At 39.1% G+C, this 144,179-nt stretch overlaps 2 protein-coding genes across 9 annotated transcripts; one reads left to right on the forward strand and one right to left on the reverse strand.

The window, feature by feature from the left end:
- Window positions 1-25,099: 25,099 nt before the first annotated feature.
- MAGED1 (MAGE family member D1) lies at window positions 25,100-83,797 on the reverse strand. 8 transcript variants are annotated; one of them, XM_070501940.1, is made up of 15 exons: window positions 83,667-83,690; window positions 77,202-77,266; window positions 66,030-66,111; window positions 31,123-31,196; window positions 29,666-30,388; window positions 28,363-29,031; window positions 28,177-28,240; window positions 27,872-27,951; window positions 27,609-27,700; window positions 27,302-27,381; window positions 27,158-27,200; window positions 26,840-26,902; window positions 26,149-26,263; window positions 25,515-25,904; window positions 25,100-25,310 (listed from the first exon to the last, which is right to left on the reverse strand). In XM_070501940.1, the coding sequence occupies exons 4-14, from the start codon at window positions 31,165-31,167 to the stop codon at window positions 25,527-25,529; spliced, it is 2,352 nt and encodes a 783-aa protein (XP_070358041.1). In that variant the 5' UTR covers window positions 31,168-31,196; window positions 66,030-66,111; window positions 77,202-77,266; window positions 83,667-83,690; the 3' UTR covers window positions 25,100-25,310; window positions 25,515-25,526. The 8 variants fall into 8 exon arrangements, with proteins under 8 accessions (XP_070358041.1, XP_044619407.2, XP_070358040.1 ...); XM_044763472.2 differs by lacking the exon at window positions 77,202-77,266 and having other exon boundaries at window positions 25,519-25,904; window positions 83,667-83,797; XM_070501939.1 differs by lacking the exon at window positions 77,202-77,266 and having other exon boundaries at window positions 83,667-83,734.
- Window positions 83,798-128,387: 44,590 nt separating this feature from the next.
- On the forward strand, window positions 128,388-130,916 carry GSPT2 (G1 to S phase transition 2). Its single transcript, XM_044764097.2, has 2 exons — window positions 128,388-128,505; window positions 128,605-130,916. Exon 2 carries the CDS (start codon window positions 128,616-128,618, stop codon window positions 130,497-130,499), a length of 1,884 nt encoding a protein of 627 aa, XP_044620032.1. The 5' UTR covers window positions 128,388-128,505; window positions 128,605-128,615; the 3' UTR covers window positions 130,500-130,916.
- The last annotated feature ends 13,263 nt before the right edge of the window (window positions 130,917-144,179 follow it).

A 144,179-nucleotide genomic window follows, 5' to 3' on the forward strand; every position in this document is an offset into this window, starting at 1 on the left:
ACTGGCACAAAAACAGACACACAGATCAATGGAAGAGACTCGAGAGTCCAGAAAAAAATGCACACATCTATGGATAGCTTATTTTTTTAACAAAGGAGCCAAGAACCTACAATGGAGAAAGGAAAACCTCTTCAATAAATGGTGTCGGGAAAACTGGACAGCCATATGCAAAAGAATTAAAGTAGACCATTATTTTACACCAGACACGAAAATTAACTCAGGGCCAGCCTGGTGGCTGAGTGGTTAGGTTTGCACGCTCTGCTTTGGCAGCCCAGGTTTCACTGGTTCAGATCTTGGGCATGGATATGGCACCGCTCATCAAGTCATGCCGAGGTGGCATCTCACATGGCACAAGCAGAGGCACTGGCAACTAGAATATACAACTATATACTGGGGGCCTTTGGGGAGAAGAAGAAAAAAAAGAAGACTGGCAGCAGATGTTAGCTCAGGTGCCAATCTTTAAAAAAAATATTAACTCAAAATGGATTAAAGACTTGAATGCAAGACCTGAAACCATAAAAATTCTAGAAGAAAACATAGACGATACGCTCTTTGACATCAGTCTTAGCAGCATATTTTCAAGTACCATGTCTGAGCAGGCAAAGGAAACAATAGAAAAATAAATAAGTGGGACTACATCAAACTAAAAAGCTTCTGCACAGCAAAGGAAACCATCAGATAAATGAAAAGACAGCCTAAAAATTGGGAGAAGATATTTTCAAACCATATATCTGATAAGGGGTTAATATCCAAAATATATAAAGAAATCATACCTCTCAACAACAACAAAACTAACAACCCAATTAAAAAATGGGCAAAAGATCTGAACATTTTTCCAAAGAAGATATACAGATGGCCAACAGGCACATGAAAAGATGTTCAAGATCACTAATATTAGGGAAAGGCAAACCAAAAGTACAATGAGATATCACCTTACACCTGTCAGAATGGCTATAATCAACAAGACAAGAAATAACAAGCACTGGAGAGGATGTGGAGAAAAGGGAACACTCCTAGATTGCTGGTGGGAGTGCAAACTGGTTCAATCATTGTGGAAAACAGAATGGAGATTCCTTAAAAAATTAAGAATAGAACTACCATGTGATCCAGCTATTCTACTGCTGGGTATTTATCCAAAGAACATGAAAACATGAATGTGTAAAGATATATGCACCCTTATGTTCATTGCGGCATTATTCACAATAGCCAAGACTTGGAAGCAACCTGGGTGCCCATCAAGGGATGAATGGATAAACAAGATGTGGTATATATATACAGTGCAATACTACTCAGCCATAGAAAAAGATGAAATCTTGCCATTTGTGGCAACATGGGGGAACTTGAGGGTATTATGCTAAGCGAAATAAGTCAGAGGGAGGAAGTCAAATACCAAATGATCTCACTCATAAATAGAAGACAACAACAACATCAAACAAACACATAGAGACAGAGACTGCATTGGTAGTTACCAGAGGGGAAGGGGGGAGGAGGGAGGAGGGCCAAAATAGTAATTTGCACATGTGTATCATGATGGATGTTAATTAGTCTTTGTGTGGGGAACATCATGTAATCTACACCGAAATAAAAATATAATGATATACACCTAAAATTTATATAACGTTATAAGCCAATGTTACTTCAATAAAAATATATATAAATAATTCTGTCATACGTATTTCTATTCACTTGTGAAATAAAAGGATAGACCAGTACATGGATAGCTAGAATGAAAAATAACTAGACAGACAGGAATTTGACAACAATAGGCTTACACCTTACGTGCTATTCAGAATCAAAAGTAATACATTAACGTTTTAGAATATAATAAAATAAATGGAAGTGAAGCAAGAAAGAGGAGAAATTTGTCTAATTATTTCTTCAACTTGGGAGATATTACTTCCTGAAAGAGTCTTCTAAGTTTGAGAAACAAAAGATTTTCAGAAACATTATGGGTTTGAAGCCATTGGATATGAATTTGTATGCTAATGCTCAACGTTTCTCAACTCATTGTGCATACAAACACGGGACTCAGACTGTAGAACATTGTAGATACTTTCATAGTATTCTGCGACCTCTGGCTTGCCCCTCTGATTATTGCTATTATATATTTAGACCAATATTGAATAGCTCCCATCTACTTTATTTGGGGCTACAACTGAGGTGTAAAATTTTTAATTTATTTTATTTTTAAAATTGTCATACATTAAAATTTATTTTTCCCTTAGCCCTACAAGTTTTAACACACGCACTCATTTATGTAATCACTGCCCCAGTCAGGATAGAGAACAGTTCCATCATCCTCTTGTGTTATCAACCTTGGCACTATTGACATACTGGGCTGGATAATTCTTTGTTATTGGAGACTGTTCTGTTCGTTGTAGGATGCTTAGAAGCATCCCTGGCCTTCGCCCGAGAGGTGCCAGTAGCAGACCCCCCCAGTCGTGACAAACAAAATTGTCTGGAGTCATTGCCAAATGTTCCCTTGAGAGGAGACAAAATCTCCCCTAGTTACCAACTCCTGCTTTATAGTCACACCCTTTCCCCAGTCCTTGTCCTGACAATGATCATTTTGAGTTCTCTATCACTGTACTTTTATCTTTTTGAGAGTATCACATTGATAGAACAGTACACTATGTAACTGAGACTGGCTTCTTTGACTAAGCATGCTTTTGAGACTCATCCAAGTTATCACATCTATCAATAGTTTACTTCTTTTTATTACTGAGTAGGTTCCATTTATTGGTTGTACCCCAAATTTTTAACCCATTTATTGGTTGAAGAACATTTGACTTGTTTCCAGATTTTGAATAGAGGAGGTAGAAACATTCATAAGCAGGTTTCTGTTTAATCGTAAATTAATTTGTCAAGGGTAAATACCCATAAGAGTGACTGCTGGGTTATGTAGCAAATTTATGTTTAACTTTATAAGAAATTTCCAAACTGGTTTACAAATTGTTTTTACTATTTTGCATTTTTATCAGCAATGTGTGAGATTTCCAGTTGCTCCATACTCTCTTCAGCATTTGTTTTTTTCATTAACTTTTTTGAAAGTTTTGAAGTAATTTTTAAATAGTTTGAAATAATTATAGATTCGTAAGAAGTTGCAAAAAATAGTACAGACAGGTATTGTGTACCAGTCACCCAATTTACCCCAATGGTTACATTTTACACACCTATAGTACAATATCAAAACCAGGATACAAAAAAAAACTGTGTACACAATATGTGTACAGGAATATGTCATTTTATCACATGTATAGATTCCTGTAACCACCATGGCAGTCAAGATACAAAACTATTCTATCACCACAAAGATCTCCATTATGCAATTATGATAGATCCGTTTTTTCTGCATCTTTGACATTCTAACAGTGAATAGTGGCATCTCATCATGATTTTGATTTGCATTTATCTAATGACTAACGATGTTGCACATCTTTTCATGTTGTCATCTGTGTATTATCCTTGTTGAAGTGTCTGTTCAAGCCTCTTGCCCATTTTTAAAATGTTTTTGTTTCCTTAGTATTGAATTTTGAGGGTTTTAAAAATACATTCTGGATACAAGCCCTTTGTTAAATATGTGATTTGTATATTTGCTCCCAGTTTGTAGTCCGTCTTTTAATTCTCTTAACACTATCTTTTGTAAAGCAAATTTTAAAAATTATATTGAAGTCTAATTTATCAAATTTTCTTTTATAAATGATGCTTTTCCTGTTATATCTAAGAACTCTTTGCCTAATTCAAGTAACAATCCTATGTTTTTTCTATTTTACATTTACATTTAGATTTATGATCTATTTTGAGCTAGACATTATATAAGGTGAGTAGTTTAGTTCAGGGTTAATTTCATTTTGCACATGATGTCTAATTGTTCCAACACCATTTATTGAAAATACTGTCCTCTCTTTATCTGTTTTGCACTGTTGTTAAAATCAAACGTCCATATTTGTGTGGATCTATTTCTCAATTTCTGAAATCTCTATTCTGTTTCATTGATCTATGTGTTATATATTTGCCAAAATCATGCTGTCTTGATTAATAGACTAACTGGTTCTCAGTGGGAGATGATATTGCTCCCAGGGGATATTTAGCAGTATCTGGAGGCACTTTAGTTGTCACAGTTGGAGGGGGGTTGCCGCTGACATCTATTTTGCAGCCTCCAGGGATACGATAAATACCCTACAATGCACAGGATAGCCTCCCACAACAAAGAATTATCTGGCCTAAAGTCAATGATGCTGAGATTGAGAAACCCTGCTCTCTTTATATAGTTATTCTTAAAATCAGGTTGTCTTATTTATCTAACTTCATTCTTTGTTCAAAATTATTTTAGATATTCTAGTCCCTTTCCATATTAATTTAGAATCAGCTTGTCTATTATCTACACAATATCCTGCTAAGATTTTGATAGGAATCACATTAAACCTATAGACTGGTTTGACAATGATATCTTTATTATGTTGTCTTCCAATTCATGAATATGGTTTGTCTTTCCATTAATTCAGGTATTCTTTGTTTTCTTTCATCAGTATTTTGGCATTCTCTGCACACAGATCCTGTACATGTTTTGCTAGATTTATACTTATGTGTATCAGTCAGGGTTCCACCAGGGAAACAGGACCAGCAAGAGATTTATTGCAAGAAATTGGCTTATGTGATTGTGGGGGCTGGCTAAGTGAGTGCAAAATCCACAGGGCAGGTGGTCAGAAATGACAGACTGGACCTCTCAGTATAAGCTGAAACTGCAGTCCACAAGCAATTTTCTTTTCTTCAGGGAAGCCTCAGTCCTGCTCTTTAAGTCTTTCAACTGATTGCATCAAGTCCACCCAGATTACCTAGGATAACCTCCCTTACTTCAAGTAAACTGATTATAGACTTTAACATCATCTACAAAACAACTTCACAGAGAAACTTAGATCAGTATTCGACTGAATAAGTGGGGACTATAACCTAGCGATTTGACACATGAAACTGACCATCACACTAAGTACTTCTTTTTATTTTTTGAGCTAATATCTATGGTGATTTTTTAAAGTTTCCAATTATATATTGCTAGCATATAGAACTAGGATTGATTTTTGTGTGTTTACCTTGTAACCTACAACCTCGATCACCTCATGAATTAGTTATAGGAGCTTAATTATTTTGTCTTTTTTAAAAAGAATTAATTGACATTTTCTACACAGAACAGGAACAGTTTTGTTTTTTCCTTTACAATCTGTATGCCTTTCATTTGTTTTATCGTCTTATTGCACTAGCTGAGGACTTTATAGTATGATGTTGAAAAAGAGTGGTGAGAATGGCCATCCTTGCCTCATACCAGACCTTAGGGGAAAGCTTTAAGTCTTTAATCATTAAGCATGATGTTAGTTGAAGATTTTTTGCAGACGTCCTTTTCCGAGTTGAAGAACTTCCATTCTATTCTTTGTTTGCTGAGAGTTTTAAATATGAATGGATGTTGAATTTTGTCATGTTATTTTCTGCATATATTAATATGACAATGTTTGTTTTTCTTTTTTTAGACATATTATGGTGGAATACATTGACTGAATTTCTAATATGGATCCAAATTTTACTCCTGTAATAAACTCCAGTTGGGCATGGTATATTATCCTTTAGATGTATTACTGTATTTGATTTGTTAATATTTAGTTGAAGTTATTTGCTTCTATGTTCGTGAGGAACATTGGTGAGCTGCTTTCTATCTTTTTTAACGGTTATTTTCTGGTTTTCGTATCAGGGTAATGATGACCTAATAAAATGAGTTGTGAAGTGTTCTTTCCTATTCTCTTTTCTGCTATATGTTGTTTAAGGTTGGTGTTATTTCTTCTTTAAATGTTTAGTCGAATCGTCCTGTGAAACAATTTGGATGTGGATATTTATTTCTCATAAGATTTCTAACTATGAATCCAGTTCCTTAATTGTTATAGAACTATTCAAGATTTTTATTTCACCTTGAATGAGTTTTGATAATTGGTGTTTTTTTAAGGAATTACCCTATTTCATCTAAGTTTTTGAATTTATGTTTGTAGAGTTGTTTGTAGTGTTTCCTTGTTATCATGTTACTGTCTGTAGGCTCTGTAGTGATATCCTCTCTTTTATTCCAGCTATTGGTATTTTTTCTTGTCTCTTTTCTCTTACCAGACTTGCTAGAGTTTGGTATTATCATTTTTATTAATCTTCTAAAAGAATGAAGTTTTGACCTCATTTGGTTTTCTCTATTCTTTCTCTTTTTAATTTTATTGATTTCTGCTCTTATTACTATTTATTTCTTTGTGCTTATTTTTGGTTTATTTGTGCCATATATTCTCTGTTCATCTTTTATTGTTTTCTACTTTCTTTTGGATTACTCAAATATATTTCTAATTACATTTTATCACCTTTGTTGGACTTTTTGTTATACTCTTTAGTTTGTTATTTTAGCAGTTGAGTATGGGCTGGAATCATGGCAAATACTACCTTGGCCAAGTGATCGCCATCAATGATAAGTCATGTTGATAGCATGTACCCTTAATTCAATATGATGGAAAAGCCACTTTACCTTTGAGATCTTCCTCCCCAAAACACATAAACCTAGTGTTCCATCACTTATGACCTTATTGAGGGTAGCACCCTCAGTTAGGAATGTCTGCTGCACTTGCCCAGGCACACATCACTCGTAGTCAGCTCCACAAACATTTCTCCCACTGGGGCCCCTATTAATAGTTCGGCCAGCTCTTGTGGTTCTTCTTATGATTGCAGGATGCACTGCAGCAAGGACCCATCAGGGAACTTTGAGGAACAAGAATTATAACTCACAGGTCCTGGAGGGTAAATGGCACACCCAAGGACCACAGGGAGGTCATGGGTGAGGAGAGAGAGAGCACATGGAATTGGGGCTCTGTCTTTATTAGCACCCAAGGGTGGGATGTCTAGAGGTTCACGGGTTCACTCTTTACTGGCTAATTTAAAGTATAAGAGTAGGAATTAGGGCACGGGAAGGAGAAGCACAGTCACTCAAGTGGTCAGTTTTCTAGGTTACCCAGTGCTGTCCGAAAGAGGGGCCTTCATGAGTGGGGGTGACCTAATTCCTTGTCTGGTTGTTTTGCTGGTAGCTGTGTCATACAGCTTGAAATATGTTTATTCAAGACTGATGTCTTTTGAAATGGATGATTTGGCAATCAAAAGCTTAATGTGAAGCACTTACACTACAATCAAAAAGCTTAATGTCAGGCATTTATACTACTCCTAGTCTAACCATGAGAAAAGCATCAGACAAGCCAAAATTGAAGGACATTCTACAAAATATCTGGCCAGTACTCCTCAAAACTGTCAAGATCATCAAAATCAAGTGTCAGAAACTGTCACAAACCAGAGTAGGCTAAAGAATTATAATGTATCCTGGATGGGATTCAGGAATTAAAAAAAGATATTATGGAAAAGTAGTGCAATCTGAATAAAGTATACAGGTGCGTTAAAAAATAATGCACCAATGTTGATTCCTTAGTTGTGAGAAATGTACTAAAGTAATGTAAGACTAGTTAAACATAGAAAAATATAGGTAAGAGTTATATGGAAATTCTCTGTACTATCATTGTAACTTTTCTGTAAATCTAAAATTATTCTAAAGTAAAAAGCGTATTTAAAAATTAAAGTGATCATGCATCTGATAAGCAATTAATATTCAGAATATATTCAAAACTCCTAAAACTCAGTAACAAAAAAACAAACAACCCCATTCAAAAATGGGCAAAGGACTTGAACAGACATTTCTCCAAATAAGATATACAAATGACCAATAAGCACATGAAAAGATGCTCAACATCACTAATCATTAGGGAAATGCAAATTAGCAAATATTTTCTCTGTGAGTTATATTTTCCTCCTCTTGGTAGTATCCCTTAATGCACAAAAGTTTTTAGTTTTGATGAAATCCAATTTATTTATTTTTTCTTTTGTTGTTTGTGCTTGTACTGTAATATCCAAGAAGTCATATCCAATGGCAAAATTATGCAGCCCCTTTGGAAAACAGCTGGGTGTTTCCTCAAAAAGTTAAACATAGAATTATCATATGATCCAGCAATTACACTTCTAGGTATATACCCCCCAAAATTGAAAGCAGAGACTTAAAGAGATATTTCTATATCAATGTTCATAACAGCATTATTCCCGATAGCCAATGTGAAAACACCACAAATTTTCACCAACAGATGAATGAATAAACAAATGAGGTATAAACATACAATGGAATATTGTTCAGCCATGAAAAGACATAAAGTACAGATAAATACTACAACATGGATGAACCTTGAAAACATTATGTTAAGTTAAAGAAGCCAGACAAAGAATTGTGTTATTGTATTATTGCACCATTCCACTTTTATGAGTACCTATAATAGGCAAATTCATAGAAACGGAAAGCAAAATAGGTTATGAAGTGCCAGGGGAGGGGAGAACCTGGAGTTCAATGGGTACAGAGCTTCTGTTTGGAATGATGAAAAGTTCTGGAAATGTACAGGCATATCTCAAAGATATTGCAGATTTTGTTCCAGACCACCGCAATAAAAAGAAGATTGCAATAAAGTGAGTCACATGAATTTTCTGGTTTCTCAGTACACATAAAATTTATGTTTACACTATACTGTAGTCTATTAAGTGTGCAATAGCATTATGTCTAGAAAAATGTGTATACCTTAATTAAAGGTATATTTTACCACAATGAAAAATAATAATTAAACATTTTAAGAAGGAATGAAACATTACCAGGATGTCAAGACATGAGGCTCCCGACTTCCCCTCTTCCCATGGACATACCAAATATACAAATACACATTGATCAACTCCCTCTGAGAGAAATCCAGAAACTAGTTGAGTGACTCCTACACATTGGACAACTGAGAAAGTACCTGCATTGAAATGGGTAGGAAAGGCTAAGACACAATCTAGCCATATACCTCATCCCCATCATAATGCTTTACAATTGGGAGGGAACCCTTAATTCCCATTTTCTCCTTGAGGAGTGAAGAGTTTGGACGACACACCTAGTGCCCAACTTTTAAGGCCACAGCCCGAGGTACAGGCCCTCAAATCACCTAGCTCTGAAGGTCAACAGGGTTCAGCATTTATGAGTTCCAGAGGATCATAACGAACAAAAAAGTAGTTGTTAAATGGGCATGTGAACACATTCTGCAGCTACCCCATCTGCAGACTCAGCACAGATGGAGCAAGAAAAAATGTCAATCTCCCCCTTTTTCCCTGGAATGGGTGTGTGACTGCATACTTTCCTAGCTGCAGCCTGAGAGTCCAGCTTCTAATTAGCCCACATATGAGAGCTGACTGAGGTCCTCTCAGGAGCCTGAAAGAGCTGGTGGACACATCCACCACCTTCTCCCTCCAGCTCACTCCAACAATAAAACTAAGTCACTACCTTCTTCCTTGAAGGAGATTGTCCACACATCTAGCACCCCAACTTTTAGCTCTGTCACCCAAGAGTTGGGCCCTCAGATCACCTAGCTTTGATAGCCAATGGGGCTTGGAATTCACGAGTCCTATAGGTCTGTATTAAACAAAGAAGCAGTTTTTGAATAGGTGCATGAGCACTTCCTGCAACTATGTCCCTGAGTTCAGGACAGAGGGAACAGGCAAAAATACCTAATTCGCAGTTTCTCCCTGGAAGAAGTTTGACTACATACTTAACCATGTTACCTAAGAGTCTTATTTCTAATCAGCCTGCATGTGGGAACTGACTGGATCCTTCTGGGAACCAGAAGGAGCTGGTGGGCATGTCACTCACCTTCTCCTACTGGCTTGCTCCAACAGTAAAACAAAATCTCCAGCTTCTTCCTGGAAGGAACCTGTCCATACATCTAGCACTCTAACTGCTATGGGTGCTACCTGAGGAATGGGCTCCCAAATCACCTATCTCTGGGAGCTGATGGGGCTTGGCATTCATGAGTCCCCTGGGAACACAGACACAAAAGAGGTGTTTCTACATGAGTGCATAAGCACTCCAGTGACTGTTCCCTCTGGTTCATCAGCACTGAGTGAGTAGGCACAAACAGCCACTCTTATTTTCTCCCTGATAGGGGCCAGACTGCATATCTAAGGTCCTGACTTTTCCACTTGCAGTCTGAAGGTTGAGCTTCCAATTAGTCTGCATCAGGAAGCTGAAGGAGCAGTCAGTTAGTAGTCCTTTGGGAGCCTGAACAGGAGCGTGGGCATTCCCAAGTATTGAGAAACCTATAGGTCTTGGCACATCCTAATCTACTGGGAGCCACTAAGGACAAAGATAGCAACTTGGACAAACACAAAGGTTTGTAAGGCAACCAGGAGCTCGAGCTGGGCTGATTGACGAGGTTCATCTCCTACATGAGGGCAGTCTGTCAAGACTGAGAGAGGCGGTTGTTTTATCTAATGTGCAGAAGCTGACACAGAGAGTCAGGGAAAATAAAGAAGCAGGAAAATACGTTCCAAACAAAAGAACAAGATAAATCTCCAGAAACCAACTTTAATGAAATGGATCTAAATGATTTACCCAACAGAGAATTCAAAATAATGATCACAAACATGCTTACTGAGGTCAGGAGAACAATGAATGAACAAAATGAGAATTTAAACAAAGACATAGAAAATATTAAAAAATGACAAACAGAAATCAGAGCTGAAATACAATAACTGAACTGAAAAATTCAATCAAAGGAGTGAACATCTGATTAGATCAAGCAGAAGAAAGAACCAGTGAACTTGAAGATGGGGCAGTGGAAATCTTCCAATCAGAAGAACAAAAAGAAAAAAGAATAAAAAAGAGTGAAGATAGCTTAAGGGACTTATGGGACACTATCAAGTGGCACAATATATGAATTATAGGTTTCTCAGAAGGAGAAGACAGAGGGAAAGGGGCAGAAAGCTTATTTAAACCTGAGGAAAGAAGCAGATCCAGGAAACCCAAAAAATTATAAAAAATATAAATCCAAAGAGACCTACATTGAGACACATTCTAATTAAATTGTCCAAACTTAAAGAGAAAGAATCTCAGAAGCTGCAAGAGAAAAGTGACTTGTTGCATAAAAAAGAACCCCCTTAAGGCTATCAGAGGATTTTTCAGCAGAAAATTTGCAGGCCAAAAGGGAGTTGGGTGATACATACAAAGTGATGAAAGACAAAAAATGCCAACCATGAATACTTTACCCAGCAAAGTTGTCCTTCAGAATTGAAGGAGAAATAAAGATTTTAGCAAACAAAAGCTAAAAGAGTTTATCATTACTAGGCCAGCCTTACAAGAAAGGTTAAAGGGAATTCTTCAAGCTAAAATGAAAGGAAACTAATTAGCATCATAAAAATATATGAAAGTATAAACTCACTGTTAAAGGTAAATATATAGATAAATTCAGAATGCTCTAATATTGTAATGGTGGTATGAAAATCGCTTATAACTGTAGTATAAACGCTATAAGGCAAAAATATTAAAAATAACGATAGCTACAATAATTTGTTAATAGATACTCTATATAAAAAAATATAAATGGTGACATCAAACAGAAAATGTGGGGAGGGAGAGTAAGATGTAGAGCTTTACTAGGCATTCTAAGTTAAGTTGTTAACAGCTTAAAATAGACTGTTATAACTATGAGAAGATTTATGTAAGCCTCATGGTAACTACAAAGCAAAAACCTATAGTAAATACACAAAAAATAAAGAGAAAGGAATCAAAGCATACCACTATTTAAAATCATCAAATCACAGAGGAAGAGGAGAAAAAAGGAACAAAGAAACTATAATACAGCCAGTAAAAAATAACAAAATGGCAATAATAAGTCCATATCTATCAATAATTACTTTGAATGTAAATGGACTAAATTCTCCAATCAAAAATACATAGAGTGACTGAATGGATAAAAAGACAAGACCCAGGAGGAGGAGTTCAAGACAGTGGTGTAGGAAGACCTTGAACTCATCTCCTCCCAAGGACACAACAAATTTATAGCTACATACGGAATAATTTTCCTCTGAAAATGACCTGAGAACTGGATGAACAGCGCCTCTACAACAAGAGATTAAAAAAGACACATTGAGAAGGGTATGAGAGGCAGAGACTTGGTCTCACCTGGGACCCCACCTCAGGCACAGTGTCCCATGATCAGGAAGGGATTACAAAAATATGGGCCTTTCCCTTGAGGAGTGAAGGGACTTTGTCACACATCAGGCACCCTGACTCTTGGGTCCAGCACTGGCAAGACAAGCCCCCAAAATGTCTGGTTTTGAAAATCAACAGGGATTAAGTCCAGGGGAAACATAGACCTGTAGGGAATGAAGAACCCGCTATTAAAGGGCTCACATGCAGACCCTCTTGCCCTGAGATCCAGCACAAAAGCAACAGTTTGAAAAGTGCCTAGACAAAAGTGAGGGAGACCCATTTACTAACCCTAAGCATCTGCTGGAGAAGCAGAAACCTGCAGTGAATTTATCCAGGCATGGAAATACTGGTGGGTGCCATTTTTGCAATTTCCTTCTATCCTACCAGTGACAGAGCTGGTGGCCACAGTTTTTTGGTGCACTTCCTCAAGCTTGCTAGCATTACTGGGTGTGCTCTGCAACCAGCTCACCCCATAGAGCAGCCAATAACCTGCTCTTAAAGGACTCATGTACGGACCCACTTACCCTGAGATCCAGTGCAAAAGCAACTGTTTGAAAAGTGCCTAGACCATAAGTGAGGGAGACCCACTTACTAATCCTAAAGAGGCTGCTGGAGAGGCAGGAACCTGCAGTGACTATATCTGGCAGACACCATTTTTGCAATCTCATTCTAACTTACTGGTAATGAAGCTGACAGGCACCATTTTTGGTCCCCTCCCTCTAGCTTGCTAGTTCTGGTGGACATGCTCTGTGCCTTGCCCACCCTGCACAGAGGCAAGAATCTGCTCTTAAAGGGTGCACTTACCAAATCATTTGTCCAGTGATCAAGTGCAAAAGCAACAGTTTGAAAAGTGCCTAGACAGTAAGTGAGGGAGACCAGACAGAGCAGCAAAATTTAAAAAGAATTAAAAAATAGAAGATAACTTAAGGAACCCCTGGAACAACATGAAGCAGAGTAACATTTGCATTATAGGAATCTCAGGAGGAGAAGAGAGAAAGAAAGGGCCAGAAAAAGTGTTTGAAGAAATAGTGGCAAAAAGCTTCACTAATCTGGGAAAGGAAATAGACACCCAAGTTCAGGAAGTACAGCGAGTTCCAAAGAAGATGAACCCAAAATCCATAGGACATAGCCAAAGCATTTCTTAAAGGGAAGATCACAGCAGGGCCTACCTCAGGAAACAAGAAAAATCTCAAATAAGCAACCTAATTTTACATATAAAGAAACCAGAAAAAGAAGAATAAACAAAACCTCAAGTTATTAGAAGGAAGGAAATAGTAAAGATCAAAGTGAAAATAAAAGAACTAGAGAGTAAAAATAATAGAAAAGATGAATGAAACTAAGAGGTGGTTCTTTGAAAAGATAAATAAAGCAGATAAACCTTTACCCAGACTCATGGAAAAAAGAGACAGAGAGAGAGCCCAAATAAATAAAATCAGAAATGAAAGAGGAGAAGTTACGATCGATACCAAAGAAATACAAAAGGTCATAAAAGACTACTATGAACAATTATATGCCAATAAATTGGATAATCTAGAAGAAATGGATAAATTTATGGAAACATACAACCTACCAAATTTGAATCATGAAGGAACAGAAAAGCTGAAGGGACCAATAATAACCAAGGAGATTGAATCACTAATCAAAAACTTCTGAACAGAGAAAAGCCCAGGAGCAGATGGCTTCACAGGTGATTTTTACCAAACATTCAAAGAAGAATTAATACCAATTCTCAAGCTTTTCCAAAAAATTGAAAAGAAGGAAACATTTCCAAACTCACTTTACAAGGCCCGCATTACTCTCCTTTACTGAAGCCAGATAAAGACACTACAAGTAAAGAAAATCATAGGCTAATATCCCTGATGAATATATTTATAAAAATTCTCAACAAAATACTAGCAAACCAAATTCAACAGCACATTCAAACGATCATACACTATGATCAAGTGGAATTTATCCCTGGGATGCAAGGATGGGTCAACATATGCAAATAAACAAATGTGATATACTACATTAATAGAATTAAAGATAAAAATCATATGATCATCTCAACAGATGCAGAAATAGCATTTGATAAAATTCAACATCCTTTTGTAATAAAAACTTTCAACAACTTGTGTATAGAAGGAATGTACCTCAACAAAATAAAGTCCATATATGACAAACCCACCGTTAACATTATACTCAATGTTGAAAATATGAAAGTTTTCCTGCTAAGATCTGTAACAACATAAGGATGCCTACTCTTACCACTCCTATTCAACATGGTACTGGAAGTCCTAGCCAGAGCAATTAGGAAAGAAAAAGAAATAAAAGTCACCCAAATCAGAAAGGAAGAAGTAAAATTGTCTCTGTTTGCAGATGACATGATGGAAAAACCTAAAGACTCCACAGAAAAACCTGTTAGAACAGGTAAATGAATATAGTATAGTTGCAGGATACAAAATCAACATACAAAAATCAGTTGTGTTTCTATACACTAACAAAAAATATCTGAACAATAAATAAAGAAAACAATCTCATTTACAATCCTATTGAAAATGATAAAATACTTAGGAATAAATTTAACCAAGGAGGTGAAAGATCTGTACACTGAATACCATGAAACACTGATAAAAAACATTGAAGAAGACACAAACAAATGAAAAGATATTCCATGTTTATGGATGGGAAGAATTTGTATTGTTAAATTGCCCATACTACCTAAGGACATCTATAAATTCAGTGAAATCCACATCAATATTTCAATGGCATTTTTCAGAGAGGTAGAAAAAACAATCCTAAAATTTGTATGAAACCACAAAAGACCCCAAGTAGTCAAAGCAATCCTGAGAAAGAAGAACAAAGCTGGAGGCATCACAGTTCATGATTTTGAAGTTTATTACAAAGCTATAGTAAACAAAACCATATGGTACTGGCATAGAAACAGACACATAAACCAAGAGAACAAAATCAAGAGCCCAGAAATATACCCATGCATATGTGGTCAACAAATATTTGATAAGGGAGCCAAGAATATTCAATGGGGAAAAGATAGTCTCTTTAGTAAATGGTGTTGGGAAAACTATATTCACATGCAAAAGAATGAAATTGGACCTCTATTGTACATCACTCACAAAAATTTACTCAAAATGGATTAAAGACTTAAATGTAGGACCCAAAACTATAAAACTGCTTGAAGAAAACATAAGGAAAAAGCTCCTTGACATTGGTCTTGGCAATAATTTTTTGGATATGACACCAAAAGCACAAGCAAAAAAAGCAAAAATAAACAAATGGGATTGCATGAAACTGAAAAGCTTCCACACAGTAAAAGAAACAATCAGTAAAATGAAAAGGCAAACTACAGAATGAGAGAAAATATTTGCAAACCATCTACCTGATAAGAGGTTATATCCAAAGTTGTATAAAGAACCTATACAACTTAATAGCAAAAAGACAATCTGATTAAAAAATGGGCAGAGGACTTGAATAGACATTTTCCCAAAGAAGACATACAAATGGCCAACAGCTACATGAAAAGATGCTCAACTTCACTAATCATCAGGGAAATGCAAATCAAACCACAGTGAGATCTTACCTCACACCTATTAGAATAGCTGTTATCAAAAAGACAAGAGACAACAAGTGTTGGTGAGATTGCGAAGAAAAGGGAAACTTTGTGCACTGTTGAGGGGAATGTAAATTAGCACAGCCACTATGGAAAGCAGTATGGACATCCCTCAAAATATTAAAAATAAAAGTAATATATGATCCAGCAATTCCACTTCTAGGTATATATCTGAAGTGAATGAAATCACTGTCTCAAAGAGATCTGCACCCTTGTGTTCATTACAGCATCATCCACAATAGCAAAGACATGGAAATAATCTAAGTGTCCATCAACAGATGAATGGATAAAGAAAATGTGATGTATATATGTATATGTATATATATATATATATATATATAAATATTATTCAGATCTACAAAAGAAGGAAATCCTGCCATTTGGGACAACATGGATAAAACTGGAGGACATTATACTAAGTGAAATAAGACAGACCCAGAAAAACAAATATTGTATGATCTTACTTATATGTGGAATACAATAAAAAAAATTTTAAAAACCCAAACTCATAGTAACAAAGAGTACAATAGTGGTTACCAGAGGCTGGGGCATGGGGAGTTATTGTTTAATGAGTACAGAGTTTCAGTTTTGCAAGATGAAAAGAGTTCTAGAGATGGATTGTGGTGATGGTTGCACAATATGAATGTACTTAATACCACTGAACTATACCCTTAAAAACTGGGTAAGATAGTAAGTTTTATGTTATGTGTATTTTGCCACAATAAAAAATAATGAAAATAAACAAATAATTTAAAATATTTTAAAAAACAAGTTGCATTTTTACTATGATGAGTGATTTCATATTGACATCTGGAAATTTTGTGTATTTCATGAATAGACTTGATATCTTATTTAAATCTCAAGTTTTAGCAGGCATCCTCCGACACTGTTCCAGTGGTTGAAAGGTGGCACTGCATCATTCCTGTTAGGTAGGAGTGGAAGTTCAGGTTCTCCACTTGGTCTCTGTTGATACCCAGAGTGCAAGAGGGACTCCTTATTACTGCTGTGCAGGGTTGGGAGTTCAGGTTCCCCATTAGGCTTCTGCTGATACCACCCTGGCTGGGAGAGGCAGCAGTGCCTTGTTTCTGCACCCTATGTGGCTTCTACTGACACATTGGGATGGTGGCCTTGTTACTGACAAGGGGTGGTGAAAGTCCTGGCTCTCTACAGGCTTTCTCTGATACAACCCCAGAGGGGATGGAGGAGTGCCTCGTTATTGTTGGTGGGTGTAGAATCCAGGTTCCTCACATTGTCTCCATTGATACTGCCAGGTATGGGGGGTGGACTCCTCAGCCTAGAGGTGGTGAAATTTCTGGCTCTCCACTAGGTATTTCTCTGACACCACCATAATCACTAGGTGGAAGAGCTCCTCATTACTGCTGGATGGGAGTGGAGGTCCAGTCTCTTCACAGGGTCTTCATGATATGGAGATGGGGGTTGGAACTAGTTACTACCTAGATAGGATGAAAGTCCTGGCTCCCTGTGCACCTTTCTCTGACACCACCCTGGCGGGGTCAGAGTCTGGAGTACCCCTTTACACCCATGTGAAGGTAGGAATCTAAGATCTCCACTCCACCTTCACTGGGGGTGGGGGTTCAGGTGCACTGTGGTTTTATCCATGGTGTTTGGCAGTTACTGTCTAAAAGTTTTATTCCTGGAATGAATACAAATATTGTTTATTCCATATTTCTGGAAGCAAGAGTCTCCCAAATGACTTTTAAAAAGTATTTGCATTACGTGCCTTAGGACTAACAACAAAAACCAACTTAAATATTGCACTCTAAGTACTAGTTTTATTGTTGTTTTTGTTGTTGATTTTTCTTCAAGAAGTATGGGTTAAAAATTCTGAAACTAATTCTGTGTAGACCAGTATTGAGCAAAAAATAAATTATATATATAGTGGATACTGGGAGGCAGGTGCTCACTGTCAGAGAAGGGAGTTACAATTATTGAAAAGGAGAAAATGGAAATGAATCCTGTGTTGGAATGGAACTAAAGTAACAGTACGAACTCATGGTTTTTAATATGGATTTACAATAGACCAAAATGTAGACTCACACAAACATACACACATATTCATCTCCCAAATCTGTCCTCTGAGAGGGCCTGGGAGCAACGATACCTCAACAGCAGTGAGCACACTTCGCACCAGATCTTGGTTTATAAACACCATTACCCATGGAAAAAAGCCAGGGTTCCATGGTGAAATGTACAATGGCTGCGGCAGGAAACACATGAGTCTGTAATATCTTGCTGTGCCAAAACGTAAGAAATGCTCAAAAACTGATGGGGATGTGTCAAATGGACTCAGGAGTCAACTTGAAGGAGCTCCCACTGACCAAATCTGTAACTATTTGCATATCTAAATAAATAATCTTAGTGAAAAATTATAATGCACTAAATGAATAAAAATCGATGAGTCAACACTGATATACATACATACATACACACATAGCTACTTATATACATTCTTGCATGAGAAGGGAAAGAAATCTCCTTACAGTAGAAAAAATCAACAGTAGAAATCCAACTTTTAAAAAGCAGAGAGTGATGGGGGCTGGCTCCGTGGCTGTGTGGTTAAGTTCGCGCGCTCCGCTGCAGGCGGCCCAGTGTTTCGTTAGTTCGAATCCTGGGCGCGGACATGGCGCTGCTCATCAAACCACGCTGAGGCAGTGTCCCACATGCTACAACTAGAAGGACCCACAACGAAGAATATACAACTATGTACTGGGGGGCTTTGGGGAGAAAAAGGAAAAAATAAAATCTTTAAAGAAAAAAAAAAAAGCAGAGAGTGATGGAAACACAAAGTCATCTCTGGACAATAAGCATGGTAATAACCGAATGGGGCAAGAATCATCAACGGGTACTAAAACTAGTGGGTGAAAATATTGACGTCATGTGCATGGTTGACTAACACCCCAGAAGAAAGTCTAAGCTGCTCAGGCTGGTCTTTGAGACTTTTCTTCAATCTGGCCCCAATCTACACTTGTTCCTCTTATCACCTTTGGGCTGGGCCCCCAACCCAGTCATCTGTGTCTTTCACTTGCCCCTTTATACACCAAACCAAATTATCAAACTCCACTCCTTCTGCATGTGAGTCCTTTTATAGCTTGGTGCTCTGGCAGAGACAGAGAAAGTTGGGGCCAGGCCCTGGTCTTAGAGGCCATCCCAGTCCTTCCCCATTCTCATCCTACTACCACTAGTTCCACCTCCACCGGGACATCTAATTACCCACCCACAGAACCTCCCCCAGGACTCTGCTGGGAACACATTATCTCAAAGATACATGGGCTCTTAGGTGTTGTCCTAGAAGTACACATATCACTTCTATTCATTGGCAGGAAATAGTCATATGACCCCAATGAAACTACAGAGGTGGCTGGGAAATATAGAGGAACGCATAGAAATTCAGTAAGCACTGGTTTTGGTCAAACACTGTATTTTTCTCAAATACTGCACTTTCATAGATGAGTAAACTAAGACACAGAGAGGAGAAAACACTTGCCCCAAATCAGACCACAGGGAAAGGCAGAATTAGAAGCCAGGGCTCTCTGTTGACAAAATCCAAGTTCTTTCTACAACACCCTGATGCCTCTGCCCTCCTAGAGCTCACGGTATCCCACCTCTTTTCCATGCATTCACAAGTTCTGTCACTTAAGATTTTGATTGTAAGCAATAGTGTGCCGGTAAATTGTTGACAACTGGTTCTCAAAACAAAACAAAAAAATCCCTGATTGGTAGTGCTTAACACTTTTCATGTGGTAAATTATCCCACCATGGCCAATCTCAAGTTACCAATTTTACTGAAGTTAAAGGTGGGACAAGTGCACACAGGTGCAAGCTAAGCTGGCCCCAGCACATCATTGATCATAAGCAATAGGAAGTTTTTCTTGCCAATGTGAACAAATGGATTTTATTAGAAAGATGTCAGAGACTTACACAACTGGATAGAGACTGGAGAAAGTAACTTGAGAACTGGATAGGAAGCACAAAGCACAAAGACAAGAATAGTCTGATCAGGATGCTGCCCTGGGGATAAAATCACATAAACCACTTTTTTCCACTCTTGCATCAATCACTTAAGTTTCAAAGTTCAATCAAAGGGCACGTGATTGAGTAAGAGTAGGTTGCATGCCTGCCCCTTGGCAATACAAGGAGAGGGAGAGGAAAAATCTGGTTTTCTCCATTTCAATAGGGGGACATGCCATTCCACAAAGGCTATGTACTAGTTTTCTGTTAATGTACAACAAATGACCACACTTGAGTGGCTAAAACAATATCCATTTATTATCTCATAGTAATTTTAGGTCAGAAGTCTGGGCACGGCTTGACTGATTTCCCTGTTCAGGTAAGCCTGAAATCAAGGTGTCAGCAGGGCTACATTCCTTTCTGGAGCCTCTGTGGAAGAATCTACTTTCAAGTTCACTCAGATTGTTGGCAGAACTTCTGTCTTTGCAGCTATAGGTCTGAGGTCCTCATTTCTTTGCAGGCCATCAGCTGAAGGCCTCACTTAGTTCGTAGATGCCACCCACATTCTTTGCCATATAGCTCCCTCCGTCTTCAAGTCCAGGAATGGAGAATTCCCATGCATCAAATCCCTCTAACTTTTCAAATATCTCTTGCCAGGAAGAGTGCAGTTCCCCCAAAAGTCTCACCCAATTAGGTCAGGCCCACCCAAGATGATCTCCCTATTTTCAGGCAAACTGATTTGAGACCTTACTTACATGTGGCAAATCCCTTCACAGCAGTATCTAGATTAGTGTTTGATTGAATAACTGTGAGAAGGTATACATATATATCAGGAGGTTGGGATCTTGTGGACCATCCTATAGAATTCCATCTACCACAGTTTTGTCTACTACAAAAATGGGGGAACTGTATTATCTTAAAAGGAAATTGAGTGCCATAAGGAAAGATGAATGGATACTGTCAAGACAGATATTCACTACAGTCCATTTGTTCAACATCTACACACACTTCTTGCCATCCCATGCTTTGGAAAAATGACAACATGCAACTATTGTTCGCATAAGCAAAAATGCATTCACTCATCCCCAAAGAGAGACAAACCTAAAGTTTTATCAACCGTAGCATCCAGGTCCAAGTTCAGGGACTTCAGATAGCATCCATTTTTTCTCTAGTTCAATACAAATGCTGTCTCAATATTCTGTAATAAGGTGGATAAATAAAAATTCAACTGCCACCAATTTACCACATATAAAACAGTAGGTAAAAGAGAGAAATAAAAAGGAGTACATTAAAATATGTAAATATATATATATTGTGGCAAAGAATAAAATTTGGGTAATGACCGCAGTCTTCATCTCTAAAATTTGTCACATGGTCAAAGTTAATACAAACTTATTTTCTTCACTCATCAGGTCACGTCAGCATCTCAGCTGAATGGGTTCTTTACCTAGAGGAAAGATTGAAACATTTATCTACGTGGAGTCTGAGAAATTGGTAGCTTTGCCTTTATGGGGTTGCTGTAGTTGTTTAATAATTTTAACCACTTTGAGACATGATAAGGCACCCTAGAAGATCTCCTGTTCTCCAGACACACTCCTTTCTGCCCCCAATTATGTAGCAGCAACACTACTTCCCCTTGAAAATTGAAATCAATCATCTTAGCCAGTACAAAAGCCCCCATTTTTTTCCTATTTGTCCAGGGGCGTGAGGATTCCAAAATCACCAGGTGGCTATCTCAACTTCCAAATCAATGGAATCATTGTTGAGTAACCTTATAGAAACACGCCTTCCTTGAGTACTAAAAATTCCAAACCAATAGAGTCCAAAGTTTCAGGGACCAGAAACAAACATTTTGTGAAAAGGTCTTTAGGAACAATTCTATCTTCCATCATTCAGTTCTTAGACCTAGGAATTCTGGTTAACTAGATAGCATCAGCTATATTTGTGGCTGGTTCAGAACATATACCATATATTGTAGAATGACACATCTAAAACACAAAGTGCTGTCTCTCAAGTGGTGGCATAACTGTCCTCAGTACAGTTATCATTCCATTGTATAAGAATAATTTTTTTTCTGAGTCATGAGATGTGTGATAAAACCACTGAATTTCATGGGTATAAGCCAATCACCACACTTTTTTGCTTTTAAAATGAGTCCTTTGATCAGAAGCAATGCTGCACGAAACTTCACAACTGTGGACGAGGCATTCTATAAGATCACAGATGGTGGTGCTGACAGGAGTACTGCAGGCAGGGAAGGCAAATCCATACCCAGAATACTCATTTTTTCCAGAGAAATCATAAAGCCAGCTAACTCCTCCATGATATGATGCGTCCAAATTAATTAACTTACCCCCAGGGACCTGGCTGGTCCCCTTGAGACTGGCACATATCAGCAACTCATATAGTGTTGGCAAGTTGAGCATTCAGCAGTGGGGCTGCTCACATCAGCCTTTATAAAGAGAAGCCATGTTGCTGAGGCCATATGTAGCCTCTGTTCATGCAACTATGAATACTTTGTACAGGTGCCCACTGAGTGAGCACAGGAGTGGCTGAAAAAGAGGCTTGCTGACTTCCACTGAGTGGGTCATATTGCCCACCTGATTACTGAGAGCCTATTAGTGAACATTCACATCTAGCACTAACAGTCTCATACTCCTGAATAGTCCCCAAAAGTATATATACCACTTCCCTAAATCTGTTTTGTGTCCATTTTCCCAAATGTCTTCATTCAAAATGTCTGCTGATTAGGCTGAACCGGTATCCCTGGACTTGGATCTGGATGCAACAACTTATGAGGCTTTAGGTTTTTTCTCTTTGGAGAGGAGTGAATGCACTTTTGTTTGTTTGAAGAATAATTCAACCATGTTACACAGTGTCCTTACTCTGCAGGGTGCAGTGGCAAGAAGTGTGTAGATGTTGGATAAGTAAACTTTAGTGAATATTTGTTAAAATAAAAATAGTTTTTATTTTTTACTTCTTATTCTGATATAATTTAAGACTTACAAAAAAGTTGCAATAGTAAAAAGAATTCCCGTATAGACTTAACCTAGATTCTCCAATGTTAACATTTTACTGTATTTGTTTTATCCTCCTTCTGTCTGTCTGTCTCTTTCTACATACACACGTATACCATTTTTAAAATATTTTGAGAGTAAGTTACAAAGACATTCTCTTACAGAAAACAAAATCAGACTGCTAACATTGATATAATACTATTATCTAATTTATAGACCTTATTCAGTTTTTGCCAACTGTCCAAATTGCACTAGAATTTCGTGAGTAGGGAGAAGACAGACTCAAATCTCCTCTCGGGTGTGGACAGGGCAGATAACGTACTGAAGCCCAGATTAGGGTGCAATCCACAGGGATGGAGCTAAGGGGGCTTCCACAGGCATTGGGACTCTTCTGCCAGCCCAGGCTCCAATGATCCCACCCTCCTCTTTCTTCAGGCTCCTCAGAACTCCCTCATGACCTTTCATACTGCTGGTGTTGCCATAGCCACACTGTCTAAATGAACTCTTCCTGGAACTGATCACCCTAAGGCAGTGGCCGCAGGACTCTTCCACCACTTCAGCACCTAACATAGCCCAGAGGATCCACAGGGCTCCATCATTATTATATAGATTAGATTGCTATCTCACAGACCACAAGAGTTGGGGGAGGCCCCAGAGATCATCTCCTCTCATCTCCTTCCCATTCCCGACTGAGCAACTGAGGCTCAGAGAACTCAGACTATTAGGGGCAGAGCTAGCAGAACACCCCCTTGGCTCCCCTGAGACTGGGTGTCTTCCCCACACATCACACGGCTGGTCTAAATTCCCCTCCCTACAGGGAAGTCACAATCTGCACACAGTGTGGAGGGGGGTGTGGGTGGTGATGGGTGAGGGAGGAAATGATACCTCAGGGAAGACCTGGACTTACCTTGGGGGCTTACGGATGGATGTGTTGTTCATTTCGACGGCTGCAAAGTGGAGTCCATTTACCTGAACGTGGAGGCTGTAAACACACACCGGGAGAAGCCTGAGGTAGGTGAGGGACTCCGTGACCTAAGCTGGCACATGGTGAAAGCACCCTTCCCCACAGAAAGGCCGCTCCAGTCCCAGAGCTTGTGTGTTTTGCACCAATAGGTAGAATAACCAGCACCCAGAAATGTGGAACTGGAGCCCAGACCCAAGTGAGGCACCATAGAGGTGCAGGGCTAGAGTAACCCCTGCTGAAAAGGCCTCAGACTGATTCACCCCAGACTTGTCTGAGAAGCCGAGAGGGCAAGAGGCAGTGGAAGGGCTGGGGATCCACATTACTGCCTTCTTCCTATTAATCCTGGGCTTTCTCCTCTCAGAATGTGGACATCACCCGAGAACCTGAGGAAGCTCTGGACACTGTCCCTGCTCACTACTGAGGTCTTCCCAGGAGGTTAAATTGCCTTTGCTCTTGCTTTCTTCTACCCCAGGAGCTCCTGCTTCTGCCCTTGCCCACGTGCTTAGGTACCACCAAGTATCTGAGGAAGTTATGGCCTAGGACTAATTTCATCCTCAGTGAGAGAGCTCTGCTTCTAGCAAACACCTCAGCAGTTCAAGCGAGGTCCCTGTTCACAGTCACAGCCAAAAGGCTCTCTCTGCATGGAGCTGTTTTCCTTTCTCAATTCTTGTTCTCTAAGCAACAAAGTTTCCTGTTTCTCCCTGCAGGAGGGGAGAAGAGGCCATGGTGAGGCCTCCTTCACTGATCATAAGACCTTGTCTCCGTGTTGAGGCCCTGGTCCTGTGGGGGTGGTAGATGGTGAGGGTTTTCTAGAGGGAAAGGTTCCTGGGCAGCCAGAGATGAGGGGGGTCCATGGGCCTGTCCCTTTATGGGCAACGTAGCTAGGGGCATGAGATCTTCCTTCTCATACAGGAGACTTTGGCACCTGGTTCATAGTGCGCTGTGCTCCTACTCCTGCTCCCATCCTGGAGTTATTTCACTTTCCACAAGGGTAATACAACTGACACCCTGGAGTCCCAGGGACATCATCTCCAAGAGCAGTTATCTTCTCTCCCCTTCAACCACCCGCTCTCTGGACCTCATCATTACCTGGAGTTCTACTTTCTGTCTCCTAAATGCAACTGTCTGACCACCTACAGCCTCTGTCATTACTTCTTCTCTTTCAATGTCACTTCAGGACACCTAGCAGCATATCTATCACATGAGTCACTTAAGTGATATTTATTAAATAAACCATACAAGTTTTGGACCTCATTAACACTCGTGCTAATCAGTCCCTCCTTTGTTTCCCAATTCCTTAGCTGGATCTACCCACATTTCCACCTGTTGAAAGCTGATCTGCCCCTCAGGCTAAAATCGAGACCCTGTCTCTCCCATATAAAACATGTTGATCTCTCCCTAAATCTAGAAAAAACTGGGAGCACATCGAATTCACTTTGCAGTTTCAACGTTTATTTCTGATACCAAAACTCGACAGCACACAAGGGGGAAAAAAAGCAACAGACAAGGAACAGCAAATAAATTTATCTTGCATGCCACTTTCAGTCAACAGGATGTGGCTCTCTAGATAACTGTGTTTAGAAGGAATCTGAGACTTCAGCCTCACTCAGGGGAAAGACTATTGCAACTGATTAGCAATATCTGTGAACATAAGAAAGAAAAAAATGTAAACATCAATGATATATATCAAATAGTAAGGAACAACAATACCAAATAGCGCTTCTCTATTCTTCCCTCATCTCCCCACCGTGGGTTTCCTAGAACTCCCAACTCGTGCACATAATTACATTCCCATGGGCTCTATACCTCCCAGTGACCCTAACTGCCAAATCCAAAGTGACATACCTACCCAACATCTCACTCAACCCAGAAGAAACCAATGGCACCAAAGTTGGCAGCAAAGTTGGCACTGGCTGTGCCACCAGGTCCAATAATGGGGCCAGTGAAGGTCTGAGGAAATCTGGAGCGGGCATTCTGGTGGTATCTGGCCCAGAAGGTAAATGGGATTCTGGACCAGGGATCTCCAAAATCTCCTTCCTCATCCCAGGTCAGCAGCTCAAACTCAATGTCATCCCAGCTCCAGGGCCCAGATACGGCCTCATCTCCAATCCCCATGCGGGTCCTCGCCTCAGCCCGGGCCTCGGCCTCAGCTGCAGCAGCATCCAGAGCATCCAAGGCCTCATCTGCAGCTTCCATGAACTGTGCAGTCCAGTCGCGAGGGTCTCTCTTCTGAACCTGAGATAAGGAATAGAAAATAAAAGAAACCTCATAATAGTATTGGTTAATATTTATGAAGCACCTGCTGTATATTTAATGCCCCACTTTGTCCTATTGTTTACATAATAACAACAACAAATACCAACAGTACGGTGGCACCTATCATGTGCGATACCTAAGATCTCATTCCTGCTCTGGACTTTTCCCAGCCAGTCATACCTCATCCCTTGACCCGCCAAGTCTAGAGCAGTTCTTTTATTACCTCTGCAATGAATCTCAGCACTTTCATCTTGCTAGTCTCATGGTAGGAACGGAGGCCCCAGAGGAACTCATACTCAGGAGGGTTGCTGTTGGGCACTCGTCTGTAGTCCAGGTATCTCAGAAAGAACAAAAACGTCTTTATTTCTACCCAGAATGCAGAATAATTCTAGATTTTTACACCCCAGATTTCAGGTAGCAACTCCTCCCAGACTGATTCCTAAACATAGATTATTTACTCTCTAATAATCAGGTCTTCAAATTCCTATGTGAGTGCTTCTAGACTAAGCAGTCACCTACAGCTGCAGGGTGGCTTGTGTAGGGTTATAGAAAGGACAACGCTTAATCTCACCCCCCCGTCATAGCTCTAGCTCCAGGTTCTTGTAACCTTGTCACTGAGCCACAGATAGGCCCACTGCAATGATTACACTGCAGTGCCAAAGTCTCAGCCAGGTCCAACCCTGGAAATGTCTACTGTTGGGATAGCAGACAGGCTTCACCTGCAAGATAACTAGACTGCAGAAAAATCCAACCACAAGGAGTATGCTCAATTAATACTCCTGAGTACATATGTATTTCTGAATATATATGCATAGATATAGTCAGTGTAAGAAATGAGCATGGGAAGGGCTTTCTGAGGCTAACCAGCACACAGAACTCATGAGGACCACACAAAGCCCCTAGACATCACTTACTTTTGCTTTACAAACTCATAAGTGAGAAGTTTCCTCAGATCTCCAAGGAGGGGGTGTCTCACCCTGAAAGTAAAGAAAGGAACCCATAATCAGAGGCTATGACATTCCCCAAAGAAAAGAGCTTTCCAGGACAGAGGTCAGAGACAAGAGAACAGGCAGAGTTCAGGACTATTTCCCCATCAACCCAGGTCATATCCTTGGGCTCTGTACCTCCCCAAACTAATCCCCCTAGACCACCAGGTTGATGCAGTCCTGGGACCATCTTCTGTTGCCAAAAGATGATATAAACAGTCAAGAGATGAGAGAGCCCAATCATACCCAGGACGCAGTCCCATCTTGCGTAGTGCCTCCCAGAGGACAGCTGCGAGGGGAGGCAAGGGGAGACAAGGGACGGAAAATGAGCATGGAAATCAGCCTGTAGGTCCGGCTGTAGGTCCCCTAGCTGTAGGTCCGGCCACTCACCTTCACTAGCACGGTTGCCATTCATGAAGATGACGCCCAAAATCACTAAGAGGAGACCCAGCTTGGGTGTGTCTTTGGTCCTAAAGGAGCACAAAAAGAATATATTTTCAGCAGCCATTTGCATGAGACACCCCAGGCAGCTTACCTATCTAGCTTTCTCAGTATTCCTCAGCTATGGGATAATTCTAACCCAGCTCTGCATATGACCTGCTATGTGACCCTGAATCTTGGACTCTGACCTACTTGAAACTCCCAGAAAAAAAGCACCACTCAGAAAAGCATGTTCCACCTCCTTTTCCCATCTTACGTTCCCAGTATGCCAGCCAGGGACTCGGGGGTACTGATGAGAATGTACAGGTGTTCTTCCTTGTCAATTTCCTTCAGTTGAATCCCAAATTTCTACAGGAAAAAGAATACAGACTATGAAATTACAAAATCTCACACGACCTACCCATACTCAGTTGCTCACCTCCCTGTGAGAGTTGCCCCTAAACGCCCAGTAGGAATGCCATGAAACTTTGAAATCAAGACTTTCCCCATCATTCCTGTCCCTCAGGCATGCCTTCTCACCTTCTCCAGGACAAAGCATGCACGTTCAATGATTTCTGGATAAACATCAGTGTATTCACGTATGATATCCCTCAACATTTCTGTAGGAGAAAGGGAGCACCTGAGCTGAGCAGGGGCCACAGAGCCCCAACTCCTTTGCCAGCCCTGCTGAGGGGTGCACAGTCAGGGTCCTCAAGGGTGGAAAAGGAAGAATCAGTCACAGAAGGAGGGGATTGAAGGGGAGGGGACATATAAGCAGAGGGATGTCCACAGAGCATGGGGTGAGGGGAAGGGCAGAAAACCGGGAGAGGGCACTAGACGCCTACCTGAGCGCTTGATGGGCACCTTTGTGTAATCTTTAAGCATCAGGTACTTGACCAACTTATTCGCCTGGGAGGGGAAAATAAAATTATTAAAGTTGCAAGTTATTTACAGAAAACTTGGTTCAATTACAGTTGGAAGGATGACAAAAAGAGCAAGAGGACAAGTGACTGGAGAGTTACAGTTCTTACTCTTTCCTGAAGAAGGGCCACATCCCGGGTCTGTGTGGCACCCAGGTTATGTGAGGCACGCGAGTTGGGAGAGGGGCGCAGGTTTGGTGAGGGTCGCAGGTTCTGCCAGTCAGGTGGAACGGGCCAATCAGTGGGGATCCAGTCAGGTGGGAGCGGCCAGTCAGTGGGAAGTGGCCAATCGGGTGGCAGCGGCCAGTCAGGTGGTAGCGGCCACTCAGGAGGGCCTTGCCAATCTGGAGGACCCTGCCATCCAGGTGAGGTCTGCCATCCAGGTGGGGTCTGCCATCCAGGTGGATTCTGCCAGGCCAGTGGGTTCGGCCAGACAACTGGACCAGGCCAGACAATGGGGTTCGGCCAGATCACTGGGTTCTGCCAGATCACTGGGTTTGGCCAGATGACTGGGTTCTGCCAAGCAACTGGGTTTTGCCAGGCTGGTGGGGTCTGCCTAGCTGGGGGGCTTTGATGTGCTGGTGGGGTCTGCCTGGTTGGCTGGTTTTGCCAGCCTGATGGGTTCTGCCAGGCCAATGGGGTCTGCCAGAGCACATTGGGGGGTGCGCCAGGTGGGTTCTGAGTGGTAACTGGAACCGGTGCAGACCTCCAGGTCCCCGCAGCCAGTGAGGCCCGCCTCTGATCCCCACTGCTGTTGTCGTCCACATTCAAGTTATTAATCTGCATCATCAGAGAGAAGGAAGTTCCAGGGTCACCAGTTGTTTCTGTGTCCTCACCCTATCTACTCCAGGAAGGCCCCCTAAAACCCTCACCTGTAGTGACAGCCTGACCCACTAGCCAATGGTCACCCTGAGTCCTGGGCTTGTCTTTCACTGTCTTCCAGGCAGGAGTTTCATCTCTGAATCAGGCCAGGAGCAACCCAAGGGTGGGGCCTGAAGCTTCTCCTCTTCCTATGTCCACCACTGGCTCTGCTTGTACCACCCTGGACAAATCACTCAAGTCACTTCACTTCTCTGGGACTCAGCTTCCTTCTCTATAAACTGGATTACTTTCAGGATTTAATGAGATAACCTCTGTGAATGTGCCTAGCCTAAGACCTAACGTATGGTGGCTACTATCAAAATGTAAAGTGAATCACATACAGATTGTATACATTATGTGTCCATGTCTCATCTCCCCATTGGTCTGTGGATACTCAGAGGGCAGGAATGATCATATTCACCTTATTATCCCCCACAACCTAGCTGAATACAGGCGGTTTTACATATATAATTTGTTTTGTTTTGTTTAGAACAAATGAACAACCTCAGAGAAGAGAGAGCCCAAAGCAAAGTGGAGCTAGCAGGGATCTCACCTTGCGGGTCCTCTTGCCCCGAATTATAGTCCTTGACTCCAGATTCTGAGCCTGGGAACCATCTGCTGATGTCTGTGCAGCTGCACCATCAGATTCAGAGATACCTGGGTTGGCCTCTATGTCAGCCTGCAAAATGGCCACCTTGGCCTGGTTAACATTCTGGGTCTGGGTATCAGCTGTTGGGGCCTTAATGGTGTCATTCCAAGCCTTGAAAGCTGTCTTAGGCTGAGTGTTGGCCATCTCACTAGCATTGAGAGACTGAGAGAAATTGTAGGTGGCATTTGCTCCCCCCTTAATAGTGGCATTCCGGGCCTTAAAGGCCATCTCGGACTTGTTGGCAGTTAACTCACTGGTGGTTGCTGCCTGGGAAAAATCATAGGCAGCATTTGGGCCCTTAAGGGTGGTATTCTGGGACTTAAAGGCTGCCTTAGGTGGCGTGTTGGGCATCTCCTTGGCATGAAGAGACTGAGAGAAATCATAGGCACCATTTGAGCCTTTTGTGGTGGCATTCTGGGCCTTAAAAGCTGTGTTAGGCCTAGTGGCAGCTGCTAAAACCTGAATATCAACCATCTCACTAGCGGTTGGGGGCTGTGAACTCTGAGGACTAGAATTCTGCCCACTGGCGGCTGCTGTGGCCTGGCTGGTAGGGGGAGCCTCCGAGATCTGGATGGCTTCCATCAGGGTCTGCATAAGCAAGGTGCTGTCTTCTACGGAGGCTTCAGCCTGCAAATACAGGAGGAAAAATTAAATCTCTGCTCCTCTGAAGCGGGAGCGGGAGAGTAGGGGGAGCAACACAGGGGAGGCACAGGCGGGCAATTGTTGCAAAATGAGAAGGGCTGAAGCAGAGATCTAGACGGGCGAAGGGAGGGAGGTGGAGTGGTAACAAAATGTGTGGTAGTGGTGGAGTGGGGCAGGGGCTAAACGAGGGGTGGGGCGGAATGAAGAGTGGGGGTAAAGTGGAATGAAGAGGTGGGGGTGCTGACCCAGGGGTGACGTTAGAGTAGAGCGGTGCGGCGCGCGGTAGGAACTCAGCACGCGAGACGCAGCGAGGGTGCCGCCTCCAGGAGTTGAAGAGAATAAGTGGGCGGGGGGGGGGGGGGTGGGCTCCGCAGGGGGTGGGGAATACAGGAGAGTGTGAGTGGAGGCGGGAGGGTGGGGGAGGGGGCGGCAGAATGCTCTACAAGCATCAGGACTATGGAAAAAAACGGTTCCTTACCCAACCCGCATTCTCTGGGCAGACTGCCCTAACTACTAACAGGGTCTCCCCTTTCTCTGAGCAGGGACTGATGGCTGAAAAGGGACGCCCCTCCCCCCCTTCAATAAACCATGGGAATCTGAAAGACGACGGAGTCTAGGCATGAAGAGGGCAAAATCAGGTCCAGGCGTATGGCGGGCAAAGGGGTCCGGGGGGGACCTGTCGGCTAGGGAAATGCTGGGGTGGGGAGTGGAGATCTCACCTGAAAGCCGAGGAGGCCCGCACCACAGTCCATTTTCTGAGCCATGGCTCCTGTCCCTCTGGCAAGAGCAGAGCCTGGGGGGTGTGGGGGAGGAGCTGAGCGTTATACTTCAGAGGGCAAATATGAAGGACCGAATGGGGGATGGTGGTGTTTAGGGTTTGATTGTGGGGGCAGATGAGGTGCTGAATGTGAAGGGAATGGGCCGGATCGGAGTGGGAAAAGTGAATGAGTGTCCGGATGGCGGTTCTGAATCCCGAGAAGCTGCTGACAGGGAGAACCTTCAAATCGTGGTTCCGAAAGCCGATAAGAGTTCTGAATCCAGGGGGACTGGGTTGGGATTCGCATTTGGGAAATTGAATGGAGGTTTCGAATCAAGAGGAATCGTATAACAGTACAGATCGAGGTCGAGAAATCTGTGGAGATTTTGAACGATGGGAGGGGTTCAGAGAGAGAACAGGGGTTCTGAATAAGGGAGGATCGGGTGAGGGGTGTGAATCGAGGTTTGGGGAGTGGAAGGGGGATCAGAATCCAGGGCAAAGGGATCGGGATGAAAAATGGGGGGCCCGCACCAGGGGGCAAATGCCCTGTCTGGGGGCTAATTCTCACCTTGCCTCAGGCCCCAACCCCAACCCCCTCGTTGCCTCCCTTCTTCACGACTCAGAAGATCAGGATTGCAGTGCTCGGCTCTCAGCAGCCGCACCCTCTCCTTGTCCAGGAGAAAATGCCAGCGCGGCAGCTAGGACGACCCCGCCTCTTCACCTAATATACCACCCACCGCTTCAGATGGTTTTGCGCATGCGCAAGAACTGGCCGACCAAATAAGAGTCCCGTCCGCGTCCCCAACAAAAGCTTCGTCCTGTAGACTGCGGCGCGCATGTGCAGTGGGAGGCAGTCCCGCCCCTTTGCCAACACACCACCCGACCACCAACCAAGTCGACAGTATACAATGGTCCCTCCCCTTGTTCTGTATCCCCTCCCCCAACAGATGCGCTGTACCTCTAAATCCCACCCCTTGCCCCACACACCGGCCCCGTACCTTTTGCGCAGTGCGTCTCTGTTCAATCCCTCCCCTCTCGCGGCCCCTCCTCTCAGGTCGGCATGCATCTCCGCCCCCTTGCCTAGCAGCACTTAGGTCGCTATTAAGGAGGTCTCTGTGTGGGGTCTCTAATTGCAACAAGTGTTAGGCTCCTCCTAAGCTCATCTACTTTTGGACCAAGGAAAAGGTATGGCCAGAGAGGATATACTATTGAAGGTAGAAAGAGTCCGTGCCTGCCACGTGAATACACGATCCCCCTCCACAGCTCCCACTCATCAACATTAGCTTTTTTCCTGCCCTTTGTGCAGCTGCAGCCATGGACTATTTTGTATGTGGAGGTGAGGGGGAGGGGAGGGGAGGGGAGGGGAGGGAAGGGTACGGTACAGCTTGTACATCACAGCAGGATCTGTTCCTCTCACAGCAGCCCCGGGCGGTGGATGTCAGCATCTCCATTTTACAGATCAAGACGCCGAGGCAAAGGCACACTGCGTGAACTAGACACAGCCAAAGAGCCAGTAAACAGAAAATGCAAAATGTGAGCCTGGGTATTCCTGACTCCAAAACCCATGTTGCATTAGTGCTGGCCTAGGGACTGGTGGTCCTCCACCCCCTTCAGTTTGAACAACAGTTCCACCCCACCTCTCCTGCCCTGTCAATATCTGTCCCAAATGAGCAAGGTTTGTGTTCTCTGAGACCTAAGCTCATGCTCTGCATCAGGGAGGACACAGGTAGAGGGCCCCTGGCCCCACTCCCTGCCTACTCTACACCGGTCCATCCACATGTGGGAATTGCTCCTTGAGGTCCACTCCCTGCTCCAGCTGTCAGATCTCTTTGCCATGAGTGGCACAAATACGCTGACCATGAGGCCTTCCTGGTGGCCGCTGGAGCAGCCATGACAATCAGGCACTTGTGTGTCTGAACCATGGCAAGCCCTGATTCAGAGTAAATGTTTGCCCGGGTTTCCTTCCAGGGCTGGGCCTCAATTCCTGGGAGGGAGTGCCGGGCCAGTCTGTCACTAGCTGTGTGAACCCCCTCAAGTCACACCACTTCTCTGAGCCCAGCTTCTCAATATGCAACATGGGAAGCACAAGTAGCACTTACTGGGGTCCTACCCAAGGACACACATGCTGCTGTAATTCCAGAGACTCAAAAGGGTACGAAACGAAATACAGATGTGAAATGACTCAAACTGAACTGATACTTTCCAAAAACCCAAGGCAGATCTTCGTGCATTTCACATTTGCTCTGGCATCAGCTCCTGCCAGGAGTCTGCGTATGAAAGGAAGCTAATGCTAGGACAGACCGCAGCATTTGGTCCCCAAAGGCCAACATCAATTCTGCCTGGCTGGATGACTTTCCTCATCTGTTGCATAGCAACCTCCCCTGTCAGCTGCCTGTTTTTCCTCAGCACTTCCTCTGTAAAGTGTCTGCAGTGGTACGTGATCAGACTCAGAAAAGGAGGTCTGAAACACCATTTTATATGCTATCTGCTTCCATATCTGTACCTCCAGTCTTGACTTGGCCTATGAATTCTAGAACCATAATCCAACTGCATACCTCACTTTGGCAACTCGATATGTCTCGGTATTTTCAAAATTAACAGGTCCCAAACTGATTCTTTTGTGTATATCCCCTTGCTCACCAACACTGTGTTTCTCTTTTAGTCATGCCCTTCTCTTTCCATTAGAATAAAAATGGATTTTTGTTTGTTTTATTCATTGCTACAACCCCAGCACCTAGAATGATGCCTGGCATATTTTATATGCTCAAAAAATATTTGTTTAATGAATTAATGAATCCCATCATCCCACCCTGTTGCTCAAGCAAGAAACCTGAAAGGTATTCTTTTTTCTTTCCTGTGATGAATTCACTTACTTTTCCTCATTATACAAATAATGCATATTCATCATTAAAAATTCAAACATTACCTACATATTTTAATGTGTGTGTGTGTGTGTAAGATTCACCCTGAGCTAACATCTCTTCCTCTTTTTGCTTGAGGAAGACTGTTGCTGAGCTAACATCTGTGCCAATCTTCCTCCATTTTATGTGGAATGCTGCCACAGCACAGCCTGGCAAGCGGTGCTAGGTCTGCGCCTGGGATCCGAACCTGCGAACCCCAAGCCACCAAAACAGAGCATGCAAACTTAACCACTATGCCACTGGGCCTGCCGCATTACCTAAATATTTTAGAAATTAAATAAACATCATTCTAAATCTTACCACCTTGAGATAACTGCTATTAAGATTTTGATACTACCTTTTCATATCACATTTTGTACATATATATTCTTATATAAATGGGATATTATATATGCCATAAATATTTTAAATTGCATTCTTTTGCTTACTGCCTCCCACTCCTTTCTTTCACTTGAACCATCTTCCCGACATGCATTTTTAACAACCATTTTTATACCCTTCCATGTTCAAAAAGTCATGTGTTTTCTATTGTATTACAACATTAACATCATATTATACACACTTGAATGCGTCTGATTTCTTAGCTAATGCTATCTATCTCTGATTCATTCTTTTACACTACTGTATAGTATTCCATGGTAGAGATGTATCATAATGTATTCAACCACTTCCCCACTGATGGTCATTCACTTTTGGGTTTTTTGCATATCCATGGAATACATATTTATATGTTAATGGATCTATTAGATCTCTTTTGTAAAGTACTTGTGCAAGTCTTTTACGTATTTTTCTTGTGTTGTCTGTCTGTCTTATTGAATTTTAGGACTTCTTTATACAGTCCTACAGATGCTTCTTGAAAATTCTTAGGGATAGATGTATTTCAATTTTTTTTCAAGTTTTAGTAAGGTAATACAGTGTGTATATTCTATATTACGCAATAGTTCCAACTGCAAAAGCCCCAAAGGCCAGATTTTCACTTTTTCACATTCCTTTAGCAATTAGGAGAAGATTTACCCGTGTGGCAGGGTCCTGAAGACTACCCTTCAGTTCAATGATTCGCTAGCAGGATTCACAGAACTCAGAAAAGGTGTTATGCTCATGGCTATGGTTTATTACAGTGAAAGGACACTGACTTAAATCAGCAAAGCTAAAAGGCGCACAGGACGGAGTCCAGGAGAGACCAGGCCTGAGCTTTCAGTTGTCCTCTCTCAGTGGAGCTGTACAGCCAGTGCTTAATTTTCCCAGCAAGATGTGTGACAACCAGGGAAGCTTGCCCGAGCCTTGGTTCCCCAGGATTTTACTGGGGGTCAGGTCAGGTAGACATGGAACATCTGCATGGCTGACCTTAGTTACTCGGTCTCCAGCCTGTGCAGAGGTCAAACTAATACTACAAGACCCTAGGCCCCCACTAGATATCACACTATTAACATAAAGTGGTGTAACACAAAGCCCCAGGTGAACAAAGACAGAATATTCTAAGGTCTGGGAGGTTATCTCCCAAGAGCTTGTCAAGAACTGGACCTTTCTTTGGGATGCATAGGTTTTTGGAACGCACAGGGTTGAACATCCCAGACCTGCCAAGTCAACTCTTTTACTGCACAAACAGTCACAACTCCAACTTAACACTTGGTCTGAAAGGAGTGATTCAAATATGCAATAATGGAACTCAATGCCATATCTGTGGTAGTGAGAGGAGCAGCCACAAGAAAATCCAGTTTCTAGGACCAGCATTATTGGTAGCAGGGCCAAGGGCAGCAGCCAGTATCCAGTGTTCAGTGGTGGCAGTAATGGTATCTAACCAGCTAATAATGGCATAATTCTTGAAATACAGCTGGGCCTGCTCCTCTTAGCAAATTATTTTATAAATTCTACTACTTAAAAAAATTTGAAACCTTTTTATTTTGAAATAATTATAGATACACAGGAAATTACAAAGATAGTACAGAGAAGTCCTATGTTACCCCTTTAGCTGCTTCCCTCAATAAGTACATCTATATAACTATAATGTAATATAAAAACCAAGAAATTGACATTGGGATGACAAAGGTGTATAGTTCTATGGCACTTTATCACATGTGGAAGTTTCTATAGTAATCACCAGAGCAACCAAAATACAGAACTACTCCACCATCACAAAGATTTCCCTGTACTACCCTTTTATAGTCACACTCATCTCCTTTCCCTCCACTGTCCCTAACCCTTGGCAGCCATTAATGTGTTCTCCATCTCTATAATTTCAACATTTCAAGAAGGTTATAAAATTGGAACCATACAATATGTAACATTTTGAATGACTTTTTTTTTTTTAACTCAGCATAATGCTTGTGAGATACACCCAAGTCATTGTGTGTAGCAATGGTTTGTTCCTTTTTTATTGCTAAGTATTATTCTGTGGTATAGATGTGCCACAGTTGGTTTAACCATTCACCCACTGAAGGACATCTGGATGGTTTCCAGTTTGGGGTTATTAGGAATAAAGCAACTATAAACATTTGTGTAAATTTCTGCCTGTGAACCTAAGTTCTCATTTCTCTGGGATAAATGCACAAGAGTGCAATTGCTGGGTTGTATAAGAGCATGCTAGTTTTATAAAAAACTGCCAAATTTTCCCAGAGTGGCTGTATCGTTTCTCCCACTTTGAAGCTTTTTTTTTTCATCTTAACAGAGTCACAATGCAAAATTTTGAGGAAGTCCAATTTATTGACTTGTTTCCTTTTACAGATTGTGTTTTTTGTGCCATTTCTAAGAACTCTTCAACAAGCCCTAGGACCTGAGGATTTTATTCTATGTTATATTCTAAAAGTTTTAAAGTTTTAACTTTTATATGGAAGTCTATCATCTATTTCAATTTAAATTTTGAATGAGATGTGAGGTTTAGGTCGAGGTTCATTTGGGAGGACGAGAGGCAGAGCTATGGATATCCATCAGATCATTCCAGCACAAATTGTTTAAAAGACAATCCTTCTATTTAATTATTTTTGCACCTTTATCAAAAATCAGTTGGTCGTACCTGTGTGAGGCTATTTCTAAGTTCTCTATTCTATTACATTGATCTATGTGTCTGTTCATCCACCAATACCACAGTCTTGATTACTGTAGCTATACAATAGTCTTCAAACTGGGTAGAATTTTATTCTTTTTCACAATTATTTTAACTACTATTCTAGTTCTTTTGTTTTTCCATATATTTTGGAATAATCTATATCTAGAAAACATCTTGCTCTGATTTGTGTGTGTGTGTGTGAGGAAGATTGGCCCTGAGCTAACATCTGTTGCTAATCTTCCTCTTTTTTTTTTCCCTCCCCAAAGCCCCAGTACATAGTTGTATATCCTAGTTGTAGGTCATTCTAGTTCTACTATGTGGGATGCCACCACAGCATGGCTTGATGAGCAGTATGTAGGTCCACGCCCAGGTTCTGAATCAGTGAACCCTAGGCCACCGAAGCGGAGTACACAAACTTAACCACTAGGCCACCGGGATGGCCCCTTGCTGTGATTTTGACAGCAAATGCATTCAACCTGTACATCAATTTGGGGAGAATTAATATCTTTTTTATGTTGATTCTTCTAATCCATGAATATAATATGTCTCTCTTTTTATTTTGATCATCTTTGATTTCTTCATCAGAGATTTGTGTATTCTGCTGTTGTTGGGTAGAGTGTTCTATAAATATCAATTAGATGCTGTCAGTTGATGATGTCGAGTTCTTCTATATCCTTGCTGGTTTTCTCTCTAGTTGTTCTATCCATTGTTGAGGAATGGGTGTTGAAGTCTCCAACTATAAATGTAAATTTGTCTATATGTACTGTCATTTCTATCAGTTTTTCTTTCAGATATTTTGCATTCTCTGCTGTTTGCTGTATACACATTTAGGATTGCTGTGTCTTCTTGGTAAATCAATCCTTTGTCTCCCTCTGTCCATGGTAAATGTCTTTGCTCTGAAGTCTATATTGTTGTTAATAACACCCACTCTTGCTTTCTTTTGATTACTATTTGCATGGTATATATTTTAACATTCTTTTACTTTCAACCTACTTTTATTATTATATATGAACTGAGTTTCTTGTACACAGTATATAATTGGGCAAGGTTTGTTTATTCACTCTGTCAATCTCTGCCTTTTAATTGATGTATTTAGACCATTTACATAGAATTTAATTGTTGATATATTAGGGCTTGGGCCTGCCTTTTTATTTTTTGTTTTATGTTTTTCTTTCTTTTTCATTTCTCTGTCTTCTTTTTCTTGCTTTCCTGTGAGTTAAACCTGTTTATAGAATTCTGCTATGATCTGAATGTTTGTGTCCCTCCAAAATGTATATGTTGAAATCCTAACCCACAAAGACAACAGTATTTAGGAGGCAGGCCTTTGAGAGGTGCTTAGGTTATGAGGGTAGAGCCCTTATGAATGGGATTAGTGCCTTAAAAGCTCTAGAGAGATCTCTAGCCCCTTCTACCACATGAAGACACAGTGAATCAGGAAGAGAGCTCTCTGAATCAGGAAGAAGCCTCTTACCAAATGCAACCATGTTGGTGCCTTGATCTTGGACTTCTCAGACTCCAGAACCATGAGAAATAAATTTCTGTTGTTTATAAGCTACCCAGTCTGTGGTATTTTGTTATAGCAGCCCAAATCGACTAAGACAAATTCTATTTTGATTTATCTATAATGTTTTTGAGTGTAGACCTTTGAATAGCCTTTTGTAGTGGGTGCTATAGGTATCACATTATATATATGTAATGTATCACAGTTAACATTTTACCAGTTTAGTGAAGCATAGAAACCTTACCTCTGTTTACATGCTTTTACCATCACTTATAATTTATATATTAAATTTACATATATAATTGTCTTAAATATTTCCTCTACATACATTGAGAACTACAGACAGTGTTATAATTCTTGCTTCAATCATCAAACATAATTTAGAGAACTCAAAAGGAAAAGGAAAGTCTGTTACATTTACCCATATTTTACTCTTTTTGTTGTTCTTACTGATAGTCTAAGATTCTTTGATTTCTCACTTCCTTTCTTTCTCGAGAACTTTCTTTAGCTATACTTTTAGGATAGGTAGGCTGGTGACAAGTTCTCCTAGTTTTCCTTCTTCGGAAAATGTCTTGATTTCCTCTCCATTACTGAAGAATGTTTTCATTGGTTATATAATTCCAAGTTGGCTGTTCTTTTCTTGCAGCATGTGAAAAATGTCATGGCTTCATGGTTTCTAATGACAAATCTGCTGTCACCAATTTGGTGTTCTCCTATAGGTAAAGTGTCATTTCTCTCTCTGGTGGCTTTCAAGGTTTTTAATTCTGTCTTTAGCTTTCAAAATTTTGAAAATGAAGTGTCTTGGTGTGAATTTGACAGTATTCTGTTCGGAGTTTGCTCAGCTTCTTGAAGTCTATGGGATTATGCTTTTCTCCAAATTTGGTAAATTTTCAGCCACTTTTTTAGCCTTTCTTCTTTCTCTTTTCTTCTGTGACTATGATGACACCTATGTTAAATCTTTTGTACTGGTCCAACAAGTGCCTGAGGCTCTCTTATTTTTTGTCTTCTCCAGTCTATGTTTTCTATGTTGGTCAGATTGGATCATTTCTATTGTTCCATCTTCAAGTTTACTGCTTCATTTTTCTGTCATCTTATTCTGCTGTTGAACTCATCCATTGAAGGTTTTTTTTAAGTTCAGTTATTAGATTTTTCAGTTCTTAAATTTCTTTTTGATTTTTCTTTATATCTTATATTTCTTTAGAGATTTTCTATTTCTTTGTTGAGACTTTCTATTTTTCCATTTGTTCTAAGAATGCTCACAACTGCTCACCGAAACATTTTTATGATGGCTGTTTAAAAAATCCTTGTTAGATGATTCTAATATCTGTGTCATCTTGGTGTTGGTGTGCGCTAACTGTCTTTTCTCATTCAAGTGGTGATTATCATAGTTCTTGATATGACAAGTGACTTTCAATTGAATCCTGGATATTTTGAATATTATGTTATGAGGATCTGAAGCTTACTTAAATTTTCTATTTTATCACATGTGGGTAGAAGTCCGCATTCCCACTCAGTCTCCATTGACAACTGGGAGAGAGGAGCTCCTTGTTACGGAGGGCTAAGTGAGAGTTCCAGCTCCGTATTAAGCTTTTACTGATACCACCCTAACTGGGAGTGACCTGGGTGCTTAATTATATGAGGAATGTGTATCACGTTAGTGCTGAGTGGTGATAAAAATCTTGACTCTCCACTAAGCCTTCTTTTGACAGGACCCCAATGGTTAGGAGGAGGAGCATCTCATTATCATACATTAGGGATGGAGATCCAGGCTCCCCATATGGTCTCTGACATTGTGGGGATTGGGTTGTTGCCACATTCCATTCACCCTTCTCTGACACTCTGTCAGGAGACTGGAAACCTCATTACAGCCTGGAAAGGCTGGAACTGCAGGGTCTCTAGCTGATTTTTCCCGGTATGGGTGGGGCCACAGTCTGTCCTCTGGGATTTAGCTAGAATAGAGAAGTTATTGTCTAATAATTTTTTTTGTATTGCTATGCTGTCTTTGGTTTTTGGACATAGAGCAGACTTATGTTGGGGATTTTATTTTGGTCTGTGCCTTTTGGCGTTTTCAGTTTGCCAGCTCCTCTAGCATATGGTCTGGGATATCCGTGGCAAAAACAAAACCTAGAGAACTCACCACCATGTTGTTGCTTGGGCTCCAAGTTCCCTATAGAATATGTCATCTTATCTCCAACTTTCAGGGTCTTCTCATGTCTAGTTTATATATAATGCCCAGGATGAATATGGAAAAGTACATCTATACCATTTACCCTTCCTGCTGGAAGCAGAAGTAAAAATTACAACTATTTGGATTTCTAATGTACAATCAGACTATAAGAAAAAGAAATAATTTAATCACTTGTTTTATAAGACATATAGCACTTATGTTGTCTTATATGATTTCCTGAAACATCAAGAACAATATTGGGTAATAATCTCAATAAGTAACATCTCTTTCATTTTCCTGAAATGACCTTACCATTTTACCATTTAGAATGCTGCTATTTTATAAGTAGGTTTTGAAAATCATATTTAGTTTATTTCTCTTTCTATTTTACCTAGAGTTATTCATAATGTCTCTCTCTCTCCCTTATTCTCAAATCTAATTCATCACATATTCCTGTTGATTCTACCATTTTAAGTACACTTGATTTCATTCTATTCTCTCACTTTTCAACACCTTGTTAGAAGGGAGCATGAAAAGAGGGAGAAATGGGGAGAGAAAAATCAACAAGAGAAGGGTTGAAGTAGAAGAGAAGGAGGAAGTAAAGAAGAAAGAAGAAAATAGGGATAAGAGAAAGGATGAAGAAAATAGCAGTTGCAAGTAAAGGGAATTATTACGATAAGGAGAAATAAGAGAGTGGAGAAAGAATAGATACTAAGTTGATACAGAAAAAGCCAGAGAAAAGTGAATAAGGAAGAAGAATGCAGAAGGGAGAAGAGATGTAGGATAGAAGAGTGTGAGAGAGAAGTGGAAAGAGAGAGAGAGTTTAAGGAGTGATGAAGAAAAAGAGGAAGGAGGGAAGAGTGGAAATAACAGGGAGAAAAGAGAAGTGCTTGAAGTAAGAAGGACAGGAACAGGAAGGAATGATGTGGACTCACACCTTACTAATAGGAGATTTCATTCTGCAGAGAGGAGAATGTTGAATGTTAGAAGTTCCTGCTTTTTTCTCCTCAAATATCCAGCTCCCTTTACATTTGGTATCCATCAAAATGCCAGAGGTCATTTCTCACATGATGTTGCTCTTGCCCCTTTGGTTTTCAACTAGTAAGAGTCGTATGCCCCACGTTTTGCACAGATAAACTTTGGGGGGATACTCAGCACTTATCACATACTTTTTGCTGCTAGTTGTTCCTTAGGTATGGATATTATCTGACAAATTTAGGTATGCAGGAAATGTAAGTTTTCTTTTTTCTGCAATTCAACTTACATTCTAGGTCGAGTTCCCAATCTATTGAGTGGTTGAAACTCAGTCTCTAGCAGTATGGAGTTCCCCTCATCCTTTTGTTTAGAATTGTGTCTAAGTTATGAGACACATAACTTTGTATCAAAACATCAGGATGGGTAATGTCTGTTGAGTATCATATATCCATGCTGACATTCATGTCATATCTGGTTCACTAATGTCTCTCCAAGCAGGTAGCTGTTGAGCTGAGCCTCATTCTATCCCAAAGCCCCGTTGGGGTCTGACTCTCTCTGAGGGTGTCATACATCATTCACATACATGGGAAATATTCTGCTGCTCCTATCATACGCTGGGGCCTGGTCATCTCTGTGAGGCTGTCTTTGCCGATCATATTTTTCTTATCCTCCCATGATACCCCGAGCTGAGGGAAACTATGTGAAGAGGCGTAAGACTCAGAATGCCTGCAGACACCACATAGCCATTTCTATTTTGTTGTCTTGTCTGCTCCTGGCCTTACCCAGGAAGTGAGGTACATGCCACATTGCTAGAGGATCTTATAAACCTATCTGGGGTTTCTTCCCATCCTTGGAATATAGGGCTTAGGTTTCTCTTTTTGTTAGGAACCCACAATATCTACTGACTCCTTGCTTCCCTTCTGCTTTTCTTCTCAACAGAATCAATGTGTGGCTGGAGGCAAAGCCTTCAAAAAGAAGCACTAACAACAACAAAAAGCTGGACAAACTAAAAATGAATGACTTTTCTTGGACCCAACAGAGAAATGAGATTTCAGAGCAAATTATCATCCTGAAATCTTGAGGGACAGGCAAATCCAGAGTCACAGATGAGATCTGCTTTCCTGAATCACAAGCCACTAGAGCCATAAACTTGTAGAAACACCTAAAAAATAATTTTGACAAATTGCTGGAGGCTGAGTGTGGACTAGAGTGAGAGTGAGAAACTCCCAGGAATGGTAGTCTTGTGGGGAGGCACACTTTTGTGGGCTTTACTTCCAGGAATCTCACCAGGTTCTCACAGTGAAGATCCAAGAAAGACATCCTTGTGGCCCTCGCAGGAAGGGAAGCGTCCTTGTGAACATCCTCGTGAAATATACCCAGAGCATTCTCCATAAGAAAGACTCACTTTCCAGGAGGAAAGACTACCAGAGCCTTGGACCAGAACCACGGAGGAAGGACATTGTCACTCCAGCTCCTTCCAGCATTCTTTTTTCATCTAAGGTGGGGGCAGGTAGAGGGTGACTATGCGAGAAGAAATACCTGTAAAAGTCACAGGCCAGAGTCACAGGCTCACTAAAACACTGAGATTTAACTGAAGTATTACAAAACACTCCCTTTCCCCCATATCACACCACTACATCAACAGGAGGCTCGAGGATAGTAACAGTGGTTTATAACTGAATGAACTGCAAGACAAAGACTCTCTAAGGAAGAGTGCTTAAAGAAGTTCAAAGTCAAGAGAGGAAACAAAATCAAGGACATTAGAGGAATATAAAGCCTCTGGCACCTATTGCCGAAGGAAACTTTAAACAAAGCCCAACTCCTAGCAAGATTAACATAAGTTTTCATACTAGAGACCTATCTATCTCAGTTCCTATTACCCAATACAACGCGTCCAGCTTTCAACAAAAAATTACGAGGCACATCAAAAGGTAAGCAGAAAAAGTCTGAAGAGACAAAGTAAGCATCAGACTCACATATGACAGAGCTGTTGAAATTATCAGACAGGGAACTTAACATACTATAATTAATATGTTAAAGGCTCTCATTAAAAAAGCAAACATGCAAGAGCAGATGGGTAATGTAAGCAGAGAGATGGGAATTCTAAGAAAGAATCAAAAGAAAATGCTAGAAATAAAAACAAGTCATAACAGAAATACAGAAGGCCTTTGATGGACTCATTAGTAGACTGGACATGGCAGAAGAAAGAATCTGTGAGCTTGAAGACAGGTCGAAAGATACTGCCCAAACTGAAGTATAAACAGGAAAAGGAATAAAACCACCAGAACACTCAAGAACTGTGGGACAATTTCAAAAGATGCAACATACGCTTAACTGGAACACCAGAAAGAGAAGAAAGAGAGAACGGAATAGAGGCAACATTGCAAATAATAATGGCTCAGATTTTTCCAAAATTAATGAAGACAACAAATCACAGATCCAGGAAGCTCAGAGAATACCAAACAGGTAAATACTAAAAAATTTACAATGAAGGACATCATATTGAAACTGCATAAAACCAAAGACAAACAGAAAATCTAGAAAGGAGCCAAAGGAAAAAAAATATCTCACTTATAGTAGAATAAGGATAAGAATTACAGAAGATTTCTCCTCAGAAACCTTGCAAACAAGAACAGTGGAGCAAAATATTTAAAACGTTAAAAGAAAAAACCCACTAACCTAGATTTCTGTATCTAGAAAAGTAGCCTTTAAAAGTGAAGAAGAAATACAGACTTTCTCAGACAAAGAAACACCGAAGGAATTCATCGCCAGTAATCCGCCCTACAAGAAGTGTTAAAAGATTCTCTTCAGGTAGAAGAAAAATGATATGGGGAATAAACTTATAAAGACAGGAAGAGCATTAGAGAAAGAATAAATGAAGCTTTCTTTCAAAGGGGAAATTGTAGGTATTTTGAGATGCATTAATCAAAGGAAATTTATGTATACGTTTTTCCCTTGTTAACTGACTACATGCAATTCACAAGAAATATCTCAGACATAAACATATGGCAAGAATAAAAATGAAAAGATGGAACAAGTTATGGCACACAATTAATAAACAAAAGAAGATGTATTAATATCAGACCTAGTACTTTAAGGCAAAACATTATTTTAGACAAAAATTTCAGTGCATAAATGTAAATAAGACAACATAGAAATCATAATTTTGTGTAGATGTGCAAGAAGAAATAATAAAATCAAAATCACAGCATGAGATTATACTACTACTTTCTAAGTGAATGACAGAACATTCAAATGAAACAATAGGTCCTTCTTGAAACTCCTACATGGATAATATACATTGAGACTCAGAGATAAAACATTATGGTGCTTCAAAATGAGCACCACAGAATTCTTAAATCCCTCTTCCATGTTTTTTGGACCGAAGCTAACTTGATTTTATCTTTTATTTACATATGTCTAAGAATTTTAAAAGAAATTTTAAAGTATGCCTAATAGGTGCTAATATTGTGATAAGTGCTGGGGAAATAACGATGAGCAAAAACACAACGTATTACCTGCTTTCAAAGACTAATGGATCTCAGTCTACTGTAAACAAAACTGAATCCAGTCAGACTTGCACAATTTTAAGAAATTTTACTGAGTTTTTGATGCCAATTTGCATCATGAGACCATCAAACTGACGTCTCAAGACTACATCAAATGATTTTGGCATAAACTTAAATAGATTACACCTTCCTTCATACTGTACAATCCCCTTCCAGTTAATTCCTCACTCCCATCACCATAGCACCTAACATTCCATCAATAAGTAGAAGGTTATCAGAAGAGACAAGAGGAGGAAGCCTGCAAGTAGCACTGCCAAGCACAGTTTGAGGATGTTTGTTTGCTATCTCATCAGATGCTCTTACGATATGGGTTCTTGGTATCTTGTGACATAGAAGCCCTCTGTCATTTGCACTGGGAAATCCAGAGGTACATCCAAGTGTTCTCAGAAACCTGGGATATGCTTTAGCTCCATATGTGTCCTCGGTGTTCAGCATCAATATAAAACTTATAAACCACCTAATTTGACAACCATGAAGCATTAACAACTATAACATATATGGAGCTGGACTTAGACAAGTGATCACATGCTTCAGCTTATGGCATTTCCTGTTTTCATTTTATGAAACGGTCTATACTGGGAAATGGTCTATACCAACTTCAGCATCACACACATACCCACAGGCACCATGGTAATTAATACACTCCATCTGAGACTATTTTTAGCACATAATGTTACATCACAATTATTTTGACATAACATTTTCCATGACATTAAGAAGCCTTTGCAAATTTCTTTATAACTATGTAATATTCCATGATATAAATTTACCTACTCGACTAATGAACAAAAGTGTTGTTTCCATTTATTTTTGTTCATTAGATTATCATTGTGGTGATTTTTTTCCCCACATTATCTCCAATTAATTCCTTACGGTACATTATTAGAAATGGAATTACTAGGTCAAAGGGGTATGAACATTATTCAATAATACAAAAATGCTTTCCAGAAAGATTTTTATCAGTGTTAGTAATGTAGAAGAGTTCTCATGTACCCTTGATAATATTGAGCATTTGCTTTAAAAATATCTTCCCCAGGGGCTGGCCCCGTGGCCGAGTGGTTGAGTTCACGCGCTCCGCTGCAGGCGGCCCAGTGTTTCGTCAGTTCGAATCCTGGGCGCGGACATGGCACTGCTCATCAGACCACGCTGAGGCAGCGTCCCACATGCCACAACTAGAAGAACCCACAACGAAGAATACACAACTATGTACAGGGGGGCTTTGGGGAGAAAAAGGAAAAAATAAAATCTTTAAAAAAAAATATCTTTCCCAATTTGATAGACAAAATGATATTTAATTGATTTAAGTTGTATTTCTTTTATGATTAATGAAGGGTAACACACTTTCTGTGTTTATTAGTCATCTGTACTTCTTCTGTGAGAGTTCTTTAAATATTAAGGATATTAACCTCATGTCTATCTAACATTGTTGCAAATGTATTTTTTAGTTTGAGCTTGCCTCTTAGCTTTGTTTACGAATTCTTTTAAAGACTGGCACCTGAGCTAACATCTGTTGTCAATCTCCTTTTATTTATTTATTTATTGTTTGCTGCTTCTTCTCCCCAAAGCCCCCTAGTACATAGTTGTATACTCTAGTTGTAGGTCCTTCTGGCTGTGCTATGTGGGATGCTGCCTCAGCATGGCTGGAGGAGCAGTGCCATGTCCGTGCCCAGGATCCGAATCAGTGAAACCCAGGGCCGCCGAAGCAGAGCGCGTGAACTTAACCACTCAGCCATGGGGCCGGACCCTATGAATTCTTGATCTAGGAAAAAATGTAAACCATTACTTTGTTTTCCATTGTCATTTCCTCCATTTTTATTTTTAATACCAGGGATGTCCTTCCCTATCCAAAAGTCAAATAAACTCAGAATTTCAGTTAAAACCACATAGCTGAAAAAAAACGGATGCCAAATAGCCCCATATTCTAAAGAGAACCACCAAGGAGTTCTGAACACAATCCTATAGAGTTTATGCAGGGACAGCAGACTAGTCATGCTAGTTTTTTATTTATTTTACTTATTTTATTCCTTCTCAGCCCAAATGTACTTAGAGACTAGAGAGAATCAGAGAAGAATTTACAGTGTTATGAGTCCTTGGCTTGGGAAAGAGTGTTTTCCCCTCCTTTGAGGAAGAGGGACATGCGACGCCCTTGCCAAAGCCGTGTGAGGAAGGAGCCAAAGAATCACTTATAGAGACTGGGGAAGTCTGCATGGGATAAGAACAGAAGGAAGTATTTGATCACATTTTGGATATTCAACATTTTCTCTCCAAATTGAAATTTCTGATGATTACTCAAGTTTGACTTGCTCCTCAAGGCTTTTCTACATTGACTGCATTCCTTCCTATGGCTTCTCTTCACTATGTATTCAACTACACTGAATAACATTCGAACTCCAGTTGAAGGATCACCCATGATCACTACATTCATAGGGTTTATCTCTGCTGATGAATTTTCTGATGTTAACAAGATTTGAAGCCTGGCTAAAAGTTCTTCAGTGCTCTTTACGTATATTGTAATCATGAGCTTCTTTGTGACTTATGATCTCTGAAATTGGGCTGAAGCTGTGATCACATGACCTACACCATGGGCTGCCTATCCCATGTATGGGTTCATCCTCATGTAGGACAGTGTCTGAGATTAAAGCACAGTTACTCTAATACTTGCTATAGTCTTGGAAGCTCCCTGCCTGGAAGCCACTCCTGAGAGAATCTATCCCAAACCTTAAACATTTATCCTTTGAAGGGAGGTTAATCTGCTTCTTTAACTTGTCTTTTATACTCAGAAGTTTCTTAAATTCGGAGTCATCAAGAATTACCCTTGAGGCCAGCCCTGCGGCTGAGTGGTTAAATTCGCATGCTCTGCTTAGGTGGCCCAGTGTTCAGATCCTGGGCGTGGACCTACACACTTCCCAACCCGCCATGCTGTAGTGGCATCCCACACAGAAGAACTAGAAGGAGTTACAACTAGGATATACAACTATGTACTGGAGCTTTGGGGAGGAAAAAAAGAGGAAGATTGGCAACAGATGTTAGCTCAGGGCCAATCTTCCTCACAAAAAAAAAAAGAAAAAAGGAGTTACCCTTGGAATATGTGGCCACATTCTATGTGATTCAAATTATTCCTCAAATCCATAATTCTGAATACATTTCTTGTTCTTGTTTAAGCTCTTTCTCTTCACTTCATAACAAAAATTTAAAAAATACATCTGTCACTTACACCTGATACTTGGCAGTAGTAAGGGAACCAACCAACTCAAAGGAGAAGAGAGACGGAGAGAAAAGGAAAGGAAAAGAAAGAATTATCTAAAAAGTCTCCACCATACAGCTTCCTAAGAGGCAAGCCAGGGATTGGATTTACTCTACAACCTGACAATAACACTAAAAAGGGGGGACAAAAATATGAAATAATTGTTTTCAAGATAACTGGACATCAGACAATGAAAAACAGTGATCCCTGAGAGATAGGGGAAAAATTAGGTGAGCCTTTACAACTTGGAAGAGTTTCCAGTTCATGGTGCAACGAGGGAGAATGCGGCCAGAACCCAGAGGATTTTCTTAGTTACGGTGACAGAGAAGAGATCAGAAAGACCAAGGTGGCTAGAGTTCAGAGAACAGAATACCAAAAAGGAGACAACTGCACTTAGGGAGAACTCTGGAGATCTCTGAAGGATTGCCATAAAGTATTCAGCAGAGTACTGATCAGTGAATGCATACAAGGAAATTACCCAAGGCTGGGGAAAGAACCACCTGAAAAGACTAGAGGGAACGAGTGTCAGAAGTTCAAACTGGTCTGGGGATCATGCCCATTTCCACCAACCAGAGCAGAAAAACTCATAATTCACGAGACACAGGGTATTCAGATGGGCCTTGCCTTAGTAGTCTGGGGTAAGTAGCTTTATGCAAAACACTGCTGTGATCCACCCTAACAAATTTTGAAAGCAAGACTCAAAGAAAATTTAACTGCTTCCAAATGACTGCATCTCATAATAAAGCTCAAGAAGATATTATTTAATAATACAAAAATATTTAGCACTAAAAGGTAAACATTTATGAAAATTTTCCCAAAAGGTAAAGTTCATAATGCCTGGCATCCAATAAAAAACAACCAGGCATGTGAAGAAGCAAAAACAATGTGACCCATCATGAGGAGAAAAATCAACCAATTCATACCGACCCAGTAATTACAAAGATGTTATATTTAGCAGACAAGTACATTTTAAAAAGTTGTTATAACTGTGTTCCATATGCCCAAAAAGCCAAAAAAAGAATGATCACATTAAGTAGAGAAATGAGATATATTTAATAAGGTGCAAATCATACATCTAGTGATAGAGACCATAATATTTGAAAACTACACTGGATGGAATTAAATGATAAAGGTTAGTGAACTTGAAGACATACAATAGCAAATATTCTAAATAAAATAAATTTTAAAAACAGAGCCTCAGTGCCTTTGCTCATGCTGTTTCCTCTTCTGGGAACACTTTTCCCCCATCCCAATCATCCATCCATCCTTCAATCAGTGAATTCTGAATCCGCCTTCTGGTCTCAGCTCAATCACCACTTCCCCCTTCCTTGACCTTCCTGAGGAGGTCAAACCCTCTTTAAACTTTTTCATAGAACCACGTACTTTCCCTCCACAGCACTTGTTGCAGTGTCAACTTCACAAATATTTGGGTCTGTGATTAATGTCTGTCTTCTTCACAAGACAGTAAGCTCCATGAGGACAGAGAAAACACGTCTATTTTTGCTTACCATGATATCCCCAGCATCTCAAACTGCACCAGTCATACAGTACCCCTGTACCCTGAATCCTGTCTCTATCTGTCACCTCTGGGATTTTGATCTATTAATTACACCCTCTCTTCCATATCTTCAACCTCTCCTCCTCTGCTACCTGTATCCTATCCAATATTCTTTCTTCCTTACTAAATAAACCTTGATTTTTATTATGGGTGACAATGATCCCAGCTGTACGCTTACATTTCCCAGACACCCTTGCAGATAGTGGTGGCCACGTGTCACATTTCTGAGCAAAGGATGTAGGTGGAAACCGTTATGTAGAACCTTTGGGAAAGTTCTGTATAAAGGAGACTAGTTCTATTGATAAGGTATTTTGCCCTTTCCCCTTCCTCATCTTCCTACCTGGAACATAGAAATGATGGCTAGAGTTGCAGCAGGCATACTGCAACCACTCATAGCACCTGGAAGATAGGAGACACATGCTAAGGATTGTGGAACAATATATATATATACATATGAGGGGCCTGAGACATTGATGAAATTGTGGAGGTCCTGGACTTCATACCATTGGATTTGTTTTAATAAGATAAAGATATCCTCTAATCATTTTAAGCACCTCATTTTCAGATCTGTTACTCATATCCAAATGCAATTCCAAATGTCCAACACAAAGCACAAAATCCCTCTCTCTCTCTGTCTCACACACACACTATCTCCTTCTGTAACACACTATCTCATTCACAAATGATTCCCTCTACGACTTAAAGATATGTCTTATAGATAATAATATATGACTTATAGATATAATAACTATGATTTATGACATACGATCTCTACACACTGTCTCGTTTCTCCACACTATCCAACTAACGTGCACACCGTCTCTATTATTCCCATTTCTGCCCATCTACTGCCCTATCGTAAACTATAATACACACAATGTCCATACGGTACCATGACATCCACTGTCAATACAACTAGCTGTAATCAACCCCTATTATCACCCACACCATCTCCATCACTCACAGACACATATACAATTACTCAATCCCTACACTATCACAGTGTCTAACCACACCCACTATTATACGTACAGTCCACATCCCCACCATAAAACCTTCATCATCCTCCAAAACTCCTTTTCCATATGTTCACACCATCTCCATATCATACACACTCACAACCAATATCCACATCACCTCCACTCTCACACACATGCTTTTCCCATTCCTCATCAACACTCAGAAACTCTTTGTATTTTCCCATCATACACTTTATTCAACAACCCCACTCAGATACTCCTGATTTCCATACTCCAATCATGCACTTTTCCATTCTCCGTTATCACACGTGCTCACTGTACCTACCTGCCCCCACAAATAGACACATTTCTCATTTCCTTCAGCATCACACACACACACAAACACACTAACTCTATCACTGCCACCATTTACCTATCTTCTACCATCACATTACACTTTCCTCATTCCACCCACTATCTATATGCTCCTATTATTACTCAAAATGCCCCATCTACATTTTCACACACATGATGATCCCAGTGTCTCGTTATCATTGTGTCCTTTCCCACTATTATCTCTCCCTTCCCACTCTCTCACACAACCATACACATGCACATGCACAATTCTCATCTTCCACAGTAGGAAATACACGTTGTCCACAGCCACCATTATAACATACATTCTGACCTTGTCCTTTCACTATCATTTGCATTGCTCCTGCCTTCATTTTCAGAGTGATTTCATACCATCCTCCACCATTACTCACACTGTCCCTATTGTCACCATTATCACACATACCTTGCTCACATCACCCCCACTATGCCACTGTCACTCAATACTCTCTCGATCTCTGCATCAAACACACAGCCCAGATCATCTACAATTTTACACATGGTACCCATCTTCTGCAACTCCTTCTCATTTTCTCCCTTCCCTCTCCGCTTCCCTGGACTCACACTCTTTCCCAATATGTGGCTAATACACGAACCCAGACATAATGGAGAAATTTCTTACTTGAAGCCTCATTTCAGAGTTTTAGCAAGAGGAAGAACACATCGTGCTCAAGAGGTATAATATTTAGTGTTCCCATTTGTTGTGAATGGATTTCTTTTGGTACATTTGTCTTTAAGAAGCATTTCTTCATGTCTTCTTGCAGCATTTAGATAGGGTTTTTAAATATTCCATTGATATATCTTTAATATGATACTATGCAGTTAAGCTCTTTGTACTATACTTAAGTCTTCCTAAAATATCCTGACAGCTTTTTTGTTACAGCAAAACTGTGATATTTTTGGTCCTGAAGAGAGACAGGTTCAAGCAAACGGCAATACTGAATATATCAATGAGCTGTGTTAGAGGGTACACTAAATCTTTACTTCTCAAGTTTCCATGAGGAAGAACATCAACTAGACTAACACTCCTGCTTTTCTGCCCAAGGAAGAGAAATCAGTTATATGAGTAGTATGTTTGGGAGAAATATCTAAGTGTTTGGCTCAGGCCCTTGCTCTCTGCTTTTCTCTCAGGGGTCTGTATGCCTCTAGAAAACATGCATCCTGACCGGCTCCTTGCCATGCAATAAGGGGCCTACTATCGGCCTGGAGTCTTGCAGCTTTTCAGCATTGCTTGCAATTGTCTGGGTAAGTCTGCCTAATTCTGACGTCTAGTATTAGGAAATCCACACTAAAACCATCTTCTCCAATCAGCTTTATTAATAATGAAAATGATGTTTTGATCTCCATTTATCTGATTCCTAAATTTTATTTCAATTGGTTCTGAATCTAGGCAGGCAAGATAAGTGTTATTTATTAATCCCTTACAGCTCCCACACAATGTGGACCATTGAAATCACATAAATTCTCTTTACTGGCTCTATCCATGTTTTAACTCAGACAAGTTTCTAGGTGGAGTTTGTTTTTTTACTAGCACTTAAGACAAACACTTCACAGCAATTAAGATTAGATCTAAACAAGGAAATTGTTATGTCCACCAGCCTCAGACTCCTGATTCCCCTGGATTAGGAAGTTCACATTCTGAAGGGGTAGAGCTACCACAGTATAGTAGGTGCTACTTAATTAACCAGGATGGTGGGGAGCAGGCACCAAGTGGATCTATCTTCTTTGGCCATACTAATAAGTCCTAGGAGGGCATAACCAAGAGAGCTCTTTCATGGGATGAGGTGGCAAATCTTTACAGGGACTATCAGACAGGAATTTAGATATTCATTCAGATGTACGGAAGGCTTATTAAAGAAGTCAGATAAGTGAACCATTTCTTAGGGGGTAAGAAACTTTTTAATAAAAAACTAGAATTTAGTCCGATATGATCTTCTTGTTAACAAGTTCTCTGGAAATTTAGATCTAACAGTCATTTTACCTCTTTCTTTTTGCTAACTACCTTTGTGCTAGCTTTTGAGTCCTTACATATGAACCTAAACACTGTGCTTCTGTGCTCTCAGTGAAAGAACACCATTTCAGGCTACAATGTGTCCAAGGTGACTAGGTCCAAATATTGGAATTTTCCATTTCACCCAAGGACAATGAGTGTTGTAAAGAAATGCCAATTATTCTCTGGAAATAAAGCAGTGTGAAGACTGGAATTCACATGGAACCTCTTTCACATAGGAACACTTTTCATACATACACACAGTTGGTATTTTAGAGTACTGGCCCAAATACATCTTTTCCAATCTCTGTCAGGGCTCACAAAGTGATCATTCATGAAAACAAACATACAAAGAAAATATGTTTGAGCAGTCAAAGAGAAATGAAACAAAACTTTTAGACAAGATATGTGAAAACCTGACTAAAGAGTAACAGGAACACCCAAGGAAAGTCAAGTACAGCACACATACACCAAAACTTTCTGAAGCTCAAAGTTTAAAAACAAATCCAATCAAATAATAAAATGAAAAATGATGGTTACTGATAAGCCTAAACTAATGGATTATAAAATCAAGTGCAAGATTTATATCAAAGCCCTGAGCAAATGATAATAATAATAACAATTAATAAAGCAACAGGTTCAATGAGGAACAAGTTAAGACATTTAGATAGTTCCAAGACATCTACTATGGGACTATGGGTGGGTGGATGGGGAGTTAAAGGGGAAAACACAGAGGGAAAAGAGGCAATACTTAAATAAATGATAGAAGAAAATTTTCCTGAGCCAAAAAAAGAGCCCTCTGAATTCCAGACAACATTGATTCATTTATCCATTTACCCATCCATTCATTAATTTATGCCTCCATACGTTAATTTAATTGCTACATCTCATAAGGATTTATTACGTGTCTGGCACTGTTTAGGCATTTGTGATATATCAGTGAACAAAACGGATAAAAATCCTGCTTTCACGGAGCTTACATACCAAGACACCCTTAGGCATGCCCTGATCAAATTCCTGAACTCAAAGAATAAAGAACACATCTTACAAGCTTACAAATAGAGAGAAAAAGTTACTTACAATAGAAAAATTAAACTAGACAGACATAGGACTTTCATCAGTAACACCAAACTTCGTGATCTCATTCACTTATTTTCCCAGAAATGGCTTTACTCAATTTTCAGGGAAGCTGAAGTCAGTCTTTGACCTAGAACCTGTTTTCCTGGGAGACTTTATCTAACAGGGGCAATACTACCTTTTTCTCAAGCAACTAGATTTGCGCTTGCTTTCAATTTTTTCAAAACTAAACAATAAATTGTTTAGGGACACACATATAGGTGATAAAACTATAAGAAAACCAACCAGACTGCTAAAACAAAAGTGCAGGGTAGTGTTATCTCTAGGTGGAGGCAGACAGCAGGGCGTGACTGGAGAAGGGCACTTAGGAGGCACTAAGATGCGCTAATATTCTACTTCTTGTCCTGGCTGGTGGGTTTACTGGCATTATTTTATTTGTATTATTATAAATGTAAATACTAATTAGTTCATTCAACAAATAATAAGTGCCTATCATGCATCAGGCATTATTCTAGGCACTGGGGGCACAAAAATAAATAAATCAGATAAAAATCCCTGTCCTTACAGAGCTTGCAAATTATCACAGAGATAATAAGACTTTCCAGAACCTATATAAATACAAGAACATACAAACTGAAAGAGTCCACCAAGTTACAATAGATACACAAATAGCCACACATCTTCATGAAATTCCCGAATATCAGGAATAAAGTGGAAAGTCTAAAAACTTCCAAGAGTTGGGAGTAAAAATAGTCCAGATTGCAGCAGGACAGAAGGGTCTAGAAAGGAGATTTCCAGAAAATAAATTTTCTGGATAATCTGACTTACTTGAATATGTTCCAGAAAAAGACAAATGACAGATCTGGTGAAAAGGATAGGAATATACAAAAATACGCAGGTGAAAAGCAATTATTAACTTAAATGATAAAAATGTGTACAAGAGGGGCTGGCCCCGTGGCCGAGTGGTTAAGTTCGCGCGCTCCGCTGCAGGCGGCCAGTGTTTCGTTGGTTCGAATCCTGGGCGCGGACATGGCACTGCTCATCAAACCACGCTGAGGCAGCGTCCCACATGCCACAACTAGAAGGACCCACAACGAAGAATATACAACTATGTACCGGGGGGCTTTGGGGAGAAAAAGGAAAAAATAAAATCTTTAAAAAAAATGTGTACAAGAAATGTAATCACAATTCACTACTTGTCTCTTTAGTGAAAAATGTTTGTATAATCATAATAAGGTAAACATTATCATTAACCAAAATGTATGCTATAATTATATTAAAAGGATAGAGAAGGGAAGTGGGAGAGAAAAAGTCAGAGTTTAATCTTCATCTCTCATGATGGGAAACGAATAGCTAATATCTAAAATAAGTAACTCAAGAAATAATAGTATAGCCATATATACTAATGGCCACATAGTTTAGAATTATTGAGATAAAAACCGAAAGAAATAGCTAATATATTTTAAAGTTGGTTACTTCAGGTATTTGAGTCTGGTGGGTGAGAAGGGGTAAATCTAAATACTGCTAATTTTTGTTACTATCTGGTTTTCAAGCCAGGTCTTAGTGTAATATAGAATATATCTAAACATTAGATATATTATACTTGCTATAATAAAAATACAAAATAAAATATTTTAATTACAAAGGGAGTTATTTAAATATAAAGAAAAGGAATACGATAAGAACTGGAATTTACTGAAATTAATATGGCTAATAGAATAGATCAAAAGAGGTGGGGAGCACATAAATGCAGAAACTGAAGGACCCTCAATGTTTGCTTTTTATCCTTTTGCAACTTTCGGGGGAGTTTTCCAAATTGCTCTTAAGTTGTAGCAATAATCAAAGGGGAGTTTTAAACTTGAGAAGAACAGGTAGAGTGGGACCGGTAACATGGGTCCCAAATAGTCAGGGACAGGCAACTGGAGACTGAAGACGGGAGGGGAAATTCATTCTAGGAAGGAAACTCAGGCTGCCACAAGAGGGCAGAACTAGAACGCAGTATTTCCTCTAGTTCTCCTATTTTCCCTGTTGCTCATTCTCAGATTTCTTTGCCCTCCTTTAAAATGTCTATATTTCTGAGATTCTGCCCCACCCTCCTTTTTTTTTGCCCCACTCCACACACTCTTCTGGAGCAATCTCATTCATACCTTAATTAAAACTACCAACTCTGTGCTTGATGACTTCCAAATCTATGGGTAATCCTACTTGCTTCATAGCAGCAGAATAAATTCCTGACTGCCTACTAGATAATTCCTCTTGGACATTCCAAAGATGCTTCAGACTTTGCATGTTCAAAACTTAACTCATCATTTTTCCCCCTCAAACCTGCTCCTTATTCTGAGTTCTCCAGCTCATGGAGTGGCTTTTACATCTTATCAACCATTTAAGGCAGAAAGAAAACTGAGGATCATCCTGGATTCCTTTTTCTCCATCAGCCCCCTATATATAGTCAGCAACTGAGTTCTTTTTTTTTTTTTAAAGATTTTATTTTTCCTTTTTCTCCCCAAAGCCCCCCGGTACGTAGTTGTATATTCTTCGTTGTGGGTCCTTCTAGTTGTGGCATGTGGGACACTGCCTCAGCATGGTTTGATGAGCAGTGCCATGTCCGCGCCCAGGATTCGAACCAACGAAACACTGGGCCGCCTGCAGCGGAGCGCGCGAACTTAACCACTCGGCCACGGGGCCAGCCCCGTGACTGAGTTCTTAATTTCTCACATATATGTATTCTTATTTCATTCCCACTGCCTTAACTCAGGCTTCAACATCTCTCCTCTTTTGTAATAGCCTCAAATTGGTCTTCCTGTACCCAGTTCTGTTTTCTCAAGTCTATCTATCTATCATACTCTCGTCCACTGGATATTTCTGAAACGCAAATCTAATCCTGTTAATCCCTTGATTAAAATCCCCAAATATCTCCCCATTGTTCTTAGTACAGCATTCAAGGCTCTCCACGATCTGGCCACTATCTCCTTCTCATTACATCCTCTCTCACTCTCAAGTTCCAACTACACTAAACTTCTTGAACATACCATAAACAAACTGTAAACACTGAGTTATTTCATATAACGTGTCTTTGTTCCTACCACCACTGCATGAAGTGACTCTTCTATTCCTCAGCCCCCACAATTAACACTGACAACATCTATATACCTTTCAAGACTTAACTTAAGCATTAATTTCTTTCTGGAACTCTCCCCCATGCAGTAGAATTAACTATTTCCTCCTTTGTGTCACTAATGTACTCTTATATAGACTTTTATCAAGTACTCATATTTTGCAGTGCATATTTGTTTACATGTCTCTTCTACTAAAATCGGCTCCTCTGGAACCAGGAGCATGTCTTACTCATATTTCTACTCAAAATATCTATCACAGTGCCGTATAGAAAAGACGCTGAACAAATATTTCCGAATGAATAAAAGAGTCATCATGAGGGGGGCTGGCCCCGTGGCCGAGTGGTGAAGTTCGCGCGCTCCGCTGCAAGCGGCCCAGTGTTTCGTTGGTTCGAATCCTGGGCGCGGACATGGCACTGCTCATCAAACCATGCTGAGGCAGCGTCCCACATACCACAACTAAAAGGACCCACAACGAAGAATATACAACTACGTACCGGGGGGCTTTGGGGAGAAAAAGGAAAAAAATAAAATCTTTAAAAATAAAAGAGTCATCATGAGAATGTAAGATATGAGGCCAGCCTGAGACCAATCTCCTATCCATGGTAGACATCAGTAATCAACCACAGTATTGTCCCCTGCACCTCAGAATCATTCTCAAGACAGCATACTATGAAAATCTATTTCAATCAGTAGGAACTGGAACAAGATACAAAATTTATTTCTCACCCTGGAATGTAGGCTGCCACAATGGAGTGCCTCAATAATAATCAGAGTCGATTTAAGAGAATTAACATGGGATTAGGCAGAGCATCTCTGAAACACTCTTTGCAACACTATGACTATAGCAACGGCACATATAACAAAACAATGTTTTAGCAAAAATTGGTGTTGGGCAGTAAATTCGGTCCCTGCGCATCCAGCACTGCCTACTGAAGAGACATCTTGTCATTGGAGGAAAAAAAACCCCATATATTGGCATTCTGATTTATACTTCAGTTTTGTCTCAATTCATTCAGAAAATGTTCATCTCTGACTAAGGATCAGACTGGAAATCTGCTAACAAGCCAAGTGCTGCACCTGAGGAACCAGGTAACAGGCGCATCACACGGAGAAATGACGGGATCAACTTATCTTCTTCATTCCTTCCACATCCAGATGCTCTGGGAAAGTATGGAGAAGTCTAAAAACTCCTTTCTCAAATGGAACAATAATCTACTGGAGTATTGTTTCCAAATCTTATTAACACCATAACACATATGTAAAATGAAAATATATGTACAGTACGTGGAGGTACACTGGACAAGACTGTTCACGGCCAGAAGCCTGGAGACTCCAACCAAACTCAGCTGCCTGTGCAGTGTATTAGTTTCCTCCTATCGCCACAACAAATTACCCCAAATTTAGTGGCTTAAACTAACATAAGTTTGTTCTCTTACAGTTCTGGAAGTCAGAAATCTAAAATGGGTTCATAAGGCTCATTCCTTCTGGAAGCCCTAGGGGAGAATCCATTTCATTGCTTTTTCTAGCTTCTAGAGAGTGCCTACATTTCTTGATTCATCGTCCCTTTCTTCATCATCAAAGCCAGTAGCTTAGCATCTTCTTTCTTCTCTGACCCCTGCTTCTGCCCTCACATCTTCTCTCTGTAACTCTGACCCTCCTGTCTCTCTCTTATAGGGACTCTTGTGATTCTACTGGGCTCACTCTAATAATTCCGGATAATCTCCACATCTCAAAATCCTTAATCACATCTGCGAAGCCCCATTTACCATTTCAGGTAGCATATCAGGCTCATATTCAGGTTCTGGAGATTAAGACGCAGACATTTTTGCAGGTCCATTATTCAGCCTATCACATGCAGATGGTGCATCACATGATTCTACAGGATATCACTCACATTATGCATGTCACAGATATTTGTATTTATTCTGATAACTTTCCAGCAGGTAGTAATAAAGCATTTAGAGGAAGAGGTACCATTTTCCAATTCATAAAAAGGTACCCTATGAATTAGCAGAAGCCCCATGGTCTAAAGTGATTAATATCTCAACACAGCTGTAAAACACTGGGAGCTCTGTATTATACAGGGTTGAGGCCCTGACAGAACTAACAACAATAATAGCAAACATTCATTAAGTGTGTCTTCTGGGCCAGGCACTGTACTAGATACTTCACATCTCTCAAATCTTTACAACTTGGTACCGTATTAATATCCTGATCTAAAAAATGAACAATGTGAGACCAGAGAGATTTATTAACACAACCAAGGTCACACAGCTAGAAGGTGGTTAAGCTGGCAAATAAGCTGGTTCTAGAACCTGAATATTTTCTGCTGTACTATGCTGACTCCTTAAAGTAAGAGGGTATAAAATTTAATTTATTAGTATTTCTTATACCTTGAGTTTCTGGCAGTCACATTGACTGAGTGCCACAGCACTGAATATTTCTGTGGCAATTTCAAGTAGTAGCTCCTCCGAATACTGGGTGATAGACAAGCAAGCTATATCTATACCCATCCAGGGAGAAAATCATATCCTAGTCTCTCCACTTTTTGTGGGCTAGATTCTCTCTGTTTATTTTGGCTTGTCTGGTTATAATTCCTAAGACGACCCGCCTCTGTTCCTGAAGCTCCTAGCACATCTGTCGTTCCTCCATTCCTACTCAATCTTTTTAGAACTGGACAACTCTCCCTTAGCTCTTGATGATGAAAGTGTCCAAGCCGAGCCCAGAGCCTGTGCTCTCTATACTAGACCAAATTGCCTACACCATGAGAAGTGATTAGGGTGAACATTTGAGAACAGAATTTTGTTATTAACGAAATCCTTCAAGATTGGATTATTCAAAGGGAGTTACAAGATAAACTCTGTATAACCTTACTCCATTTTATGGAGCCCAATGTGGAGTTTCTGGGAGTATCTATCCATTTCCAAAACTGACTAAGCTCCCAAAACTCACTTCACTGAAAGGGTAATTCTGATTTCTGGAATGAAATCCTTAATGATGAATAAGGGTTAATACATTTCTGACAATTTACATATTGCCACTATAAACCTAGAACAATTAAATTGTCTGGGATTCAAATCCTGGATCTTCCAGGGATAGCTATATGACCTTGGAAAAATTCTTCCATCTCATTTCTTCACATCTAAAACAATGATGAGAGTTCTTATATATATTATATGATTGTTGCAAGAGTCAAATTATTAAACAAAGTATGTGAAGTTCTTACAGTGCTTGGCACGTGGTAGGTGTACAATTACATGCAATAAGGAGAAAGTATGTTAATTAACTTTTATTATGAATCTTTTTTCACTTCTACCAAGATCTGATTTTCTCACAAAGACCTTCTCTCATCATTACATTCATAAGATTCCCGTACTGTCCAACACTGAATAAGATTACATGCCAAATTGAAGGTCTTTCCACATTCACTGCACCTAAAAGATTTTTCTCCACTACGGACTCACTGATGTCAAATAAAGCTAATTCCTGCTGAAAGCATACTCATACTTTTTATATATACATAGAGGGTCTTGCCTTTATGAATCATTTGATGGTAGATAAGACGTAGCCTCTAATTGAAGGCTTATTCATTAGAGGGAGAGTTTCTCTCCACTATGAATTTGCAGATCATAAACAAGGATCTCATTCCATCTCCACTATGAATTATCTGATGTTCTACGAGGATTGATATCACCAAAATGCCTTTTCCACATTCATTACATCCATAAGCTTTCCTTGCACTGTGAATTCTTTCATGCTTAGCAAAGTCTGAGCTGGATCTGAAAGCCTTCCCACAGGCATTTGCAAGCATAAAGTTTTTCTCCCTTATGAACTCTCTCATGTTTAAAAAAATGTCCGAGCTTGTCCTGAAGTCTTTCCCATAGTCAATACATTCATAAGGTTTCTCTCCACTATGTATTTTCATAAGATTAAAAAGCTTGATTACCCACTGCAATTTCTCTCACATTGGGAAAGTTTTCATACCCTGTGAAATCCCTGGTGTTGAAAGAGAGTTGAGTCCTGCCTGAAGGCCTTCCTACATTTTTACAGCCATACGAATTAACGAAGTCTCAAGTGTGATTTCTCAGATGTCAAATAAGGCAGGTGTTGTGACTAAAACTTTCCTTATATTCATTACCTTCATAGTTTCTCTCTATTATGAGTACTCTGAGGCATCAACCTTGAACGCTAACAAAAGGCTTTTAGACATTAATCATACATGCAGGGCTCCTCCTCATCAGAAAATTTCCAGTGTCTCACAAATTCTAAACCCTTTACAGAGTTATAGTCCTATGAACTATATCTCCATGCTCTCATTCTTGGGGGTTTTCCTCATAAAACAGACAACTAGCTCAACCTTTTCTCAGTCAATGCACTCACAGCCTCTTTGTTTAGTAGGATTATTTTCCTAAGTGGCAGAACTGTGCCTGCAACAGATTTCCCTGGAAAAAGAAATGTATTAGAGACTTCCCTGACAAGCTTTCCTGCAGCCTATGTCGCCACATGCCAAGTCTTCTCCACAGTAGAGACTCTGATCAAATGGCCTTGGCTTCTGGATCCATAACACTCCTTGGATTTTACTTTTTCTGAAATTTCCCTCTTTGAAGTAGATCCTACTCTGAGTGATAATCTTATCACCTAAAAGGATAGACCCACATAAAGAAATAAGCAAAGAACATGAGTAAACTATTTCCAAAAAAAGAAAATGCAAACAGATAATAAATACATAAAATATTCCAATTTATTAGTTGTCAATGAATGTAAACTGAAACAACCATGAGATAATTATTCCTCTCTCATTTTCACCAGCAGTTTATGTGAGTGCCCATTTGTTCTCCTTGCTGGTATGAATGTAGATTGGTATAAATTTTCTGAAAAACAACTTTGCACCACGTAATTATGAGCCAGAAAATCACCTTTTTGAGCCAGAAATTACTCTTCAAGCAATCTATCCAACAAAATAGTCAGATATGCAAATAAAGATTCAGGTACAAAATGATTCATTGAAGAAATATATTAGTGAAAAAAATGGAAACACACAAAATATCCAAAAACATGGAATTGGTTAAATAAATTGTGGTATACTCTTATGATGGAATATTATGCAGTCATCAAAAATGTTGCCAAAAATTGTTATTGACAAGGGAGATTCTCACAAGATAATTTTTAGAGAAGAAAGCAAGTATTATAGGCTGAACTGTGTCCCTTCAAAATTAATATGTTGAGGGGTCGGCCCAGTGGCATAGTGGTTAAGTTTGCATGCTCCACTTCAGGTGACCTAGGGTTAGCCAGTTCAGATCCCAGGCCTGGACCTATATACTGCTTATCAAGCCATGCTGTGGAAGGCATCCCAAATATAAAATAGAGGAAGATAGGCACAGATGTTAGCTCAGGGCTATTCTTCCTCAGCAAAAAGAGGAGGATTGGTGGCGGATGTTACTCACAGCTAATCGTCCTTAAAAAAATACATAAATTAAATAAAATAAAATTAATATGTTGAAGTAATAACCCTCAGTATCTCAGAATATGACCGTATTTGGAGATAGGGTCTTCAAAGAGGTAAGTTACTTGAAATGAGGTCATTGGAGTGGGCCCTAATCTGATACAACTGATTCCTTATAAAAAATTAGGTCACAGAGATACATAGAGGGAAGACCATGGGAAGACAGAGGGAGGAAAAGATAGCCACCCACAAGCCAAGGAGAGAGGCCTGAGAAGAAACCAACCCTCTAAACACCTTGGTCGTAGACTTCTAGTCCCCTGAATTGTGAGAAAATAAATTTCTACTGTTTAAGCTGCTCAGTCTGTGGTACATCATTATGGCAGTCCTAGCAAACTAATACAGCAAGATACAAGACTGCATATACTGGAAAAAAAATATATCAATTAGTTAATAGGATTTATAACTGGGTAATGAAATGGATGACTTTTACTTATTTCCTTATAAAGTTTTGTTGTTCTCCAAAATTTTCATGATGAGCACGTCTCACCTTCATAATATAAAATACATAAAAAAGATAAAGATACCCATAAGCAAACAGTTAAAAAAAAGATACAAAAAATATGTGAGTTTTACTTGATGAAAAGAAGCTGCCAAAATGAGGTAGAAAGAAAATTAATCAGGAAATTAAAGCCTGCTAAGACCCAGTGATTTCATGGCTTTGTCTCATTTTTAGATGGCCTCCCAACTTAGGGAGAGAGGGACTTGGAGAAACAAAGTAACGTGAGGATGAATGGTTTGTTTGGAGGGCAATATAGAGACAATGAAAGAGATTCAACTGACTAGAGAAATGGGAAAATTATCTGAACAAAGGAGGTGTTGAATGTGTAGAACTAAGAGAGAAAAGAAAAGATTTGGAAGAAGGTAGATAGCAAGAGATTCATTTTCAGGGTACTGAAGAAGGGGAAGTAATGGACAAGGGAGAAGTAACTGGGCATGCAAACAAAGGTAACCACAAAGAAAATAGGAAAAGAAGAAATTCTCTCTTTTGCTTGGTCTTATGGGATCCACCAGATGAAGAGTTTGAGAGGGGTATAAGGGTCCAGCATGTCATCCCAAAATATGCCACACTGGCATATTGATTATTTTGAATTAAACGTACCTAAGAAAAAGCCAGTGCAAGAACAACACACCAACCCTCCTTTGTGACCCTGAAAGCAGGAGATAAATTCCCCATGTCAAAGATATTCTCCCTGTACCAGGTGGGTAGAAAGCATCCTTATCATCAAAGACAGGGAATTTAGGGCCAAGAAGGCTGTATAAACAAACCTTGTTAATTCTTCAACATTTACTGCTCCTAGCCCAAACTCTTCTGCCTTGCTAATTCTTCACAAATTTATTGTTTCTTTATCTAAAAGGTATAAAAGCTGCTTGCTCTGGTCACTTCCTTGAGTCTCATATTTTTATGGGGCTCCCGTACATATGAAACTAAATTTGTTTTTCTCCTGTTAATCTGTCTTATGTCAATTTAATTATTAGACCAGCCAAAGAACCTAGAAGGGAAGAAGGAAAATTCTTCTGCCCCTAAGGTCGCCATGATAATGATAACAACTACTATAACTATGTACCACACACACTTTGCTGAAATACGTTATCTGTATTTCACATGGAAATCTTGAGAGAGGTATTATTATTCCAATTGTATAGATGAAGAAACTGATGGTCAGAGAAGGGAACTGACTTGCCCAATATTTTAGAGTTAGTAAGTAGTGGAACTGAGAGTCAACTCAAGTGTGTTTGGCTTGAAAGTTCCTGTGGTTTCCATCATGTCAAGGCGCCTATGTGGGCATTTACTGACTAAAATTCCAAAATTATCCTAACACTATCTAACAAAGCTGTAAGTTCTCAAGTCTCTACCAGTCTCATTCTCCCTCCTTTGCTCACGTAACAGGATTTCTTCCTGGATCCCTTTGTCCTTAGTTCTTTCCAAATTTGGCTAGGAATTCACTTTGGTCTTTTGAGGTGGAAGATCCTACAGTTGAAAACGAAATAAAAATTTGTGGTTAAAGCTGGGGTAATGTATGTCCCTAAATTCAGTTCTGAAAGGTACAGGGGGAGTCGTGGAAGAAGGTCTCTTATTTATTAGGATGTCTTAGAAACAGGCAAGGGCCTTGTGAAAGAGGCATAGAAATGCATGTGTTCCTGAGATCTAGGAAGAGGGTGTTGATCTTGAGGGAAAAAAAAACCTGACAAGAAAAACACAATGAGTCATTTACTCTCCTCCTAGAAGAAAGATGTCCCATAATTCAGAAACAAAAAACACTGGAATCCAAAGAATGCAGTGCACTGAATTGGTTAAGCACATAGGCTTTAGGGTTGCACAGAGCTAGGCTCAAATCTCAAAATATTACTACTGACTTGCTAGGTGACCTTGGGCGAGCGTCTTTATTTTTCAGAGCATTGGATGTTTCCTCTATAAAATAAATAGAAACTAAAACCTAATGAGAAGTTCTGAACCTAAACTTAATCTCAAAGAAAATGTAGGAAAGAGTCATATGAAATTTTCCTAGTTCTGGTAATTGACCACCAGGTTGTTTGGACAAACCCTCATGCTGAAAGCTACTAAAAAAATCTTGATGAAAAAGAAGTAACATCTACTTAAAAACAATAGAAAGACAGGACAATAAAAATATGGAAACATCAGGGTAACACCATGGGAAAAGGGGAACCTAGAGAAGTAAATAAGCAGTGAGGCAATTTCTGCCCTGAGGGCATTTTTCCTTCCCCCAAAATTTTAACTTTTATTTCAGTTGCTTTGAAAGGCAAAGGAGACAGAGATTAAGGCCCAGAACTTCGTGGAGTAGGGAAACTAACAGGAGACTCTTCCTACAGTAAGCTGGGACCCCAAACGGTTACCTTCTCAGGGGGAAGATGAATGGTAAGCAGGTCATTTTGCAGCTCAGGTTGAATTACATGACTTGCCCTGGGATCCTTGAGCCTTGAATTAGAAAAAGAAAGAAATCAGCAGGATCAGCTGGTAACAGAAAAGACTTCAAACACTGGGGTTAGTAAACACAAACTATAAGATTACTTTACTATGAATAAAGAAATAAATATGCCTGAAGATATTTCCAAGCAACAGGAAACTATAACAAACGGTATATCATAATTAAACCTAATGTAACCACAGGCCCTCCAAGACTAATTAATCTGTCTCCGTCTCTTATTAACAGAGTGACTAAGAATTGTCTTTCAGAAAAACTGCAAAGTCACATAGCGAGGGCTACGCAAAAGAAAATCATGACCTGAAATGACCTCAGAACCAAAGATTCTCCTTCCCACGGAACCCAAGGACCAGGACAAGACCAGAACTCGAAAGTCGGACTCTTATCAGAAGTAAAGGGTCCCTAGGGGCTGGCCCCGTGGCCGAGTGGTTAAGTTCGCGCGCTCCGCTGCAGGCGGCCCAGTGTTTCGTTAGTTCGAATCCTGGGCGCGGACATGGCACTGCTCATCAGACCACGCTGAGGCAGCGTCCCACATGCCACAACTAGAAGAACCCACAACGAAGAATACACAACTATGTACCGGGGGGGGGGGCTTTGGGGAGAAAAAGGAAAAAAATAAAATCTTTAAAAAAAAAAAAAAAAAGAAGTAAAGAGTCCCTTATTCAGGAAGATCCGGTGTTCCCTACCTCATCATAAATGTTGAGAACTCTGTCATAAATGTTTAAAACCTTACCATAAATGCTTGAAGCCCACCAATCAAAGCCTGTCCCACCAGCATTTCCTCATGCCAACCTGTTCTCCCTAACTTCTTAAATTTCACCCCAGATCTTGAATCAGAAAGACAGATCTGAGGGCACATGCCCCCTGTCTCCCTGCAGATGGATCTCGCAGAATAAATGCTGATTTTTCCCCACAAAGGCTGATGCCATAATTAATTGACTTGTTTACATGCATTGGGCAGAGAACCCCAATTTTGTGCGGTAAGACTAATCAAACTTTTAGAAAAAATAAAAAAACAAAACAGCACCCCAAATGAAAAACTCAAGGGATAGCTTTAATTGGCAGATTAAGAAAATAATTTGTGAATATTTAAGACAGGTCAGAGGAAATTATTAGAGCATAGTACAAAGAGACAAAAGCATAGAAAGTACAGAAAAGAATGTAAGAAACTCAGATTGCTCTCACTCATCAAGCAGGTGCCAGGGCCTTATAAAAGTGATTGCATCAAATCTTAAGAATTACTTTACAAGGCACAAAATATAGAATTCCACTGATAATAAATAAAATCCTTTGCAGCCCTTTCTTGATTTCTACAAGCAAAATTGGGCTCCAGACCTGCTTTTTCTTTAAAACTAGCTAATGAAATTCCAGAGCCGAACTTTACAAGTGCAAATCTTCACAATCAACAAAACAAAACTTAAAAAGTGAGGAAGACTCTGTACTCTCTTCCCTGCAGCTGTGGAGCGGTGGAAACCATTTTGCTTCACAATTATTTCAAATAATCTAAATTTAAAAGATGTTAAATTGAGAATTTTACAAAGCATGTCAATCTTGTTCTCTTTTACAATGTGGATACATAAATATTCATAACATGTTCATATATTCATGAATATTCATAACTGTTACCAACCAGTTCTATTCTCTGTTAATATAACTCTGTCTTTGGAAGTATTATTTAAAGGCATTTTATAAGACTCCTACAACTTTAGAAATTGATGTTTGTTGTATGAAAATAACCTACAAAAGAAATGTGTAATTCTAATTAGGTATCTTACTTGGTAATTCATTAACCTGGTTTGGTGGATAGAATAATGGCCCTCCCAAGACGTCCATGCCCTGACCCTGTGAATATGTTACTTTACGTGGCAAACAGGATTTTGCATATGTGATTAAGGATCTTGAAATGGAGAGATTATCCTGGTGGGCTCAATGTAATTACAAGAGTCATTATAAAAAGGAAGCAGGAGGATCAGAGTCAGAGAAGAAGATATGACAAAGAAAGAGGTCAGGGTCAGAGAGCTGAAGATGCTATACTGTTGGATCTGAAGATGGAGAAAAGGACCATGAGCCAAGGAATGCAGGAAGCCTCTAGAAACCGGAAAAAGCAAAGAAACAGTTAATCCCCCAGAGCCTCTGGAGGGAGCTCAGCCTGCCAAAACCCTGATTTTTGAACTGCTGACCTCCAGAATTGTAAGATGTAAATTTGGGTTTATTATCTATGTTTGTCCTAACTTACTACAGCAGCCATAGGAAACTAACATGTCTGCTGATAAAGCTGTAACTGACATCTCTATATTTGGAAACAGATTGATACTTCTAAGAACATTCAGAAAAATTAGGAAAGGATCGTTGGCACTTTCCTTTTCACCCACAGGCATGGATAAACAAATACAAACCCACGATTCTGCTGGATTTACTATATAACAAATACTTGAAGAGCATATATTTCTTTTAAATTAACAGCGTCATGATTTCTATTTCACCAGTGAGAAGCACGAGACTGAGAAGTAACTTGCCTAAGATCCGTACACAAGAGCTAGGATTCCAATCCCTGCCAACTGGCTACAAGGTCCAGTATTTTCCCACTACATCTTGCTGCCTCTCAAACTGCTTGGGGTGTGATGAAGAAAGGCTGGAGAATCTAAATGTATTCCTCAAATGACCCACAGCTGCACAGAGACTCCGCGTTTGTGAGACGCTCTACCTTCTTTGCTTTAATTCCACACTCACAGTAAGCAACATGCTGTTCTCCTAGTTTGACTTCCCAAGAATCCCAACACTGGAACTGACATGCCCTGGAAAGAGGATCTGAGAGTTTTGGCCACTAGAAAGACAATTAGTGTAGAATGTGTGTGCTTCTCTCTCTATATCTATCTTAGTCTCAGGAAATTAATTTGTATTTGTTTATCATCAAGTTTTATTTTAGCATTTAACAAATGCTGAAGACCAAATCCTGCACTGTGCTCAATTAACTGAAATGTCACCACCCAGGAAGGTTCTTCTACAAGTTCTGCTGGAATTTCCAAATAAAGGTAATTTCCTGTCTTTGATAACTTCAAAAGTATTTACACATCAAACACAGCTAATTAGAGCTTGAGGCCTCAGAAATGCTTAAGTGAAATTGTTCCAGAAAAGAAATTCTGCTTTATTTTTACAGAATGATATCTGTTTATGGTGGCATAAGAACTGAAAGGGAAAAAAATTACAATTATTCATGAATTACATTAACAGACCAAAAACACTTTGTGATAATTCATTGAGCTGTATAGCTATGATACTTTAAAGTATGTTTTACATAAAGTTTAAATAAAAATTCAATAAAATCTATAAACAAACAATTGGACCTACAGAAAGAAGCCAGCAAAGTGAACAGATCTAAAAACAATACACCGAAGTCAAGCATTCTCATACACCAGTCACAATAAATTACAAAACGTAATTTAAAAGTATTAGTGAGAGCAACAAGAACCGTCAGGTACACAGAAATACGTCTAACAAAATATGCAAGAAACCCTTACGGAGAAAATTACAAAAATTTTCCAAAAACATTAAAAATACCTAGACAAAAGGAGAGAATAACTAACTTCACTGTTGTAAAGACACAATTTCTCTTTCTATAATCTATAAATAAAATGCAGTTCTAATCAAAATTTCAATGTTTCTTACAGACCAGGTTAAACTTATCTTAAAATTCATATGGAAAAGTAAAAGGCAAAGAATATAGTTTTGAGGGAGAAAAATAGGAAAGGGTCTTTCCCTACCAAATATTAAGATGCATACAAAGCTATAGTAAACAGTGTAGTACTAGTATAGAAATAGTCAGACCAATGGAACAGAATAGCAGCAGACACATACACATGTTACAACTTGGTATACTACAGAGACAACATTTGAAATCTGTGGAGAAAGAACAGACTATTCAGTAAATAGTTCTGAAACCACTGATTAATCATTCAGAAAAAAAATTAAGATCTCTACATCATACAATAAACAAAAATAAATTCCAAGTGGATCATAAACCCAATTGTGAAAAGAAAATTATAAAAGGTTTACAAGAGGGGCCGGCCCCATTACCAAGTGGTTAGAGGTCTGCGTGCTCTGCTTCAGCAGCCCAGGATTCTTGGGTTTGAATCCCAAGTTGCGACCTACTCCACTCATCAGCCATGCTGTGGAGGCATCCCACATACAAAGCAGAGGAAGACTGGCAGAGGTGTTAGCCCAGGGCAAATCTTCTTCATACGCAAAATAATAATAATAATAAAACAAACTCTTTAAAAAAAGTTCTACAGGACAATATAGCAGAATACCTTTATGAAATCAAGGTAAGAAAGCACTCAAACAAGATGAAAAAACATGGCATATATAGAAAATGATGATAATTTCATGGCATATAGGGGGAAATGGAAGAGGCTACCTCTCCATGAGGGCTAAGGTGTCAATATTATAGCATAAACTTGACCATTTATGAAACTATTTCTTTCTTTCTTTTTTTTGAAGATTAGCCCTGAGCTAACTGCTGCCAATCCTCCTCTTTTCGCTGAGGAAGACTGGCCCTGAGCTAACATCCATGCCCATCTTCCTCTACTTTATATGTGGGACGCCTACCACAGCATGGCTTTTGCCAAGCGGTGCCATGTCCACACCCGGGATCCGAACTGGCGAACCCCGGGCCGCCGAGAAGCAGAACATGCGCACTTAACTGCTGCGCCACCCGGCTGGCCCCAAAACTATTTCTTTCTACTTGCCCCTTTTCCTTAACTCTACTAGACCACAGAGTGGCCTCTCAACTGACCATTTCTTCAGGTATTCCTCAAACTCAAGGCTAGATGGCATACTCAGACACCTACTATACATGGTCTAAATGACCAGTTGCTCTCTGGTCCTCACACTCAGAGGATTCTCATCCACTGTCAGATTAACTGCTACTTCCATGCAAAATTAAGTTCTTAACATGGTGCCTTCCAGGAAGCCTTCCCTAAGCCCCTAGGATGGATTAGAGATACCCTCCTCCATGTTTCTATTGACAACACCACACCCTGGTCTCTCCTTCATCATAGTGCTCCCTGTTGCAATGTCCGTGTCTATCTCAGCCACCACATTCAGTAGAAAATACACTTAATTCAACTATATGTCCTCATTATGCAGCAAGTAGTTTAGATCACTACATTTTTACTTATTTAATTGATTAATTAATGGTTTACCTAACTTTTCTAAGGCTTCCAATCAATCCATCATCCCTACTGGTGTCCTAGGATTTCTGACATTCTTAGACTGTGTACTTTTTCCTCTCTCACCTTCTATGACTTCCCCTTTTGTTCACTCACATTTCTTGCCTGCCAGAGCCCTGGGAAAATATTTTCCTACTAACCAAGAAGACAAATAGAGAGAATGAAAAGTAGAAAGCCACGCCCATTTCCCCCTTGAATCTATGAGTTCACTGTTCTCCTTCCCACCTGAGATCTTTCCTTTGTGACCTCTAGAATCCCCTCCTTGAAAAATAAGGTTATCCACCCTCTTCAGTGATTTATAGAATACCCCCTTCACCTCCTAGCCATAACAACGTAGTTCTTTCCTAAGCCTCCTGATTTCCCCACACCCCTGGTCCTAAAATTCCCAACTGGCAAACCACGGCACCCAGGTATGCTGCACCTCTGTGTAACATACTATTAAAGCAATATCTGTCAGATGGACATCCTCAGGGGGGTTTCCACATGATATAGAACAGAGTACAACATGCTGTAAAAGGTAACAGGCTTAGTGTATTGTCCAATTGGTAATAAACAAAGATGACATGTTTTCTAGAATAACTTTGCCTTGTGAGTATGTAAGGGACTGCAGTCAGGGCATTAAACACCTTGACACTAAAAATGAAAGGATATCAAGTGAAGAGCCACAATAAATATGCCACTGTTTTCAATGGCATATTTTCAAAATTAAATTCTCAACATGCATAGAGAAAGCAAAAATAATAACAATAGCAAAAACTAAAGAAACAGTGAACTAAAACATGAAATAAACATCTCCTAATTGTAAGTAATATTAGTGAAATAACTAAAAAATATAGGCAGGTCCATGAAGTACATTAAATACTAATTTCAATTAAAGTTTAGAATTACTTATTATTTCATAATTAGTATTAAAATTTCAAAAATCAATAACACAGATGTATAATATTTCACATCTTCCTATAGAACATTTTGTCAATTTTCTGAAAGTTGATAAACTCATACTTTTTTTTTTTTTTTTTGGTGAGGAAGATTGGCCTTGACCTAACATCTTTTGCCAATCTTCCTCTTTTTTGGCTTGAGGAAGATTGCCCCCAAGCTAACATCCATGCCAATCTTCCTCCACTTCATATGTGAGACACCACCACAGCATGGCTTGATGAGTGCTGTGTAGGTCCAAACCCACAAACCCTGCACCACTGAGGCTGAGCACGTGAATTTAACCACTATGCCACTGGGCCGGTCTCCACATATAGTTTTTAATTGCTACAAATGTACTTCTACAAAATTCAGGTAATTAATAGTGTGCCATAAACAAGCAAACATAAGAGCAGACTCTAGGAGGCAATCCAGATGCTAACGCAGCTATCCTCACTTCTAGCTGGCCACAGAAATAAACCAATCAAGGTTCTCAGTCTTTGAGACGCTCAGAAAGAAATAAACAAGCCAGGGCCCTCACTAGCAAAAGACTCCCTAAGGGATAGCTTCTGGGAAAGAAATGAACAAGCCAGTTCTCTCCTTGGAGTTGGCTAAAGACAGTTGTTCAATGACTCTCCAAAGACACAGGGTCATCTAAGCCACTATCCTAGTCTTCATACTCTGCCGTCCACAGATGCTGGGTCTAGTCCTTGATGCTTGAGTCTCAGGAAGAGATAACTGAGTCAGAGCCCATCTACAGAACCCCTGGCTAATTGGTAAGATCAACTGGCCCTTCCAAGAAAGAGGAGCATTTTAGGATGCTAATCCAGCATCCCTCATTTTCAAATGGCCTCAGAGGCTGGACAACCACACTCAATTCTGGGGCCCAATTCTTGGGCCTTGAGATTATGGGAAAGATAAGACGAAACTAAAGCTCTCCTATGAAAGCCCCTTAAAGTGGCAAAGGGAAATTGTTGCAGGAGAAATGTAAAACAGTAACCAAATCCTTCATATCCACAGCAAATCACAGGTCCTGGCTACCCCAGAAAACTCCAAGCCATAGTTTTCTGACCTCAAGACTGTAGGCAAGAAAGAACCAAGGCATGAATCCTCATGCACTTTTAGTGGTAGTTAAAATTGGTGCAATTCTTTTGGAGATCAATTTTCCATTATCTAGTAAAGTTGAAGATATGCATTAACTATTACCAAGTAATCCCTCTCCCAGATATCTGTATTAGAGAAACTCATAAACATGTGCAACACGAGACATGTACTTTAGCAGCACTGTTCACAATAGCCAAAAACTGAAAGCAATCCAAATGTTATAAACAGAATGTATAAATAGGTGTATATGTGCCCATGTGTCAGTATACATAGGCAAAGAAGTAATACCATAAAAGCCAAGTCAGGATAAATGGTTACCTTTGGCAGAGAGATAAGGGTAAAACTACAGGCTTCTGGATAACTTGCAATGTTCTATTTTTGGTCCTGGAAGGTTCTTTTATGGGTGTTCACTTTACAATTACTCATTTTAGTGTACATTTGCATTTTATGCAACTTTGGTATTTTTATTATAACACACAATTTTAAAAATATTTTTAAAAAAAGAACTCCCTTAAAGCACTCCCAAAGAACATGTGTTCTCAACCTTTCTGAAATAAGAGATGATGTAATGTAGAAAGTATCCACTTCTTTCTGTAAAAGCTATAGGGACTGGCTATCCACATTCACTTGTAATAGGATTCTTGGAAAGGGATGTGTGGGCAAGCCAGGGTCCTACCAGCAGTACCATTTCCATTCAAGTTGCTAAGGGGCAGTTGTCAAAATCCCTCCAAGTACAGGAATCAATATAGAATGCTATCTTAGCTCCCCCTACATTAAAGATTTTCACGGCTCTGGTTATTGGCAAAAGAAAAAAAAAAGCCTGTGAAGCAAACACAAAGTTAGAACGAAACTAGGGCCATCCAGGACATCTGCTGCAAAGCCGGATAAGGGCAATCATTCGTGCTGGCAATTGTTGGCCATCCTCTAAATCTTCCTCCCTGCTGTAATCATCCAGAACTACTTTTCTTCTGAATTCATAAGCTCCAATATCCTACCCTGACCACAATTTCTTGTCTGCCATTCGACCTTTTTAACATCTACTGCAAGCTTTGAAATCTCCATACAACTTCCCCTGCATCCACCCACATATTTGCACAGCTTCTCTTTCTCTGGTTTCACAGAATCCTCCTGAGAATACACATTCCCTGATGAGACTATATCCCATGGTCTATAACCTGAACAAATCTCAACAGTTACCTCAACAATCCACTTAGCCCCTCAAACTTTCCACCACCCACAGTCATCACTACCGTATTCACAAGTCTAAAACCAAACCCAATGTCTGCCTTCCTTGCTCCCATTTCTTGGCACCTGAGCACACTTGAAAAAAAGAGAAACTAAAATCACTTTATTTCCAACTCAGATAGGTGTTAATTACCGCCCATCAATTTTCTCTCATTTTCTAAAGAAGGATGCAACCCTCCTCCTTTCCTCTGGACCCTGGCCATTCCCTCTCACACTCCAGAATGCCCTTACTACCTTATTCACAGAGAATATAGGGGCACCAAGAAAGAAACTCCTTCAATCTCTTGCCTCTCCAAAACCTCAAAAACATGCCTTTCTGACCCTCAACTCTGATGTCAGAAGTGATACCTTTTCTCTTGTTCATGGTCAGTCCTTCCACATGTTCTCTACACCACATTTGTTCCACATATTGCTTCTCCAGTTATCCCTTTCTCTCCTATATCTTCAACCTCTGTTTTTATCAGCTCCTCCCCTGTAGAACATATAAACTTTTCAAATCTTTCATCCTGAAAATATACATGTACCACTTGTTATCGATTCTACTTTTCACAGACAAGCCCCTTAACATGATAGTCTACACTCATTTCATCAACACTTTCACCAATGACATTATTGGCCCCCTGCACTTTAAAATTCACCAACACTGATCCATACACACTCACTGCCCTGGTTTCCCCTAAATCCCTAATCTACCCGCACCCTCTCAGTCCACATCTTATATAATCATGTAGAGAAATTTCATACTTTATATTAAACAAAGTTTAAGACAGTAGTTTCAAAAGACAAATGCAATAGATGTTCATTAGTATACAACAGTGCCTGGCACAGAGAAACACATAAAAGGAGATATGCGTCTTCAATCATCATTACACCCTCCCAGAGATAACCGTTACAGCTACATTCTAACCTCTGGAAGAAGCTAAGCAATTGTCGTACTCTTGCTCATACTCAAATCATAAGAGGAAGCGGAATTCTCAGATTATTCAAGGATATACAGCTAGGCATCAGTGCCAACTGGTGGAGCTTTGAAAAGGAAGATCACAATAAGCAAAAGTTTTAGTGTGGCCTGTTAAAGAAAAAATTATTCTAACACTTATTAAAATGGTAAGAAAGACTATATTAAGGACTATTGTGACAGGTGTCAAGACTACTGCAATAGAGGAGAGAGACTGGACTCAACTCTGAATACAGTAAAGACAGCTAGGGATCTACAGCCAAGAGCAGATTTGGGAGGAGAGTTACGGATAGAAAATTACTAAAAGGAGACATCAAGGATAGGGGGATTCTTGCTAAACCGACTTAGGATTTTTATTGAAGGCAAGGGTGATCAGATATCAAAGGTGGGGGGATTCTTGCTAAATTGACTTAGCAGGAGTCTTTCTAAAACTGTGCTGTGCGAGCCAAAGACAATGCCCAAGGACACGGTCTAGTTGAAAAGAGGACTCAGAGGAGAATGACTAAAGTTTGGTCAAGGAAAGAGTCTTTGTTAGCCCTTTCTGGCTCTTCAGCTTTCCTTGGAGAATGTTTCTCCACTGAAATATTCTCTATTTTAGACCTGTGGCAATGAGACGACCCCTGGGCATATATGCACATATAGAATTATAGACATGCAACACTATGTACATGTGTATGTACAGAATCTATTTTATATATATATTATATATATTATACAGTCATGTGTCGCTTAACGATGGGTATACATTCTGAGAAATGTGATGTTAGGCAATTGCATTGTTGTGCGAACATCACAGTGTACTTACACAAACCTAGATGGTATAGCCTACTATACACGTAGGCTATATGGTACTAATCTTATGGGACCACCATTGTATATGCAGTCTGCTGCTGACTGAAACGTCATTATCCGGTGCATGACTATTATTATATATATGTATATGTGTGTGTGTATATACACACACACGCATATCTATATATATAAAATGTTATCTTACACTGTACCCTATATGTGTGTGGTGTATATGAGAGAGTTGTGTGTGTGTGTGCACATATATATAAAATAGATTAGAACATATGTAAATATATATGTATATATATGCGTGCACACACACACATATAACTCTCCAATACATATCTCTCCTGGATAGCTACACTTCTCTCCTTACTGGTCTCCTACTGCCCCACTCCCATCCAGTCACCCAGTACATCACAGAAGGGATTATGTATCTTATTTGCTTAAGACAATTACATTACTTCTCCCTCAGAGCCTGAAAGTGAAATTCCAGTTCTCTGACCTGACCTTTGGGGCTCTCAACATCCTGGCCCCTATCCACATCTCCAGTTTCGTCTCTCCTCCCCTACATAAAACTTCTATTTCAGTTTTAACTAACTACATATATGCTTTTCCTTCAGTGCATCAAGATCCCCCCACCTCTTCCAGTTTCCTCTGACTGAAACACCCTTCATAGCTCCTCTACTTTCATACCTCCTCTGCTCATCCAATATCAAGCATTCTCTCTCCTTTCCAAAGCATTTTCAGATGCCGCCTCTGTGCTCCCACAGCCTGTCACCCCCACTTGCCTATGCCCACCATAGTACTGATCATACTCTTTAGACATTGCCTATTTACTCACTCATATTCCCACCATCATGAATCTTCATCAAGAACAGGAACCAGTCAGGTTTACCTTCACATCTCCTGTACCCAGAATAAGACCAGATACATGGTAGTTAAGAATTCTATAAATTTTTGCTGAATGAATGACTACATAAACAAATGAAAGCCATGCTTAGCCAATTTTCAGTGGAATGCTGCTGGAGTCATTCAAACGTATTCAAAATAATGAGGAAAAGGGCACAACAAAAAGTCAGGTAGTATGACTAAAAAAGTAATAATAATGCCCTGAGCACTCACATCTTGGTTTCTAAGTACCCCTCCCTACTAAAATGATACATGATTGCTCGCAAAATGATTGATTCCAGGGCTGACGCAGGAAGCGTACATGAAGAACCTGAAATATCTCGGGGATCTAATGAGACCATGTGAAGAGGATACAGGAGCCAAACAGGAAGGGTTCCTAATTTCTAAGATGACACAGTTTGAGTATCAAAAAAAAAGGATCAAAAAAGATACATATAGAATACATAAAAACCCATGAATTCCTAAAAATACCTGACTTTCTCTTTGTGAAATGTATTTCAGGATAAAAAAAGTAGCTGATAAGGTAAAGCTCTTCTTTATAAAATAATTCCAGTTAATAAATGCAGAAGGTGATAGAAATAGACCACAATCTGTCAACTAGTATTGAAATAATGAATTTAGACAATTATCTTCAACGGCTGCTAAAAGCAACAGGAAGAAGACAGGCAGGAGACACTACAATGGAAGGAGCAGGTTGCCAACATCTGAAAACACAAATCAGTCCTAGCATCAGCCAGAAAGATATCAGACATGATGAAATGCAAGAGAAAGTGCCTATCGCTGCCTGGAATGATTCTTTCTCTTAAAAAACAACTGAAACTGAATCTAATCAAGCCCCAAGCTGTAAATATCAGTGAATAGGAAACATGGGAATAGGAAAACAAAATAAATGCCACCTCAAAGAAGCAGTCATCCAAATCCATTTGTCAATAAGACAAATGACTTAGTTTCTCTAATAAATCAATAGTCTTTAAAATGGGGGGGCAAAAGAGGGTTTTATAGGAAAAGAGACAAGAGAAAAATACATAGTGGTAATAAACTGCCCTTGTTTGGCTATAGATTTAACAAAGCTACTGTAAAAAGATATCTTTAAGACAATGATGGAAATCTGAATATGGACTGAGTATTAGATGGCACAAGGAATTATTGTTAATCTTAAGATATATATTGTCCAGTTTGGAAAGGGGCAGTTGGAGCCCTATATTGTTAATCTTATTAAGAATAATGGCTTAGTGGTTACTTAATATAATGCACTTACGAGTTAGGGATGCATAATGAGTTATTTACCTGTGTAATGACAATGTCTGGGATTGCCTTAAAATACCTCAGTGAAAAAAGTGGGTGAGGAGAAAAGATCAAGCAAAACTGGCAAAATGGTATTAATTGTGGAAGCTAGGGAATGGATACGTGCATGTTTATTTTACTATTTTCTACTTTAAATACATTTGAAAATTTTCAGTAATAGAAGAAAAGACAGAAGCCAGTGTGAAGGGGCTCCAACTGACCCCTTCCAAACTGGAAAGTTTGAGCAACAGAAGAAATAATGACTGCAATGAATTGAAAAGTACTAAATATATAAATATCCATCAGTTCAACAAAATAGAGAAAGTGACAACAATAAAATCTCAATAAATATACAAATAAATTAATCTCGGTTTGAAGATGGTTTTAAATAGCAGCTATAAAAGGCTTGTGGGGGGAAAAAAGAAATTTGAAAATGAATTAGGTATTAGATGATATTAGGGAATTATTGTGAATTTTTCTTGGTAAGTAATGGTAATTAAATTATTAACAAAATGTTCCTAACATTAGATGAATGTTGAGATATTTAGGGGTGAAATGTCGTGATATGTGCTCCTCAAATTGATCTATTAAGTGGTATCTCAATTAAAATGCCAAGAAGAATTTTTGTGGAAATTGACAAGCTGATTCTAAAACATACATAGAAATTCAAAAGACCAAGAATAACCAAGGCATTATTGAAGGAAAAGAACAAAACTGTAGGACTTAATGACCATATATAAGATATATTATAAAGTTACATTAATTATGGCAGTGATACTCATACAAAGAGAGAAAAATAAACCAAAGTGAACAGAATCCAGAAACAAATCTGTATATATAACCTAATCATTTGATTTATAAAAAAGATGACACCATAGAAGAGAAAGAACAATCTTATCAATAAGTGGTATTGGGTTGACTGGATATCCATTTTGACCAAAAGAACATAGCCCTCTACCTATATCCATAACTCATACTGGCAACATACACAAAAATCAATTACAAATGAACTGTAAATATAAATGAGATTTTAAACAAAAACATAACATAAAAACTATCTTCATGACCTTGAGAAAGGTAAAGATTTTTTAACTAGGACAAACAAGGAGTAGCCACAAAGGGGAAAAGTCACGAATTGAGCAATATTAAAATTGAAATATTCAGTTCATCGAAAGACACTATTAAGAGATCAAACTCTAACTGAGATTTGTAATAAATATACCTAACAAACTATTTACATTCTTATTATACAGAAAACTCTCCTACAAATCAATAAGAACAAGTTAGTCCGAGAGAAAAAGTGGTCAAAAGACTTAACAGGTACCTCATAAAAAGATATCCAGGCCAACAAACATATGGAAAGATGCACATTTATCATCAGAGATAGGCAAATTAAAACCACAATCAGATACCATTCATAACCACTAGAATGCTTACTTTTTTTTTTCTTAAAAAGAAAAGACAATGACAAGTGTTGGCAATATTCTCGAGCAATTGGAACTCTCAAAAATTTTTACTGGGAGTTCTTTAGTACAACCACTCTAGGAAACTGGCTGGCGGTATCTCCTAAAGCTAGTCATATACATAACCTATGATTCAGCAATTCTACTCTCAGGTATATGCTCAACAGAAACATGTGCATATATCACCAAAAGAGATGTACTAGAATGTTCACAGTACTATTTACATGCCAAAAAATGGAAACAAGAAAAATGCCTATCTCTTGTGATATATTCACATAATGGAATACATAGCAATGAGAATGAAGGAATTATCACAACATCTAAACAAAATCTTAAGCCAAAGAAGTCAGACTCCAAAAAATACATACTATTCTACTGTATTTTTACAAAGCCCAAAAACAGGCAAAATGATAGCAGTAATAGAAGCAGGATCGTGATTAATTTGGAGTCGAGCTGTGACTGGTAGGGGATACATTCAAGGGCTCTCAGGCGCTGATCATGTTGTTTCTTAACCTCATTGCTGGTTTAGAGGTGTGTTTACAGAGTGAAAATGCTTTGAGGTGTACACTTATGTGCCCCTTTCTGCATGTATATAAGTTTACTTAAAAACAATGCCTGCAAATCTAAAATGGTTCAGCCAAAATATAGATCAAAAAGTAGATAAAAAATCATACCTCAATAAAAAAAAATGGATGGCTGGATAGACAGACAGTGAGCAAGTGAGTCAACAAGTGAGCTAGTATGGCAAAAGTTAACCACTGTTGAAGCTAGGTTCAGAGTATAAAATCATTCATTGTAACTCTACTTTAAATTTATACTTGTTTAGGGCTGGCCCGGTGGCGCAGCGGTTAACTTCACACGTTCCGCTTCTCGGCAGCCCGGGGTTCGCCAGTTTGGGTCCCGGGTGTGGACATGGCACCGCTCAGAAAGCCATGCTGTGGTAGGCGTCCCACGTATAAAATAGAGGAAGACAGGCACAGACGTTAGCTCAGGGCCAGTCTTCCTCAACAAAAAGAGGAAGATTGGCAGTAGTTAGCTCAAGGCTAATCCTCCTCAAAATAAATAAATAAATAAAATAAATTTATACTTGTTTAAATTTTTTATTAAAAAATGTTCAAGTAAAAAGAGTCATCATGCCTCTCAGCTCTTAATATTTATAACTAGGAAGTAATTCAAGCACCTGATATAATCTGACTTGTGAAAGGAAACTTTAAAAAATGAAATTTCTATACCCAGATTATGTCTTATAAAATAATAAAATAAAATATTCTGTATATTTTCTATTTATCATTAGTAAACAGAGAGAAACAGACAGGCAAACAGAAAGAAAGAGAGAACCACGCCACGGCTGAGTGCCTGACAGACCTTAATTCCATGAACTCCACCACCATTTAGCAAGTTACTATCCACTTCCGAGCCTTGGTTTTATCATCAGTAAGATGACCTTAGAGGGTAGTTTTTAACATTAGGGGGCAAACTATATTTAAAAGCTTATCTGTTACAGACAAGCACTGAATTCATTTCAATTTGCCATACCAAATATTTACAGGCAACATATTATGAACACGCAGTGATAAGAGCAGTGAGAGAGGTAAGCAAATATGCTGTAGGATAACACACAATGCAACACAAACACACTGAGGAAGAGCTGAAGATGGAGATCGAGATATGTCTTCCTATAGGGGCTGGCAGCTGACAATTCACCTAAATGGTAGCAAGAAGCTAGCCAGGAAGAAGAGATATAGGAAATTTATGTGGATGGATTAGACTGAGTAAGCAGAGTGCTGCATTAATACTATGAAGAAAAGTGACTGGGGGCGGGGGGGGCAGTGTGGGAGGGTGTAGAAAGCAGAGTGAACAAAAAATGCAGAGAGTGACATGGATTATCCTGTTTTCCCACTAATATCTGTAGTTTGTGCCCTCACTTCCTTTAGGTTTCTGCTCAAATGTCACCTTACCAGGGAGGCCTTGTTGATCATCCTTTCTAAAATAGTACAACCCCTCCCCATCACCACCTTACTATAAATTTATTATATATACATTTATTGTCTGTCTCTCTAGTTCAAAAGACTTTGCTTTTGTTTTTATCTTCCACTGTTGTATCCTCAGTGCTTAGAACACTGGCACATAAAAGTTATTCAATAAAAAATTCTTTAATAATTGGATGGATGGATGCACAGTGAGCTGAAGCCAGGATGATGATGTTTAAATGCTGTGTAATTATGATTTGAATAGAGAATAAAGAGACATCAGCAATACCCTTCGAAAAAGTTCCTAAGTGTTTTGGTGTTATGAAATCTGCCTCATTGTTTATTCTAAAACAACTGAAAATTAAACCAGGCCTAGAAAAAAGAATCACCTCTTATTTGGGCAAGCATAACACACTAGTTACAGGAGAAGGAGGGAATAAATTGTTTGTTCAAGGAGATCCTTGGTTAAATTTTTCTTTAGAGCCTGAAAAACCCTCACCCTTATTATCAATTTAATGATTATTTTCCCTCATTTGGGTAAAGAATTGAAATAATAAATTGTGATTATAAACTAATATTCTCATAAGATAAATTACACATGACAAATGGAACAGAAAAACATATTTCACATTGCAAAAAACAGGAGAAAAAAGACAAAGTTTACATTACACCAAACAGGTAATACTTGAGAAGCTACTAGGAAAAATCTTTGTCTGAAAAATCTGCCAGCTTGCCGTTCCGTGTTACCAGAGATCAAAAAAAGATTTGCATAATAAATCCAACTCGAATGAAATAAGAAATTTGTGATTGGATGTCCTATCTGTCAAGCATTTCTGCTCTATGAGAAGTTCTAAAGGGGATTAGAAAGGTTCCACCCTCTAAAGCTGACACCAGGTTACAAGCAAAACCCATTATGTTTGCTCCTCTAAAAATGTCAAGATTCAGTTCTATGCCAATTTTTTTTAATGTCATGAGTAGAGGACTGAAACCAGTGCAATATCTGATGTGTAATTTTGTTTAGAGTTAAAAAATAAAATAAAAGTACATAATAATTTGAACGAGTCCCTATGTCTCTTAGGGCCCTAAAATTTCTGCTTTTTTGCGTATTTTTAAAAAGAACAAAAACAGCCTTGGCCTTGAAATTGAAGTCACACCCGATTTTGGAAAGTATCTAATTCACTGGGCTCTGCAGGACGGGGACAGGAGCGATCAGAAGCCTTCAGGGGGAGTAAAATACTGAGGTTTGAAGGGAACAGAAGGAAGAATGTGGGTTCAGAGTGTGGGAAGGGAGTTGCGAAAGTTCTGAGGCTACAAGGGGGCGGGGTGAAGGATGGGAGTAGAGGTAGGAAGGAAATCTGTGGTAGAGGGAATGATTCAGGCTCAGAAAGATCATGAAGAGGATCGGGGATAATGAGGAGAGTTGAACGACCAAAGATAAAAGGACCACAAGAGTCAGAAGGGGGAGGGGATGACGGCCTGCCATCTCCGGAGGAGTAGGAGGGCGGAAAGCACAAGCATCAGTGAGACTACCGGAACCACAAGCATCAGAAACATCCTTCATACTATGTACTCTAGGGATGAATTCTTCTTTCCACTCCACGTTAGAGCAAAGAGGAAAGCTTCCCTGGAGTGTTTCGGCGTTCACTTGCGAGAATTACCAGTCCCTTTCTTTACACTCACCTTGATGAAACAGACGGCAACACGACGACGGCGTGACCGGAAGTGCTATCGTCTTTTGTTTGGCAGAAGGTTAAGCTTCTGCGCCACACAATCCGGCCCGCTCAACTTCCCTCCAGGCAACTTCCTGTGCCTCTCTAGCAAGCTCTTGCAATCCTTTAACTCGCTGGCTCTCTCGCCAGATCAGAACCCGGATAGTGATGTAAACTAGGCTAGGAGAGGGAATCGGTGACTTTTTGCAAATCCTAGCTCTAGTCTTCCCAGGAACTGCAGCGTCTCTGACAAACCCCATGTATTCAATTTGTCACCTCGCCTTGTTGATTCAGCCTTTGAAATACCTCCCTTACCCTTAGTCCCTTAACTTTTGGATGTCAATAGTTACATGTTTACTATACTGGTTTACTGTTTTCTAGCTCACCATTTTGAAAAAAAGTTCATTTTTATTAGTGGCATACTTCGATTTCAGGATTTAAAAATCTTAAATCTAAATCATTTTTGTATTACAATGGTATCCAAAGAGTTACACATCCTACTCAAGTTTCCAAATAAATTAAGGTGAACTCATTTAGAAAGCATTCTTGTGTACTTATATACTCCCTGAGGAAATGACAACTGACAAAAACTTTCAATAATAAGAATAATCTTTACTCTGGTTAAAAGTTCAATATTGAATTACCTATTGCCACTATCTCCAGAAAGTTCTTCTGGGCCCGAAATCTATACCTCAGTTATCCTCTTTTGTGGTTATTTTCAGTCAATCCACAAGTATATACTGAGCACCTATCATGTGCCAAACACTATGCTACACAGAAGGGCATTGCACCAGGAGCCTACAGGGGGTAAAAGTGACATTTAAACATGTAAAAGTCCAGCATAAAATACGTGATTATCAATGTTCGTTCAATGAATAAATGACCAAAATGTGGTCAACGTAATGATGGGAGCCAGCACAAGGTCCTTACATTGCTGGTATTTTTATACTTAATTTCAACATTTTGACTCATATTTTGTCATTCAACCAACAGATGTTGAACAACCCACTCAGTGTAAAGTTCTGTTCCTGATATTTCCTGTATAAAGAAGAATAAGGCATAGTCCTGGATTTCAAGACCCTCCAACCAGTGGGGGAAAAGAACGCATAAACAACTAGCAGCACTATAATGTGACAATAATAATCAGTAAAGAGGAGACAGCGTAGGAACTATGGCTATCCCATTGATGGGTGAATACTAAAAACCTAAAATAGACCTTATCTCCTAGAGGATGCTCAATACAGACTTGTTTAATGTTGAATAAATGATTAAATGGATGAATGAAAGGGAAGGATGGCAGTGGAGTTGAAGTATAATGTGAAAAGAGCAGTGGTGAGAGATGAGGCTGGATGTAAGAAGAGGCCAGAGAAGAAAGGATCTTACGTGTCATGTTATGGAGTCTAGGCTTAATTATGAGGAAAACAGAAAGTCAAAGAAGAATTTTAAGGAAGAAAGTATATAGTAATATTTCAAACCAGAATATAGAAAATGGGTTGTACTGGTGCAATCTGGAGGCAGAGAGGTTGGTTTAGAGGATATTGTGGTAATCAATGAACAAATACAGAAAATTAGGGGCTTATGCTGTTAGGAATTAATTGTATTTGGGAATTGAGCTGAAAAAAATTAGCCAATGGATTATCAGAAATCCAGAGGTGTTGAAACTTGACTATTTTCCTTGACTCTGTTCACATTCAAAACTTTTGTTAGTTCATGCAACAAATATTTACTGAGCAGTTAATATGCACCAGGCTCTGAGGATAGAGCTGTGACTAAATGGAGAAAAATTTCTGCCCTCACAGGAGTTACATTCTTGTGTCAGATAATAAAATTTTTAAGAAAATATATGCTAGAATGTGACAAGTAGGGGCTGGCCCCGTACCCTATGGTTAAGTTCCCAGGCTCCACTTGGGCAACCCAGGGTTTCGCTGGTTCGAATCCTGGGCACGGACATGGCACCGCTCATCAGGCCACACTGAGGCAGCGTCCTACATGCCACAACTAGAAGGACCCACAACTAAAATACGCAACTATGTACTGGGGGGCTTTGGGGAGAAGAAGGAAAAATTTTTAAAAAATAAAAATCTTTAAAAAGTGATAAGTGCTATGAAGAAATAAAGCAGGTAAGTAGGATAGCAATGTATGTGAGAGGGGGTAGGGGTTGCCATTATAGAAGGGCTCACTGAAAAGGTGATGTATGAACAACATTTATAGACTTGATCCACTTCTCTCAGTCACCAGGATCACTATCTTAGTTCAGATTCTCCATATTTCTCCCTAAATCCCAACTCCTTATCATGGTATACAAAAGCATTGGTAGCCTAATTCTGTCTCTCTCTCTCTAGCTTCATCTCTCACCACTCAGCCTCTTCCACCCTAAGTCCAAGTCTCACACAACTGCTTATAGTTTGGAAAGTGCACTAGGATCTCAAATCTTTGTGCTGTCACACTCTAACTCGTATTCACCCTTCATATTTTATCTCTTTCAGGACATCTTGCTGACTCTTCCTTTTACTCCTTAACCAAAACCAGACATCTGCTCCTCTTCTCTGCTTTTGCCACATATCCTATTCTTATCATTTTTTTTCATTCACTCAACATTTGTTGGTCAACTACTGTGTGGTTGTCACCGTTCAAGGCAGTAGAGATACATGCATAAACAAAGGAATGAAAAAATCCTTGCACTTTGGAACTTACATTTTAGTGAGGAAGACATGCAATAAACAAAATAACAATAAATATGAAACTTATAAAGCAGTAGTTCTCAACTCTGGGTGCCCATTAGAATCACTAGGAGAGCTTTTGTCTTTCTTCTTCTTTTAATACCAATGCCTGATCCCCATCCCAGCCAAAATTAATCTAAAGCCCTAGGGGTGCGGCCAGGCATTTATATATATTTTTAAAGCTCCTTAAAGTGTTTCTGATGCACAGAGGAGGTTGAAAACTATTACCCTACAGGCTGTGCCTCAGGAAAAAACAAATGATCCCGGAAGGACAGTCTGAAAAGCTAGAAGGAATGGAGAGTAAACAAAATGGTAAACTTGTATTTCAATCTAAAAACAAATATGGTATGTAAAAAAACATAATAATTATGACTGAGTTGTGGGGTTGAAGAAAATGGTGATTCAAAGATTATGAACAAAACTATTATATATCTCAAGAAGAGATGGACATAAGAATTAAATTGTTTGAGAGAGAAGTTAATATATTTTTAAAGTCCAGACATTAAGTTAAATAATTGTAATAAATATTCAAGTGTTACTACTAAAATAGCAGAAGCACAGTGAGAGTAAAATATAGAAAAGGAAAAATGCATAAATTTAAATCCATAGAGAGATAAAATGGAATAGGATAAAAAATTTCAATCATTAAAAACAGGAAGCACAGACCTACATAAACAAAAAGACATATGGATTGATGGATAGTGTTTACCCCTGGGGTAGGTGATGAGAGGTAGGGGAGGATCTCATAGCCAGAGAAAATTTATTAATGTTTATCTTGCTCTTGGCTTGAGAAATGGTCAGAAGTGTTCATTATACCATTGCTTTTATAATTTACAAATATATTATGTATATTATTTTGTATATATCATATATTACAATAAAGATACAGAGAATAATTTAAAAAAATAATTAATTACCAAAAGATGAGATAAAATGATATACAATAAAAACTTTCCATCTTATATCTGGCCCTTAGCCACCCAGTGAGTTTCTTATTCTTTCAAAGATATTTTATACATATGCAAGCAAACAATTGTATATGTATTTTTTACATTTTTACCAAACGACAGCATATGATATAAACTATTTTGCACCATGATTTTTTTCACTTAACTATATATGTACCCCTTCATTTCACCTTGGTGTGTAAAGAGATTTGTCATTTTTAAAAATTGCATGCAGTAAATTACTTTGTTGGCATGTACAGTACTGTGAATATTAGCACATGCATAGATTCATGTAACCACACTACAGCCAGAATACAGAATGATGCCTAAACCCCTCAAAGTCCCTACGATACCCTGTTTTAGTCACACAGTCCTCCCCGCTTCTCAAGCCTGGCAAAGACTTATCCGTTATGTTTCAATCTCGTTTCTTCTTTTCTAAAATGTCATATAAATGGAAGTATAGAATGTGTAACCTTTTGAGACAGACTTTCTTTACTTAGGATAACACTTTTGAGATTAACTTAGGTTGTTGTATGTATTGATCATTCATAAGTTTTATCTCTGAATGGTATTTTGTTGTATGGATATATCATAAATTGTTTATCCATTCACCAATTGAAAGATATTTGGATGGTTTCCACTTTGGGAGATGATTAATTGAGCAGCTATAACATTCATAAGGAGATTTTTGTGTCAACGTAAGTTTTAATTTCTCAAAACAAATGCCTAGGAGTAAGATTGCTCATAAATGGTTATGATATGTAGATGTTTAACTGAAAAAAAACTGTGAAAACATTTTCTAAAGTGGCTGTATCATTTTGCGTTCCCACCAGCAATGTGTGAAAGTTCTAATTGCTCCACATCCTTGCCAATACTTAGTACTCATCATACTTTTTATATGTTAGCCATTCTAACAGGTATGTAGCAGAATCTCTTTGTGGTTTTAGTATGCACACCGTTTGTTAAAAGGACTACCGTTTCTCCATTGAATCTGCACCTTTGTAAAAAATCAATTCACCGTTTTTGCATTGGTCTATTCCTGAACCCTCTGTTCTTTTTCACTAATCTATGTGTCATCCTTCACCAATACCACACTGTCTTGATAACTGCAGTTTTAAAGTAAATCTTAATCTCAAGTGGTGTGATTCCTTGAAATTCGTTTTTCTTTTTCAAAATTGGTTTGGCGATTCTAATTCCTTTCAGTTTTGCTATAAATTATGGAATTAGCTTTTCTATAACTACAAAAAAATCCTGTTGTGATTTTTATTGAAATTATGTTAGACCTATAGATTAATTTGGGGATAACTGTCATCTTACTATGTAGACTCTACAAATCCTTGAACGCTAGATGTTTTTTCATTTCTTTTGATCTTAAATTTCTTATTTTATAGTTTTCAACATGCAGATCCTGTTTATTTTTGTTGTCGTTGTTAAATTCACACCTAATTGCTTCCCATTTTTGGAAGGGAAGTTGTATTGTTTTCTTCAATTTTGTTTTCTGCAGCTATTGTAAATGTTTTTTTTTTAATTTAATTAGTATTTTATAGATATCTGATTGATTTTGTGTGTTGACTTATATCCTGAGTTTTTGTTAAATTCACTTGATATTTCTAGGGGTTTTTGTTTTGTAGATTCCTTAGGAATTTTTCCTAGACAATTATGTCATCTGCGAATAAGGAAAGCTTTTTTTCCCTCTTTCCAGTTAGTATGAATTTTATTTCTTTTTCATGCCTAATTGCACTGTTCAGGACTTTCACCACAATATTGAACAGGAGTGGTGAGAAGAACCTCTTTGCCTTGTTCCAGAAGTTAGGGGGAAAGCATTCAGTTTTTCAAACCCTGGCCGAGGGGTTAAGTTGGTGCGCTCCACTTCGGCCGCCGAGGGTTTCGCCAGTTTGGATCCTGGGCGCAGACACAGTGTTGCTCTTTAGGTCATGCTGAGGTGGCGTCCCACATGCCACAGCTCGAAGGACCCATAACTAAAACATACAACTATGTACTGGGGGGATTTGGGGAGAAAAAGCAGGAAAAATATCTTATTAGAACTGATAAATGTGCTTAGAAAGTTTGTAAAGTACAAGATCAATGCACAAAAATCAATTGTACTTTTATACATTAGCATTGAACAATCTGAAAATGAAATCAAGGAAACAATTCCGTTTACTACAGAATCAAAACACATAATTAGGAATAAATTTAACAAAAGAAGTTTAAAAGTTATATTCTTGGGTTACAAAACACTTAAAAGTAATTCAGGAAGACCTAAATAAATGGAAAGAAATCCCATGTTCATGACTCAGAAGACTCAGTATTGTTGAGATGACAATACTCTCCAAATTGATCTACAGATTCAAAGCAATCTCCATCAAATCATACGTGGATTTTTTTGCAGAAATTGACAACGTAGCCCTAAAGTTCATATGGAAGTTCACGGGATTCACAATGGCTAAAACAATATTTAAAATAAGAACAAAGATGAAGGACACAGAATTCCTGATTTTAAAACTTTCTAAAAGCTAGAGCAATCAAGACACTGTAGTATTGGTGTAAAAGTAGACATGTAGATAAATGGAATAGAATGGAGAGTCCAGAAATAAACTCTTGCAATTATGGTGTATTGATTTTCATTGAGTGTCAAGACAATTCAATAGTTGAAAGAATAGTCTTTTCGGTGGCCCTGAGCAACTGAATATCCACATGCAAAACAATGAAACTGGAACCATGCCTTATACTATATGCAAAAATTAGCAAAAAATGGATCATAGGTCTAAATATTGGGGCTAAAGCTATACAAATCTTAGAAGAAAATATAAGAGTAAATCTTTGTGACTTTGAGTTAGGCAAAGCCCTCATATATGACACAAATGCATAAACAACAAAATAAAAAATAATAGGTAAAGTTGTACTCATAAAAATTAAAACTTTTCACGCTTCAATGAATATCATCAAGAAAGTGAAAAAAAACTTTTGGTTTCATGTAGTCTCATTCTTTATTTTTTCTTTTGTTTCCCTTGCCTGAGGAGACATGGTATTTGAAAAGTTTCTGCTAAGACCAATGTCAAAGAGCATACTGCCTATGTTTTCTTCTAGAAGTTTTATGGTTTCAGGTCTTACATTCAAGTCTTTAATCCATTTTGAGTTATTTTTTTGCGTATGGTATAAGATAACGGTCTACTTTCTTTTTGCATGTGACTGTCCAGTTTTCCTAACACCATTTATTGAAGAGACTTTCCTTTCTCCATTGTATGTTCTTGGCTCCTTTGTTGAAGATTAGCTGCCCATAGATGTGTGGTTTTATTTCTGGGCTCTCAATTGTGTTCCTTTGATCTGTTTGTCTGTTTTGTGCCAGTACCATGCTGTTTTGCTTTGTAGTATAGCTTTGTAGTATATTTTGAAATCAGAGAGAGTGATACCTCCAGTTTTGTTCTTTTTTTCTCAGAATTGCTTTGGCTGTTTGTGGTCTTTTATTGTTCCATATAAATTTTAGGATCCTTTGTTCTATTTCCATAAAAAATGTCAGAGAGCATGAAAACACTAATTCGAAAAGATATATGTACCCCTATGTTCATTGCAGCATTATTCACAATAGCCAAGACTTGGAAGCAACCAAAGTGCCCATCAACCAATGAATGGATAAAGAAAACATGGTATATATATATACAATGGAATACTACTCAACCATAAAAAAGACAGAATCACGCCATTTGCAACATGAATGGACCTTGAGGGTATTGTGCTAAGTGAAATAAGTCAGACAGAGAAAGACAAATATGGTATGATTTCACTCATATGTGGAAGATAAATGAATAAACACATAGATAAGAAGAACAGATTGGTGGTTACCAGAGGAGAAGGGGGTGGGGGAGGGCAAAAGGGGTAAAAGGGCACATATGTATGGTGATGGATGGAAACTAGACCTTTCATGGTGAACATGATGCAGTCTATACAGAAGCTGAAATATAATAATGTACACTTGAAGTTTATACAATGTTACAAACCAATGTGACCTCAATAAAATAGTTATTTTAAAAAGTGGAAAGAAAACACTCTAAATGGGAAAAAAAAAGTTTGCAAATCATGTATCTGATAACAGACTTGTATATATAATACATAAAGAACTTGTAAAACTCAAAAATACAAAGAGAACCCAACTTAAAAAAATGAGCAATAGATCTAAATAGACATTCCTCTGAAGGAGATATACAAAAGGCCAGTAAGTACATGAAAAGATGCTCAACATCATGAGCCATCAGGAAAATGCATACCAAAACCATGAAGAGAGGAATTATGAATACAACCCAGCCAGTCATTCAGACTGTCCACCAGCTCATCCCCAGGGACCCAAAGACTGAGTTTTAGTGAAAGATTACAGTAACAAAAGAAGGATGCAAAACCAAAGGAAGCATAACAGTTCCCTGGGCATGGGGCCTGAGATAATTTTGGTGATGAGCAAGGTGAGAAAAACTGGGAGCAAAAGAAACCTCCCTGAGTTCTCTCAAAACCATTTAGGTGGAATTTGGCAAGGTCTGTAGTTTCTGAAGACTAGGTGGGAGCAGAATCAAAGAAATATTCCTATTTAATTATTACTTTATTTCTTGGCTGCGGAGGTCTAGGAAACAGGAAAAATTGGTAATTGGCAGACAAAAAAATCATAAACTCAGGAAAGACTACCACTGATTTTTAAATAAAGTTTTTGGCTTGCTATCTAGAGAGGAAAGATGCAAAAGAGGAAGTAAGCCATTACTTTTTCCACAGCATCATGCTGCTTTTCTTGATCAGAGTCAGGGTCATAATTCCAGTAGCATAACTCACTTTCCCTAGCATCTATTGACGTTCTACCATGTGAATGATAAATAACTGGTAACAGTGCAATTGGGGTGGATTTTAGTGTCAATCTGGGAAAATCTGAATACTTAGGCCCAGTGTTGTTGGACAAAAAACATTGGCAATGATGTGGAGAAAAGGGAACCCTGGTGTGTTGTCATTGGGAATGTAAATTGGTGCAGCTACTATGAAAAACAGTATGGAGTTTCCTCAAAAAATTTAAAATAGAACTACCATATGATCCAGCAATTCCACTTCTGGGTATTTATCCAAAGAAAATAAAAACACTAATTTGAAAAGATATATGACCCTCAAGTTCATTGCAGCATTATTTACAATAGACAAGACATGCAAGCAACCTAAGTGTTTATTGATGATAAAGAAGATGGAGTACATATATATAATGGAATACTATTGAACCATAAAAACAAAGAAACTAGTGCCATTTGTGACAACATGGATGGAGCTTGAGGGCATTATGCCAAGTGAAATAAATCAGACAGAGAAAGACAAATACCATATGCTCTCACTTATATGTGGAATTTAAAAGAAAACAAAACAAACAGAAAACCAAGCTCATAGATACAGAGAACAGACTGGTAGTTGCCAGAGGCAGGGAGTAGGAGGTGGGCAAAATGGGCAAAGAGGTCAAAAGGCACAAATTTCTGATTATAAAATCAATAAGTCATGGGGATGTAATGTACAGCATAGTGACTATAGTTAATAATACTGTATTGTGTATTTGAAAGTTGCTAAGAGAGTAATCCTAAAAGTCCTCATTTCAAGAAAAAAATTTTTTTTGTAACTATGTATGGTGATGGATGTTAACTAGACTTATTGTGGTGATCATTTTGCAGTATATACAAATACTGAATCATTATGTTGTACACCTGAAATTAATATAATGTTATATGTCAATTATACCTCAATAAAAAAATAAAGTAAAAAAAATCCACTCTGTTCTGTAATAGCCACCTGTAAAAGAAAATCTGAAATGAGACTATTTCTAGAAAACAAGGATTAACAGCTGAAGTGTGACAGCAATAAAATTACATGGCTTTATCCTCAATCTACAGATTTACTGCAATCTCAATCAGAATGCCAATGACATTCTTCATGGAAACAGAGCAAAGAATCCTAAAATTAATACGGGGCAACCAAAGACCCCAAATGGCTAAGGTAGTCCTGAGAAAAAAGAACAAAGCTGAAGGTATCACAATCCCTGACTTCAAAATGTACCACAAAGCCAGAGTGATCAAAGCGGCATGGTATTGGTACAAAAACAGACACACAGATCAATGGAACAGAATTGAAAGCCGAGAAATAAAACCGCACATCTATGGACAGCTAATCTTCGACAAAGGTGCCAAGAACATACAATGCGGAAAAGATAGTCTCTTCAATAAATGGTGTTGGGAAAACTGGACAGCCACATGCAAAAGAATGAAGGTAGACCATTATCTAACGCTATACACAAAAATAAACTCAAAATGGATCAATGACTTGAAGATAAGTCCTGAAACTATAAAACTCCTGGAAGATAATATAGGTAGCACACTATCTGACATCAAACTAAAAAGGATCTTTTTGAATACCATGTCTTCTCAGACAAGGGAAACAAAAGAAAAATAAACAAGTGGGAGTTCATCAGACTAAAGAGCTTCTGCAAGGAAAAGAAACTAGAATCAAAACAAAGAGACAACCCACAAATTGGGAGAAAATATTTGCAAATCATATATCTGACAAGGGGTTAATCTCCATAATATATAAGGAACTCACACAACTTAACAATAAAAAAACAAAGAACCCGATAAAAAAATGGGCAGTGGATATGAGCAGACATTTTTCCAAAGGGAGATATACAGATGGCCAATAAACACATGAAAAGATGTTCAACATCAGTAATCATCAGGGAAATGCATTAAAACTACATTAAGATACCACCTTACACCTTACACCTTACAGCCGTTAAAATGGCTATAATCTCTAAGACTAAAAATAACAAACGTTGGAGAGGATGTGGAGAAAAGGGAACCCTCATGCACTGCTGGTGGGAATGCAAACTGGTGCAGCCACTATGGAAAACAGTATGGAGATTCCTCAAAAAACTAAAAATTGAACTACCATACGAGCCAGCTATCCCACTATTGGGTATCTACCCAAACAACTTGAAATCAACAATCCAAAGTAGCATATGCACCCCTATGTTCATAGCAGCTCTATTCACAATAGCTAAGACATGGAAACAATCCAAGTGCCCATCGACTGGTGATTGGATAAAGAAGATGTGGTATATATATATACAATGGAATACTACTCAGCCATAAAAAAGACAAATTCATCCCATTTGCAATAACGTGGAATGACCTGGAGGAAATTATGCTAAGTGAAATAAGCCAGACTGAGAAAGACAAACACCAGATGATTTCACTTGTATGTGGAATATGAACAAACACATGGACAAAGAAAACAGTTCAGTGGTTACCAGGGGAAGGGGGGTGGGGGGTGGGCACAGGGTGTGAAGGGAAGCACTTATGTGGTGACAGACAAGAAATAATGTACAACTGAAATCTCACATCAATGTAAACTATTATGAACTCAGTTTAAAAAAAAGAAAAAAAAATTACATGGCTTTATCCTGAGTATAGCATAAGTTTCCTCAAGGTCAAAATGAAAGAAAGACAAGGTAGCTAGCTTCCAATAAAACAGAGTAGTGGAGACAGATGAGGGAGCCTTCTAAGAGTGCTTGAAAATTATACATCTTGATTTGGGCAATGATTGTCCAGATATATAAGTGATTGAATCATACACATATGAGTAGTGCATATTATTGCATGTAAAGTACTTTAATTCAAGACAATAAGAAAAACCCAGATACTTTTGCTTATGGACAATAGGGAGGAAAAAACACCAGATTTATCCTCATAGCTGAGACAACCAAAAAATGTGTCAAACTGTGTGAAACATCAGTTTTCCAGTCACTATAGATCCAGAAATCCAGCAATGGAAACAAATGAGGCAAGCTCAAAGATTTCCCAGTTTGTTGCCTTCAGAGATTTTTCTGGGCTATGGTGCAGGCAAGGAGTATTGAAGAGCAGACTGATGGACTCCCTGTATTAAGAAGATGGAGCTGAGTGTCCAGATGATGCGGGGTCGGTGAGCCGAGGAGTCGAAAGAAAGATTTCTTAGACTCTCAAGATCTGGCAGTAGTGCTCTTTTATTTAGAGAGTAGAATAGCATGGGGATAGGACCCATGGGCAGTCAGAGCTTCTGCTGCCCCCAGTTGAGGGTTAGAGCTAAATTTAAGGCATAGGTATATGATTCATCTCTTTACAAGACAAAGGAAAGAACATGAAAAAAAAGTTAAAATGGTATCAGTGCAGGTGGGGTCTGGTCATTGGGTGATCCCATGACTTTTAGACAAGAATCAAATCGGATTAAGTAAAGGTTAGAAAGGTTAGACACCACCACCCTAAACCAGTTACATGAGATTGCCAGACAGCAACCAACTTAAGTTCTTGCCTTCCCCATTAAGAGCTTCTAGAGATAAGACCATTCCCCCTTCTTCCTGGCACAGAGAGGGAGGCATCTTCACAGATAAAGGTTTCCCTTAGAAATGTAAATATTTCCCATCAAAGGGGCAAAACAAATTCCACTCCTTGGAGCTTGAATCTCATCTGTAGTTTTAAAACTAACCAGCCTAAAAATCCTCATCATAAGCCATTTTAAAATTAAGCAGCCTAAAAATCCTCATCACAGAGAGACCTAAGTGGCTAGAATTTTCAGGAGAGAGTACTAAAGAGGACAAACTTCACAGAGGTAAAATTCCAGATATCTACAGAGATTCCCCTTCAGCATTTAGCTGAGGGCTGATTAGAACATGCATGTGAGGAAAGTACCCAGGGCCTGGTAGAGAATCACTCGAAAGAACTTGAGCTAACAGTGTCTGGGGTGAATGCAGGGTTAGAAATAATGCTTGCTCCTACCAGCCACATTAGAAAACCTCAAAATTCATGGGGCATTGGGTAGAGTACACAGAAGGGTAGCTTTAGTAGTAGGGAATAATTAGGCCTAGATTGAGCACTATTCCAGTCCTGTAACAAAACTTAAAAGCATAACCCAAAAGGATCAAACAGTTTACAGGTACCTTAACCATGTCCTAAAACTATGTCAAGAATATTTATATGAATACAGACATGTTCAGCACTGAACAAGGTAAAATCTACATTGTCTAGCTAGTATTCAATTAAACATTACAAAGAATGCAAAAAGCATAAAAATATAAACTATATTTAGAAGAAAATTCAAACAATTGGAATTGATTCAGGACTGGTAGAGATGTTAGAATTAGCAGGCATAGACATTTAAATAGACATTATAACTGCATTCCATATGTCCAAAAAGTTAAGTAGAGACATGGAGTATATGAAAATAACCCAAATAGACATTCTGGAGATGAAAACTAGAATTTGTGTGATGGGAAATATGATAGATGAAATTAATGGCAGATTAGACATTGGAGAAAAAAAGATTAATGTGCTTGATGGCATAAACTATACAAAATGAAACACAGGGAGAAATACGAATTCTGAAAAATGACCAGAGTATCAGTGAGCTATGGGACAACTTCAAGTGACTAATGGATGAATAATTGGAGTCTCTGAAAGAGGAGAGAGGGGAAGGAGACAGAAAAAAAATAAAGAAATAATGGTTGAAATTTTAAAAATTTGTTGAAAACTGTAAACCCATAGAGCCAAGAAAAAAATAAATTCAGAGCACAAGAAAAATGAAGAAACTACACCTATGCAAATTATGATCAAATTGCTTAAAACCAGTGAAAAAGAGAAAATCATAAAAGTACCCAGAGATAAAAGACATCCAATGTATAGAATAACAAAGAGAATGATTACATCAGATTGTTCCGGGGAAACAATGCAAGCAAGAAGAGAGTGGGAAAATGTCTTTAACATTCTGAAAGAAAAAAATATCTAGGTAAAATTCTATATCTGGCAAGAATATCCTTCAAAAGTGAAGATAAAATAAAGACATCTTTTAGACATACAAAAGCTGAAATAATTTATTATCAGCAGACTTGTACTACAAGAAATGTTAAACTACTTCATGCAGAAGGAAAATGATATCAGATGGAAATATGTATCTATAGAAAGGAATAGAGAAGGCCAGAAATTGTGTGATATTGTTATTTATAGTAAGAAGTATATATTTTGTCTTCATCCACTGTTCCTGGCTCCTGAAATCCTTATAATTTCCTATATAAGTGTCATAGGGGCATCTTTTGTTATAATATTTGGTCTTTTGTCTTCAGTTCTTGAAATAGCTTCAGAGCATAAAGGTGGAATCGATGTCTTTTGTTATTCATAACAAACCCCTTTCAACCACACCTGAGATTATGTTAAGAGGTGACTTTTGGAAAGCCCCTAAGGATGGGAGCTGGTTGCCAGGGGAACCGATCTTGATTAGAGGGCTGGAACTTTCAGTCCCACCCCCTCCCAATTTCTGAGGGTGGGAGAAGGGTTGGAACTTGAGTTCAATCACCAATGGCCAAAGATTTAATCATCATTCCTATATAATGAAGCCTCCATGAAAACCCAAATGGACCAGTTCAGAGAGCTTTCAGGTTGGTGAACACCTGGAGATGGAGGAGAGTGGTGGGCTTAGAGAGCATGAAAACTCTGTGCCCCTTCCCACATACTTTGCCCTATGCATCTCTTCCATGTGACTGTTGCCGAGTTGTATCTTTTTATAATAAGCCAGTAATCTAGTAAGTAAATTTTTTCCTGAGTTCTGTGAGCTGCTCCAGCAAATTAATCAAACCCATGGAGGGAGTCATGGAAACCTCCAATTTATAGTTCATAGGTTAGAAGTACAGGTGACAAATTGGATTTATGATTGGCATCTGAAGTTGGAGGGGGAAGTCTTGTGGGACTTAGTCCTTAACCTGTGGGATCTGACACTCTCTCTAGGTAGAGAGTGTCAGCATTGAGTTAAATCGTAGGACACCTGGCTGGTGCAGAATCTTTTGGTGTGGGAAACCACTTCCCCAAATACACATACATCTGGTGTCAGAAGGGAAGTAGTGTTGTAGTAGAGAATTGATAGTGTAGGAGACACACTGAAGTGTGTTTTTCCTCTAGAAATGGTAACAAAAAGGATAAATATATGAAAATATTTTTTCTTATTATTTAAATTTTTAAAAGAAAATTGACTGTTTAAACAAAAAGTAATAATGTATTGTGAGCTTTGTAACATATGTAAAAGTAAAATGTATACAACAAAGGAATAAAGACCAAGAGGGGAGAATAAGCAGACTATTTTAAGAATCTTGTGTTGTATACAAGGTGGTATAATATTACTTGAAAGTAGACTACAATAAGTTAAAGACAGTATGCCATAAGTCCAAGACTGACCACTAAAATACCAAAACAAAAAGTTATAAGTAATAAGCTGATAAAAGGGATAAAATGGAATCAGAAAAATACTTGACCAATGGAAAAGAAGGCAGAAAAAGAGGGGAAAAAATTACAGAGAACAGATAGGACAAATAGAAAATGAATAGAAAAATATTAGACTCAACCCAAACTGTATCGATAGTGACAAAATGTAACTGGTCTGAACACCCCAATTTAAAGTCATAGATTGGATAAAAATGCAAGACACAACTATGTTCTACCTATAAGAAATACACTTTAGTTTTAAAGTCACCAATAGCATAAAAATAAAAGGTTTGATAAAGAAAAATCATGATAGCTCTAGCAGAAAGAAACCTGGAGAAGCTGGATTTGTAAGAGATAAAATAGATTTTAGGACAAAGAATATTACCACGGAAAAAGAAGAATATTTAGTAATGATAAATTAGTCAATTAAATAAGAGGACATTATAATCATAAATGTTTATGTACCTAAGAACAGAACATCAAAATACATGCAGCAAAATCTAACAGAACTGCTGTGTTAGGAAAAAGCCCAGTCTTCTTCCTGTTTCTCCTCTACTCCCACATTACCATCACACTCACAACATTACTAATACCAGATGAGTGTGGGGTTTTCTCACACCAAGCTATTCTGTGATATCAGCTGGACGTCCTACAATTTGACTCAATACAATTCAATTCTGACACTCTCTACCTGGAGATAACAGCAGATCCTACAGATTAAGGACTCAGTCGCACAAGACTGCTCCCACCCCACTTCAGATGCCAACTGCAAGTCAGAGTTGTCACCTGTGCTTCTGACCAATGGGCTATAAATCTGAGGTTCCCACAACCCCCTCTTAGGTTTTGATTAATTTGCTAGAGCAACTCACAGAACTCAGGGTTACTTACCTTTACCAGTTTACTAAAGGACATGATAAAGGATACAGATGAACAGCCAGATGAAGAGATACATAGGGCAAGGTCTGGGAGGGTCCTGAGCACAGGAGCTTCTGTCCCCATGGAGTTGGGGTGCATCACCCTTCTGATACCTGGATGTGTTCATCAACCTGGGAGATCTCCAAATCCCATACTATGGATTTTATGGAGGCTTTCTCCTGAAGGCATGATCATTTTTTAACTCCACTACCAGCCCCTCTCCCTTCCCTGGAAGATGGCAGGTAGAGTTGAAAATTCCAAGCTTTTAACCATGGGTTTGTCTTTCTAGTGACCAATCCCCATCCAGGAGCCAACCCAGAGTCACCTCATTAGAACAAAAGATGCTGCTAGTCCTCTCATAACGTAGGAATTTACCAAGGTTTCAGGAGACCTGTGTCAGGAACCAGGGTCAAAGACAAAACATTAGAACAAAAGATGCTCCTAGGGCAATTATCGCTTAGGAATTTACAAGGATTTTAGGAGCTCTGTACCAGAAACTGGGGGTGGAGACCAATAAAAGTATTTTCTATTATGTCACAACTTCAAAGAGAAATATTCAAATCCACAATCATAGTCAGGAATTTCAATACTCCTCTCTCAATAACTGATAGAAAATGTAAGCAGAAAATCAGCAAGGATATGAATGAAGCTGGCTTGAATAACACAATCAACTGGATAGACTTGATTGACATTTATAGAACACTCTACCTAATAACAGTAGAATACACATTCTTCTCAAGTTCACATGGAACATTTAGCAATATAGATCATATCCTGTGGAATAAAAACAAGTCTCAATATGTTTTAAAGGAATCAAGCCATGCAAATGTCAACGAAAATAATCCATAACCAATCTATAAATGAAAATTTGGGTGAGTTTATTCTGAGCCAAAATGTGAGGACCATGGCCTGGGGCCTTCCTTCCTGAAGGAAGGAAGAGCGCCAAAGAAGTGGAGTGTACAGAGTGGTTATATACCCTCAAAGAGGATATTTTGCATATGATTGAAATGTCCCTTTTACAATAGTCACTAGACTGCTCTGTCAGCACAGCAATTGATGGACACAGCAGATAGTAGGTCTACTGTCCTGGTGGACACAGCAAGGTGGCAGTTCTGTTGTCTCAACCTGGGTGGTCACAGGTGAGCACAGCAATCAGTTCCTACCTAAGGAAAGATGCTTATCCTTAAGGAAATGTCAGTGTGGAGGGAAGTTGCACCTTTATCTTAAAGCCATCTGTTCATATCTTCAGGACATAGCAAATGCTTAAGCAGCTATACAACGCATGCTCAATGGTCATGTCAGGCCCTTTTGGAAAAAACAAAGTCAGGCCAAATTGGGTTTACACCAATGGCTTCCTCATATACTCCATTATATCCTATTGCTTGCCATTTCTATTTGTTAGAAAGTGTATTCTCAGACAATAAAAGTATTAAATTAGAAATCAATAATGGAAAGACTGGAAAAATCCCAAAATATTTGGAAACCACATAACAAACTTATAAATAACTCATGGATCATAGGATAAATCAAAAGGGAAATTAAAAAGTATTTTATGAAATTTTATGAAAGTATTTTATGAATTTTGTTAAATGAAAATGAAAATACAACATATCAAAATGTGTGGGATGCTGCTAAAGAAGTACTTAGACCAAATATTGAATCACTATGTTGTACACCTGAAACTAATACCCCCAAGGTATGTTAACTTTACATTAACAATTTTATCATGTATTATTCAGATACCAAGAGGTTCTTATATAACGTATCATGGATTACCATGTACACTATATTTGCAGCCATGTTTACAAATTTGTGTCTGAGGTAATTTAGCAATACCTAGGTCCATATAATGACAAGAGTGCAATAGTAAAAGTAAAAGAAGTAGGATGGAATCCATGAAACTTGAAATCTAATCAACTATACTGGGCACAGACTGTAGAAAAACTAATAAACAAAAAGTAAGTGGACTGTCAGTATGGAGTCTAGAAAGTGGTGCATTAAGAAAATTTCAACACAATTCCTTTTGGTAGGAGTGATGAGTATGTTAGGCTCATTGACAGAACCTGTAAGAATCATAACCCATCAGAGCTATCACTCTTATTTGCACACCAAGGAACCTTCTCATTTGAATTTTTTTCCAGTGCAAATGGGAAGAGAATATGCTAATGCAAAGGTACAAATCATTGGTCCACTTGCAAACTAAAATTCTCATTGACAATTGCCTGTCAGTTATGGCTCTGGGTCAAGATAGAGTAGACACACTTCTGCCTATTCTTCCCACTAAGTACAACTGAAAACCCTGCACATGATACATAAAATATACATAAGAAGACTCTGCAAGGTGGAGAGAAGAAATCAGACCAGCTAGGAACTTCAGGACATGAGGTACAACACAGTAATGAGTTCTTGGATTTTCTTTTTACCTCATATAGTCAAGACATGGTGCTACAGATCTAGCAACCCAGAAATGCCAATGGGTACCTTTTCAAGAAAAGCCTTCTCTCTCTAGCCAAAGGACCAGGAAAAGATAACAAGCATCAGCATAACGAGATAGAGAACTTTCGGCAACTATTACCCTACTGTAGCCAAACATCATAAAAGAGAATGAGGCCTTACCCTACCCCTTGATCAACAAAGGCTGAACGGGAGGCTTAGACTTCCAGTCTTACCCGACTATAAAAAGGTGCTACTTCTGCATCTGAGTGGTTTTAGACAAAGCTGAGTGGGGAGCTGGGGCATTCATCCTCACTTGGTGATAAGGAAGTATTCCCCTGTGGTTTCAGTAGAGGCCACATAGGGAACAATAATGAGGTACCCCCTACAACACTCAGACAGGGTAGTATCAGTGTTGGCCCAGTAGGGAGCCTGAACTCCTACCCACCTTCCTTCCTGTATCAAGAGAAGCTGAATGAGGAACCTAGACTTCCAGACCCACCGGGCAGTTATAAGGCAGCACTCCCCTTTCTCCCACTAGCATGATGTCGGAAGAGGTCTGCTTAAATGAAAGATTTAAATAGTATCCAGAGCCTCATGACACAACACAAGAAATGTACAAGATACAACACAAATCACTCATCATATCAAGAACCAGGAAAATCTCAACTTTAATGAGAAAATGCAATCCACATATGCCAACATTGAGATGACACAGATGTTGGATTTATCTGAAAAGTATTTTAAAGCAGCCATCATAAAAATATTTCAATGTGCATTTACAAACACACTCGAAACAAATAATAAGTAGAAAATCTCAGCAAAGAAATAGAAGATATAAAGAAGGTTCAAATAGGAATTTTAGAACTCAAGATACAAAAAACAAAATTAAAAAAATCACTGGATAGACTCAAAAGCAGAAGAGGGAAGACAGAGGACTGAATCAGTGAACCTGAATATAGAACAATAAAAATTACCTAATATGTGCAAAGAGAGAAAATAGGCTGAGAAAAAGAACAGAGCCTCAGGTACTTGGACTATTACAAAAGATCTAACATTCCTGTCATCATGGCCTCACAAGGAGAGAGAAAGAAGGTAGAGCTGTAATTGTATTTGGAGAGATACTAGAAGAAAATTTCCCAAATTGGGGGAAAAAATTCTTGAAAGCAGCAAAAGTGATGCTTATCTATAAGGAGGAAACAATTAGATTGGCAATGGATTTCCCATTAGAAACCATGGAGCTAGAAGGAAGTGGCAAAACACTTTTCAAGTGCTGTAAGAAAAGAACTGTTAACCTAGAAATCTATACGCAGAGAAAATATCTTTCAGGAAAAAAGAGGATACCAGGACATTGTCAGATGAGGGAAAACTAAGAGAATTTGTCCCCAACAGACCTACTCTAAAATAATGGCTAGAAAAACATTCTCTAAATAGAAAGAAAATGATGAAAGAAGGAGTCTTGGAACATCAGGAAGGAAGAAAGAACAATGGAAAAAACAAAATTAGGGGTAAATACAGTAGACTTTCTTTCTCCTCTTTAGTTTTCTAAATTATGTTTGAGAATTGAAAGAAAAATTATAGCATTGTCTTATGTGGTTCACAAAGTATATAGAGAAATATTTAAGATGATTATATCATAAATAGGGGAGGACAGAGGAAATTAAAGGCTGGATAGTTTACTTTACTTGAACTGACAAAATGAAGACACAAGTAGATTGCAATATGTATAATGTATAATGTAATAATACATATAATATGTAATATAATAGTCAGAACAATAACTAAAAACTCTGCACAAAGGAATACACTCAAACACACCATAGATAAATCAAAATGGAATTCTAAAAATGGCACAAACGAACATCCAGCCCATGGACTCATTTTTCCCTACTCCTCCCTTCTAGGTATAACTGTAAACTCTGTAAATAATGCAAGAAGCAACCAAAGAAGAACTCTGAAAGGTGGAAAGAGGAAGGCAGACTAGTTGGGGGCCTCAGGACTATAGGAACAACATAGTGGCAGACTGTCTGATGACCCCTCACAACAGAATAAGGAAACCGAGGCCTGGCGTTTCCCAAATCCCAACCTATCAACAGCAGAAAGCCCAGGTAGGCTCATTTCTCTGAATTGAATCGAAGTACTATCACCAACACCAATGGAGCCTGGTGGCAATGGCCAGGAGGATCAAACGGGAGATCTGCTGACAATAAACAGCCAGGGGAAGTGCTTTTCTTCCCTGCTAGTCTACCTCTCACATCAGAGAACCAGGAAAAGAGTGGCAGGATCCAGGGTTCAGCTCCAGAGCCTGAGACACACTTGACAGAATTTTAAAGCAGCCATGATAAGAATGCATCAACAAGCAATTTAAAATTCTCTTAAAACACATGAAAAAATAGAAACTCTCAGTAAGAAATAATATAAAATAAACTGAAATAGGAAACCTGTGCCTGGATAGTCTCAATAGTAGAGTAGAGAAAGAGGATAGAATCAGTGAAATGAGGACATATCAATAGAATTGATCCAATCTGAGCATAGAAATAGACTAAAAACAAACAAATCAGAGCCAAAAGAACCTGTGACAAAATTTAAAAAGTGATCTAACTGCTGCTGTTTACAAGAAATTCACTTGAAATTCAATGACATGGGTAGATTAAAGTGAGCATAGAAAAGATACACAATGCAAGCAAACAAAAGAAAGTTCTTGGAAGAAAGTCAATAACACTGATAAAACTTTTGCTAGAAGAACAAAAATAAAATGAGAGAAGTCGCAATATGAGTGGAACTATTTCAACCACTCCCCCCTTCTTTTTAACAAAACGTTAAATACCAAACAGCGTTCTGAAACTGCAGTTTTTCATTTCTAATGTGTCTTGGAGATTTTTCCGTGTGATAACAATGAAGGCACTGGTACTGGACCCATACAGTGTAGTCCCAGAATGTATACTTTACCACTAAGCTAAATGACATTCTACTTTTTTTAAATAGCTGCGTGGTATCCTTTTATATGGATGTATTCTATTTTATTTACTTAGCCTGTTTGCTATTGACTGGTTTTCCCAATATTATATTATGACAGACAATGCTGCATTGAATAAGCTTATACGTAACTTCATTGCACACACGTGCAGGTACATCCAATGGATAAATTCATAGAAGTAGGACTTCTGAATCGAAGGGTAAATGCACAGATGAATTTTGACAGATATTGCCTGATTGCCCTCTCTAGATGCTATATCAATTTACACCCACACTAACAATGCAGAAACGTTTCTGTCTCCCTACATCCTCACCAAAACAGTGTGGTTTGAACATTTGTATATTAGAAGATGTGATAGAAAACGGATTGCATCTTATTGTAGTTAAAACATGCATTTCTTTTACTATGAGTGAGGCTGGGGAGTTTTAAAACACATTGAGAGGCATTTTGTATATTCCCTCCTCGGAGCATATTAGTCATACCAACAGCAGAGACTGACTGGCTCTTCTCCAAACCTGTTTCCTTTTCCTCCTGGAGTTTCCCAGCGCTCCAGCAGATAATTGTGGCTGGTGGACCAAGTCCTGGCCAAGGGAAAGTGGGCCCAAGTGATGTACAACACTGACCAGCACGACTTCTTAAAGATCCTCCTATTCTAATTCTTCCCCCACCTGCTGGCACAATGTTGACAGCCAGACTGGACTATGAAAACAAATGCTGAAGTTGGCAGAGCTTCTGTTAGTTGAGTCCCTGAATTATTTCAGAAAGCAGAGCCATGCCTCCCAACCCTGATTCCATCTGGATTTTACATGGGCAAGAAACATTTCTCTAGCGTTAGGCCACGCGGGTTTGGGAGTTCGTTTGTTACAGTGGCTAGTGTTGTCAAACAATAGAGCAGCCTTTGTTTCTGTTTTCAAAAATGGGTCAGTGGGAGACTATTTTCTTATTAGGGACATTAGCCCTTTATCCATGATGTGAGCAGTAAATACTCTTTGAACTTTGCCTTGTGAGTTTTAACTTTACTTTCGATAGATTGAGTTTGTCCAGTCTCTTTTCAGTCTTCATGTGTTCAAATTTATCACCTTTTTCTTTCACAAATTCTGGTTTTGTGACATACCTAGAAAGACTCCGTTCACTCCAAAATTATATCTAAAAACCTCTCCGAGATTCTCTTCTATTCCTAATTTTCTAACAGTTGTTTCATCGTGAATGAATGATTACTTTTAACAAAACACATTTCTGCATCTATTGAGGTGATCATATTTCGTTTTATTTTCCCCCTTAAACTGTTAGGGTGATGAATTACATTGACTTATTTTCTGATGTTAAACCAATCTTGCTTTCCTGTGATAAACACGACTTGGTCATGAAATGGTATCATTTTTACATATTGCTAGGCTTTTTTTGCAAGTATATGTTGCTTAGGATATTTTCATCTATGTTTATGAGACAAGTTGGTTTATAATCTAACCTTCTCAAATTGTCCTGTCTAGTTTAAGTACTAATGTTATACTTCATAAAACGCAAGAGGGTAGTGTACCCTGTATCTCTATGCTCTGAAACATTTGCATAATATTGGAATTATCTCTTATTTAACTATTCACAGGACTCATTTCTGAAGCTATCTGGGCCTCAAGATTCCTTTGTGGAAATTATTGATTCCATTTATTTCATATTTTGAGTTAAAATCGTGGGCTTTTTTTAACGTCTGCTTCTTTCAGTTTTATTAAGTTGTATTTTACTATATGTTCACTTTCTCTTAATTTTCAAGTTTATTGGCATAAAGGTCTCTAGTGATGTCACCCTCTTCTGACTCCTGGTGTTTGTAATTTGTGCCTTTTCTCACCAGAGGTTTATCCATTTTACGGAGTTTTCAAAGGATCAGTGAAATGCTTTGTTAAAGAGCTCTATCGTATGTTTGTTTTCTCTTTCATTATTTCGGTTTTTATCTTCAATGGTTCTTTGTGTTTATTTTGCTGTTATTTTTTAACTTCTCAATACGGATGATTAGCTCATTTTCTGCCACTCTTCTTTTTTTAATTTATTATTACTTTTAAATGAGATATAATTGACATATAACATTATATTAGTTTCAGGTGCACAACATAATTATGTGATATTTGTATATGTTGCAAAATGATCACCACAATAAGTCTGGTTAACATCTGTCACCATGCACAGTTAAAAAAATTTGTTTTTCTTCTGATGAGAACTTTTGAGATCTACTCTCTTAATAACTTTCAAATATGCAATACCATATTATTAACCATGGTCATCATGCTATATATTACATCCCCACGACTTACTGATTTTATAACTGGAAGTTTGTAAGTTTTGACCCCCCTTCACCCATATGCCGACTCCCACCTCTCACCTCTAGCAGCCACCAATCTCTTCTTTGTATCTATGAGCTTATTTTCGGGGGGGGGGTTGTTTTAGATTTCATATATAAGTGAGATCTTGAGGTGTTTGTCTTCTCTGTCTGACTTATTTCACTTAGCATAATGCTCTCAAGCTTCATCCATGTTGTTCCAAATGGCAAGATTTCTTTCTGTTCTATGGCTGAATAATATTCCATTATATATGTATATATATGTATACACACCACATTTCTTTATCCATTCATCTACTGATGGACACTTAGGTTACTTGCATATCTTGGCTATTGAAAATAATGCTGCTGTTTGGGGTCGACCTGCTCCGTGGCCAAGTGGTTAAAGTTCTGCACACTCCCCTTCAGCAGCCGGGGATCATGGGTTTGGATGCTGGGTGCAGACCTACTCCACTCATCAGTCATGCTGTGGAGGCGTCTCACATACAAAATAGAGGAAGATTTGCACAGATGTTAGCTCAGGGCTAATCTTCCTCAAAAAAAAAGAAAGAAAGAAAAAGAAAAAGAATGCTGCAATGAACTAAGGGGTACATCTATCTTTTTGAGTTAATGTTTTCATTTTCTATGGATAAATACCCAGAAGTGGAGTTGCTGGATCATGTAGTAGTTCTAGTTTAATTTTTTGAGGAACCTCCATACTGTTTTTCACAGTGGTTGCACCAATTTACATTCCCACCAACGGTGCAAAGCGTTCCCTTTTATCCACACCCTCCCCAATACTTGTTATTTGTGGTCTTTTTGATAACAGGTATGAGATGATATCTCACTGTGGTTTGATTTCTATTTTCCTGATGATTGGTGATGTTAAGCAACTTTTTTATGTACCTGGTGGCCATCTGTATGTCTTCTTTCTTCTTTTCTAATATATACATTTAAAGATCTAAATTTTCACCTAGGTAGGCTGTCTTCCCAAGCCTGGTCTGTAACATTTCCGTTGCTACCTAGTTGAATGTGCTTTATTGTTTGTACCTAGATAATGCAAAGTCAAGCTGAAATGGGAGCTGATTTACTTATGGTTTGTTCATCCTGACTCAGAGGGTATAAGCCATTGTGGTAAGACCATCACCACCTTTGGATAGCTCTGAGATTTAAAACACAGCTCAGTTTTACAGCTGTTTACTTTCAGATAGGCAATTCTGGGTAAAAGTGGTTTTAAGTCCTAGGTTCGTTCTGCGGGTCTTGTCTTCTCCTAAGAGATGCAGTAATTCCTCTGTGTCCTCTTAGAACTTGGCTGAATTAAAATTATTTCCTTTGTAATTTCCCCGGGCTTTTTAGTTACTCTCAGCAGGCACATTGGTCCTTATAACCAGTTCACATTTATCAGAATTTGAAGTCTGTAATCTCAGTGCAGGTGCAGATATAATACCCATCACTTACACCTATCTCATTCCTTACTTATTTAGTTCTTATATGTTTTTTTTTAAAGATTTTATTTTTTCCTTTTTCTCCCCAAAGCCCCCCGGTACATAGTTGTGTATTCTTCGTTGTGGGTTCTTCTAGTTGTGGCATGTGGGACGCTGCCTCAGCGTGGTCTGATGAGCAGTGCCATGTCCGTGCCCAGGATTCGAACTAATGAAACTGGGCCCCCTGCAGCGGAGCACGCGAACTTAACCACTCGGCCACGGGGCCAGCCCCAGTTCTTATATGTTTTTATTCGTTGTGTGCACTGGATCTGTCATGCACTGAGAGGGACCACTGCAAGCCTCGTACAACTAATGTATGTCTGTCCTAATCATAAGTGCAATATCTTCCTAGGTAACTGTACTCTTTTGTGATAAACTATGTCCTTCTTTGCCTGGTTTATTGCATTCTAATCTTAATTCTTGCCCAATTTTAAGACTCTGACTCATGCTTTATTTTTCCTTTTTAATTATTTACATTTGTCTGGAAAATCAGCCTGCCTAGGCTAGGCTATACTGTGGTAACAAACAAATCCCATATGATTTTCTCTCATGGGTTGGCCATGGTTCTACTCCACACCATGTTCATTCCAGGATGCAGCTTCCATTTAAGATAGGGATCACTCTTAAAGTTTTCACTTGGAGGTAACAGAATGCATTATATAATGCTTATGGAAGATTTGGAATAAAAGATATCTATCATATCAACACATGTGAATGGTGTAATGTGACCTATTTATTAAAAGAATTTCCACTTGGGTTACATGTGCCATAGACCAAAGTAATTCACATGGACAAGCTTGATTTCAACAGAGATGTACAATACTCCCACTGGAGAAGTCACTTCAGGGTGTGGCAGTGAATATTTTGTAGAATAATACAAAATGTAACACTTGATGTAGTTTGTCCTTTTAAATGTTAATCATTCAACATTTATAAATCATTTGCTATAGATCTGTTTTGGGAATTCAGCATACAGTTGCGTTTTGCTTTGAAATCCAATGAGAAAATTGTGTTATCAGTTCCTGCCATTAGAGTGTTGAAGTTTCCAACTACAATTGTGGATTTGTCTATTACTCCTTTCAGCCCTATCTGTTTTTGTTTGGTTCTGACTGTGTATAATATTTAGGATTGCTATGACTTCTTGCTGGATTTATTCTTATACCTTTATGTAACATGCCGCCTGTGCCTAGTAATTTTGTTGCTCTGAAGGATACATTCTCTAATACGTATACAGCCACTCCTGTTTTTTAAATAATTAATGTTGGCATGGTATATTTTTTTCCATCAACCTACTTTCAATCTACGTGTGTAGTTGTGTTTGAAATGCATTTCCTATAGACTGAACATATTTGGGTCACTTTTTGTTCATCGATTCTGCCCATCTCTGTCTTTAATTGGTGTACTTAGAAAGTTTATATTTAAAGTAAATATTCATATGTTAGGGCTCCAGTCTACTATTTAATTTTTGGATTTCTGTTGTTCCCTCTGTTTCTTATTCTTGTGTTTCGTTTTTTGTGTTCTTCCATATTACCTCACTATGTGTTAGAGATCCATTTTGATTCCTTGATAATATTTTTAAGCGTATCACCTTCTATCTATTTTTAGTGGTTGCTCTAAGTATTATAATGTACACGTGTAACCACCACCTATAGGTGTTGATGTTTTATGATTTTGCATGAAGTTAGGATCCTTAATTCCATTTAGGTCCATTTACCCTCCTAACTTTGAAATTTTAATTGTGTCAGTATTTCCTTTACATGCATTGAGCATCAAACCCAGTGTTGCAATTTTTGTTTCAATCATCAAACATGATGTAAGAAGCTCCTGAGGGGAACAAAAAACGTGTTTTATTTTATTTACACCTATGTTTACCCATTCCATTTTTCTTCTTTCCTCTCTGAGGTTCCAAGCTTTCTTCAGTTATCCTTTTCTCTTTGTGTGGAAAGCTTCCTCAAGCCATTGTCTAAGGGTACCTCTGCAAATGACAAATTATTGTAGTTTTCTTTGTTCTGAGCATGTCTGTATTTCCCCGCTTTCCTGAGGCATGGTATCTCCAGATGTAAAATCTAGAGTCATCATTTCTTTCCTTTGAAACTCAAAAACTGTTGGTCAGAGGGCACAAACTTTCAGTTATAAGAGGAATAAGTTCTGGGAATCTAATAAACAGTATAGTGATTATAGTTAATAATAGTGTACTGCATCCTTGACATTCGCTAAGAGAGGAGATCTTACATGCTCTTAACAAACAAAAAAAAACGGTAATTAGGTGAGGTGATGGAGTGCTAATTAACTTGACTGTGGTAATCATTTCACTATGCACATGTATATTAATTCATCACATTGTACACTCTAAAAAACATAACTTGAAAAAGTATCATGCCACTTCCTCCTGTCCTCCATGGCCTGAGACAAAAATCTAGTGTCGCTAGAATTGGTGTTCCCCTGAAAATAACGTGTAATTTCTGTGTGCTTCATTTCTTGATTATTTTCTTTGTCTTGAGCTTTCAGCAATTCAAATACCTCGTGTCTTGGCAAGGATTACTTTGGGTTTATAGGATTTGGAGTTCACTCGTTTCCTTGAATCTGTACTTTTATCCTTGTTGGTTTGTTTTTCTTTTCATCAAATTTGGGAAGTTTTCAGCCACAGTCTTTTGGAATCTATTTTTAAAGAAAATGACATTTTATACGTTAAATAATATCTGTCTAGAGAGCCTCAAGATAAGTGGAAATACTTCAACATGGTAGCAACACACTTTTTCAAAGTAAACCTTACATTTTAGAACAGTTTTAGGTTTACAGAATTACTCTGAAGAAAGTTCCAATACGCCCCACAATCGCATTCCTCCGTTATTATCATTTTATGTTGGTATGGTGCATTTATCATTATTATCAATATTAATGAACTGATATCGATACATCATCATTAACTAAAGCCTCAACTATATTCAAATTCTTTCGGCTTTTCTCTAATGCTTTTGTGTGTGTGTTCCGCGATCCCACCCAGGATACTAACGCACAATTAGCAGTCATGCCTCCTTAGGCTTCTCGCGGCCGTGGCAGTTCTGTAGATTCCTGTGATTTGTACACACCTGACGGTCTGAAATTAATATAACTACTCCAGAGTTCTTTTGCTTAGTGTTAGCGTGGTACGTCTTTCTCTATCCTTTTACTTTAACCTGTCAGAATCTTTGTACTTAAAGTGGGTTCTTGCAGACAATATATGCTTAATATCCACTCTGACTTTTGATTGGTGTTTATACAACATTCACTTTTAAAGTCATTATTGAAAGAGTTGGATTAATACCAGCCATGTTTGTAGCTGCTTTCTGTTCGTTAAGAGAGGCTCCTTTTACTGCCTTCTATGTTTTTAACGGGACGTTTTCTGTAAGGCTAAGGCCGACTTATTTTCCCTCTTAGTGTATCAATTATACTGGTTTCAAACAGATTAGAGGCTTCCCTAGAGGCTTCATACACATTTTAACTCACTTAAGACCGCCTTCAAATAGCACTATTCCGCCTCACACGTGGAGCAGGTAACTGTTCACAGAGTATTCCCATCTCTTTTTCCATCACTGCCGATCATTTCACTAATCCGTATGCTACAATCACCTGATACATTATTACTTTTAATATTTAAATGGTTACTTTTAGGACAATTAAGAATAGGAAAATAAAAGATTTTATTTTACCTTCATTTATTCTTCCCTGATGCACTTCCTTTCTTTATGTAAATCCAAATTTCTGACCTATATCATTTTCCTTCTTCCTGGATAAAATCTCTTTCCATCTCCGTCAGATAGGTCTACTGGTGATAATTTCCTCAGTTTTTCTTTATTTGAGAGAGAAAGTCTTTATTTACTCTGTATTTTTACAGAATAATTTTTGCTGGATATATAATGATCCCAGGTTGGTGAATCATTTTTCTTTGGGCACATATAAAATTGTCCCCTGTACTCTCTTCTTGCTTGCATGGTTACGGACAAAAAGCCCACTGTAATTTTCTCCCTGTTCTTCTAGAAGTAAGGAGTGTTTTGCTGTTTTTCTCTTTGTCTGGCCTCCTTCAAGATTTTCTCTTTGTCTTTTTTCTTCTCCAATTCAGATATGGTACACCATAAGGTAGCTGTTCCGGTTTCTATAGCTTGGTGTCCCGTGAGCGTTCTAGACGCGTGATTGAGTGCCTATCGCCAGTTTAGAAATTTCACAGTCATTATTTTTTCAAATATTTTTTCTGCTTTCTTTTGTCTTACTTCTCCTTCCGGTATTCCATTTAAATGTATATCATGTATTTTGAAATTCTTCCACAGTTCTTGGATGTTCTAGTCTGCACATTTCCATCTTTTTCCCTTTTGTGTTTCACTTTGGGAAGTTTCCATTGGCCGTTCTTCAAGGTCACCAATTCTTTACTCGGGCAGGTCACAACTGCTGATGACCCCATCAACGACGTTTTTCACAGCTGTTACAGTAGTGTGGATTCTGGCATTCCCTTTTTATCCTTTCTTACGATTTCCATCTCCCTACCTACAGCATGTCAATATTTTTTTCCATTAGAACCCTTAACAGATTAATCATCATTGTTTTAAATTCCCTGCCTAATTTCCACTTCTGTGTCATACCTGAGTTGGATCTGACGCTTGCTTTGACCACTTGTTTTTTCTGAAACTCTGATGATTCAAATGTTAGAGCTTTCTTCTTTTTGTCCCACAGTTCCCAAAGTCTCTGTGCAGTTTTGTTTTCCAGATGAGGATATTCTGTTGATCTGTACTCGAGTTCACTGATTCTATCTTCTTTCATCTTCGTTCTACAATGGATCCCAGCCAGAAAGTGTTCATTCAATTTGCTGTATTGTTTAGTTTTCTAATTGCCATTTAGTCCTTTTTATATAGTTTCTTAACTTGGCAGAGATTTTCTATTTTTCACCTATTTCACAGTAATCCGCAATTACTCCTTCAAGCAATTTTATACCGGCTATTTGAAAATCTTTGTGACATAGTCCCCAAATCTAATTCATCTCTCTTGGTGTCGGTTGATTGCCTTTTCTCATTCAAGTTGAGATTTCCCTGGGTCTAGGTAAGAAGAATGATCTTTTCCCTTTGGTCACGCATATTTTTAAGGTTACGTAAAGAGACTCTTGATCCTCTTAGAGAACGTTGACCTGTTTTAACACTTGGCCTCTTGGCTCTGGCCCACTTTGGCGGGCTGTTGTTCTACCGACGTTTAGTTTACTCAGCCTTTGCCATGCATTCCTGGACTGCACTGTTCTTCTGGCTCCACCTGCCTTCCTGATGGATTGTTTCTGGCGATGCTTATAGGGGCAGAAAATGCTTCCACGGCCATCAGGTGTCGTTAGGTGGGGGTGTGGGATTCAGGACCCACAGAACATACAACTTTTGCCCCTAGCCTGTTCTCCAGTACCCAGTACCACTGGCTTTTCCATTCCGTATCTATCAGTATCCCCAGGGGGAAGGAGGCATCCACCAGGGCACCTGCTGCTGCTGGTGGAAGGGCTGGGAGCTGCAGGCCTGGGTAGCTCTCTGCCACTAGGTGGAGTTTCGAGAGACCCCAGAACTGGTTCAACTTCTGGTGCAAGGTGGATGTCTGGGAAATGCCAGGCCCAGCTGCTCTGCCATTGGGTGGAGGGACTGCGGATGCCCGGCTCGGATATTCTGCCACTGGGAGAAACGCCGTGAGCCACCATGTCTAGTTGGCACTGTGCCGTGGAATGGTGGATGATAGGGAGACACTGGCCTTGGATCACCTACTGCCGCTGAATGGACGCCCAGAAGCCATGGGGCCTGCTGGAGCAACCTGTGTGGTCGGTGAGGCACACCTCTAGTCAGCCTGAGAAGGGGATGGGGTGGGTCAGCTCTCTAAGGATAAGCTATAGGTGCTGCTTTGGAGAAATGGAGCCTCTTTTTCTTTCATTATGGTGTGCAGAGGGGTAGTCCTGCCCTCCAGGTGAGGCTTAGCTGTTGCAAAACTGTGGAGAGATGGGCCTGGTGCTTCTATCGGGTGTCCGTCTCTCCTTTATGTCACGGTCAGGCTTCCACTTTTTCTGACGTTTGCCCATCAACAGCAGGCTGTGCTTTCTGTTTGTATTTATTTCATTTCATGGTTTTTGGTGTTTTTGTTTTTGTTTTGGGTTTTTGTTTTTTGGCTATGAGTATTGGCGTTTCTTTGTTGCACATCTAGAACCCGATCCAGGACGTGTGAGTGACGGTAAGAAAGCTCAGGGAATCACCACAGTGTACATCTTCAAGTGCTTATGTCCCTGGTCAGATCACCTTCTTCTTTCCACCTTTGACAGTCCTTCTATGATGGGCTGTTAAAATATTCCCCAGGTAATTCTTTGAATTTGGAGGGGAAGAGCGGGAAAAAGCGAGTCCACACTATCTTCCCCAACAACCCAACGTCCCTGCAGGTATTTTTATCAGTACAACTGTATATAATGCTCTTCATCTTCTGTTCCTTTAGACGTTCTTTCCTAACGCCTATCTATGGGCAACGATCAAATTAGGAAATCCCTCTCCCTCTTTTCCTTTACGTTTGCCTTAATAATCTTGGCTATACTTACGTCTGTTTTACTGGATGGGTTAGTTTTATGAAGGTTTAGTTCTCAACAGCAGTCCATTCACCTTAGGTTGTTGGTTGACCGAAGGTCATACGCTACCAAGTCCTCTGAAACGGGGTCATTAGAATAAACTTCCCTGACTTAGCACATGTTCAAAGTTGTTTGCCTATTCCTTTTATGCTTGAGCCACAGATTCGTTGCGTAAAAAATTGGGGGATCCTACTTTCTTCCTTGATGGTTTTGCTGCACCAAAATTTATGCTCTAAAGCATCTCAATATACTGGTAATGGGTAGGACAATCTTCTGATATTAATATTCTTTTGGAACATATTTTAGAGCCAGACTTGCATATTTATTTTTAAGAAATAGACTGAAAAATCATGTGTGGGTCATTTCCACTTCCAGCTATGGCCGTGATGAAATAGTTTGTTCACAGAGAAAAACAAAAATCTGGATAAAAGAAGAAAAAATTCTGCTTGACGGCATCAGAGGCCTCCTTTCGTGTCCAGGACATGAGGGTGCAAGAATCTGGAGAGTGAGGAAGCTCACTGAGGGGAATCCAACAGCCTTGTCCTGCTTTTTTCCCTCAGGGAATTTGCTGAATGTGAAACTGCCCTGGATGAGAGGACATCATTCCGTAGGCAAAACACCCAGTAAGGGGCAGAAAAGACATGAGTGCCTCAGAAAACTCATGAGGCTGGGGAAACAAAACTTGGAGTCAGACTTACAACCCAGTCAATATTTGAGAAGTCAAGATCTCAGGAAGAAGGAATGCAGACAGAAGCGAGGCCTACATTGGGTGGTTTTCTTCCTCGAGGCCTCTGTCCATACCTAAGCTGCGCAGGTCTGAGCAGACAGCAGTTAAAAGTCTCAACAGATTTCTCAGCAGTCCCGTGGTTTGGTAGAGTGTAAAACTGAGTTCAGAACTCACCAAAAAGCCGGCCCCCGGTAAACACCCCAGATGGACGGTTCGGACCCCTGGGAGCTACAACCCGGGAGGAGGGAAAGCCAGAGGTAATCCAAGCCTTATAAAGCCTGAAGCCTTTGTGGGTCAGCTCAGTCCTCGACTGGCTTGATGTGATTGCCCCTACACTAGCAGCCTGCCAGAGAGAAGGGGAAATTCCTATGCAGGGAGAAGCATCACTCAGAGCCATTCAGCGTTTTGTAAACAATGCCTGACATTTAATTCAACCGCCAGACATACCAAAAAGCAGGTTAAGAGGAGAAGAAGAGAAAAGAAAATGCCCAGGAGACCCCAATATTGCACTTAGCAGACATGGGCAGTAAAATAACTATGATCAATAAGTTCACGAATACGGATGAAAAAATTGAGATTTCGTCAGAAAACTGGAACTTCAAAATGAACCAAAAGTACACACTGAAAAATGGAAAACTGAAAGTACATTCACTGACATTAAGAATTCAACATTTGAGTGTAACAGCGTATTGGAAATAGCAGAATAGAAGGGGGAGAGAAGGAAAGGGCAAGCAGAACGCTGACGGGCGAGTAGGTTTGTCCCTGAGACCTCAGAGATACACTTTCTCCATAGACTGGGCAAGGACAGACCATGGTTTCGATCGCAGCCAATACCTACGGAGCCCCTCGCTGTGTGCTGGACACTGCGCCTGGACTCTGCAATCATCATCCAAAGACAGACTTTCGTATCCCTTCTGGATGGCTGCATCTGGCCGTGACACCCTACAGACACTCTGGCTCTGGAAGATTTTTAAATTATTTTCTTATGGTAAAATTTCTGTAGCATGAAGTTTGCCGTTTTAACTGTTTTCAAGTGTACAATTCAGTGGAATGAATTAGATTCACAATATCGTGCAACTATCATCACTCTTTCCGAACTTTTTCATTTGCCTGAACAGAAACTGTGCACCCATTGAACAAAACTCCCCTTTTCCCTCTCCCAGCTAGCCCTTGGTATCCTCAACTCTGCTTTCTGTCTCTATGAACTTGCCTAGTCTAGACATTTCATATATGTGGAATCATACAATATTTATCCTTTTGTGTCTGGTTTATTTCGTTTAGCGTAATATTTTCAAGGTTGACCATCTTATAGCATGTAGCCTAAAGACACTTTTTTTTTTTAAAGATTTTGTTTTTCCTTTTTCTCCCCAAAGCCCCCTGGTACATAGTTGTATATTCTTCGTTGTGGGTCCTTCTAGTTGTGGCATGTGGGATGCCGCCTCAGCGTGGTTTGATGAGCAGTGCCATGTCCGCACCCAGATTTCGAACCAACGAAACACTGGGCCGCCTGCAGCGGAGCCCGCGAACTTAACCACTCGGTCACGGGGCCAGCCCCCCTAAAGACACTTTAAAAGATAGAAATAACAAGGCTTCCATTTTCCTTTGGGTTGGTAAGAAAAACTTGGAACCAACCTTTGGCAGCCCACTGTAGGCGTGTGCGTAATTCACTGCGTGCCTTTTCAGTCACATCTCTGCTGTTTTAGAGGAATGGGGAAGCAAAGGTCAAGTAAGATTCCCCTCACTCTGAAAGCCTGCCAAGTACTAGATGTGATGTTTCAATAAATGAGTGAGTGAGATGTTCTGACTTCTGGAGACAGAAGAGAACTAATAGGATTTTCCATCCCAGATCATTTATTTTCTACTCAAGGTTAAATTAAGTGAGATAAGAAATGATCTACACTGATTTCTCAGACTTCTTATGCTGGAGTTTCCTTTCTCAGTGGATGAATTGCTTCCAGATCACAGCAGAGAAATCGTAAACTCCTCTCGAACACTTGTCAAAGACACTCAGCCTTCTCAAGTGGGAAAGACGAAAAAAGAGGTTTGTCCAGGGTCGATCTCTGTGGACACAACCTATTCACTGTTTCTCTCCCTTTAGGGGACCCCCTTCTGATACACACGCAAGATGATTGACAGCGGTAGCACTTCGCCACTTCACTACTTCTCCCCTTAATCATTTGTGTACCTGAGGGGTTTGCTTCATCTATTGCAAAACAGATTTTATGACTAATAGGCAAGCATGGAACTATCAACGACATATGATGGAATCAGTAAAGAAGGGCTATCTTACCGCCTGCTCTGCTTCATTGTTCTTACTTACCTACGTTATCCACTGTGAGCAGAAATGTTTCCACCTTGCAGTGCCTTGATTTCCTATGGAGAGTTTAGTACGTCTGCAACAGGTTTTCAGAGGAAGGAGGAAACGTCACATTTCAACTGGTGAGTGTGCAGTATTATGATGTCTCCATCGATGTTCTCATGACATATGAAAAAACTGATTAAAATTTAATGGTGTGCTTTTAAAACATCCAAAGACTTAAATCCTGAGTTGTTTTCATTATGGGAGTCTCTCTATCTGTCCACGTTCTTCAGAACAGACTCTCACAACAGGAACTCATCAGTCTACGAATGGTGTAGAGCCACACGCTTAACTTAACTACAGGATAGAGACCGTTCGATTGGCAGGATCCACATCTCAGGAGACCCAAGCCTTGAAGGATGGACATTGAGGACGGAGGAGAATTGGGTCACAAGATTCGGGCACTGCATGTAACGTGTTAGGGGAATTAAACTGCTATAAGGAAAAAAGAACGCTTGCCTCCGTGGATGGCAACCTGCTCTTGGCATGAAGATGAGTTGTGGAGCATAAGAAAGGCTTTCTAAGAACTATCTTTGATGTTCTGACAAGACCTGAATTGGATGCTGCAGGAGCTCATGGGACAAACACACATCAGGCTTACTCCTTGTGAATAGGTGATCAGCCCTGCTGGCAGTGTGATCAGCGTGGCAGCACCTCTGAGTATGGTAAGATCATCAAGCCTCACACCACCTGCTTTAGACCCTGCCCTCCTTTGTCAGTGCACAACTGAGTTCGTGTGATTCCACCTATCACATGTGACCCTGGTGTGCAGAACCGATAGTGTGGGGCAGGGTCAGTTCTGAGGCACTGTGTGACCCCTGGCCCTGCAAGCATCATCCACCATAAGAGGAGTAGCCAGAATCAAACGATGTCCCCTTCCTGAACTGGAATATGCCTAGTAGTATGCTGAGCAAGCAGTGGACTTCTTTCCCGACCCCCGTGAATATTTCCCACAGTGATATTGGGAAGCCAGAGAGGGGGCTGTTATAACCCATGGGAAATGGGGAAAATAATACACCGGGGAGCCGCTAATGACAACCCCAGCTAGCCACCTCGCCCCTCCTGTAGGAATCTCTGGTCCCTCACCCATAACCCAGAGATAATGTCAGTTATCTCGTTTGTAGGGTTGTTGTGAGGACTGGACAAGGTAGCAGGTGTGACAGTGCTTGGATAGAGCGTGTGACTCAATCCTATGAGTTTATTCCCTTTGGTGCAAATTCAATCCTCACTCCTGACTTGTTTTTGGCCCTAGGAACTCTGCTTCTCCTTTCTCACTGGATTTCTTGATTTCTGACCCAACAGCCTTTCCTACCGATACCCTATGGTAAGAAAAACTGATTTTTTTCAAAGAAGCAATGTGTCCAGTCCCAGGGTGGAACTCAGTTTTTCTCCAAGGCAATCATGGCTATCCTATTCCCCGTTGTGAGATAATGATTTTTCCGGCCTCCTCTACACCTAAGGCTGGCCACGTGACCCAGTTCTGCCCAATAAGATGTATGGGGAATGTGTCCGGGCTTCTGTGGTGCATGCCTTTTTCAATAAGAAGGACAGATGTGGAACAAGAGGATGGTGGTACTTGAAATGCGATAGAGACGCCTGGAGCTCTTGCAGCCTGTGTGGCAGCATGAGGTTATAGTCTCAACCTGCTGAAAATAGTGGAGCAGAGGATGGAAGCCATGGTGTTCTTGTGGCAACTTTGAGCAGCTGAATCAGTGAACAGGTGGTTACAGACTTCTTGGTGCAAGAAAATAAAAGGTAAGGCCTTATGTTGTTTACAACTTTGGCTCTAAACTTTAGCTTAAACTCATTTGAAGTTAACTTTTACAAATACTAATACTGGGCCTACGAGAAAATTTGATTTTATTAGTCTATATCGTGGCTTTTGGTATTTTAAAAAACTTTCTGTTATGAATACTGTCAAACCAACAAATGACAAGTCAAATATAATAAAGAACCCACGTTGTGAATCCCACCCAAGTTCCACAGTCACGAGCTCTTGGTTAATTTTATTTCATCTACAGCTGCTAACTTTCCCCACCCCTCTAGGTTTCCTTCAGGCGAATCCCAGACATTTCATCCGTTAATCCATATACAAATTGCAGAATATAACTCTTGAAAATAAAGACATCTTAAAAATACTACTTTAGTAATGCAATGCATGCCATTATCATGGCTAAACGATAATTAACAATTACTTAATATCTTCCATGTTCATTCGCAGATAAAGTTTCCCTTACTCTCTCATAAGTGCTAATGTGGTCACTTTGTTTTCTTCCACTTTGGATCCCAGTTATTCTCACGCGTTGCAATTTTTTAGTATGCCTGTTAATTCTCTGCGAAATTCTCCCTCTCTCACTCTCTCTCTTTCTCTTGCGAGAGATGAGTCCTTTGTTCTACAGAGTCGAGTCATCCACAGGCAGGGCTTTGCTGATTTCATTTCACAGGCATCATTTACCACACTGTGCTGTCCTGTAAATTGGGATTTAGATCTAGAGTCTTCATCTGATTCAGTCTCCATATTTCGGCGTCCCAGAGGCAGACTGTCTCAGAGGCAGTGTTGCACTAGTCCGTCAGGAGGCACGTATCATATGGTTGTCCCTCCTTTCGTAATGCAAGTAGATATTGGTGCTCATTGCCTAGAGTGCTTATGTCGGTTGAGGCTTAAACTGGAGATATTGCAATACTTTCTACCCTTCTTCATTTATTAGATGGAATTCTTCTTCAGTGAGAAACTTCCCTCATCCACTATTTGATAACCAATGTTACAGTTCATACGCCAAACACAGGATGGTCGTTTCATTATTTGCCTCTGCTTACTCAATTTCAAAATAACGAATTTATTTCCTGGCATTGAATAATGGTGACCATGAGGTCTTTGTTCCTTTAGAGCCACCATGGCCCCAATATTTAGTCACGGTTGATGTGTTTAAATGCATTTCAGTTATTATTCTTACTGACACTCAGTTTGTCCCTACGTGTTGCAGACTCATAATCTGAGTCTGCCTACACAGGAGCGGGCACAAAGCAGGTGCTTAGTAAATGTGTGATGAAAGTACGTCCAATAACTGAGTGAGGTGTATTGACATCATACCTGATTGTTTTATGATAACATTCTATTACTGTGCCCGTCCCTCCACCAGATGTTTAAAACTGACATTACCCTTTTGCTGTCTTTGGTGTTACTCAAGTATTACTACATTTGGAGACAGAAAAATTGAGACTCACTCTTCTTCATTGGATCTTTCTACTTTAATTAGGGGGACAAGTGACCTCAACTGGGCTCGTGGATTTGAGTATCTTCGGGCTTACAGAATTCATTTCCTCACATTTCCATGAATTCTCCCTCAGCCTGTTTTCTCTGTGCTCCTCTGTGCCATCACCTGCTCTTGCGCTACTTCCCAGAAGCTTGCAGAGCTCAAATTTCCCCTTTCCCTGACACATCTCTTCCTTATCATTGCACTCCTGTGGATGTGGTTTGTCAGTAAATCACCAAGCGTCTTTACTTTACTCCGCCTCTTCATCTCAATGGTCTTTCCAATCATGGGCGTGCATTTTGAGGGCTGAGTGTTTGGGCCTTGGTCACATCAAAGACCCTTTGGTGACCAGCCTCCTCTTCCACAAACGCCAATGCGGCTGAGAGCTAGCTCTCCCGTGTCGTCGTGAAATGAGCTCCACAAAAGATCATCAGAACTTTATGAGGCATACAAAGTCTGGGGTGTGTAAAACACTTGCGCCTACGATTACTTGAATACAGGCTGCCGTACAAGAAGTGTTGGATTAAATGTCGGGGAATTAGACAACCCCTTGCCCTGATCCCATTACTCTGAGACATCACAGTGATACTTCCACAGGGATTGCTAAGACGTATGCAGGAACTGGTTCGTCATAATGTTAACGTATAGAGATGCTTTCTCTACCTTTTAAGCCTCTAAATTAGACTACTTTCTGGGTAGGCTACTCTAGAACTCGGCTCTGAGGCAATTTAGTTCCAACTGAGGGTATTTCACCAAATTTTGTTTTACTTTTTATGGAGATATAATTGACAAATAACACTGTGTAAGTTTAAGGTGGACAATATGTTGATTTGATACGTTTATATATTGCAATGTGATTACCACCGTAGCATTACTAACATCTCTATCGTGTCACGTAATTATCAATTTTATTTGTATGCTTCACCGAATTTCACTGTAGCAGTTGTGAGTACTGGTGGAAAGTGAACAAGTCTGAGTGACTAATATTCCTAGTTTTTGGAGTTCTTCATATTTCCCATGTCAATCTGGTGCAAATTATTCTGAAAGCAACAGGATTATAGTGTCAGCTTTGCTGTTCTAATTGGATGCCCACCTGGCATTGGAAACGTTAGATGAGTATTTTCCCAGAGTATGCTGTGGACGTTGGATGTAATGCAGACTGTCTTAGATTAGAGGTATGCGTTTTTCCTGTTTAGCCTCCAAATTAATGTATTTTCTTGTGCTTACTCCTCAGCTTGGCTCTCAGGCCTTTCAGCCATGATTGAGGTTGCTGTCCTACACTTTATTGTAGTGGTGGTGTCTGAGCACTGATGAAGCTGCTCAAGTATTTTATAATTCCAACCTCTGTGGTTCTTTATACCCTCCATGTGTCCTTGCACGTTGCACCTCAGGGTGTATGTGTGAATGTGGATTCGTCTCCACTTTTTTGATAAGGAAACAGAGTGGTTAAGGAAATTAAATTAAAGATATATTTAGAAATGTAGGCCTTGAATTTGCTTTTAATTCTTTTTCTTTTCTTCTTCTTCTCCCTGAAGCCCCCCAGTACATAGTTGTATATTCTAGTTGTAGGTCCTTCTGGCTGTGCCATGTGGGACACTGCCTCAGCATGGCCTGATGAGTGATGCTATGTCTGCACCCAGGATCTGAACCGGTGAAACCGTGTGCCACCAAAGTGCATTTCATGAACTTAACCACTCAGGCACGGGGCCAACCCCATAGGCCTTGAATTTGAATCCTAGCCTTTTGGCACTTGTCCTAGTCACTTGTTTGGTTGCGGTTAACAGAAAGGACTCTATGTTATTTAGCACAAGAATTAATTTGGGGAATTAAGGGCTTATAAATACTGTCCTCTAGGCTCTGGAGATACAGGTCTATTCATGGCCTCTCAGAAAGGTTATCACAGTCATACTGCAGAATTGGCCCCCAGGGGAAACTGCCACATTGAGGAGTGGAGAATTCAGGATGCTTCTAATGAAACTGCTGTCTTTAGGCATAGAGTGCCCTCGTTGCCTTCCTGGGTGCAGGAAACTCCATCAGAAACTCAAGGAACACATTTCGCCAGCTAGATCCACAACTCCAAATCAGGCCTGCCTTACCTCACATCACTCTACACTTAAATTGGCTCTAAAATAAATCTGATCAGTGTGCATCAGATTGACATAGGGTAAAATGCATCTGAAACTCTAGTAGCAAAAATTCTGGGAAATGCAAATTTAAGCTTTCCAGGCTCTTTAGTATAGAGAGGCATATTTATGCGAGAGAGTCAGAAGATATGCTGAGAGAACAAATATGAGGCATCCAAAACAATGTTCTTAACCCTGTGTTCACTAGCCCCTTGACATTTTCCTGTTCTTTTCCTTTCAGCCCATCTGACACTACTATTCATTAAACCTGGATGAAAGTAAAATTCTTCTTGTGCTTTAGGCTGCCCAATGATGCTAGGTGTATGTCGGAGGAAGAGGGAAATTTCAGGACCTGGCAGTATTATGTTTTCCAGTCTAAACTGTTTTTGCTTAACTGGATTCTTAAGAAAATAATTTCACTACTCCCAAGTCAGCCACCTCGCCACACCCCAAAAGTCTATTTTAAATCTTTCCCCATCCCTCATTTTTCTTATTGCAGTCCTCCCTCACAATCTCCACAGGGTCATCTCCTACTGCAGAAAGAAAACGTAAGTCCTCATAAAAGAACGCCACTGAATTATCCTTTCTATCTTAAATTCACCCATATTTCCATTGTCCCTAGATAATCTAAGATTTTACCCTCTTCTCCCATTTGTGATTTAAACCCACCAATCTCCCTCTTCTTTTCTTGGTATGTAATAGATGTTAGAAGCCAGCATGACCTTAGAATCATACTGTCTGTATTTGAACACCAAGTCCATTATTTACTAGCTACATGACCTTAGATAATTCACTCAGTGTCTCTAAGTATCCATTTCTTATCTGTAAAATAGAGTGATAAGATCACCTTTTTCACAGAATGGTAGGGATAATGAAATGAGAGAATCCATAGAAAATCATTGAAATATGACCTGTGCCTAGGAAAAACTCAACAAAAGTGAGTTATTATCAGATAAACTTATTTCAAGTATGTCATAATGATGGAAAATATGGAGAGCTTATAAAAAATCTATTTTCTCTAATCATATTGGGTGGTAGTACTGAGACCATGATATGTGTAGGTGGGATAAATCAAATGAGTAATTATTTTATTTTCTAATTTTATCATCCACTGTTATTAGTGAGAACCAACATTCCTGGTTTGGTAGAAATGTATAAAATTGGTCTGGTACATTTTGTCATACCAGATAGTAAATAAACCATCAACGACTACTAGCATAGCCTCAAAACCATTCAGAACCCAATTTGAAGAGACCTCCACTGGCCAATGATGGACCATCTTAACGTCAGTAAGTATAGTAAGAGAAATTATTTAAAACATGTCAAATATATGTAAATCCAACAATTCATAATTATTGCTTTTAAATATCTTTATTTGTAATCTGCGTAGAATTACAGGTAATGAAATCATTATTTTGAAAACAAAGAGAAATAATCAGGCACTTCCCTGCCTTTCCTTTATGATTTGTACCTCAAGGTAACATAACTGTTGATGAAGGGAATGTTTTAAAGCAATATTCCAGTTAATAAAGAAAGGGAGAATGACAGAAATACAATATCACAATTTTGCAACTGCAAGTATGTAATGTTTCTATGCAATCATCACAACCTGACCTTATGCGCCTCTTTATGGAAACCCTCAAAATCTCCCTTGAAGAATTCTTGCTAAAAAATTGCACCTATGTCTGGTCAAGCTCATAGATCCAATTATTGATCTACAGGAAATACAGAGAAAAAATAAATATCCTAAACTATACCATAGAGATACAGTTAGCCAACTCAAGAATGTGGAAAACCCTGCAAGTCACATCATCCACTTTTTAAAAATGAATAAATGACATGAAAAAAGGGAGGATAGGTTGGGAATCTGTAGATTAAGAGAGACTTAAAAGAAGTATCAAAAACGTTAGGCAAGGAGCTCCCCCATGGCCTAGTGGTTAAGTCTGGCACGCTCTACTTCAGCGTTTTGGGTTTGTGGGTTTGGATCCTGGGCACAGACCTGCATCACTTGTCAGCCATGCTGTGGCAGCAACCCATATATAAAGTGGAGGAAGATTGGCATGAATACTGGCTCAGGGCTAATCTTCCTCAAGCAAAAAAACAGGAAGATTGGCAACAAATGTTAGTTCAGGGCTAATTTTCCTCACTGGAGAAAAAAAAACTAGGCAAAATCCAACTGTAATATTTGGGCACACATTTGTGTGATAAAACCATACAGAAAATCATGGAGGTGATTACCATAAATGTCAAGATAGTGGTTACCTGTGGTTACATTTACGGGGTAGGGTACAGAGAGTCCTTCTAGATTGGCCAGCAAATTTCTAACTATTGATGTGAGTGGTGGTTACAAGCATGTTTCCTTTCTAAGTCAATAAGTTATAATTTTGTTTTATGTGATTTTCTGTGTTTGTATTATATTTTACAATAAAAAATTTTAAGGAGAAAGTGATTAAATTATCAATGGTCAGATATTGCCTACATCTTTTTTTTTAAGTCTTTGGTGAGGAGGATTCTCTTATTTATCTATGAACTCTTTCAAAGTTCTAGGCAGATAAACTGGAGACAATCACCCCATCACAAAACCCAAGAATTTTGTTCACAGTTAGTCTCTGTGTATACAGCCCAGTGAATGTTTTTCTCTTTCTGGTGGACCTGCCTCCCCCTGAGTCCCAAGGATGATGGCTTGGGAGGACATCCACTCACTATTTCTCATGTCTCCTTGAGAGTTCTAAAAGTGAAACATCCTCGGTTCTCTAACAGCGATATTACGAAGTAGTAGTCATGCTAATATTCTCATGATCAGTGCAGTTGAGTCAAGCAAAGGAAACATCCCAGGTTTGTCCTGCTTCCTTACTGTTACTAACCTTATGTGAACACAACTGCCTAAACCTTGACAAGTTCTCCCAGAGACATTTTAGTACGTCTATCCTCGGTTTGCAGAATGCCCGGGAAAGGCTCCAGCACATTTGTGGAATACTGTCCAAGAGTCTCTGCCCATTCAACCTCTCGGTTCTTTCTATTAGTTGTGAGTAGATGTGAACATTATCTTTATGTGGTAGCAAATAAGCCATTTCTTGAGGCAAAAAGAATGAAGGGGTTTGATATCTAATGGCTTGGCAACAGCAGAGAGCCAGTAAAATAGTGGTAGCCCCAGACTGAATCCATCAAAGATCCAAGTATGTTAGACGTAAGACATTTTTTCTTTCTTTTTTTTTGGTGAGGAAGATTGGCCCTGAGCTAACATCTGTTACCAATCTTCCTCTATTTTGCATGTGGGACACCACCACAGTGTGGCTTGATGAACAGTGTGTAGGTCCCTGCTGGATCCCCCCATGAACCATGCTGCTGAAGTAGAGTGCAAGAACTTAACCACTATGCCACCTGGCTAGCCCCTTATAGGACATTTTTTTCTATCCTTAAAGTCTGGAGAACAAAATTTCTGTTATAAATCAGTTACTAATTTTTATAATATTTCGACTTGTTGGATTTATTTAACATCCAACTCTATAATTACATCTTGTACTAGCAAATCGTATTTTCCTAGGATATTTTTCGATCTAAATTAGGATGATTTACAAACTATTTCTTCTAGGCTCTGGCTAAAATGCTACAAACTCTTTCTGAGAGTGAAGTCCTGGTGAAGAGTCTTATGGACTTTGTCCATCTCAGAAGTCTTAATGGGTTTAATTAGGCTGACACCCACAGCCCCATGTTATTACCGCTAGCTAAGGAAAGTTCCCACATGACACTGATTCTTTTTTAGAGCAAACCCAGTACCAGCAGTGAGTAGGGTTCCAGGTAATGAGGCAGGAAAGCCTGTGGACCTAGGGTGTACTCTGGGGAGGTGCTGGTGAGTGAGGCAGGTACATCCAGAACATAGTTGGTTAGAAAAATCTAAGTGGTCTGAATCCACTGCTTGTCTATGTGATCCACTACAGCATCACAGGCTAGGCATTGTCCAGGCACCTGGACAAATGCTGTAGGTTGGGCAGCTTCACGGGGACAAGGTTCTCCTTGGGAATTCCTTCCATGCAGAGAGCCAGAGTGCTTGACATGAAAAGAAGTTATAACTCCATACTTAGACTGTAGAAACCATCAGCAAAAGTTACAGGCTTATAGGGGCCCACTAAAAACGGGAAAATCAAAAGGTCTCTGGATTTCAAATTAATCGGTTATCTAAAGTTGCATTTCCTAGGTTCAGCCACATCTTCATGTATTTCATGAGTGCCTCCCTAGTCACTAATTTCTTACCTTGGTTGCTAGGTTTCTGGGTAGTTAGCCCATAGCCTGCTTCCATTTGTTCAATAGGAATTTTCATTTTTACTTGAATCTTTGAGTCGAATTGTAAATCGGGTGTGCCTGTGTAGGTTTAATCATTAAATTGTCAAATTGCTCACCCAGATCGTGTGAACAAAAATGAATAGATAGTTTTCTTTTAAAATTTTTACTTTTGGACTTAGCCCACGACTGTGAACTAAGGAGACCCAGCGCACGGATGGCAGCGAGGAGTCAATCCACGGCCAGCGTTGGGTGGCCGGTGGAGGAGTCGGAAGTGGTTGGGGTTTGGGGGAGGAGATCCGCTCACACACAAGGGGAGAGGGTTGAGCCGCCATATCTGCTGCTATCGCCGCCGCCGCAGTTGCAAATGCAGCGTCGGGACTTAGCTGCTTCCGCGCTGCCGCAAAGGTTCGTGTCCGTACCTCTTGGCCCCTTGCTCTTGCTGCCTTACCCCTGGCGGCGTAACCCACTCTTTCTGGCCTGTTGACCCCGCTCCCTCCCCATCAGGTCCTCAGACCATGGATCTGGGCAGCAGCAGCAGCGACTCAGCGCCCGACTACTGGGACCAGGTAGACATGGAAGCCCCGGGTTCGGCCCCGAGCGGGGACCGAGCCTCCTTGGCTGTGGCCGAGGCCCAGCGTGAGCATCTCAGCTCGGCCTTTAGCCGTCAGCTCAACGTCAACGCCAAACCCTTCGTGCCTAACGTACACGCCGCGGAGTTCGTGCCGTCTTTCCTGCGCGGCCCGGCCCAAGCGCAGACCCCCCCGGCCGACAACTCCAGCATCCGTGAAACCTGCACCGGCGCGGGCGACCCTCAAGGTAAAAGGCTGGGACGGGGGGCACCTGTGGAACATTCCAAAGAGGAGCAGTTAGTGTTGCATGAAGGTTCCAATTCAGCCGTTACCATGGAACTTTCAGAAGCTCTGGTAGAAAATGGAGAGGTGGAGATGGTCCTAGAAGAGTCATGGGAGTACAGTAAAGAAGTAAGTGAAACAGAGCCAGGGGGTAGTTCCTTGGGAGATTCAGGACCCCCAGAAGAAGGTGGCCAGGAAATAATGGAGAAAGAGGAAATAAGAAAATCTAAGTCTGTGCTCGTACCCTCAGGTGCTCCTAAAAAAGAACATGTAAATGTGGTATTCATTGGGCATGTAGATGCTGGAAAGTCAACCATTGGAGGACAAATAATGTTTTTGACAGGAATGGTTGACAAAAGGACACTTGAGAAGTATGAAAGAGAAGCTAAAGAAAAAAACAGAGAAACTTGGTATTTGTCCTGGGCCTTAGATACAAATCAGGAAGAACGAGACAAGGGTAAAACAGTAGAAGTGGGTCGTGCCTATTTTGAAACAGAAAAGAAACATTTCACAATTTTAGATGCCCCTGGCCACAAGAGTTTTGTCCCAAATATGATTGGTGGTGCTTCTCAAGCTGATTTGGCTGTACTGGTGATCTCTGCCAGGAAAGGAGAGTTTGAAACTGGATTTGAGAAAGGTGGACAGACCAGAGAACATGCGATGTTAGCAAAAACAGCAGGGGTAAAACATTTAATAGTACTTATTAATAAGATGGACGATCCCACAGTAAATTGGAGCAACGAAAGATATGAAGAATGTAAAGAAAAACTGGTGCCCTTTTTGAAAAAAGTCGGCTTCAGTCCCAAAAAGGACATTCACTTTATGCCCTGCTCAGGGCTGACGGGGGCAAATATTAAAGAGCAATCAGATTTCTGCCCTTGGTACACCGGATTACCATTTATTCCATATCTGGATAATATGCCAAACTTCAGCAGATCAATTGATGGACCAATTAGACTGCCAATTGTGGATAAGTACAAGGATATGGGCACTGTGGTCCTGGGAAAGCTGGAATCAGGATCCATTTTTAAAGGACAGCAGCTTGTGATGATGCCAAACAAGCACAATGTGGAAGTTCTTGGAATCCTTTCTGATGATGCTGAAACCGATTCTGTAGCCCCAGGTGAAAACCTTAAAATCAGACTGAAGGGAATTGAAGAAGAAGAGATTCTTCCAGGATTCATACTTTGTGACCCTAATAATCTTTGCCATTCTGGGCGCACATTTGATGTTCAGATAGTGATTATTGAGCACAAGTCTATCATCTGTCCAGGTTATAATGCGGTGCTGCACATTCATACTTGTATTGAGGAAGTTGAGATAACAGCCTTAATCTCCTTGGTAGACAAAAAATCAGGAGAAAAAAGCAAGACACGGCCCCGCTTCGTGAAACAGGATCAAGTGTGCATTGCCCGTTTAAGGACAGCGGGAACTATCTGCCTGGAGACATTCAAAGATTTTCCTCAGATGGGTCGCTTTACTTTAAGAGATGAGGGTAAGACCATTGCAATTGGGAAAGTTCTGAAACTGGTCCCAGAGAAGGACTAAGCAGCGTTCTTGATGCCCCTGCACAATACTGTGAGAACCAACTACAAAAGTTCACCACCTTTTCTTATTTACTGCCCATTGACAGACTTTTCTCCATATTTTGCAAAGAGAAATTTCACAGCAAAAATCCATGTTTTGTCAGCTTTCTCATGTTGAGATCTCAATTATGTCACTGTTGAATTTACCCACAAGTTTCCTCCTCCTCTGCCATTCTGCTTCTTGAACAGAATCAGTAACAGCTTTGTAAGTGATGTGGATGTAATTGTCTATAACAATGAAAAATTAATGTATTTTTTAATTTTTCATTTTTCCTTAAGATATTTAGACAATGCTTGCTCCACGCAGACCAGAGTGTGCAGTGTGTGTACATGTTGAAAAGACACTAACATGTGAATAAAATATTCCATTTGAAACTTATTGATATTTGCAATGCTTTTGAATATTTTTTTAATTTGTATGTAATAGTTTGTAATTAGCTTTTTCGCTTTCTCAGGTAATTGAATACATTTTATCACGTGGGCATAGTAAAACTATCCTTCACTCACTGTTTTAAGTGAGGCATTTACAAACTGCACAGGTTTATATTAAAGAAAAAATTTTATTATGAACAAAAATTTATTTTAGGGCTCTTCCCAATGAAGTTTGCTTTCTGTGTCCGAGTCCAGTCAATAAAGGAGCCCTTCTGCTTCCCCACTTGTGATTTGAAAAAGAAGGGCTCAGGACATCTGTCAGGTCCCCTAGTGTTGAGCAAGGCCAAATTACAAAGATACCTGGGCATTCAGACTGCATGTTGACTAGACTTATCTGTACTACAATCATCTTGACACACCGCTTTGTTTTGTTCACCACGAGAGCTGTGATGTAGGACACAACACAATAAGGGGAATGACTATTGAGAAGATAAATGCTTGCAGTAGGACTGTTAAGTCATTTACTGAAAAGTAAGGGTTAGTGAGGGTCCTGAGCTGGGAAATGACACCATTCCACCCTTCTATTCATTCTTCAGGGCTTAGGGTTAGTAGGAAAGGTGAAAGGTCATTTTTGCCATCAGATCACGACTCACTCTTGGGATCAGAGATACTGGACTGATCTCTGAGCAATGTATTGAGGAAAACAGCTGTGGATCCTGAAGTGGCTGCTTTTATTGCCAGGAGAGCAGCCTTATAACCTGCATATCTGTCAAGAGCTGCAAATATTTTGTCTTGGTAAGTGGATACTGGCCTGTTGTAAACCCCTGCCCAGTGATGGGCAGTGCCAATTCCTCACACTCATTGGCTAATTGAACAGCAGTGTAGACTGCTGTCAGAACACCCTGGGCCCATGCTCAGGCAAAGGCAGTGTCCCCTTCTCCATAGTCCCTTTCTTTGTGTACCCATGTACCTCCAGGATGTCTAACCTGCCAGAGATAGCCGCTGGTCTTGTCATAACATCAATAGCATGGTTCTGTAAATCATCCATCATAGATCTTCAGGACGCCCACATGGGAAATGAGGATTTTTATTTTGTTATATGTCAGCTGACCTAATCCACAGGGATGGGCCTCATTATCTTGGACCAGTCCCTTAATAATCGGAATGTCAGTGGCAAGAGTTTCATCTTCATTTTAGAGTTCCTTCTCTTGCCTCTGTGCTCTGAACTTTGTACAAAATACAGACCAATCCAGTGTTTGCTAAAAAGTTTTGCCCTGGTAGTCGCTTTAAAAAAAATTACTTCTAACGCTGCATCAATCTCATTGTTTTGCAATTTTAGTAATTTACCAATAGGATTATTGTGGCTGTCTTCCTCTAAGAGGCCAAAGCCCAAGGCAGGACGGAACTCTTTTTCTCCATCTAATTTGGATAATTTCCCATCAAAAACTGGCTCCTAAATGTCCTTCTCATTAGGCAGTTGAATAGAAATTTCTACACTCATAACTCTAAACTGTATAAAAAAAATTTCGGGGAACAGGACATAAATCTTTGTAAGTAGATATTAGAAACCAATTCTTTTCATTTCAGTGAGAAGCAGATCATCCAGACGATTGGAGACACCAGACTCTGGCTCTTTAGGAAAGTAGATATAAACTCATGGCAACATTTTTCTAACTTCGCAAACACCTTCCTTTATAGTTCTTAATGCCTGATGGCGCTCTCCAACACTGCAAATTGGAGCCATTCACATAGTACTAGCTTCCATAGGGCATACAGAGCAGCATCACTTCAGAAGTCCCTTATTGCCTCCAATTCAGACCAGTTTAACTTAACTGTCCCCAGAACTTCATCTCAAATTCCTGGCAACCAAGATCATGTAGAATCTCCTGAAGTCTGGCTGCATGTTGTAAATATATTATGAACTTACTTCTGGCTTTCTCAATAATTGTCTACCAATTGGCTCTTGGTAACTTTTCTCCCGAGATTCTTCCTTTACTTTCCTGGTCGTTATGGGACAACTCTGAGAGAATTTAGGGAAAAGGGACAGCTTATTCTTTACTTCAACAAAGACCCAAGAAGGTAAGAAAGGGGAAAGTCTTGGCTGGGTAGAAGCTAGCAGACCTCCACATTGCTCTTTTCGAGCATCTTTCTCTGGTACCCAGGACAAATTGCCAGTGCTTTTAATATCTACTTGCAGTTAACTATTCCTGTCTTTAAAAGACAAATACTTTCTCAAAAATAGACCCTGCTGTCACAATATCATGATTCTGGTTTACTACAATGCAAGAACTTTCTCTTTTTAAAGTTTACTTACAAGCATTTTGCATTACAAATATTAAACCCACTCGTTTTAGTTAAAATGGACTGTTTAGCAGCAAGGAGATGATTAGTTACCATTTCATGGCCATTAAAAAAGAAACTAACGATCACAGAAGTTCTTCCCAAACCTGAGCATTTGAACATGTTCACACTGATCCAGTGCCTGTTTTCATGTTCAGTATAATTCTTTCTATATTTTCTGTTGAGATTATTGGTATATTTCCATTTGTACTAGTTTTCAGTCTACTCATGGTTGGCCACTGGGGGGAAGGAAAATTTGATCCAAGGTTTCTGACCAGGGACACCACTAACTATTTCCATGGCATGAGGAAAGTGAGCTTGCCTTAGAATTTGGCAGAGGCTTTTTCAAAAGACCTCGTGTGTTTGTTAATGTTCGACAGATCACCAAAGTCAGCAAGGAAAAGGAAAAGAGAAAAGAAGAAACTACTGTATGAACATGCCATGTATGAGAAAAGAAAACAAGCTTTGCTTACATACAAGGGGGCACAGCTTACAATTTTACACTATAGCCTGTAGAAGATTGACTCTTGGCTTCCCTCACAGTTCTATCCTGCACTCAATAATGTCAGATTGTTTTAGAGGAAATTTGTCTAAATTCTAGTAGGAGTTCTCTTTTCCTTCATTTACCCTTAAAATGTATTATTTCTTTTACAAGTCAGTGGGTGAAAAATTAAGGCCTTAAGAATCACACACCAATCCAAGGAGTTTCAGTAAAGCCCCTTATTTTCAACGTAGATAAATATTAAGCAATCATGGGGCCAGCCCAGTGGCATAGTGGTTAAGTTCACACACTCTGCTTCAACAGCCCAGGGTTCACTGGTTCAGATCCTGGGCACAGACATAGCACTGCTCATCAAGCCATGCTGTAGTGGTATCCCACATAAAATAGGGGAAGATTGGCACGGATGTTAGCTCAGTGACAATCGTCCTCAAGCAAAAAGAGGAAGATCGGCAACAGATGTTAGCCCAGGGCCAATCTTCCTCACCAAAAAAAAAAAAAATATATATATATATATATATATATATTAAGCAATCAGAATTTACATACACAGATAACTTGCAGACATTTCTCAGCCATCTAATGAAGACGTTTCTCTCTTTGCTAAACTTCTTCAAACAAAAGCCCAAGCAGAGCATATTGAGAACTGGCTCCAGTTTTAGCATGAGAGGACAAAAAAAAGAAAAAGAAAAGTTTATCCATCATCAGGTTACTGTACACAATCATGTCACTGTATCTCTCACTTGAGATGATATATATCCAATACATATCCAATTACAGCTCTTGTTTCACATTTGGGGCATTGAGTAAAAGGCTTCCTCTAGTGTCTAACAGAGACTTACATGAATTATCTCCTCCTAAGACTGCTTTTACTAGTTCTACCACAGTCTATCAGTGACTTTTTGCCACATCAATGCATTTACAGAAGAAGAACACATTGTCACATGGCAAATGACTAAGAAAGACCCCAAATGGCTTCTGCAGGTTTAGGTGACAGTCCATGGATCGGAGGTTATGTTTGCTTGCTGCCTTTGTATTTCTTTTTGCACCCTGCTTTAATTGATGCTCATATATGGTATTTAGCTTTCTAAACTGCTTTAGCTTCTTTTGCCAATTTGGTAGGGTATAAAAGGATAGGTGAAATGAAATGTATCAATACTTTTTTAAAATATATAAAGGCTTAGTTCATGAGTGTTGCTAATGACAAGAATGCTCCATTCTCATCCCTATTTTTCAATGCATGCTAAACCAAAAAGAACTCTGATCTGAAAGGTAGAAGAGCTGCAAGCATACATTTCACACATTTAAGAAGGGAGCACAGAGGGTTTGAAGGGCAGGAGATATATCTAAGGAGGCTCTAATCTTTTTTTTAAAGATTTTTTTTTATTTTTCCTTTTTCTCCCCAAATCCCCCCAGTACATAGTTGTATATTGTAGTTGTGGGTCCTTCTAGTTGTGGCATGTGGGATGCCGCCTCAGCATGGCCTGATTAGTGGTGCCATGCCCGCGCCCAGGATCCAAACCAGCAAAACCCTGGGCCACCAAAGTGGAGCACGGGAACTTAACCGCTCAGCCATGGGGCCGGCCCCAGGAGGCCCTAATATTAAAGGATGGTGATTCAGGATGGATGAGAGGCGGCTTCACAAGATCCTGGTGGTGACTAAAACTTTGCAGTGACCAAAAGTTAACATAATTCAAGAAGAACTTTTGCCTCTATGGATGGTGCACTATTCAAGGCCTGGAGGGAAGTTAGAGGTATGAGAAAGGTCATAATGATTTCCTAGCAGAATCTGAATTGGGCGTGCATGTGGCTAAGGGACGAACACATATCGGATTCATTCTGTAAGACAAGAAGGTCAAAACTGCTGGCAATACAGCATGGCAGTGAACTCTGAAGATGGTGACATTGCCAAGCTTCAGAAACCCCCAAGTATGAGTGTTAGGATATACACTATCTACCGAAGACTGACTGAGTTCATGGGATCCAAGATAACACATGTGATCTGAGTACACAGACTAGTAACAGCTACAATGAAGGGCAAGTTCTGCTCTGGGCCACCCTAGTGCCCTCACCTCTGCCAGAAGATCCCATCATCAGAGAAGTGTCCAGAATAAAAATATGTCCCCTTCCTGACATGGAATATGCCTTAGCATGGCGCTGAGGAAATAGTGTACCTCTTTTTCTTCCCCTGTTTATGTTTCAGACAGTGATCTTGGTGAGCCAGAAAAGGGTCTATGGCAGAGGGGTAAAATAATGCATCATGGAGATACTAATCAGAATCCTAAACAAGCCACCTCACCCCTCCTCTGAGTCTGCAGTCCCTCATGCATAACATGGAGGTAATACCAGTTACCTCCTTTATGGGATTGCTATGAGGACTGAACAGGGTATCAAGTATGAAAGTGTCTGGAAACAGTATGTGGCTCAATCTTTATGAGTTTATTCCCTTCAGTACATGTTGAATCCTTACTCTTGACTGTATTTTTGACCCTGGAAGCTCTGCTTCTCCTTTCTCACTGGATTTGCTGATTGCTGACCCAACAGCCTTTCCCATCAATGCCAAGAAGCAATATGTCCAGTCTCGGGGTGAGGGGAGCTCAATTTTCCCAATGCAATCATGGCTATCCTATTCCCCTTTGTTAGATGATCCTTTTTCCAGCCTCCCCTACACCTAAGGGTGGCCATGTGACCAAGTTCTGCCCAATGAGTGCTACAGGCAATGTTTTGGGGACTTCTATAGAAAAGGCTGTTTCTTAAAAAGAATGATAAATGTGAGAAAAGAAGATGATGGTACTTGGAATGTGATAGAAATGCCTGGAGCTGTTGCAGCCATATTGTGACAAGCATGTGATCATAGAGTCAACCTGTTGAGAATGATTGAGCAGGAGGATGAAAGCTGAGGTATCCTTGTTGGCATCTTTGAGCAGCTGAACCAACACAAGTGTACTTCCAAACTTCTTATCAGGAGAAAAAAAAAAAAGCAAGGCCCTGTTTGTTTATACCGTTGTCTCCAAACTTTAGCTGCATAGTAAACTCATTTGAAAGTAGCTTTTAGAAGTACTAATGCCCCGGCTCCTCATTCAGAAATTCTGATTAATTAGTCTATATTATGGCTTCGGATATTTAAAAGAAACTTTCTGTTATAGTGTCAGATACATGACAAGATGTAATATTATAAAGAACCCATGTAGATCTCACACAGCATCAACAATTAAGAACTTTTGGTCAATCTTATTGGCCAATCTCTCATCAACTTCCCTCCACCCACAGATTATTTTGAAGCTAATCTTAAACATCATCTCACTTAAAAGATTACTTCAGTTTGTATCTCTAAAACACGTAGACACTAGAAATATTATCACAATAACATTATCACATGTAAAAATTAGTTAGAATTCCTAAATATCTTCAAATATTCATTCCTAGCTTAAATTTTCCAATTGTGTCATATAGATCTAATTTTTTGAAATTTGATTTTAAACTCAGGATCCAGTCTATTCTCTTGAATTATAATTTATGAATATGCCTATTAAGTCTCTTTCAATCTCTAGGTTGTCCCTTCTTCTCTTTTGTTCTTCTTGTAATTATCTGTTGAATAATTTCAGTTCTTTATTCTCTAGAGTTTCATACAGTTTAGATTTTGCTGATACTCTCTCTTTGTCGTTGTTTAACATGTCCCTCTGTCTCTTGACTTTCCTGTAAATTGGTTGTTAGAGGTAGAGTCTTTATTAGATTGAAATTTGCTTTTTCTTCTCTTTTTTAGGAAGAATATCTCACAAGTAGTGCTGTGTACTTCCATCCAGAGACAAATAATGTCTGGTTTTCCCTTTTTCATGTTAGCAGGCACCAATGATTATTGCCTAGATCCAATGTTTCATTACAGATTGTAGAATGAAGATACTCTGTTTATCTTCCTTCATTTATTAGCTAGAGTACTTCTCTAAAGAGAATCTTCCCCTCATTAATTATTTGGTAACACAGTAGATATATAAATGTAAAGATAATTATTTGATTCTTTCCTTTCATTTACGAGTTTCAAATTACAAATTTATTCCCTAGCACTTTTAAAAGGTGACCACAGAGCATATTTTAGAATCATTATGAATACCATTAAACACACTTAATGTGTTTAAATCTATTTAATTATTATTCTTATAGATGTTCAAACTGTCTCATTTTTAAGCATTTAGGCTCTTCAAATGAGCTCTTGAATCCTTTCTACATGACCCCAGTAGTCCTTCCTGTTTTCTTTACATCGAGTTGGTTAAGGCTCACCTTACAGATTTCCTAAGATCAGCTAATTCATCACGCAATCTTGATTTATTTTTTAGTAGAAAATACTTTGTAGAGAGTAAAATTATGGTGTTTGGCTGCATGCTACTTGGTACATCATGGTTTCTAGTGCTTTGTAGAGGGCAGAGCTAAGAAATATGTATTTTTTTAAAGCAAAATATATCGTGAGTTTATACTGATACTTCCCATTCAAATTCAGGGCTCCAGGGCATATCCTTTCTGTTACTGATCTTTCATCAGTGTATCCTTTCACTGAAGCCACAAGTCCTGACTCTCTGTGACACCAACAAAATTACTCATTAGCTTTATCCCACAAGTCACAACCAACAGAGTCAAAAAAGGTGCCTACACCACTAATAAAAATACTGATTCTGAAGTAGTTTAAAATTTTCATCTGATTCTTTTGGTCCTCAGGTTGTATCCCACTAGAAATGTACAGAACAAATGAGTATATTTTAGAATCATTCAAAATAGTTTCTTTGTAGTAATGCCACTAACTGGATGTACAACGTCTATTAGATTCCTTTTGCTCTTCATTGCTTTTGTGTTATTTAATTTTTAGAAATATATAGAAAATTTATGTATTACCAAAGCCAAACCTACAAAACAACTTTGCTAATATTTTAGCAAAATCCAGGCTGTCTTCTTGTCCCTCCCACTCTGTACTTTCTCTCCCATAGGTACATTTTTTGTTTGTTGACTATAATTCCATATGTATTCACACTCACCATGTATGATAAGTGATAATATACTATACAGCCTTCCCCATCTGGATTTTTTTCATTTGCCAATATATCCTGGAGAGCATTCCAAGTCAATATGTAGAAATAGTCATCATTTCTTTATATAGCTGCATAATATTCAATTATTTTATTTTAAATCTGCCCTTCATGGACATTTAATTATTCCAGTTTTTGTTATAGCACATATTGCTGCAATTGACAACATTTTCATATTTTCCCAGTGTTTCTTTGATTAAGAATTGGGGCTTATGGGCCGATAGGTGTATGCTAGATATTGCCAAATTCTCCCTCATAAGACTTTTACCATTTTGCAGGGAGTTTGTCTTTTTAAAAAACTTCCCAGGTGATTCTGTGGTTCTGCAAGGGTTAAGAATCACTGGTTTAAATTGTTGTTAGTTGTTTTTTTAATTGTTGTTGTTGTTTGATTTGTTTTGGATTTTTTGTTGTTGATATTGGAACTAAATGCATAACAATCTAATGCACAATTCATAATTGAGATGTTCCTACTATATTCAATACTAGTAGAGATCAGGGACTATGTTGCATTGAACTCTACATCCACAGTTGCTAGCACAGGGGCTAGAACAAAGTAGGTGCTTATTAAATATCTGTTGAATGTTGGATGAGGTAGTGAAATGTAGTGACATCATATTTGATTGATTTTTTCATAAAAATTTATTACTGTACCTGCCCCTACATCAGATATTCAATTCTCTGAAGGCATGGAGTGGGTATTATTCAAACACTGTGTAGCAAACATTTATTTAGAGTGTACCATGTGACCAGCAGGATGCTGAATGGTGTAGATAGAATAGAAAAGAAAACAGTGCCCCTGTGGAGTTTGTATAGTAGGGAGAGAGATATTAAAGAAAATAAGAATTGAATATAACAGAAAAGTACTTGGTGCTAAGAATGAGTACTTAGAGCAGTGTAAGAACGAGACTGACAGGGATTTTAGCTGTGGTTAGACCTGTCTGTGCCTTTTAAGTGGAAACCTAATTTAAATGAAAGATGGCTTGTCATAGAGGGCATTTTTGAATATTTATTGACTAAATGAGTGCTTATGATTGCCAAGAAAATCTTATGTCTCTGGCTATGTACCAGTCCCCAGATCAAAGCACCCCTCCTTATTCCTGTATGCTAAACTCCTCTCATTCCATCCTTCTAAGGTGGTCCAGAAAAAGTCCACTTGGGAAAAACTGGACCTCATTCCACATAATCAGTAAGGTAGATCTTCTGGAAATATATCAAACTTTATAACTAGACAATAGAAAAATACCTTCTCAAGCACACAAGAGTATTCATAAAACTTTACCATATGCCAAGTCACAAAGAAAGTATCATCAAATTCAATAGAGTAGAAATAACACAACCAGCGTTCTTTTATCATAACAAAATGCATGTAAATTCTTTTTAAAAAAGTCTTTCCATCAGAAAATTTTAAAACTCTATTAAGGATAGCAGCATTGTTCAACAAAAGCATACTTGGCCCAAAAAACTCTCTATTAAAAACTCTGAGTAAAATTGCAGCACTGAAAAAAGTGATAATGGAAACTCTACATATCAGAATATGTAGGATATATTTCAGCAGTTATTACAGGAAATTTAATACCCTTAAATATTTATATCAATTAAATTTTTATATAAAACTAATGAATTAAATTTTCAAGTCCTGAAGTTAGGCAAAAAACAACAAAGTAAACCAAAAGAAAACAAAGGAGCAATGATAAAAATAAAAGAAAATATTAAAAATATAGAAAATGGAAAAATAGTAGAGCTAAATAATTCAAACACTGAATGCTTAAAATAAATTAACAATAAGGAATCAACCACTAGCTAATATAATCAAGAAATAAGTAGAAAACACAGGTACACAAAATAAGAAATGAAGAGGAAAATAGCCATTAAAACAGAGAAAAATTTTAAATTAAAACAAAAGACTTCTTTGCACAATAAATTGAAAACCTAAATGATAAGTATGATTTACTGGGAAATAAATAATTTGTCAAAAATGACTCCAATAGAGATGGAGATCTTAAAGAAACCAATTTCCATAGAAGAAATAGGGAGATTTCTTAAAGAACTTCCCCACAGAAATGCACCAGGCCTTAAAATTTTTACAGAAGAATTACACCAAAACTTAACCACCAACTAATCAAGATGCTGCATGAGTTATTGCTCCCAATGCTACACAAAATATTCCAAAACATAGAAAATAAAGAGAAATTCAAATTACTTTTATGAAATGAGTATACATTGATATCAAAACCTGATAGAGTATAATAAAAGAAACTTACAGAAAAATTTCAATTATGAATGTTGATGCAAATATCCTAAATTTAGTATCAGTAAATGGAATCTGACACCACCTTCAGAAAATAATACACCAAGAACAAGTGGGATTTATTCTAGGCAATCAGGGATGATTCAATAATTAGGAAATCTACTAATATAATTCACTTTATGATAGGTCTAAGTAGAAAAATCACATGAAAATCTCAAGAAATCATGAAAAACAAATCCACAAAATTCAACACTCATTCTAAAAATATGAAAACAAAACAAAACAAAATGGAAAAATAACTCAGATAGATCTAGATACACAAATACACAAAGGAAGTGTCCATTATATATATATATATATATATATATATGCATCAATACTAAAGTAATTACTAAAATTCCTAACGGGAAACACAACAGGCATTCCTGCTAAGTTCAAGAACAAGGAAAAAGTTGTCCACACTCTTGACTGTCTAAACTTGTAGTGGAGCCACACAATTAAAGAACGAACATTAAAAAACAGTTATAGGCATGAGAATTGCAAAAAAAATTGAAACTCTATTTATAGATTGTATGATTTACTTGGACAAGTCAAGAAATGTATGACAAAACTAACACAAACAATAAAAGATTTGGTAGATTTAGGAGGCTATAAATTAATATGTGAAAATCAATGACTTTTTATATATAAAAACAATAACCAGGAACAAGATACAATGGGAGAGAAAATTTCATTCATAATAGCAACAAATGAGATATTCTTAGGAATAAACTTGAGAAGAAATGTAGAAAAGCTATATGAGCAAAAGTTTAAAGACTCCTGAAAGCTATAAAAAGTAGGAAACATAATCTTTTGGTCTTTGATGGGAAGGCTTAATATCATTAAGATATAATTCGTGCACAAATTTAACGCATTCTTAATAAACATGTGCCAACATCTTTTTTTTCCTAGAGAAAGGCAAGTCGATTCTAAAGTTCCTCTGGAGAAAAAAAAAAAAGCAAGAATAGCTACCACACAATATGAAAAAATATAGCAATGAGGGGAGACTAACCCAACTAGGAATAAAACATACTATAAAGTCTTGATAATTAAAACTATATGGTACTGGCACTTGAATGGACAGACTAGTGAAACAGAATGGAGTTTTGAAATACACTCATGTACCTACTGAAATTTAATATAGGCTACATCATCTATGACTGGGGAAAAGATAAACATTATACTATATACCATCAGGATAATTGGATAGCCATTTGATCAAAGATAAAATTTGATCCACAATTTATACCATAAAAAGAACATCTCCAAATGGTTTAGAGATCTATATGTAAAAAATGAAGTTCTTTAATACTAGCAAAGAAGGCACTTTTCTGTAATAAGACAAGATTCTGTAATAAAGTGGGAGTTTAGAAAGGACTTCTATCAAAGAATCAAAATCTAAATACAATCAAAGGAAAAATTGATAAATGACCTACCCAGAAATAAAGAAGAAAAAACATTTTGGTCTGGCACAACCCAAAACCCAAGACAAAAGGAGAAGCACATAAAAATCAAATAACCAACTTGGAGAAAATATTTTGAAAATAAATAATAAATGGAGAGCTAATATCCCAAATATAGAGTACTCTTTAAAGTCATGTAAAGAAACCCTATAGATCCATTACATAAAATGGCAAAACATCTGAACAAATAGTTTAGGAAAAGACATACAAATGGCCCTTAAATATATGAAAAGATGATTAAATCTACACATAGTGACAGAAATGTAAATTAAAACTACTTCGAAAAACCATTTCTTGCCTATCAGGTTGTCGGTTCTCTGTTCCTATCTTTTGTGATTCATGCGCCATTATCTCATGCATTTATTATTTTAAGTTTATTATATATTAAATTATAATCAAGCTACCTATAAAGTCAAGGATTAGAGCCTAGTAAATAAAAAGTGCTCAGTAAAGCTCTAGCTATCTTTATTCTAGTTCATTCCAATCACGAATAATAATATGACTTGGGTTCTCCTCCAACAGTTTGGGAAGCAATTGGTGTGCACTATCCAGTACATCCCCATTATACAAATGATCTATATATGCACACACCTGCTAACAATAACATAAATTCCATAAGCAATCCTTGCCCAATTATGGAGCAAAATAACATAAAGTAGTGAATATCTTTGGGAAAATAATTCTGTTGGCTCTATTTTCTCACGCTGAACCGACAAAAGAGATGGTGCTTGCAGCTAGGAAACGCTGGCTTTGGTGTGTCAAGTCTGAACAAGTTTGGGTCAAGTGTGTGAGTTACCATGGAAACAACACAAACAGGATGCATCATCTCCCATAGCAACTGCATTGAAGGGCCTAGTATCTTGAGTAAAAGCTTTCTCTTGCTGTCAGGCCTTGTTTGAATCCACATATACAGCTACACTCTGGGGTGCTAGTTGCAAGGATACAAAGAGGACAGAAAGAACCACAGAGGCTGGAATTATAAGTCTCTTCAGCAGTTTCATCATTGTTCAGACACCACTGCCCGCTACTATTGCAGTAGTGTGGGAGAGAAACCTCAGTAAGGGCTGGCAGGATAACCAACAGGGAGGTAGCTCAATCAGAAAATAGCCTAATTTTGAAATGAAACAGAAAAACTCAGCTCCATTCTAAGGCAGTCCGCATTACGTCCGACATCCACAACATACTCTGGGAAGCTACTCATCTAACGTTTCCAATGCCAGGTGGGCATCCAATTAGAACAGCAAAGCTGACACTATAATCCTGTTGCTTTCAGAATAATTTGCACCAGATTGACATGGGAAATATGAAGAACTCCAAAAACTAGGAATATTAGTCACTCAGACTTGTTCACTTTCCACCAGTACTCACAACTGCTACAGTGAAATTCGGTGAAGCATACAAATAAAATTGATAATTACGTGACACGATAGAGATGTTAGTAATGCTACGGTGGTAATCACATTGCAATATATAAACGTATCAAATCAACATATTGTCCACCTTAAACTTACACAGTGTTATTTGTCAATTATATCTCCATAAAAAGTAAAACAAAATTTGGTGAAATACCCTCAGTTGGAACTAAATTGCCTCAGAGCCGAGTTCTAGA

This window comes from Equus asinus, chromosome X, assembly GCF_041296235.1.
Source record: "Equus asinus isolate D_3611 breed Donkey chromosome X, EquAss-T2T_v2, whole genome shotgun sequence".
Taxonomy (NCBI): Eukaryota; Metazoa; Chordata; class Mammalia; order Perissodactyla; family Equidae; genus Equus; species Equus asinus.

What these genes read in the sequence shown, in the direction of transcription:
- MAGED1 (XM_070501938.1), bottom strand. Translation starts at nt 77,229, where the DNA reads ATGAAGATTCATGATGGTGGGAATATGA. An exon ending in CGGGCCTCCTCGGCTTTCAG is followed by an intron (nt 30,389 to 31,122) that starts GTGAGATCTCCA and finishes CTGTATTTGCAG; the next exon opens with GCTGAAGCCTCCGTAGAAGA. An exon ending in CTGGCTGGCATACTGGGAAC is followed by an intron (nt 27,382 to 27,608) that starts GTAAGATGGGAA and finishes GTGCTCCTTTAG; the next exon opens with GACCAAAGACACACCCAAGC.
- GSPT2 (XM_044764097.2), top strand. Translation starts at nt 128,616, where the DNA reads ATGGATCTGGGCAGCAGCAGCAGCGACTCAGCGCCCGACTACTGGGAC.